We start from the raw sequence: 144,179 nt of genomic DNA on the forward strand, positions 1-144,179 counted from the left end.
ACTTAACAATGGCATTGTCACTGGTGTTCAAGGTGTATCCTAGCAAATACTCGCTGTCTACCAAGTCCATTAACACTGATCTATGACTCATTTAAGCATAAAAACACACTTAACTCAAGAAATGATCCACTGTTGTTCCTGCATCTCAGGAAAAGAACAAATGACAAATTCTATGTTTCTGACAACCTGTTGCAAAAACACATGATTTATTCACCTTTCTTTAGTTGAATACAGAAAAATGCCAAAGTTAATCATTTGAAGGGCACAAAAAAGAGTCCCCTTGCACCAGTAAGGTGATTCCCAAAGTGCTATTAGCCAAAAACTTGCCATATCTGCATATGGTATATAGTATATCTTTAATAATCATCAGAAAGAGTCTCATTGGAAGGATGACTGTCAAACATGGAAGCAGGGAGAAAAGGCTGAGATATGCTAAATTAAACAAGAACTGGACTTTAAATCAGTCACAACAGGGCTTATGCGATGGTATGTTTTGGCGTATACGCTGTTTTTATATTCATTTTTCAAAACATTTCAATAAATTCCTTTGACTGTTATAGTTATAAACTCTCCAATCCCTTCAATCCTGCGCATTAACTGTTGTTTTAAAAAGTTTTTACTGAAATGACTCAAAAAAGATTTATAACCAACTTCACTTCACTGAAGTGTTGCCAAGCCAGTGAATCCTTTATTTTGTCCTTTAACTGTCTGCCGAGTTTTCAGTAAAATCCTTCTGTAAACTGGCATCTCGCCAAAATAGTCATTATTCCCACAGACCAGCTGGTGTCTGTGATCCCTACAGCCAATGTATGTACTGACAGAAAAAGTTAGTTTTAAATTTGTATTAATTTTCTTAACACAATAAGCAGTTACTTTTTGGGGGGTAAAAAATGCCCCCCAAAACACAGTGTTACAATTTCACCGTGTAAGTCGTGATTTAAAAAAAAAAAAAAAAGCAAGCGCACTATATTCTCCATACACACAAAACACAGTTTCATGGTCTCTTCTGGCTATAAATAACAAACATCACCCACAGATGTAGCTCTGGGGATTTACCCTGCTGTCACATGTCAAAATAAATATGTTGGTGAAACTCACCTGTAGCCACAAAGTGTTTATTCAGCTGTATGCCTGTCTGAGAAAATAGTGACATAACAGTCAGTGAGAGTCATGTTAAAGTGTTGACACTGGGGTTGTTACTGCCACATATTTCCTCTCCCTCTCCATTGTGTGTTATCTGATAAAGACAAAACACCATAAAATAACAGAGTTAGAGCTGCTCTAGAGCCATAAGAATTATCTGAATTATACTGAGATAAATGTTTTTTCATATCAACACGTAGTTCTCTGAAAATAGCATGCTTTTCAAATCTAACTGAAAGTCTAGCAATGCATATCAAGAGATTTAAAAAAAAAGAAAAAAGTCTGGATTATCTACCCTACCCTACTGCGACAATGCAACACACAGCAGTGCATCAAACTAAGCCTGATTGAGCCCCATGAGTACACGTCTTGCCACCAGAAGTCTGCTGTCCCTGTTTTACTCCAAGAACAAGGTTTTTCTAAGTGAGGTATGTTGTTTCTTGCCGAAGATCCCATTTCAAGGGTTTTATTAGAGGAATACTCAAATGAGAAGAGCCTCTCTGGAGGGTTTTCTGAGAAGATCTGAGGTATAAGCCAGACCAGACTATTATTTTGCTGGAAGAACAGATATAATGCATTCTTCCCACCAACCAATCACATACAGATGCTTGGCCAGGACCAACTTTCATCATGTTTTAGTCCCTGGGTGCTACTTAAATGTGATTTTTCAACATTCAGGGTACTGCATAAGAATATTGTTTTACTAGAATGTGTTTCTTGATAAGACAGAGAGTACACTTAATCACATGGCGATCAAGTACATTATAGGAGTTCCACTTTTTACCATATGTACTATTTTTAATGTATTTTTTCCCTATTTTCCCAGCAAAATAAAAGAAATGAGGGGTGGTTTAAGACTTTTGCACAGTATTGTACTTTTTGGCATGCAAGTAATCCCACTGTCACACCTGTGGTCTGTGACTGGTGGTGCATTTGCATTTGCACACAGCAGGGTTAGAACTTGGCAGCCTCGAAGAAACATGAAATTTGATTTTGTTTGGATGTAATCATAGTCTTGGTCGTACACACAGACACATACATACACACTTTTTATGACCTTCATATGATTGATGTTTGAATAAAGTTAATCATTTAAGCAAATTCTGTATCTTGCACATCTTTAAATACTATGATTAATGTATATCTTCATCAATAACGGTAGCAGATCCTGAAAACTCAGCATTCAGTGTTACTGTTTCAGTCTTTGTGTGGTTTGTTGGTCCATCACTTTGGACTAGACTGAACTATGTCAACAGTTAATGGAAGAAAGTCATCAATGAATGACTCCTTAATACTAGGTGTTGTTATCTGTGTCACCAAGAGATATAAATTTGCGGATAACCATATTAGTTTTTTAGACAGACAGGGTCACATTAATAGAACGTGACACATTCTGAACAGACATTCAGCCCTTCTAATGATGAAAAGGATAACTGTGGTATTCTCTGGCTCTCAGTTTTAGTTTTTTCAAATCCAGCTGAAAGAAAATGCTTAACTAATGGCACCCTGTCAAGTTTTGAAGTCTCCCTGACAAACAGACCTTCCAGTAAATATCACACCTTCAGCCAAAGAAAAGAAACTAATTACTTGTATAGAGATTTTCTGTAAATAAAAGCTACTCTCTGGGGGAAAATACTCTTTGCTAGGCTTTTTTTCTTCGGTAGTCTTCAGTGTCTTGTATGCTGAGTCACAATTTGTGGCAACACAGATGGCTAACAAGGCAACAAACAGATGTCATCATTTTAAAGTGAACTTAGAAATTAAAGTGAGAGCACGATTCACAGTAAAATAAATATTAAATTCGACAAGGCAAGGCACTCTACCCAGATCTGTGCTTTAAATGAACAAAAATGAGATGAGAGATTGATTTTTACCCTTTGAAATGGCGTGTCAGTCTGTAAATCTCTTTCTGCTGCTTTGAACACACCATCATTGGAACATGATGTAATATTTCAATCAATAAATCAGGGCTTTGCTATACTTTTGGGATCTTGATCTAGCCTCACCTTTTTTGTTTTCATTAAAATGTTACTTAAGCCATTAGATATTACATCAAGTACAGAACAGAGGATGCAAACGAAAGCCAGTCTCGCTGAAGATCCAGACTTTGGAAAAACACCTGCAGCCTCTTGATTAAAGAAATGTTTTTGAGTCTGTGAAGGTTCACAAGGAGCTTGGAAAGAAAAGCGGTCGCTTCTTAAATATTTTTGAGGCTTAAAAGGTCAGCGCATTGCTGAGGATAATTTATCATTCGATTTTTTAAAAATAATATTAATCAACATTTAACTATTTCATCAGTTACCTCTTTGATTCATGTTTTGCAACACTATTAAAGCTAGATATTGTATTTATCTAGACATCAAATTACTATTGCTGAGAACAGAAGCATTGATCACTCTGCTGTCAATGATATTATGGTATTATATAAAAACATTTTTTGTAAGACATTGCGCATATTGGAAATAATAAACGAAGAGACTCAAAATAGTGTGTTATTATTGAGGGAGGACCCAATTGTAGACAGGGAAGCAGACAGGACTAAGGTTAAACAAAAAGCTGGTAAACATGAATACAAAAATCAAGCAAAGGGGAACAGGAGCGACACAAAACTGAAACCTAAACTGTGAAAACTAAACTATGATAAATGTGACAGACATAAACATGATTCTGCCCAGGAACATGCAAGAAACTGTGATGAGGAATAACGAGAACAAGAAACATGAATACGACCTGAGCAGAATCATGAAATACATGGGACTTGACGTGACGGAGGTAACCTGACAAAGACTGAACGAAAACACAGATTAATACACACAGGAGGTGATCAGGGGAAGTGGAACCACAAGGGGAAACAGCTGACTCAAATAGTCATGACGCCACAGGGAAAAGTAAAACTAAGCACAATGAACATAGAAAGACTTTCAAAATAAAACAGGAAACATGGAGAGACATGATCTGAGTGACATGGGACAGAGAGAGGGAGAGAGGGACACAGAGGAGAGAGACAGATGGGAAACCTACATAGACGAGGAAGCACAGAAAACCAAGACTAGACTAATAATAATAATAATAATAATTATAATAATATTAGAACTTAACGTTATCTCATAAGTAACAGAATATAACTCAACTCTACCCTTAACTTAAGAATAGCACATGATTTTAATATAATATTAACAAAAGAAATCAACAATACAAAATAACACAAAACGCTGGGTCACAGATCCAGCCCCTGACAGTTACAGTCAAATGAAGCAGATGTGGACGTGCCAAAATCTGTAGATCTTTGAGTTGCACTTAAGAAGGCTCAAAAATCAAATCAGTCCCCGTAGCACTTTATGTTAAAAAGCTGAATTTTACAGCAGAATTAAACCATTTAGAGAGAAGTAGAAAAAATGATTTTGGTCTTTTATAGCTAATTCCCACCAGATGGTAATTTTGTCACTGCTTTAAATTACATGAAGGTCTAAAGCAGGGGTCCCCAATCCCAGTCCACGAGGGCCGGTGTCCCTGCAGGTTTTAGATGTGTCCTTGATCCATGACAGCTGATTTAAATTGATAAATTACCTTCTCAACATGTCTTGAAGTTCTCCAGAGGCCTGGTAATGAACTAGTCATGCGATTCAGGTGTGTTGACCCAAGGTGAGATCTAAAACCTGCAGGGACACTGGCCCTCGTGGACTGGGATTGGGGACCCCTGGTCTAAAAGTTAAGTAATATTATGAGAGGAACTGCTTTAAATGACTGGTAAGTAGTGGCCTAGTTGGTGGAATATGATTGTATTATTTAACAGATATTATGGCATGCTATGCTGTGTTAGCTAATAATTATCCAAGAAAAAAATGCCCAGAATGCTGAAAGTAAGATTGCTGTAGCAACATCCCTTTTTTATATACAATCTGTGACTATTTTACAGAAAGCTGGGGTTCAGTGACACTGCATGAGAACAAATAATTTCCCTCTCTTGATACCAGATGAGAGCAACGTGTAACTGCAGTCATAAAATCATAGAAGAAGATTAATCATGTCTAATCAGAGTGAGCCTAAAAAAATCTAACTAATGGGTCCCAGATGAAAACTACAGTAAAAAGATTTAAGTTTTAAGTTTAAAGAGAAAAATCAAATCAATTAAAAGTTAAAACGTGAATCAAACTAAGACCAATTTCTGTCATAATTACAAGAAAATTGGCTTTCACCTGGTAACACAGCTCAAACTAATGCAGCAATAGATCACGAACCAGGAAAAACACACATTTATGCCACAGATCGAGTCATTAAATATTTTCCAAAAGATGTCGTATGAAAGAAATCACTGAGGTAATGCATTATGAATATTTTCAGTATACTTTAGTACACTATATTTGAAAAATAGCTGATCTTTGCATGCCTATTCAAGAGCAGCTGAATGCTTTTCTAAAATAACAAACATAGTTCAATGCCCAGCCTTGGCAAGGGGCTATGTGATGTCTATGCTTCTTCCTTTTTCCTCTGGTCCTTTTCCCACTGGCTGTGTTTATGAGAGACTCGTCAAAATGGATTCTTCCACATCTATTTGCAGTATTTACAGGGCAAATCCCGTTGAAACCAGGCATGGAAGCCCAGCACTCGAGTAGCTTGGATGTACCGGCTGATACAAAAATCTTCCATTCATTTTACAGTGAAAAAACAACAACAAACAGAACTACGAGGAAAACAGGGGAAGGGAGGTTGAGAAATTAGAACAGAACAACATACATAATTTACTTTTCCACGAGTGTGCACTGAACGAGCACGCAGCACTGGCTTCAGGTGCAGTAACTTGGGACTGAAGGTTTTTTTAACGCTCCATGTTGTATAACATTGAGCAATGATAAAAGTGCATTATAATAAGATGCATCTGTCCTCAAAATGAAGATTAATAAGACAAAGAAATGCTCTAGGAGATGAATGTTTTCTTGATGGAGTAGATTTTAGCATTTTTCCCCCCTCGCAGCCTACTTAAAATTCAGTGTCAAACGGCGCTGCTATTGGCCTATAATTACAACATCAGTCATTATTGATCATTGTCACTTTAATAAACAGCTCTCAACATTTCGAGGAATTTTCCCAAGATAAAACACGCAGCAACAAAGCTGGCCTCTTTGCATTCATCTTGAGGACATGCAGCGAACAGAACTGGCCAAAATAAGGAGCCGTGGCTTTCAGAGCTCTCTAGAATCAACATTCAAATGGTGTTTTTAGAGAAAGGGAGTGAGTAATGTTTGCTTGGCCTCAAGATAGCGCTTCAAGGATACACTACTTTTGTTTGCATTGTTTTGTTGATATGTGTGCGTGAAATAGCTGGCGGGGGAAATGTCAGTGTCATTCCATTATGTATCAAGGCAAAACACTGAAGGATATGAATTCCAGCCTGAAAAAGAAAGGGGAAAAAAATGATTGTGTGCATTCTGCTGTAAGTGCGTGCGCTCATGTTTTGGAATACACAGAAGGGCAAAAGGTTTTTCTGTGCCTCGGTTCTAAGTCTGTCGGTAATTACAGCATCAGTACGTAATAGACACAAGCATGCGAAAGCAAGTTATAGTTTCCAAATCTCACCGAATACGTGTGTTGAGCGATTTGTTTTACAGCAGTAAATTCCTGGTGCCGTGGTTGCTATGAAACTCTGTTGGTTGTCCAAGAGAGACAGAGAATACTGATTTTAGATCTTTTTTTTATGTGTGTGTTATTCTACATTCTCTCTTTTGTGCACTGATGTGGCCGATTCTCTGACATTTTTAAATACTGACTGATAATTGGCAAAATTCTTGCTTTTGTTTACGATATCATCACGTGTGACTGACTGGAGCTCTTGTACGATGAACAATAAAGGTTACAAAACATTTAAAGACAAGTTTAAAGCATTTTTTTATAAAAGGAAGGAAATGTGCGAGTCTGTTTGTTTATCACTAAACTCCCTTTGAGATGAGAGGAAAGCAGTGAACAGCTGCTGCTGGGACTCCTGCTGGGTGACGTTGGTGTTCTCTTTATTTGAATCTCCAGTCCTACCAGCATATGCACAGTGCTACTCCTACCCTTTGGAGGACATCAAAAATAAATACACGAATAAATAAATGACTCAGATAAATTAATTTTCAATTAGAGATATCAAAATTATTTTAAAAAATAGATAAATTCATAAATCGTTAGTTTGAAACTGTGGTGTAATGTTTTCTTTGTATCTCCCCGGTTCCCCGTGGGTACTCCTTCCTCCTACAGTCCAAAGACATGCTTGTTAGGTTAATTGGTGATTCTAAATTGAGTGCAGCTAGGTACAAATGCGAGATTGTCTGTCTCTCTGTATTAACCTTGTGATTGACTGGTGCCTTGTACATGGTGTACCCCATCTCTCGCCCAGTGTCAGCTGGGATAGGCTCTAGTCCCCACTGTAACGCTGAATTAGGAAAGCGATTAAGAAAGTGGAGGAATGACCTTTCTCTTTGCTTTCTCCATTCATTTAACATAAATTCATTATAAAATTTTAGGGTTATCCTTCAAAAGGTGTCATGTGGTCTACTCATGTGGCTTGCCTTCAGCTGGGAAATACCATTGAAGTGAGGCTCTTAGAATCAAGGGGACTATTTATTTTTCATGAAAAGGCTATGTGTGTTGCAGATTGACGTACATGGACACCAGGATTTGGCCTTTTATCAATCTTGTAATAGAGGGATTCATACAAGCATGGTACAGTGGTTACCACTGCTGCCTCACGGTAAGAAGGTTCCTGGTTCAAACCTGCTGGCTGGGGATTTCCTGTGTGGAGACTGCAGATTTTCTCTGTGACTGCATGGGCTGTCTCTGGGAAATCTGGCTTTCTTTCACCTAAGAAAGGCATGCATGTTCACCTGTTGATTCCAAATTATGACCATGAATTATTCTGTGTTTGTCTTGTGATGGACTGGCTACAATTACTTAGTGTACCTTCTCAGTCTTGTGACAGCTGGGATAGTTTCCAGCCTCACACCAATGGGACAAGAAGAGAAGGAAATAAAGGAATAGATGAATATAAAAAGGCAAAAGCAAATGAAAGCTAACACCAATTTATGTAGCATTTTATGTCTAAATTGAAGCCTCCATTTATCATTAATATTAAATTTGAGGATCTTACGGCTTATTTTTTTGTTCATTCATTTCTTTTCATTCCTTTCATTATGGGCTTCCAGTAATGTGTATCTTCACATTTGTGGCCGAGGTCTCTTCTCCCTTCAGGTTGTGTGTGTATCCTTGTATGATGTGGACACAGGTGGAGCCCTGTGACTGGTTAATTCAATAAGATTGTTACATCTGGTTTGAACCATCCAGAAGCAATATTTTGGAACAGTGAAAGTGTCATTTTACTAGTGTATGAGCCATTTATTCCATTGGCATCAATTTTAAGAAGATTATGTGGATGGATGATCAGATATTAAAGTTAGTTTTGCTCCTTGTCATTGTTTTCATTGTTTCACTGAAAACAGTGGAAGCAGTAGCAGAAACTGCAGCCACCATCCTGACCACTACTGTCACTGCTTTTAAGGCCATGTATTATGTTCTGCTAAAATGCTGCAGACTCACAACCAAGTAGACAATTTACTTTATTGAAATGAGATATTTAGTCCATTCATACCATACCTGTCCAGCAACTATTTGCCCCTAAATAAGTTAAACAGGAATAGGAAAAGAGAAAAGAGGTTCCTCTGATGGCTGGAACTGGCAATGAGCCATCAGTTAGATCAAGATATACATCCTGCTGCTCATGGGCCAGTAAAGGAGGAGCAATGAGGCAGCAGTGGAGACAAAGACAGAGGCAGCCAGCCAGGGGGAGATGGAGGCTGAGCCAACAAAACACAGGACGTCTGATGATGCAGCTCTTTCAGTTTCCAGAAAAAAGACGTATAAAAGGCTCTTTCTGAAAAACTGCTGATTTGTGAGAAACTTTCAGAGTGCCTTTGACAGTGTGTTTCCACGTTTCAATACTTTTTCTGGCAATATTGCACTTGAGCTTTAATCAAAAGCAGTAGTGTTATGTTTGTTCTCACTTTAAAAAAACAAAAATAAAAAAACAAATAGGTAACAAATGTTCTCATTTGTTAACTTTCAGGAACTTGTTAGTCACTTGAAAAACTCAGGAAAGATCCTGGCATGGAGGTCCACAAGCGCTACACAGAGCTTTGCATACCCACATCTACATATTGTCTATTGTCCATGCAAGCATGTTGTCAGAAACATGCAATCAACTAGTAATCTTGATGTTCATGCTGATTTTCTGCTATAGCTTAGTCCCTGTCCTGGAAAGTCATGGAAAGTCATAATATACAAAGAACTACTTTGTAATGAGCGTTATTGCAGAAAATTCCCGAGGAACCCACCCGAGGGATTAATAAAGTTTTATCTAATTTCTAAAATGTTTTCGTGTTTTTTGTTTTTGAGTCTGGAAATAAGATTACGGTCATCAAGTTTGAAGAACTGCCTACAAGTATCAGCATACTATCTCCATAGTGTTTTCCTTAGCTGAATTACCAAAATCCCTATCTCTGCACAACCAATAAGCAAAATAAGTGAACATCACTGCAGATCTAAATATCCCACATATGAAATGCAACAACAGCGGTGGTGAATGATGATGCCGTGGTTTGCACTGTTACCTAACAGCAACCAGGTACTTGGTTCAAAATTGCAAGCCAGCTGCAGCTCTTCTGAAATGTACATGCATGTATTCCAGTTTCTTTCCAAAGTCCATAAACATGGATGCAAGGTTAACTGATGATTTTAAAATGGTCTGTGAGTGTGAATGTGAGTGGAAGTAATTGTTTGTCTGTCTGTCTCAGTGACCTGAGCAGAGTGTATCCTGCCTCTCACCAGTTACAGCTGGGATCGGTTGGAGCCCCACTGAGACAGTGAACTGGACAGTAGCTAAGAAAACTGATGGATGGTTAAACAGGTAATACTGTATGTTACGTTACTACGATATGTGCAGATATATGTAATATGATTACAGTATTGGTTTACTTATTTACTCTGAACACTGCTATCGACGGCATGTTAACATTTGTTTGATATAATTTCTTTATAATTACAAACCTTCAATTACTTAATTTTCCAAACGCTACCAAACACGATTATATGGTTGAAGCAAATACTATGTTTTTGGACTTTTTTGGCCTAGTTTACTTATCATTGTAGTGATTTGTGTTTCTTGGTCTTTGTTTGGTATTGTTTAGTTTCCTTGTACTTTCTAGTTTAATCATTTAATTCTAATTTCTAGTTACCTGTTCGTTTTGTTCCCCTTTGTGTCCTGGTTGTCTTGGTCTCATCTGTGTTCTCCTCAGCCCATCTTGTCTCATTGCTCTCTCACTGTCCCTCACTTTATGTCTCTGTGTTGTATTTCCTGTTTTATTTTGGTAGTCCTGGTCTTGCGTGCATTGTGTTTACTTTTGCGTCACCCCATCTCGTTATGTTTGATTTGTTTCTCCTGTGTTCCCACCTGCTGCCCTTCCCCTCGTAATCCTGTTTAAATCTTCAACCTGCTGTCTCCCTGGGTAAAGTACTAGAGGTAATTTCCTAGTTGTTTATTTCTAGTTTCTGAGTTTTTGTTGGTTAGTGCTTTTGTGTTTGAGGATTTTGTTTTTTCTTCTTTTTGCTACAGCAATAAAGCTGCCTCTTGGAGTTTATTCCCCTGTCTCTGAGTCCTGTGTTTGGGTCCTGCCTTGCCTGCCATACAGCACCATCATAACAGGTATGGTATTTAACTGCTATAGACCAAAATGTTGAATCACTCTCCATGCCGCAGTTTTTTAAATACATGAATCAGCTAGCTGAAATGTCTTAATATGCTTGGATTGCAAGTCATTCTTGGACTCCAAGAATGATAAAGCCTTGAGAAGAGTATGCAGATTCAAAGAAAAGTGATATTTAAGAGATGATCATACATCACTGACTGACTCAGGCTCACAAACATGCCAACAGATCTCCTAGGTTACACACTGCCTGTAGATGAACAGAGTAGAATAAATTTGCACTTGAAGGAGGCTACCTCTGCTGTGGCGTTTATAGGCTAGCAAAATTTCATCTCACTTTTTAGTCTAAAAGTATGGGAACAAGCTAACTGTGCACATCTTACATCTGTATCATGCAGTTTTGACTCAGATGGCAGAAAAATTACCCTGCTTCCATGCATTTATATATATTTTTTCTTTCATGTGAAAGATGTGCCTCTAATTCTTGTGTGACTTGGCAATTGGTAGCTACTCTCAAACTGGAGCTCCATCATTTCAAGGGGCGCTTTGAGGGTGCTTATCTCTAGTATTACAATTTGCTGAATATCCCCCATTGATAATAATGTAATCTGAGATCATTAAATGTGACTTTTTTTTTTTAAGGACAGTAATGTGTGGACTTTAAAGTGACTTGAGGAAGAGCATCAAATGCAAGCTATGTAACGAAGTGAGATTAAAATCTCCTGGGCAAAGACCGTACTCACACATACTCGGGTGCAAAATCATTCCTTATTTTTTAAAAATGCAGCAGGTTAAGCTAACATTTAATAAGCTGAAACAATGCAATGAATTAAGTGTAAATTGATTCTTCAGGTCCAACAGCAAATGCTTATAGGAGCAGGTCAGGAATCAGAGGGGACCACATGCAGGATTACAAGCTAGATCAAATAACAAAAAGCAAGGCTTAGTTTCAGCTAATGCAAAATCCAAAAACGTACACTAACAAAATGAACACGAAGCAGGCATTCAAATAACAAGCATGAGTTACCTAAATTTTACACAGGTGTACAGACAGGGCATACTGATAGAGAGGTTTAAACAACAGATGAGAACAAAGGTAGAGCAGACAATCACAAAGGAAAGAAGACAAACCAGGAAGTAAAAATCAAAGATGCACAACCAGGGATGAGAATTGATAAGAATTTATGATCAGTTCAATTCAGTTTATTTATATAGGGCCAAATCACAACAGTTGCCTCAAGATGCTTTATGTTGTAAGGTAAAGACCCAACAAAAACCCCCAACAGTCACATGACCCCCTATGAGCACGCGCTTTGGTGACAGTGGGAAGGAAAAACTCTCTTTTAATAGAAAACGAAAAAAAAAAAAAACCTCCAGCAGAGGGGAGGGGCGTCCATCTACCTAGTCAAGTCCTAGACATGCTATGGAAGAGAGCCAGAGATGAAGAATAACTAATAATTAAATGCAGAGAGGTGTATAAACACACACTGAATGAAAAAGGTGGCTGAAGAAGAAACAATGCATCATGGGAGTCCCCAGCCTACACCTTTTGCCGTATAACTAAGGGAGGATTTAGGGTCACATGATCCAACCCTGGCCAAATGCTTTATCAAAAAGCAAAGTTTTAAGTCAAATTTTAATAGTAGAGATGGTGTCTGTCTCGTGAATCCAAACTGGAAGCTGGTTCCTCAGAAGAAGGGCCTGAAAGCTGAACGCTCTGCCTCCCATTCTACGCATATTATCGATATTACTTATCGATTCAGCTCCTTATTGCTTCACATTGGGTTCTCATTCACTCTCGTTTGAGAGTCATCACCATATTTAAGCAGCATACGAAAAACATTAATTCGTGTAAATTAATTGCATTCTGTGTGGTCAAATGTTTGTGCATTTTAGAGTTATTTCCCCTTTTTGTTGTGTTCAGTGTTGGGATCATTACTCAAAATTAATGTATTATACACAACCTTTTTTAAAGTAATTCATTACATTACTTAATTAGTCCCTGGAGTAAGTAATTAGTTATACAAATCTTTGCATTACTTTCAGGTTTCTCCGTAAAATGACGTGAAATGCACTTTCTCATAATTACCATTAACTATATAACAGATAGGTTACAGTCCCACGCACCAATACAAATCTGTATTTTAATGAGAACATGCATGTGATCTTCTTTTAGTATTTAAGTATAAACACAAAGCCCACAGCACAAAGCAGAGATGAAAACCAGCACAAAGTGACTTCTACTGTAGAAAAATGGTCGGATAGAAACAGAGGCAGTAGCCTCACTGCTCATCACTGTCTTTGTTACCTGTTCCAGGTCTGGCTGCTGGGCTGGGGTTAGCGTTCACTTAGCTTTAACCTTACTCTGGCTTGCTGGCTAGCTTAGCATTAGCATGCTGTCAGTCCCAGTGCTTGAAAAGAGCCAAAGTTGTGTTAGCCGCATAGTGCTTTTTTTTCCTCCCCTGTATCTCTCCTGTTTCCACTTTACCATTACTCTCTTGTCTGTTCATGCAATTAAATATAATAAAATGTCCATATCCATGCTGTAGACCAGAGGCGGAGCCAGACATTTGAAACACCCGGGGCTTAGCCCTAAAGGGTAGTATGCATGTGGGATTTTTTATTTTATTTTATTTTATTTTTTTGGGGGGGGGGGGGTGTTTAGAAATGACTGAAAAATTAATAGGCTCTGTTTTGAGTTAGGGAAAAATAAATATCACATGTGCAGGACACCTTAAACTAGTTTTTTAATTAAGCAGCGAGGCAGAACAAAGTCGGGGCTGTATCAAGACACGAGGACTAATCCCCAATTCAACCAGACCCAGAACTGATCCGGAATTAAAACAGGACTACAACAGTTCAAAATCAGGACTACTGAGGACTTAACCAAGACAGAACCAGAATCAGAACTAGATGATAGCAGCACTAAAAATCATCATAGACCTGCACTACACTTATTTTTTAATTCTACCAAAGTACAATATTTAGATTGAGAAAAGTTTATATAATTATTTATCCTTGTTGTGCAAACAAGCTGCAGAACTTAATAAATGTAGAATTTGAAAAGTAACAAACCTAAAAAGAAACACGAGATACATGAGGACCTATGATACGGTGATACTTTTGGTAAACAACCATTTGACTAACATGTGTGTCTCACCTGCTCTTGTTCATCTGTTCTGTCCTCATTCTCTCTCTCCCTCTCTGTTCCTCTCTCTCTCTTTGTGCTGACAATCATCAAATATACAGTTGAAACCACATATTTACTCTTCAGATAAAAACACAAACACTTATTTAAGGTAAAACCTCAAATTAGACTAAATGTTTAATTTATATTTGTTAACTTTCAGAGTAAAGAGAGAAACTGTCTGTATTTCTTAATTGTAAATGGCACCAAATTGTATTCAAACTTGAGCCACACTTATGGAGCTCCACAGTTCTGTTCCTGGTGTTTTGGTTGACATCTCTTGATGTTCCCATGTCACAGAAACAGGCTCTGTGTTTTGCCTTATATGCATCCACAGCTGTGCCACCAGTTTACTCACATGGACTCTACGAACCAATCAGAAGCTTCTTCAGCTCAGAATGGAATCGTCTGGAGTTTTCTTATTAATTAACAATAAACTTAGTGTACATGTACTCCTACATTTGATGAAAGTGATGATAAATAGAAGCTCTGTCTCTCTTTATTCTGACATTTAACTAATTCAAAAGATATTTCAATATTTATCCAAAACAAAACAAGTTTACTCTAAATGACGTTGTACAGTAAAAAAATGTTCTTGTGTTTTCCATAAAGTGTAAATATCTGGTTTCAGCTGTGAATACACACATGTAAGCTGAGACTCTCCAAAGAAACAGCATTGTTGTTGTTCGGCTTTTCATTTCGCCATTTGTTGAGTCACTTGAAGAGCAAGTAAGGTAATATTGGTCAAGTGATCAGTTTGATATCTTTCGTGATGCACCGTCATATTTACATTATTTGTACGGTACGAATGATTTGCTTTGGTACCTGGTCAAACTTAAGCTCTCCTTAGTATGGCTGGCTCCGTCTCTCCAACCTCCAACAGCGCACTCACAGGTGGCAGCTGCCCCGCCCCCTCGCTCAGTCGCTTAGTGCCTGAGCTCGGATCATACCAATATCAGGGGGGATTCACGCACAGTCGTAAATTCCCACAGTGTGCACTATGTGCTTCGACTATTGTGTGTACTTTTTGTTTTATACAGTTGTCAGCCAGACATCTAACTATGAAAAAATTACACCCCAAAATACCCCGGGCTTCTGACAAAACAACCCGGGCTTAAGCCCAGTAAGCCACCCCCACGCTCCGCCCCTGCTGTAGACTGTAGGCTGCGCCACCAATTACTTTCTCCAGCACACATACCTAAAACAGCTGATTGAAGCGCATTTGGAACCAATAAGCAGAATTGATATGCAAGCAGACTAACATTGCCAAGGAATTGAACTCTATTCACATCCCTAACACAACAAAAACAATTATCACAGTGCATCAAATTGTGAAGACTAAACATGATACCAGAAAAGACACATACATACATACAGAGGGAGAAATAATAGTGTTAGAAACACAAGAAAGACACTACCCGATCAAAACAGGAATCAAAATTCAATGAAAATTAGACCATAACATCTATATGTGTGACACAAAACTTGGTTTTATCTCAGCCTGTTTCTGCCCTGCAAAGATAAACCACTCTTTTAATTAATGGCAGTTTAGAAATGTTGTTTAAAAACAGGCCAGCCATGTATTACAGCAGGACAGAGGTTGAATAACATGATAAGAGACGGCCTAATAATCATGTCAGAAGTCTTGACATTCACCTATTTATAGTTCAAAAATTAAAGTCACCAGTTGGAGAGGAAAAAAAGTAACGATAGTGGTAAAACTAAGGTGCAAAAACAAAAAATGGCTGCTGTGTCATTAATTAACTCGGACTATATCCTCTTACCTTGCAGTCCTCATAAAGTGCACATTGTGACCTACAAGCAAATCAGCACTCGTATGCTGGATCAAGTTTTAGTTTAGTCATGAAAATTCTCTGATCAAATTTGCAATTAATCAAATGACCACAAGGCATTGAAAGCAAACTCTGGCCTTATAAAGACAAGGTCACTGTGTGTCCCTGGGAATTTGCATTTCCGTGTACAAAGGCCAGTCATCAATGTGCAGCTATGACGGCAGTGTTTGCATTGTACTGTAGTCTTCATATACAGGCTTCCAACAGTATAAGATTTATTGTCAAGAAGCAACAAAGAAATAATAAACAAACGCAAATTTCCCTGCTTTTTGTGCAAAGTTTAAATGAAGTCAAAATGCTAGTCTTGAGCTATGCAGGAAATTTTCTCATACGTAGACAAAGTCATTATCCATGTAAGTAACTTAACTATTGCCTCACCTGCAAAAATTGAAGTATCTAATTAGCTATTCTTGGTGCAAATCATGATTATCACATTTGTTCCTGAAGTGTTTTCCTACCGTTAGAAAGCAAAGTGAAGTAGCAACTGCCGAGCAAAGAGTAAATGGAGATAGATTGTTACACAGTGTGATAACAGCATCATTATCCTCTGCAACAAATATAGAAAACATCATCTGAGCACAGGCTTGTTTGAATTATTTCCAAGTTGCAAAGTGCTTTGAGGACTGAGATGTGATACCTCGGCATCATTCCTGCTGTTCAGTTTGCAGAAATGCATAGAGGCCCTACTGCATGTACAAATGCAGATTGTTTTTCTTTTTTAGAATATGATGCTGCTTGAAGTAAAATGTCTCACAGGAAATGTTTTAGTGAGTATGTATTAATATCTGCATAGAAATGATCGGTGCACATGAGTGTGCGAATACTTGTCTTTGTTTTAGCTCGTGTTTTTGCTTTTTGACTGACCTAATCGCTTACTGTATCAAAAAATGTTGATTATTTGTCACAACCTACCTGCATCATGGACTAAAATACTTTTGGTTGAAAACCAGGTAAATAGTTATTATATGCGCTCCTCAGAGATGAAATGATGGCTTTTTGGGAAAGTTACTTTTTATGCTCCCGACAAGCTGTCAGCATGTAGCTGCTAACCCTCAGATAGAAAGGAAAATCTGCCAACAAACCTCACCTGGGTGGCCTTTAATATCAGTGAAGAAACAGGAAACTCAAACAAGAGGAGTCATGCTGTAAAAGATCAAATTCAGACATGAATACAGCGGGAGATGAATGACTTTAGGTCCATTAGAAGTTCAGTTCAAAAGTGAAATTTCTGAAATGTAAAGAATGAATTTCTGTGCAGTTACAGTATATAAATTTGAACTTTAAACAGTTCAGAGACCTGGAAGTTAACAGAAATACAAACTCAGTTTTAGTATTTGTGTATAGAATAGAATAGAATTCAACTTTATTGTCATTGCACATGCACAGGTACAGGGCAACGAAATGCAGTATTCAGCTTGCCATCTTTTTTTGCTTGTGGACATTGTTGACATTATGAAAAAATGCAGTCAACCAGTTTCAGTCAGCAAAGTTCAGTTTCAGTTCATCCACACTGTATGTCTCTGTGTTTATGTCAGGACTCTGGAAGAGCAAACTTGAGTCTAGCTAGCTTTTCTACTGGGTAAAATATTCTTCAGCTGGGCTTGTTTGAGTTTCCACCCTAAATTTCCAGACTTCATAGTTTTTGATTCTATCAATAAAACAAGTTAGTCACACCATTGTATAAGCAGCAGCACCCAGTCATTTGAAAAAGTCTTAATGTGGTGTGTTTGACTTTCTCCATATAAATTTTCTATGAAAAAATCCATGCAGGTTGAATTTGAAGTCATCTGAAAATAACACACTTATCGTAAAAACTGCTGTCATTCTCTGCATGTTCTTCTTCAAATTTAATCTTATTTTTTTGATAGGAAAAAAAAACTTTTTATGAGCTCACACTCATCTCGTGCCCACACTCTTTGCTTCAAATTGTCTAAGAAGTGGGTTGTACCTGATAAAACGATACTTGCTCCTGTTGACCCATACTTCTTTTGATCCTACCCATAACTCTGCAGTCCAATTTGCTGCTGTCCTTTCTAGGACTCCATGTGCACACACTGTTCTCTGCCACAGTTCCTTTTTTGTAACTTTAACAATATTCGGTTGAATGGAAGGCTTTTTACTGATCGGGCACATGACTTTCTACTTTGAGCTCATTCCACGTCTTTTTGCAGTTGTTTTTCAGTAACAAGAAGAGCATTCGGACAGTGTGTCTTCATCAAAGACCGATGTCCCTTTTTCGCAGTGTTTCATGAAATTCTGTTTGGTTTTTTTTGGGATCTGTGTAGATGCGTAGATCACATACACACTGACTTTTTCAATCCATTCTCTTCCACTTATACTTGAGGCTTGAGGGGGGTGCTGGAGCCCATCCCATCTACCATACCGCAAGAGGCAGGGTAGACACTGGACAGGCTGCCAATCTGATTCAGGGTAACAGGAAGAGATAGACTACCATTCACATTCAGACCTATGGGCAATTTGGAATCGCCAATTAACCTGTCCCCGGTAACTGCATGTCATTGGACTGTGGAAGGTACCTGAAGAGAACCCACGGAACATGGGGGGAACACGCACTCCACATAGAACTCCACACAGAAAGGGCCTGACCAGATGGAGTCGAACTCTGAAACTTGTGCTGCCCACTGATTTATTTCACAATAAAATGTTTTGTTTATAATTATGCATACTATGCAGTTCTAAGTCTGTTCTTTGAATCAAACAGCAGTATATCCAACCTTTTGTTTTTCCTCTGACAGGAAAAAAAAAGGTATGAACCCTTTTTTTTTATTCTTTATGCTTTGGGCTTCTTGGTGAGGTTGAAGCAACATGAAATGTAAACCTCATCTATAATAAAACCAAAATATGGGAGCGGGTATTCTAACAGCAAGATGTGTTTTTAAAAAACACTCGTTCCAGCTGCATCCTCAGATGGATAGAGGCGTACTGATATTCTTCCAGCACAATTTATAAACCCCTTTTCTATTCTCATTGCTTTCTCCCACCTTGAATAGCTATTTTGATAAGAAAAACGTCCTCCATAAATCATCTCTTTAGAAACTTATCATCGATCTAACAGGAAGGCTCTCTGATGATCTTCATTTGTTAGTGATCAATGCCAACAGTAACCTTTGACCTCCGGTGCTTCATCAAAACTCCAGCGAACTGCCTTCCACAGATCGAAGCAAGTGTATTGATCTTCACAACGCATCCTCCACAGCCTTGTTCCTGTCATATTGATTTTACCCGTTTACAAGTTTTCATCTGTAAAAGAACTTTTACATTAGCATTCATGATCTTCGGATGTTGGTGTTGTCACAGTTCCTCCTCTCCCACACCATCAGATGTCACATTATAATGAAGCCACAGATTCTTTATAGGGCACCTTTGGTTTGTCTGCTGTTGTTTGGCAGCTATGAAAATGTTCTCTCCCTAATTAGGCTCAGCAGCAAAAGACATTTTCCCCCATATCTTGCCAATTATCTCACATTCAGAGTCAAATGTGTGTTTGCTTAAGCAAGTATTTGCACAAAGTTCTATCATTACGCTGCTTTGCTGATATGAGTTCCATATCAGTCATTATAAGTAAAAGCACTGATTGAATGGAAATTGCATTTCAGTCATTACTTGACTATATTAAGACCTTTTGGCTCTGTTAACTAATCAGTGAATTGCTCATTTGAATTGCAGATGACGCGGTCTCTCAGTGCACTTTTACAGTGAGTGAGCAGACCTGAGACTGAATGAGGTCTCATTATATTTGACTTTATACTGACACACACACATACACAAATACTAAATCCTGATATTCCCAGTTTCTTTCATTAGCTTAATTTGCTGTATGATATTATTGTTTGCTTGTTTTGTTTCATTTGAAATTCATTTGAAAGGCATGAGAGCCGTCACTTGTTTAAGCTCTCGCCTTTCTTTTCGTTAGGCAAAAAGGTGTCGCCGTGTTACAAGACACTGATGATGTACAGCTGACAGTTTTGACACCAAACCAGGAATGCTTGTCATTAACCTGCATCTTCACGGAAGACTGCAGATGCTGCAATATGTTGCACACAGCTGTGATTGGATTGTGTATTATTTGCAAGGATGCATGACTTATGAAAGTTTGACTTTGGGTTGCTACAGTAACGACATGCACTCACAATGAGCTGCGATTCCTTTTTTCCCTCCAGTTATAAACATGGACAGAAGTTGGCATTAACCCTCTTAATCACTAAGTCATGTGCAATTGCACGTTGTCAATAATTTGTTGATTGTCATATCAACCATAATTCCACTATGTAAAACTTTTGTAGTATCAAAAGACAATTTTAAGTTGCGTCCTTGTAAATTTGCTTATTGAAGAGACTGTAAATGTATCTTTTTTTTTTTCCCCTTGCCAGTTAGATCCGTTACAAACACTTGTGCCCAGCTATGTCAGACATCATAACAATCAAGTAAAGTCAGATGAACTGGATATAATGCTGCAACAATCAACATTAATATTTTCTAATGTTGCCTGCACCCGCTAGCCCTGTAGTCGTATTTCTCTGGATTTGCATCATGTTTCATAAAATATGCACCTCTTTCTGGCCAAGCTTTACTGTACCACAAAACAGCGAGATGAACAAACACATACACATAAACCTCCTGCCCTAGCACATGCATGTACACAGTCAACATGACAGGATTGCTGGTGTTTGTCTTGTTAGGGTGGAGAAATGAGCAGCGATAAGGAGCTGTGATCCCCCTGTTTGTTTATGTCTCTATCGCAGCAACCTGACAGCAGTCATACTCTTCAAACAAAGACAGATGGCTTCTAGGAAAGTCGGGAAAACTCTGTCTCCCCCACTCTTTCCTGTATCCCTCGATCTATCTATAGTACTATCTCTCCTCCCATATTTCAGTGCTTTCTGTTTGAATACTTCTGCAAGAAGAGACACTTAACTATAATCTGTCATTTCCTGGAAATCTACCAGTTCCACGTATTGCAATGGAAAACTGAGCTGTTTTTAGGATAAGAATGAAATGAAAACATTTTTAAAAATACTAAAATAAATCGGGGTTTACCGGGAACTCTTAAAGGGTACAGGCCTACCATGAAGTCATCTTTAGCATGAATTCAAAACTTGTTTAAATTTATATTCATTTTTTAATTTACTGGTCCTCCAACCACCATTATAATTATAATGGCTACCCACCAAGTAATGAAACAAAGCTGCTAATCACAATAAGCTGTTTACATCTTGTTATTCTGTTTACAGTTTCTTGATAACTTCATGTAATACAGGAGGAAAATGTAGATTCTGCTAAATTAAGCTATTACAGCATCCTTTATATGAAATCGTCAGCTTTCAGTTTCTTTATAGACAGTTATCGACTGGCACAACATCAAACCTTTATTCAGTGCAGCACAGTACCCTCACTCAAATGGAGTTGCTGATTATGAAGTCAGCTTCGTAACAATGCTTTAAAAACATTATTTGTTACTCAGCTGTGTTCATTTTTACTACTCCAGATTGACTTTACTGGCTCCGAGGCCATTTTTCTTTCTGTTTTATGAACTATTCTATTCATCAGATTGCCTCTTTTCTTTTCACTGTAAAAGACTGAAAACTTCTGCCTCGCTGCGGCTGTGAAAAACTTGCATGACATTTTATGGTTAACGGTCTGTGGGAATTTTTGTCTTTTTTTTCCCCCCTTGGATTAGAGAAAATCTTTGTGATGAATTAATTTTTACAGCTGTGCCGACTTCGAGACTTTCCATAACCGTTTGAATATTCCATTGAAACATCCACCTACTTTATTTCTATGTGGCAGACTGAAAACTTTACCCTGTCTGCTTCCCTTCCTCTTACATTTACTGATGTCTGCAAAAGTCAGCAGAAATATGAGTTCTCAGTCTAAAAACTTATTCTTGATCCTTAATAAGTGGAGTATTGCCTCTTCTTTCTGACTCCACAGTTTTTCCTTAAACCGTTCAATCTTGCCTGACAGTTGAGAGAAAGAGTCACTTCCTCCACACTGTGAATGATCACGGTCTGAAAACCTGTCATCAGTTTGGCTCCTTCCATAGGTTCACTTACACACTTTACTGTTTGGAGTCAACAGGGACGCTGAATTCCGACGAGACCAGGTAAGGTGGTTTGGGTGAGTATAGACAAGACGCTGGCTCCCTTGTCTCTCTGAAAGGCAGTGGAGCGGCCACTTCTATCTCACACACTAGCAATCTTTCACCCAGCTATCTCATACCTTTCATTTTAGGGTTTATGAACTTTCATGCATGCAAGAGCAACCACAGACACGTGGGAAATAGGAAAGTGAAAGCACCCACTGCCATTTGTGTGCCAGCTCCTTTCAATTTAGATGATTTCATGCTTTTACAGGTACAAAGTACCTGGGAGCATTTACTTAGATTCTATATATTTACATTTACTGTAATTTAGTACATTTTAGAGCTTCTATTGCTTCATTTATCTATATGTTCTTTGAGTTACTCCACCAGTACATTCCAAGAAAAATCATTATATGGTGCTTAGTTGTTTCTCACAATATAAAATGTATGTATTTATATATTACAATAAACATCTCATCATCTATGTCACTTTTTTTCCAAAAGCGCTTTTTCATCTGAATGACACAGTGGATCATTAATAATCTTAGCCATTAGAAATACCAAATTATTATGATGTGAACTGCTTAGTAGGAGGCAGACTCAACTAACACAAGAGACCAGGTAGAAATCTTCAATCTGAGGTTACACCCAGAGATGAGGTGGTGTGTATATATAGATCAACAAAAGTGATGAGGGCTGGTGAAAAGTAAAGATGAGTACCTGATTATAGCGCTTATGCAACAATCAGCTAATTTTGGTTTTTAATATGAAGAGAGGAAGAAGACAGCTGAGCAGTCGGAACCTTATGTGGAGTAGAGATATGAACATTAGTTTTATTTGTGAGGTAAAATGCAAACTGTGTCCAGAACAGAAACCTTTCACTGGATGCATGGATGAACGGATGGATGGATTTCTTGTTTTGTAATTTGTTTTCCAAGGTTTTTGTTTCCTTGCTTGACAGAGCAGAGTGTGGGTGATGAGATGCAGTAGGGCTTTAGGTTGGACTTGAACCCAAGCCAGAGCATCTGCAAGCCAGCTAATTGAGTGAGCCTTCCTTGGTTGCTCCCTTTAAAGTTTGTCTCTACATATACTTGAAGGATATTTCTGATTTATCACAGGTTTATTTTTGTGGAACTGGTTTTTAGTTGTATTGTTAAATGCTAAAAGCAGTGAACTCTGCAATGTTACAACATCCAAACCAGCAGGATGATTCCAAGAGTTATGCCAGGAACAGCAGCAATTCTTAGTGGGGACACAGAGGTCATTGTTGTCATGTTATAAATAATAAAATAAATAAATCATATGAATTTAAGTGACCAGAAACTTAATACCAAATGATAATAAAGTGATATAGTATAACATATTTATAAAAGTAACACATTAATAAGATTAAATTTAAAAAAAAAACTTTTGTTTTTTCATTTTAAGAATTCTTGTTATCTGTTCCACTCACCACTGCCTTGCTCTTTTCACATCTTTCCCTTTTTTCCGCTTTCTTTTTCTTTTTTATCCCAGAAGGAGAACTGCTCTTGTCACTTGTAAACATTTGCACATTAACAGTGCTGTGGTCTAAAGTTTGTCAGCCCCTGGGAGCCCCCCCGCTGGCCTGGGGGCCCAAGCCGTTGCCTGCCTTGCCTGGTGGCAAGCAGTGCCTCTGCCGGGAATGATAATATATTTTAATCACATTATCCGAACCATTTCCTTCAGAAGTAAAGCTGACAGGGAGAGAGAGACAGCACCTAAAATGTTGGACCAAATTTCCTTTTTTATATGCCCCGTATATGATATCACAACTACAGTATGTATGTCCACTGCATTCAAAGCTGACTTAAGGCGTCATCCTGTAAGCTTTATGGATATATTGAGAGCTGGGTATGACTCTGGTCAGATGCAGCACTTGGAACTATTATGAAAGAAATTCTCTAAATTATTGTGAAAGAAATCTTACTGACAGAACACCACGAGGTAAAAAAAAAAAAGATCACCTTTTAACTCACTCAATACTTGTACCTACTTTTTCAGAGAAAAGATCTCTTTCCATAAACAGCCTCCAGATATAAAGAGACAAATACATGCACAGTGGTTTACACAACACAATGCACAAGAAATATGGAAGTTTAATTGGAATTCATTTTTCCTGTTTTGGGTTTCCAAACATGCTTAATGATAATGATAATGATTGTTATTTTGTTCATTATTTATAGTTTTAAATAAACAAAGAGAGGAACGAAATTGCCTATAAAAATAAATGACAGCAATGAAGCAGATTTAATTAAGAGATCCACTGGAATTTGTAATGGAATGAACATGGTAAATAGTGAATGTCAGTAATGATGGAAAGGGATAAACTAATGAAAGCATGTGCATAACTCGTAATAAGCTACAGTTATAGTTTGAAAGCATGGTTTTTAGCTGTCACAGAATGCTTTCTCATTATTGCTTCTTTTACTCAAGTTCAAGATTTAGTTCTTCACCAATCTATGAGAAAAGGCGTCGGATGGCCAGATCTGATGGCATCCTTTCAAAACCAATTAGATAAACTCAAAACACAAGCTGTTTAAGATCAAGGCTGCTTTTCTCTGCTTCTGCAAAGATGTAATTTACAAGATTCTCACCTGACAGTGATTTTATGTGTCAGATGAGAGTGCAGATGCACATGTATGAAAACACTCAGATGTGCTGAAATACCGCTGCATATGCGCATACACCCACAGATGAATGCACACACTGCATTTCAAAATCCAATTAAGCTGGGGCTGTGGGATCTCAGGCTTACATGCCAAATGGCTTTGAGTGTCTGCACATCATCCACCGTGTGAGACAGCTGACAAGATTATGGCCATGAGCGGTGCATTTGTCGTTCGGCCTGATGATAGCATATTATTAGCATGGTAAAAGAGTGCAAATGTGTCCTCCACTATGTGATGGCTGGTGTCACCCATGAAATGAACAATGTGGAAAAGCTTTTTGCGTGTGGTTGATGTGTCAGTGATTTATGTGTTTGCACATTTGTGCATAAATAAGTACACCTCCGTGTGTGTGTGTGTGTGTGTGTGTGTGTGTGTGTGTGTGTGTGTGTGTCTGTGCTTGGATTTTATCTGTCTGCTTGCCCCTATGTGACTATGAATGTACATTATAAAAATAAAATTAGATAAAAACTGGCCCTCCTTTTGTGCAGAAAGATTTTAAATGAAGAAAAGGATGAAGAAAAAAATATCATGTGGTTGTTTCAAGGCGTGTTTTGAGCTAAATCATCCAAAACCAAAGAGAAAAAAACTAAAAGCAGCCTCAGTTTTCTATTTTACTTACCACCCTAAACAGCTGTCAGGCTTGCCATGCTGCAGCCTCCTCACTTAACGCTGGCTTGATTTGTCTTTCAGAGCAATATATGAATGTCCGCTAAATTGCAGCTGGGCTTCTGTTTTCCCTGCTGCCAAGTTGTTATGAGAAATGTTTTTTGGCTTGGATTTTTTTTTTCTTCAGCTAGGTATTGCAGTTCCCTGTAGATACCACAATAGCTATCTTGGAGTCTAGCATCCCATTTCTAAAATATACTCCTTAAAAAAAGCGTGAAAACACATCAGATCTCATTACTTTCATATATTGTTTTAGTAAGTATCCAAAACATACAAGTTTCATTATATAATTTTTCAAGGGATCTTATATCTGTTTTCACTCTTATATGCTTTTCATACAAGTTTCACACAAGACAGATACAAACTTTATAATTTTTATATATTTCTTTTCCATATGGGATGGACTAGGCAATGGGTTAGGAACAAAAGGATGTCACATTGTTTGAGGGAAATTAAAATTATTAACGTTCAGTGGAGTGAATTAAAAAACACCCCAAAACTCTAGTTAGGCTAGTGTCATTGCAAAGTGTCATTATAAATGTAATTGCAGCTATCAAAAGGGTGCTTAGTAGTTTTTATGTTTGGGCATGTTCCCAATGAGATGGTGAATGATGCTTTGATGATCTCCAAATTCTGGACTAAGGCATCGAGAAGCTTCTGGACAATCTGAGGTGCAAACTGGTGGTGTCAGATGGTCCGAAACATGATGTCTTGTAAGTGTTCTGAGGGATTTAGGTCAGGTGAGCATGGGGGCCTCCAGGAACTGACTGCATACTCCTGCCACATGAGGTTGCATCTCATTGCTGTGCACCAGGAGGAACCCAAGACTGACAGTGGGTCCAGAGATTTCATCATACCTAATGGCAGTAAGGAGTGCCATGATGTAGCCTGTAGAGATCTGTGCATCCCTCCAGACTGTTACTGACCCACCAAACCACAATGCTGAACAATGTTACAGACACCATAACCTTCTCTACAGCTTCTCCAGACCCTTTCATGTCTGTTGCATGTGCTCAGGCTGAACCTGCTCTCATCTGTAAACAGCACAGGGTGGCAATGGTGGCCTGGACAATTCTAGTATTCGGTGGCTGATGACAGTCGGGCTCTATGGTGCTGGGCAGTGAGCACAGGGCCCACTAAAGCATGTCAGGCCCTCAGGTGACCCTCATGAAGTCTTCAAGTTTGAGTTATCCTGCTCTCTGATTAAAATGTGTTGCTTTAAATTTTTTGTGCAATGTATATATGGATTAAACAAAGTGTGTAATATCAGCAGAAGACACAGAAGGAGAAGTTATATTCAACTTCTATACTTAACACTTTATGTATGAACATTATACTGCTGATTCATCAGAATCTGAAAACCAAATTAAAGACAGAGAATATGATGCAGCCACTTAAATGTGTGGAAAGCGAACTGCTGATATTACTACAAAATATTACCAGCTTGCTGATATTAAGTTTTAACTTGACTTCTTTTAACTAATGTTTCTTTACTGGACCCTGAGACAGAAGGTCTCCATTCTCCCATAAACTTGCTGTGACTAATAGTTTATCTGAGTGCAAATGCAATAAACCTCACCTCCCACCTTTTTCTGTAACAGTTGGAATCAGGTCTAGGTTGTCGCTCTAAGTTAAATGCTTCAGACGGAGACTTATTGTAGCATTAATACGCACTGTATTTATCTGTGTCAAGACAAAAGGCAAAAATATTAAAAATTTAACAATGAAAGCATAAAAGTAGTCAACTAGGGATTGTTCCGCAACAGGAGAATGCCTTTAAAACCCGTGTGTGTGTGTGTGTGTGTGTGTGTGTGTGTGTGTGTGTGTGCTTACTATGTAGCTTTCTACTTTTCCCTCGTGGAGTCACTTTGTAGTTTTTCTTTTCTTTTCTTTTTTTTTATCCACCATAGTGTGCTCCTCTTGCCAATTAGCTGACACTTGTTTTATTATTCCTTTTCAAAACCTCAATCCTAAAAAGTGAAAGAGAGAAAGGAGATAAAAAAAACAAACCTCAGCTTGTCGTTACACCAGAGCATCGCCTCTGCACCTTGTACCCCCAGTTGCAAAACCTCAGGAGGTTCGCTCAGAATAGCTCAATGATCAAAAGGCATGAAAATGACATGTTGTTTACACTGTTTTGGTATGGAATTTTGGAGCGCGCGGGGGGGGGGTTCCAAATATTTGGATTGTCTGGAGTGGGAAACATATCAAAAAGTGTCATGGTTTCATGCACAATCAAGTTTTTCTCTCTATGTGTTTGTCACTCAGGCTTGTGTTTTATATGCTGAATGGCCTAGGGTTAATAATTTGCCAGGCCAAACAACTGTATCACAATTTTTGACCCTGTAGGAATAGTAAGGTACTGTTCTTATGGAAAAACGGTTATAAATTCACAAGGCCACATTTTCCAATTGCATTCTCTCTAGCAGGTTTCTACTAAATTAAGGTAATGCAGTTTCACATTCTCATGCTTGTAACTTGTGCTTGGGCTAAGTGGTAACAATATCCATAGCTCAGTTTTTGATAGCAAAAAGTCAAGATTCTGTATTATCTTTCAAAGTAAACTAATGATGAAAAATACCTGTGAAATCTGAAATGTTTCTATAGCATATGTTTAAAGAAATAAAAATGTAGAAATGTAAACTGGTGGCAGCAATTGTAGATGAGGTTGAATTTGGCACCGTGAAAATCAACATTTTCATTTAATAGAACCTAACCAAAACAGAAGTAGACACAAAAGTGGTCTCAGATGAGACTCATACTTCAATTTTTAATTGTTCCCAATCTAAGTGTTCCTAATTAGAAATGTTCATTTGATTTGGTAATTTTCGATGATAAGGACTAATGGCCATTATGTTTAATTGAAAGACTTGGTGTTGTTTTAATGTTAGTGTAACTGGGTCATAAAATATATATTGTTATAATTACACATATTTGCCTGTCTTTGCTAGATGCTGTAAATGTGTAGTACATGTGTGCCACATGTGTTATAGGCACAGTCTATGCTAGCATGAATAGATAATTCTAGCTAGCTTGGAAATTGGTGGGTTGAGCTAACCCCCTTCCCTACTGTTTGTATTTGGTTGTAGGAGCAGGAGCAGGCAATTTAATTACTTGGAGGTCTTTCTTTCTTTTAACTTTCATTGTCAGGTATGTCAGATTTTTTTATTTTTTTTTATTTTTTTTTATTTTTTTATTTTATGTCGAATATGTTCCATGTAAGTTTGTACTTTATGTTTAATGTAAAAATAAATGCGCCAGTTTCTACAATTCCTCTGTGGGAGAGGAGCCGGTGCGGGCAAGTTAATTACTTGGAGGTCTTTCTTTCTTTTACCATTCATTGTCAGACACAACGCAGGAACACACCGGTTACATTAGCGCATGAACGTGAATAGTTTACTGCTAAACAACATCCACAAAAAGTTCCCACAGCGGTGGAAATGTGACACTCAGTGAGACCTAGCATTTTGAAATATGACACTGGAATCTGAAACCTTTCCGATGTAGGACAGAAAACCTTCCAGTGCAGCACATCAAGACTAACTTTAGCAACTAAGGCTGCTTGCAAAACACTTACTTTAGCTTCCTGACTGTTTACACTCAAAAGTAGTCACTGAAACCTGCTGCTTTAATTCTAAGAACAAGTGGCCACTTAATATTGTTGAAATACCAAAGCTGGATTAATGGCACTAAGCCTGCAATAAGAGGTAAACAATAAATAGCTTTCAGCAGTTCAGCAAAATTAATCCTCTTTAAGAATTGTCCAAAACGAATATGGTCCATATTCACCGTGGTTTACGGCCCATTTCTTATTCAGAACGTGGCTTGAAACATAACTGTAGCAAAGCCTATATCTGCATCAGTGTTAATCTGCTAAACTAAACTCCATCATATCGTTTAAAATATAGCCTATCCATTTTCCATCCATTGTTGGATTGTGTACTGTTTATATTTTTATACTCTTCAAAATGTTGCAAAACATGTCTAAGATCAAATTAGTTGATGACCAACGTTAATCTCTAATCACTAAAAAATGACCTCATGAAAGCAAATTCTTACTAAACTCCACCCTTCCTTGTCTCTCAGTGTTGGTATCTGTTGTACAGTCAACGTGGGGGACGCAGCAATGACCTAAAGAGTTGTGGGGTAAACATAAGTTAAGCCGGGCCAATGTTTACATGTAGCTCTGTGGTTTGTTGCAATGTGAGTCCCCTGGGAGTCCTGAGAACAGCCAAGCCAAAGTATAAACAAGAAGTGAGGGGATCTTGGTAAAATAAGCTGATAAACTCAGGTCACATCCTTCCCCCTTTTGTTATCTGGAGTAAGGAAGATGCCTCTTTTTGAAGTGTAGTATCTGAGCATATAAACTATATAAGCACTTGAATTTAATGCTTAACTCAAAAAAGGTAAAAGTGCAAAAATTATAGGTAGCCCATTATAGGCGTAGCATGTAAAAGATAGATGAATAAAAGGATAATAATTTATTCAAAAAAAACTATTAGGGAATATCAAAGAGATGAATAGGGATTTGAGCCTGCAGGACCCACTAATGGAAAATAATGACATTGCAATATGATCCCATCATAACTCAAAATAGAGGTCTCATGTGCTCCAGTGTTTGCAAATCATGAAAACATGAACTTCAGATTGGATTTTAGAAACTTTTTCCATTATCTTCTTTTCATGTAGAAACTTAGCAGCTTCTTAAAAGAACTCCATTTAAGTTTTCTGTAATGTTGTCATTTAAATCAATGTGTTGAATCTCTCTGGTGTTAGACAATCAAGCTTTCAGTATGTTAGGCACTATCTGCTGAGTCATGAGTGTGAATATATCAATACACATGTAGGTTATCTATTAGACTTGCTATGAGTTTGGTAATGTATTTTGTTATATGTTGAACTGTGCCATATTACACTGTAATTAACCTGTGAAAAGCTTAAAAGCTGCTGGTATGACATATGATACACACGGAAAGTGGGATGCTATTTATACACAAAGCTATCTAATCAAGCTCCGATTTTATTTGAGTTTCAGAAAAAAATTGTTGGTGTATGTACAAATTACTGCAACAATTCAGACCATACTTTGTCTTAGTAAGGTGAAAACATGTTGTTATGACCCGCTGTATCTGCCAACAACGTGTTCAGTACCTCAACAGTATACAGTGACTCATCACTTTTATTTTCTAACACAACAAGCGTTGTTATAAATTAATGTGCAAATGTTCTTTGTCAAAACTGAACACAAAAAGAATGTGGAAAACTAAATATTTACAAAATTATTATCTTACTGTTATCCTTTTCAAAGGTACACAATGTATCGTCTAAAATTTAATAATATAGTTAGCATTACTAGCTTTTGTATGAAACAAATTCATGAAATAAACTCAAACACAGATTACAGCTTAGTCTAAGCCTCCATGACATCACTAAGTAGTTTGTGGACTGTTATTTTAGTCTCGAGTTTAGCGTTAGGGTCATCACCATCATAGTATTATGTATTCGTATTTGAAGGCACGCTAAGATAGCAGCTAAAGCTAGCAAACTTGTTTAGCTAGGTGCAGTGCACAGAATCAGATACCTGGTAATTAGTGCTAAGTAACATTCAAATAAAATACTATAATAAGAGACTAGATTAATGAGGTAATACCTATCCTACAAGGTAGGGACCTAATTGCCACACCTTTAATAATGTAGAACTTTAAGCCTTAAAACATGTGTGAGTTATCAAAGGCTACAGGAAGATTAGCTTGAGACATTGAAAATACTTCTTTCTACCCGCCTGTAAACAAGTTCATTTCTGATGTAATGGTGAGCATTTTATCATTGGCATCTATGGGAAATTACTCACTTTTGGCACCAACCTCGAGTGGCTATAAAAGAAGCTGCAAACGTTGTTTCCTTTTTCAGTTTATCATCATCCTAATATTTTTTTTAACGAAGATAAGCTGATGTAAATTGTGGATGCAGCATTATTGCTACATTCACTTGACTGTTTTGTTAAGCCAATTCCAGCAGTCACTGTGACTAAATAAGCCTCTAAATTTTCACCAAAGAAATCTAACTGTGAGAAAAATTATTAAGTAAGCAAGTGAGTGAATCATGCAGTAACAAGTTCCATCCTTTCAGTGGAGAGAACAGATGGTTGTGGTAATGTTGAATTACTGCAGAGCAGAGGGACATAGACACTGACCTCAATAGATACTAACACCTGTAACCATGGTAACTGTTCACAAAGCTGGTGACATCAGAAGCAGTTTTTAAACAAGGAATTAAAATGTCACTCAAACTCGAATTGATTTGAAAAACAAAAATAATAAAATAAACCTTTTCAACAGAAAACTGTAATTTAGCCTAAATGGCCACCAGGTGCTAAAATGAATGCAGCTGTTAACTATCTGTTAGGTTCATTTAACATCATCCATGTGCAGAGTAAATCACATACATGTACCTGTTAATCAGCTCCTTTTCATTCAACTCTCTTTACCTGAGGTCACTAGAGACACCATGGAAAGAATGTACAGCATGGAATATGGTAAACTAGGAAGCGAGTGCAGTAAAGTACTGGTATTCTGGAGAGCTGGCCATTGTTAACTCTGATAATAAAAATCTCATAACACAACTGTGTCAAACCACCAAGGGCAGTGAAACTTACAAAGCAGTTGTTATCTGTGTTTTGACCAACCTTTTATGTGTGTTTTAGGTATCTGTTATGTATTGTGCATATGTAACTTTGGACAACCGAAGTAGCTTTTTCAGCTTTCCAACATTGGTGTTACTGATTATTTTACAATCATTTAAAAAAAGCAGAACAAAAATTTCATTTGTGACACATGCATTAACGTACTGTATCCATGCCAAGCTGGCTGCTGTGTTATAATAAGTATCAATGAACTACAGTATATCCTCTCCACTATAGTGTCTTATCATAGTTTATGCATCTTTATATCATGGTAAAGAAGTATAAAAAATGTAATCAGCACAGTCAAGTTCTTTGTCTCCATTATCGCCTATATCAGCACACTCTGTAATGCATCCCTGCTAAATTATTTTCAATATCTACTATTACTAGTTATCTGTTGATTTCTGTTTGCAGGACAAGTCATAATGATTTGAGTTGCTATTATTTTGCAATTATTAACTTTTTAAAAACGAGCCTAACTTTACAGACTGGAGGTTGGCTTGTAATTGGATTTTTAGAGTGATGTTCTTGTATGTGATTGTGTGCGTTGGCGAATTAGGAGTTGTGACAGTTCACATCTGTCTCTCTACCTCTATCTCTTTTTCACACACTCTCAAACACACACACACACACACACGTCCTCTGTTTCTATATGTGTCCATGAGCACAGGGTCTATACTGTGTGTGTTCGTGCAAGTTTAATATGTGTATATGTGTGTACACAGGCAAGAGATTTTTTATTTTTTTTTGTATATCCAGGGCACATTGTCTGGACAGGGAAAATGAGAATGGATGGGATTGTAATTACTGAATGGAGATATCCACACAGTGTGAAATTAGAAAAGGCTGGGCGAAAACCTCCCACGGGCACAGCCAGTAAAGAGAGAGAAGTTGTCATGGTGATAGGTGAATTCAAACAGGGCTTTGCAAACCTTCGGGGAAAGAGGTGCGAGTGCATACGAGCGAGTTGTTCCTTTGTATGTGTGTGTTGGGTTGCGGTGGTTATTTGGGGTGTGTTTATGGATTCCTTTTGTGAACAAGGAGAAAAAAAGTTGCTGCGACCTTGATGAAGACACGCAAAAATGTGATGTTTTCAATTTTTCTACATTCGGACTCACAGTAAGCTTTACCTGAACTGAGCGTGCAGTGTGTTACTTACACAGTTTAGGATTTGAACTGGGATGCAGGGCACATATTATGCTTACTTATCAAAAACTCACCTTTAGAGGTTTAAAAGCTGAGCGACTGACTTTACCCTGAATTAGTAAAACTATGGATGCGCTTCCCTTTGTTGCCTTCCTTTTTTAATGTGCTGAAAAACTGAATTCTAGTGGTTGTTAAGCGGAATAAGCACGTAGATATGCTGTAAATGAATTCATTGTTTTGCTCAAAGACATTCACGGTTACTTTAAGGACACAACAGCACCCTGCTGCCAAACAGGGTGCAACAGCTCTGTCTTCAAGGACACAGTCTGTTGCCAAAACACTGTGTACACTCTTTAAAAAAAGAAAAACTGTATTTTCAGTACAGTGCCGTATCCTTAAAACTATGACATGTTTGCATCTATTTTGCTGCAGTGAAAGCTGGCAAAGAATAGCTTCCACTTCTTGAGCTTCTCCCAGAATTCTTAAATTCCAGGCAGTAGTTTGGCTTTAGAGACAAAACAAAGCATTTAAACAACCATTAAATTCGTATTTTTGTTTATTTAAAAAGCAAGTTGAGTACTGCCTTCTACAAAAGTGGAACCTATAACCTTGTTGAAGATGTTTTATTAATTTTGTTTGTAGTCAAACATTTCATAGCTGTTCTGCGTTGCTGGCAGGCATTAAACATGAATGAATACCATTGCTGTGGATTCAGTTTGTTTCTAAAGAATCATATTCCATAAAGCATTGCACATTGTTCACTGTGTAAATGTGTATCTTATATTGTTCAAACATATTTGTTTTTATGCATTTTACCACTGCTATTTACTGAATACTGCTCTTGAAATTAGTCTGGGGAAAAAATTATGTCATCATTGACCATACGGAAGGGCTGGAAGTAATTACAATGAGGATTTTAATTTAATTCATAGTCTAGGACTCTCTCTGGGACAATTTTAGATATTTCTTAATTAAAAACTGGGCAACATTTTATAATATGATACAATGTGATATTTTAAACACTGACATTTACCAGTTTCCATTAATTATTTATTCCTTTTTTAAAATCCTTTTGTGATCATGTAATTGATAAACTTCCAAGCAGATTACTGTGACAAATACTTGTTTCAATTTTAATATAGATTGCACAGATGAATATCACACTACCAAACAAATTAGGGGCTCACTTTTTACAAAACAGCTGAAAAACATTTGTCTTCTCTTCATTTTCAGATAAAAGGTGGTAACCAAAAAATAGGAAATTCTCAAATAACAGCATGCGTTGTTGTATATTTGGGTAAATGAATGCAATAAGGTAAATAACTTAAAAGAGAGGAGCAATTAGTCTCTTTTTTTTATATATATATCCTGAAAAGGTTGAAATAAAAAAAACAGAACAATTAAATCACACAACATCCCTCTTCACCTCTCAAAAATAGCTCTCATTCACAGATTCATTGATGCAGCTGCTAATCACGCTTTCACGTTGCATTGTTTCACAGAAGAATCCCAATACTTACTTTGTTTTTTGCGTCTTTAGGTCAGGTGAAAGGATTTTAAAACAACACAGGAGCAGATAAATAAACACCAAGTGCTTGTTCTATATTAACATTATGTAATATATTCAGAAATAAAATGACAGGCTGATGATAGAAGCATTAAAGGTTCGGTTCACTAACAAGCTAGCATTGTGGGTATGTGGCCATGGTGGTATGTTGGAGAAGATACCAGTGTGGGATGTGCTGAAAGCACTGAAACCAAGCCATCTATTTCACATGCCACGACTGTATTACGTAACCAGAAGCAGGAGACAGGGAGGAGTAGATTCCTTTGTCATAGTTCAAAGTGCACAGTGAAAAGATAATGGCCTCCTTTTATCAGTAGGCCATAGTAATGAGCTTGTTCATCACTTACGGGAGGAGAGCGTAGGGGAAGGGAAGGATGGGTGGGAGGTCAGAGGGTTGGCGGGTGGTTGCATGGAGTGGGGGCTGAGGAATGCCCATCCATCAGGCGCCATACCCAGAGTCTGGCTAGAGACCCAGCCCCCTCAAACCTCCAGACCTGTTCATCACCGTCTGTACAAGTGAAGAGAAAACTACCACATTATATATGGAGGAACAAAAGTGCCATAATGGTATTGCTTTCAACAAATATGTAGTCTGTTCTCTTTTTTCAAATAAAAAAACAGCCCCAAATATAATAAATTCACGAAATTGTCACATGGGATCTATTCAGTAGAGTTTTAAAACACTCAACTTAAAAAAACCTTCTAGACTAATGTTTTTTAAGTGGACATGCCTGTATTACATATTTTAGAGACTGCTCTGAGGGCACTCTTCACCTTTGCAATGTAGAAAATTGAGTTTCCTAAAGTAGAATTTTAATACAAACCACTCTTTCTGCCTAAGTTAACCAAACAATGAATAAAACAAAAGCAAACAGAGAATGAAAATGAAACTTAAGTTTACATGTAGCATGAAAAAAGCCTTGAAAACATTTGTCTTGAGTTCCACATGGAACAAGTTTTTGTCAGGCTGTTTTCACTTTCATAAGGAATTTTGTAGTGTTTTTAAAAAAACATAAAAGCTTATGTTGATAAGCATTGATTTTTTTTCATTGATTCATTCATTGTTTGATATATTTGTCCTGGCCGTCTTCCATCCATCCATCCATCCATCCATCCATCCATCCATCCATCCATTTGCTTATCTAATTCAGGGTCGTGGGGTGGTTTGGCGCCTATCCCAGCTGTCATAGGATGGAAGGCAGGGTAAAGCCCAATGACAGCTAGGATACGGATATAGCAAGTGGTGGTAAGAAGGTTATGGTTTTGAGTCCGCTACCCAACCATGGTAGTAAGTTACTAGCCGTAAGTGTGAATCTTATCTGTCATCATCACAGGCTATGTATCTGTAGTAACATACAAACTACTTTGTGTACTATTGTTGTCATTTTACCTGACAGTCAGTTTCCTAGTCCTCCAGTCTTCCAACTCTAATTTCCCAAAGCAGAGTAATATGGTGAAGATATTAGATTGATTTGTTTTCATATATATCAGTAAAGACAAATTTTGTAAGCAGATTTTGAGCAGGAATCTTGCAGACATCTACATCTACTTGTCACAACATCAGTTTCAGTGCAGCAAACCTGTTTGCTGGGTATTCAGAGCTTAAGGACACTCCCAATGGATTTCGTCACTTGAAGGACAGTCCAGACTATCCAGTCCTGTTTAAACCTGATCATAAGATCAAACAGGTTTACTGCCATGCAGGAGATTTGTGTTAAATACTGAATGTATATATATATTGCTTCATTTAGTTGTCCTGACTTGCTTGTGTATGTCTTTTGCTTTTTCTGCACATCATGTTCACTGATGTGCCCTTAGGAGTTACTGATGTCATATTCTAATGAAAGCATCCAGCACAAATAATCATAATCAGTTCAGCCTTCCAAAAGACTCTCTAATTAGCAACATGATTTAATCAAAGTATCAGCCAAAAAGAGTATTTACTACATAATGTTTTTTTAAAGAGTGAATAGTTTCAGCAATGAACACAACAAAATAACCGAACAAATCTTGTATGTTGATTTTTGCTTAAGTCTATTAATGTAACTCTTATTAAATCAATGGATTTCCATTAAAATTTCTTGCAAGTGTCATACAAAATAAGAAAGACTTGGTCTCAGCTCGTTGTGTCTGATTATTACAACCAGATGAAAGGTTTCCAGGTGGCAAAGACTTGACAGACTACCATCCCAATGTGGGGTCGCTGACCTCCACTTTCCTTCTGGTTCAAGAAGCAACCCCCCTCAGCCCCACAGGACATACAGCTTGTAGCTTAGAAGAGGGGGAGGAATATGCATGGATGTGTATGTATACATATGTGCATGAGGTGAAGCCTTGCTCTAGGGAAGAGCTTGTTCTCCTGGTTGACCTTGAATATTCTCATTCATTTCACTGATAGCTGTGAATATGAATGCATCCTTGACTGCACTTTGCTAAGGTTGAAACTAACCGCAACTAACCTGCCTGATCTAACCTGATACAGGTTCTGTAAGGTGCATAAATTTGGTGTTAAATAAATATTTATCAGATCCTTAAAATTCCCAGTAGGTATTGAGAGTGAACATAAGAAGCATCTGAGTGCACAGTTAATGACTCTAAATCTAAAAGGAGTATATGTGCTCATTTAGAGAAATCTGGCCTTGAATTACTAAAGTCTGCTTTGCAAATCGTCTCACTAATAAATGTAATTTGTATGTCTCTTTATTCTTTGCATTCACTGTATTTTGTTATGGTTTATTGCTGAGAACCAAAGCAAGTGTAGCGCAGAGTTTGAAGTATTTTACATTAAGATTTCAGGTAACATTAAATGACATTTGATGGCTATTAGTTCAGTTCAGTTCAATTTTATTTATATATACTATTGAATATTTATATATTCAATATCGCACTCAATAACGCTCTGCTCCAGCATTCTGCCATCAAAAGAACACTGTTTACTTGTTGCCTGTATAAAAGAAACCACATGCCCTCTAATGTTAACATTCATCCATTTTATATTTCAGTTTAACAGCCATGTATGATTGATGTAGCAGTCCATTTTAGCACACTGTAAATCCTACCAGTTATCCTCCTTACCCCACAGTGAAAAGCATGTCCACCAGTGACAGTCTAAGCTGAATATTATTCAAGTGTCGACATGAACCCATGGCAAGGTTACATTAGAGTCAAGCACCTTTAAAGTGCTCGACTCAAACCTTACATTTGTTTTAACATTGGTTGAGTCCTCGAGTACAGCTCCAAAAATGGCTGCTGTGAAGTGTAGTGTTTAAATAAATGTATGCATCACTGTAATCATTTTGAATTTGAGGCCCAGGCAAGTGACATTATTATTATTAATAACAAGCAGTAATGTGGAAATGAGATAATAATGATTAGAAGATTGAGATTTATTGACATGTGGTTTTGGTATCTAGTTTGAGCAAATGAACTGTTATGATAATTGTGTATTAAAAACATCTTTAAAAGAAATCACATTTCTTTGCATAACCAGGAAAAAAATCATTAGATACAGCTGTAGGCTAAATTCTACCTAGAGTCATGTATTGAAAGATTTAAGGTTATCCTCTCACACTGGTGCTGGTTTTAACTAACTACTAAGCCTGTCCCTGAGCCTGGTTCTGCCAGAAGATTTACTCCCGTTAAAAGACATTTTTTCCATCCCACTGTTGCCAAAGCGCTTGTTCATTGAGTGTTATCTAACTGTTAGGGTTTGGGGCTCTTTATGTTTTCTCTGTATTATTATTGTACAATATAAAGTGCCTTAATGTCAACATTTTGATAACCCTCAGGGTCAAGCATGACTTTGGATCAGTGGTTGGCATATTATACTGAGAAAACTGCAAGCAGCAGTACCAGTGACCAAGACACTGGCCAATTCCCAATAGGCACTTTTGCAATAGACTAACCGAGGTACCAGAGCTAAATTACTGCAGGACTAGATACCAGAGTGACACGTTGTTGTGGTTAGTCTGGAAATTCAGGTTAGTGGGAAACTGGGGTCAGGTCGTTTGCCATACACAACTGTGGATTCTTTTAGGCTAATTCTAATGTTATTGGGGGTTGTTTGTAGTAAAATAGGTAACCATGTGGTTGCCATATGGAAGAATAACATTTACCATAAATAACCACATAGTTTTGGATGATTATTCACATTTTATAGTATGGAGTTACGCTGGGGGGGGGGGGGAGTTGGGCTCATTATTAAAATCCTAGTGCTTAGTTGTCGCTTACTCCGAATGCCAGTGGCAGAACAGCTGCTGTGTTGAAGTGTAGAGGTGCTTAAAAACCACCAAATTCACTCTCTCAGATTTTTATTGCTTGTTTTTTTTTTTCTTTACTTGGATAATGTTTCTGTGGTTCCGGAGGCCTGGTGTAAAACTGAACAGTTAAAGCTGTCATGTCATGGACAAGTTTAAGGGTTATTAATTCAGTTCAATGAATATTTTGCACAGAGACCTGTGGATTTACTGCAGGTCTTATCTTCTGTCATTTTCCCACTATTGACAGTGTGTTGCTTGTTCCGGCTCACTTATGCTTTCATATTCAGTTAGAGTTCTTCTCATTCAAAAATTCTTATGTCCTCTTATCTCGTCAATCGTTTTCTGACTACCGTCCATGGGCCAATCAATCTAAATATCCTTCAGGCATATTTTTGCTCACTCAACCACTCCCCCATCACCACATAGATCTTTAGATTGTTCTGGGAAACTTACCACCAGTGTCTACATTCCAGACAATATTATCCTTTATCTTCATTTTCAGCCTGTGTCTAGCTGTGACCTCACCCATGAGTCTGATTGTTACAAGCTCAACCCTGGGATTCAGTTTAAAGTTACTGAATAATGTTGAAAAAAACTGCCCATTATCACAGCTCTGGTGCAAATATCCTTAACAAGTAAATGGAAAGGGCTGGTTACCTTCCATTTTACATTTCCATACATTTTTCTCAAGTATACACAAGTTCCCCTGCAGGGAAAATTATGCACTTTCTCCACTAAATTGACCAGCCCAACATACCATGCTTGTCTTTAATAGCACACACAGCGGGAAGTCTGATATATCTGGAGAAAGAAAATAAGGCCAATCTGAGTCTGTCGCAGTTATGCATATTTAATTAATTCAATTTTTTTTCATCTCGACCACAAAAACAATTCCATCAGTCTTGGAAACGGCAAACTATTGAAATTTGGCCTTGTGGCCTTGACGTTGTATCTATTAATATCAGGATTAAAAAAATAATCATTCTTTATTTAATCTTCACAGTTTTGTTTCATTTGAATAAAAAAACTTATTTTATGGTGTTATACAGCTTTTGTTGTGGTGATTTGAACTGGAATACCAATAAATATATCTTTAAAATGAAAGGAAGAAATAATAAAACAACCTCTTGAGAGTCCTTCAATTATTTAGGGGCTTTGGGGCATGGAGCATGGCAGGCTCGGTGGAGCAGTGTTAAAGCTGAGGCACTTTGTGCTTGCAATCGGAGATGAAGAGGCTATTTGTCTGTGTAGTGTGCAAAGCTCTTATCAGGGATTTGTTTGTGGCACAACTTAATTTGCATAAATTTCTTGGAGTGTAAGATGAAAACTCTGCGCTCTTGGCTGGAGCAGGAGGAACAGATTGCCCTCACAATGCACATTCCTTCAAACAACTCAAATCGTTGTTCTAATGTGGAACTTAGATTAAGCTTTTCATCTCAATGGTCTGACCATTAAATATTTCTCCTTTTCTCCAAATTTTCACATGCAACAAGTATCCTGGTTGCTTATCTATCAAGTATTGAATCGTGAAGACTATTTGAAGTTTATTACAATTCCTATTTGTTACAGCTTATGACTAACAGCGTTTATGCCCTATGTTAACATTGTACTCAGGGATTGCTGAGATCTGAGAACATGATGACATGTAAGTGAGTCCTATACCCTCACTGAGCACAAAATGTTTATTTGACATTCCTACATTTAAATCAGTAACAAAAAACTAGCGATCTGGGATGTGTAACAACATTTTATTAAAACTATCTCTTTAATTTGTATTTATTTATTTATTTATTTTTTACAAATTACAGCAAAATCATGTCAAGTATTACCAGTAAAATGTATGCAAACATAACTTTCCTTATTTTGGTCAGAGATATCAAGCTGGCCTATTAATGAAGTCGAGGTCCCAGTCTAGTTGGCCTTTGTGTGCTACTTGTTTGAAGTATTCTTTATACATACATCATTGCCCTGCTAAACTTGCAATTAAAAGATGTGCCTGCTGATATTCTGTGTGTTACGGATATGTGAATCTAAAGCCTGGCATATCTGCTTGTGTGATGTGAAAATTATTCCAGGGCCTTAATGCTCCATCAATTCCCAAAATAAAACAAGGACTGAAGGAAAGTTGGGAGTAAAATCTAGTGAAGAGTTTACGTATAATGCCAATGATGCCTGCAACCTACAGAGAGATCTTTGGGCTAACGTAAGCACAGCATCACATGCAAAGTTTAAGAGTGACAGGTAAATGGTTTTTAATAAAAGGTGCACATTGAATGGTTGTGGTAAAGCAAGAAAACTGCAGCTACTACCTGAATGAAAATGTTGCTGTATGGGTATAATTATTTTCTACCAAAAGAATTATGATCCTATATTGAAATATACGTGGGCCATTCATCTTGTCTGAAGCACTGAAATATTGGTGTCTGGGACACTGTGAGCCAAAAGCCATGCACTGTGAAGTTTTAAAAGCTTTTGCAAAGGTGTGTGTGTACACACACACACACACACACACACACACACACACACACACACACACACACACACACATATATATTATATATATATATGTTATTAGGCTGTAGAGCATTACAGTGGCTGTTTTTGGATTCAGATCTATTCAAAAAAACACAGGACACAGTACTGTGGCATGCTGAAAAGATGAGCACATAGACGATTGGATGTGGAAAAAGTATAGTCAGAGAGTTGATAATACAACAAGCAGATTGTTCTCCAAAGCTATTTAAAGCACATGAATGAGCCCTGGGTGACTGGTTCCTTCATTTCCATGAACACATACACATATTAGTGTGTATGTGTTCATGGAAAGGCTGTAGGCACCTTCCCACATATATCCGCACTGCTACCCTAAAGGCTCACTGACCACTAGTGTTTATTTTTCTGTCTCTGAAAATGGTCCCAAACAGATTTACCTGTGCAATGTTTGCTAAAAACTACCCAGTTAGGGATGAAACAAACACCATGCAATGTTTTTGCTTAGGTTTGACAACCACTGGAATAAGAATTCAAATTTTAATGTAAAAAAGTTTTTAAAAAGCGCTTATCCTGGTTATAGTCACGGAAACCCTGCCAGTGTGACCCTGGTGCGATAGTTCACCTGGATATTCACTGCTGAATATCCAGTAAACGCTTTCTTTCTGATAATGATAATAATAATAATAATGGAAGACAAAAAACACACGTGTAGAACCAATAGTCTTTTTATCCATTTTCCAATAAAAAATACATTCATACAGAAACTATTTTACAAAACAATTTCAAATGAAAAAATTTCATTATGCCATAAAATGAACAAAAATAGAGCCTCATATTTTCCATGTTTATCCAATAAAGATTCTCTAGCTAAAGATAGGGCATCTTTGCAGGTCAAGTTGGGGAAAAAATGACATGGCAAATAAAAAAACGTAATACTTAGTGAACACCAGAATTCAAAATTATTACAATTCAAGTGTCCAGAACAATTCACGTCTGAAAGTACTTGTTTTCTTCTTTTTTTTCTCTATTAAACATGATAGGCCACGGGTCTAGGCGATACTGATGTCATTTTAAAATGTACATTTTTTTTTCTGACTTTATTATTTTTTTTCCCAAAAATCAAAACAAAGATGTTACAGAAGCAAATGAAAGGAGTATGGAGTGCATCTATTTTACAATAATTCTTTAGCCTTTTATCGTTCACATTTGGAAACAACACACTGCACTTGTTTTTGGTCCCACACCTGTTCAAAATAGAAGCTTCCTTACAAAATTCTCGTAGTTTACAATGTAACATGTCTTTGTGTTTCTCAGTGTAAAAACAAAAATAACATTGCAGACAAATGAATGTTCAACAGGTTCACCGGAGACGTGTTGAGTTTTAACAAGGCTACCTGTGATGTTGACAAAGTGAGACATTAAGTAACTGATGAATGAATGAATGTTCTTTCTAAAATGTTCCATCTGTCATAATTTTTGTGTATAATAAAGCGGCGCCAAAATATTTCTACAAGTGGAGAAAGTGGCCATGAGATTATCCACTTGTGCGCTCATCTGATTTTTTTTGTTTCAGCTCACTGAGAAGTGTGACGAAGTCATGTTACCCATGTTGAAACATGAACATAGTGAAGTTGGTACAAACAGCTTGTCCTTGTCTCAGCTTAGGTTACCAGCACAGACCTCTAGCTCTGAAACACAGCTCAGCTGAACTGGTTGGACTGGTTTTTTGTACCGTAAAGTCAGATTGTGGGCTGTTAAAACTAGAACTGAGTAAAGACAATGACTCACCTTGGAGGTGAGACTTCCCGAAACATCCAATATCAAACCACTCTCGTGACTGAGAATGTGGTCAATAGCCTACTTTAAATGAGTCATCCTTTGCTTTTGAGAGTATATGCTTGACATAATGGACCCAATGTAAATGTTGCCTTTGCAGTAAATCTTGATTTGCCACTCTCGGTGGCTGACCACACAACATTTCATGAGAACGTGCTTCCAAGACTCTGTACCTTTGACAGCAAGTTACAGTTAATCTGAAGTGCATCCACGCAATCGTATACTACATAGTAGTAAATCAATATAAAAGTGAATTGCTTTTCCAAGTTCTCCACAATTCTGTCTCAGATCTGGATAATTTTGAAGACTATGATTTAGTTCTGAAATATCTATGATATATTTAACACAGACGTGTAAATGGCAGTCATTATGAAGCTGATATAGTTACTTTTGTTTTAATATTCAAGAGTTTAGAGGAGTTTGTCGCAAGGGAAAAGGGCAAAAGGTGCAACTGTATGGATCAGAGCCTTTATAAAGCTATTCAATAACGCACAACTGCATTCGCAATGGTCATTTGGTGTATGTGTGTATGTATAACAGAGTGATCTATTCAACAGGACAAGGCCACTTACATAAGGCATCGGTAAGGTCAACAGTGCATTTACAGACAGAACAAAAGAGAAAAGCAAAAGTGAAGAAAAAGGAAGAAAAATCCCACAATCAAAATATTTGCAAACAGTGGTATCCCCAACTTATAAAGAGAATGAAAGAAAAATATGGCAAAACAAAATGACTGCCTTATGTGTTTTGTACAATACTATGATACTGAGTATTATGAAGGTAGCTGCTCTTGAATGGAATTTTGTTGTCCTATAAGGTGAGCAACACATCCCCAGATCCCATGCAACTTCTGATATAATGGCAATAACTGTGCACAATTGTTGTTGTTTTTGTTTTTTTCCTTTTAAGATACAAAGCTTACACAGTGGAAAACAAAATGAGCTTTATAGCGTGTATGTTTTGAGACAGGCTACGTAATACATTGCACATTTAATAGCTGCACTAAACAAAACAACCTCCCATTTTTAGACAGGGAGCTGTAGTTTCACCTCCAGGCAGAAAGGGGGCAATCTCTATCCAATCAGCCCCACTAAACTACCCCCCTACTCCTCTCCACAGCTGACAGAATCAGTCATGACAGACAGAACTTTTTGCTTGCATTCATTCTTAGAGAGACAACACATAACCCTCCCTCAAAAAGAAAAATAAACCTCCCGAGTATAACATCACCCTTGCTATGTCATTCACTCGCAGTTCCACAATGCAAGCTCCATCCACTCCATAAAGCCAGCACAGGCATCCAGTTGCAGGCACTCACAGTCCCCATGCGCACAGGCAAACACACTGTCAGTGGAGGAATGGCACCCCAACCCCTGGAGTCCCAAATTTCTCCAGGAATAAAGCGTTGAACACCATACAGAAGAGTCTCTTCCCATCTTCTCCAGCCTAGATCTTTCCCATATTGGAGTCTCTTTTTGCCCTCCTGCTCCTCCATAAAAGCCTTTCAAGAGCAATCACCACAGCGAGGTGTTGGAGGCACTAAGTATGGTGCAAATAATAGCCTGCGTTGCTTCATGTTTTTCCACTGACTGGAACACGACGGTGCCCCTGTTAACGCTCCCAGGACACACCGGCCTCGCTGATCTCCACAGGTCAGGACAATTAACCCGAATCATCCCTCAGAGCTCTCAACATGAAGACCATCTTAGATGTGCCTCTTCATGTGCAGCGCCAGGTGGTCAGAACGGGAGAAACACCTAAGAAGAGAAGAAAAACATCAGATCCAGCCACTAAACTGAAGAACTAAACAAATGACTATAACTTGTTGAAGGTAATAAGTTGCTTATATTAACAACTAACTAGGCTACAATGACTAAGTAAAATGCTTCTAAATTCAACTGAATCAGTTAATAGACCAAAAAAACCCCGAAACACTGTAATAAACAAAGCTATCACTTCGGCTGCAGGAGATGAAGGGAAAGGAAATGAAAAATCTCATTTTTAATTGAAGGAGAATGTTCACACATCCATCCGAGACGCTAATCAACACAAGAACCCTGGGGTGGTTTGTTAACATGTGAAACCAGTGAAACAAACAATATAAAGCTTCTTTTTCACCCACCAAAGATGCTTGTTGGATTCCATTTAGATTAAAGTACCTATGGCTATGCAGCCAATTTTATTCTGCTTGTTTGGTATTGGATACTATTCTTACTCTCTGTGCTATATAACATGAACACGTGATAGATTGAAAGAATGGGCTCATGCCTCCCCCTTCCACCTAGTCCCTTATCCCAGTCTGTATAGGTTTGGCTGATGTTTTAAATAGCGCCCTGGTAGAAGAGACCCAAACTTCACGCTGTTCAGTCTCATCACACTCCTCCCATCCATTGTACTCAACTCTTTTTATCCACCCCCTTGACCTCAACCATTTTCATCCTTAACCTTCATTCATCCCTCCCACTAGCATGTCATTTTGATAAACTAATTTGCTGCTTTCTTTGTCAGTAAAGAAATGCTTGGCACTCAAAATATAAAGAAGGGGAGTAGTTCTTATGAAGAGGGGTTAAATTAATTTACAGCACTTTGTTTTGAGAGGCATTTGCTATTGTAACAAAAAAAAATGTGACTAATCATGGTGACATATGACAATAAAAACCATCTCACCTGTCGCAGTGACTGCATTTAAATGGCTTTGCTCCAGTGTGCTTCCTGAAGTGTCTGGTGAGTTCATCGCTTCGTGCAAAGCGCCACTCGCAGCCTTCCCATGAACACCTGTAAGGCTTCTCGCCTACAAGAATGAACGTAAAGAAAAGCAAAATATTAAAGCCAGCCATGTCATTTTTCATCTGAGTTCAGAACCTTGCATTTACTTAGCTATTCAAGCAGCCTCTGCAGGTTTACCAGAGAGTTAAGAATTTCTAAATCATAATATGAATATTTTAAACTACAATTTCTCAGATATACAGCCAATATTTACAGTACAGGAGGTAAAATAAATATGATCCTGTGCAGGTGGTTAGCAGATTAGGCTGACTACTGTAAGATGAATAGAAAAACAACCTCGTGCCTTGTGGGCCTCAAGAGCTGTGGTATGCAGCTGTAAGAAGCTGTTAGAGTAGAAGGCTTATGTAACAGGGGGCGAGCTACATGAAAAAAATAGACTGTTCCTAATGGTCCTACAGACCATTAACCATGTGGCTAACGTGGCTGGAGAACGATGCTAGGAATGTGACTTCCTCTGCTAATGGAGGGCCAAGCTGTAAACAGCCTGGCAGAGGTCAAAGGTGACAAGGGAAACTGCTCACATTTGAGCCTCTAACAAAACAGTGCAAATGTCAGATTCCCATAATGTTTCACTCTCTCTCTCTCTCTCTCTCTTTTTTTTTGGGAAGTTGTATGCAAATGAGCGAGTTTCGGAAGCTTTTCCCATGGTGAAATCTGAGAACTGTTGATTTGTTTTCAGGATCCACATCCTCTGGGTGCTACTCGGCCACAAAAGAACATCCCTCCCCTTCGCGTCTCTCTCCCTCTCTCACGCACTCCCCGCCTCCCTTTGCCCTGCATGAAGTCACGTTCCTCTGTGTGAATTAGGTCATAGTTGAGGGCATTCCTCCTGACAAACTATTCAAAGTATGTGGGAGTATTTTTTTCAGAACTTTGAGCAATAACTCAGCGCTTCAGCTCGGCTATCGTCACTTTTGAAAGGCTCACTGTCAGGCCAGTTTACCTGTGTGTGTCCGCTGGTGTGCTTTGAGGTGCGAGCTCTTGGTGTACACCTTCCTGCATCCGTTGAAGTGACACCTGTGCACACGCCTCCTCCCGTCAGGTGATGCCTCCCCGCTGGTCAGACCTGACCTTTCCAGGCTCCTCTCCATGCCCCCAGCCCTTATTTTCCCTGTTGAATGCATCACTGTCTGTATCCCAATCCACGTCTGGGCTACAGAGCCCTCCTTGCCGAGCTCAGGTGAGGATGGTGGTGTGCTGATGATGCCAGAGGCCACGTCATCGCCGTTGTCGGCCAGAATATCAGTTAAAGAGCTGGAGGTGAAGTCGAGGGTAGGGGAGAGCTCCTCTGAGCTGTCCGAGGCCTCGCTGCTGGCATCGGAGTTGAAACCACCAGCATCATGGTTCTGGCTATCCTGATTGTCTTCCTCCTCCTTAATGTGGGTGATCTTTGGGTCCGACTCACTTGACTTGTCCCCGCAGGCAAGCAGCAGCTTGCTCCACAAGTCTTCCTGGGTCTCAAATTTAAGGTCTGTGGCTGAGACGTAAGGCTCGCTCTGGAGGTATCTCTCCAGCTCGAGACATGTCTGTGTAGATGAAAGACAAGATAGAAATGAGTTCAATGGAGCACAGAGCCAAAGGCGTGTAACAGAACTCTTACATTCAACCTGAAAGTCCTTAAAACCACCAGAGAAAAAGACCATTTGTTTTTACAGGAAACACAAGACTCCGGTATTCTCCTCTGCACTGTATTTATTCTAAGCAGCAGCAAAAAAGGGGGTATGCTGTGACACTGTAACATCACCAGCCCTGTTTCTTCTCTGCCTGCAGGAATGAAGTAAGACACAATGTCCTATGCAGAGGATAGTCAAGTACACTCTAAGTGTGTTCTCTGAGCCCATATCAGGGAGGATTACAAGCACCACATTTCCTTCTGAGAGACTGCAAGAACAAGGTGCTCTTACCCACGAACGCAGGCATGGTTTGAATGTGTGTAGGTGTGTGCAGAGGTTGGTCATGAAATTTACATATGCTAAAGAGCCCCCCATTGGGTTAGGGAAGTGCTTGTAGATCTTTTAAATCTATCAATTATTCAACATAATGTGGATTTAATAATGCATTTGGAGGCATTGCTAGAAATAACATAGCACACCAGGGACTGAGTGGAGGGAGGTCTGGTTCATGGGGGTTCATAAAAAGCCTGGCATGAATACTGCAACAGCCACTGTGGATTGTGGGCCTGTTTTCTGTGAAAAGGAAGTGAGAGAGCACTTCCTTAACCCTCTGCAGTCAGCAAGCACAGGCCAGATACGAAGGCCACAAACAGGCCTGTGCAGTTTCCTAATGAAGCAAATATAAAATTACAGCCAAATGTTATTATAACAGAACTGACTGGAACAGTGGCAGCCAAAGCTTGAGGAAACCTGGATCCAAGAGGTCATGGGACAAATACATTTTTCGGACTTTTTCCAAACTCCTCCTAAAACTATTTATTCCCTTAGAGAGAAATTGACATTTTCCTAGTTGCTTGGAAGTTTATAGGGTCAAAATGAAAATGAAACTATCCGAGAGGGGACTATCCCTCTTTGGCTGATCTGGTTACAGGCAGCACAAGCATCACTTGACAAAACGCTAAAATAAAGGAAGAACGACAAATCTCACCAACAACATTTTTAAAATATTATAATAATACCATACTGAATAAATAAAGCTTATCTAGAGATGGAGGATGAGATGGAATAAAATTAAACCACAGGTACCAGGCAGCAACTACAAACACCTTTCGTGTGTGTATGTATGTGTGTGTGTGTGTGTGTGTGTATATATATATATATATATATATATATATATATATATATATATATATATATATATATATATATATATATATATATATTTTTTTTTTTTTTTTTTCTAAAAGAGGACTATCATGGGGAAATCTTCGTGTCTTGGGAATGAAAAAGAAGGCATTGACTTCATATGTTTCTTGTCAGCAGTGCTGGATAAATCCCAGGCGAGCTTTAAATGCCTGAGAGGGCGACTTGGAATGAAGCCCGGCCATATCTGATAGACGGGGAGACAGCGAAGACTGAAGAGTAAGGCCAATTCATTTCCCAATCTGAGCAAGAAGCGACTTGTACCCTTCCCGTCACTACCAGTGTAAAACTCCACTGTTTTGTCAACCAGGCCGCCTGGTCGAGCAACGGTTCAATAGAAACCAGCCTCTCTCTTATTCTCTCTCTTTCTGACAGTCTGTCACTCTCATTTGTATGTGTGGGTCCGTGTGACAGCAAGAGGGAGTGAGCGGCAGGCAGAGAGAAAGTCAGGAGGAGGAGATACGCGCAAAGGCGCACGGCTCGCCATTCACTCGCTAAATCTGCAACACGGCGTGTTTTTCATTTATCACAAACCGATGTGCCTGTATAACCTGCATGCCTGAGTCCACAATACGAGCAAACCACCACTGAACAACTGTGCGCGCGCCGTAGCACCAGAAAATACTGTAAAAGTACAACTAATTTAAAGCATATTTTATGAAATGCGCCAAAAAACTAAAGAAGACACGTAATAAGTCTGCATTTTTACAAACATACTAAAAAAAATACTGATCTGTCACGAGGGGAACTTGCACCATTTCCCCTATAACCGGAGGCAAACCAAGTTTTGAGAAATAAATTTATATTAGCTGCATTACTGAATCAAACGCGCGCTCACATTACATGAAACTACTCTGACATTTGCCAGTCGGCGCGCAGCTGTCACTTAAAACAAGTTTCTGGAAATTACGCACTCTGCTGGCACTTCACACATGAGCCTGTGGCACTATCTGTCAAACTGAGGAATCGAGTGTTTGGAATCAGTCGTCAGCCTACCTGCTGCCAATACTCTTCCAGAGATGGTAAAGCTGAAAAGTATCCAGTGTCGTGCACAATTTGGAGCTCCTGGAAGATGCTACACATAGGGATGACATCCATTTCACTCCTGAGATTTAGCCACAAGGATAAGCGAATTCAAGCTTGTGAGGAAACGAAGCCTGATGTGTTCAGAGAGAAGCTGGAGTCTTAGCTGTATTTGCATGTATACTAGTCTGGAGTCGTGCACTTCCAGTGGAGGTTTTGAGCGTGAGCGCACAACACCGAACTCTGCAAAAGTCCGTCAGCGCACTGTAAACTTCCCCCCCGATTCAAAATTACAGGCAAACCCACCCCCATGTGATTACATTACGTTACGGCACGTCTACCAATGGGCTTGCAGGAACTTTACAAAGGCCTACCAGACCACTTCCGACCAATAACGAGCGAGAGCAGAGTCATCCTGTGTGCCGTGATTGGTGCAGAGCTAGAAGCCTCTCTGGCTCCCATTGGACTAAATCAGCGCTATTTTTAGAACCGTATATAAGCGAGACTCTCGTTTTACCACAACGAGGAAGTTGAGTTTTCTACTGATTCGACTCTGAGCGTCAGCCGCTCCGGATCAGCGGCAGGAGAAGCGTCCGTCTCTAAATAGACATGGCTATCTTTATTTCCTCACACACGCACTAGTTACTCTCGTTCTCTTGGCGAGTTGCGCTATGAATCATACGAGCGTAAGTCTGTAAAGAAAATTGCTCTCCTGCCTGTAAAACGCAAGTTCATGACAACAATATTCAGACGCGTCTGCAGACTCGGGGGGATCATCAAGAACCTGATCAATTTCTGTGCTCTGTGAAACAAATGTGATAGACTTCATCTTTTCATGGCTGCCCAGAGATCCATGAGCATTATTATGAGTCTCTCTGTGACAGTGTAGACAATTTAATAAGCTATTAAGTTATAATAGAGTTGCCATAAAGATGATTATTCACATAATGCTGTGCGGGTTATTGTAGTGGCAGCAGCTTGAGGCATAGCGTGAGGGACAGGTTAGATTTTGCTGGGAATGATGCACATTGGCAGGCGCTGTGTGCGGATGTGTGCGTTTTAATGTCAGTCACCTGTGGCTCTCTTAAGAGCGTACTGCTTTTGCAGGAAAAAAGTGTATGACTGTAGTTGCTTGTAAAACCGCATCAACTTATTTCCTCTAGAAGGGGGAAAGTAGAACAGGTTAAAAACAGTGTTGCCACCCATGGTGCATGGTGAGAGTTCCTAATGCAAGACGGCAATATACCTCTACTCTAAAATGACACGTTATAAATACATTCTGGCACACTCCCAGAAATATATTTACCTCTTTCACTCCTTTGAATGTAAATTGCTTTGCTTTCCCACATCTCTCCTCCCAGAGATCAAAGAAACATGAATATTAATCTGTGTTAATACATGTACAAGTTGGTATATGATGAGATTTATGTCCTCCTTGTGTGCTATGCTTCATGCTTTATTATGTTGTTTGCATAAAAACTCAGTTCATTAAAAAAAGTCCCACAGGTGATAATTTCCACGTTTTGAAATACAGTTGATAGAAACTATAGCTTGTGCAAGAATTTGACTTTTATTTTGTTAAGTAGGGAGTCAGATTCCTCATATCCTGTCAGCAAATAAGGTTAACTGATACTTAAATCACTTTGAATGTGTCCTCTATCACTCCAAACACTATGACTAACACTGAGCTATCATTAAGATTATGAGTGCCTAGAATACTGTATACAGTAAATTTGAGCAAAAATTCATACTGAATTACATAAGATGCGAGATTAAGTTAAAGTTAAGCAGAACAACAGTGGCATTGACAAGTTAAAGGCAGGCGATGTGACAAACAACATGTTTGGAACAGAGTGCCATTGTCTGGCACATCGGCCCGGTCGAGCGCCTCCACAGCGGAGTCTCTTTTGTTGAGCTCTCGGCTGTGGCCACATTTGCAGCACTCAGCAGCATCACATTTTCGCATGAGTCTGTGGGTTTTATGGACAGATAAGACTAGGATGGGTGCTCTGTCATGACATACATGACTAAAGGGAAGCATCACTGCAAAACTTTCAGGCTGTAAATTGGGACAACAGAATTTACAATGTTACAAACCATAAAGTCAGAACACTCTGATTATTATTACATAATTTTATAACATTATATGTTTTTATGCGTATATGAAAAATGAAGTTAGAGAATGGGAGACTGACCTCTTAAATATTAAGTGATGAGAAACTATGGCCCATTTCTTTACCCTCAGCTCAAATATACCAAGATGTTTAAAATGTGCACGATAAAAGTTACAAGAAGGTTTCCACACAACAGAGGCATTTACAATGCTGTGAAAAAAGTATTTGCCCCCTTCGTGAGTCCTTATTTTTTGCATATTTGCCACATAACATAAAAGGCTATATGTGATAAAGTAATTACCCCCTAATTGCTCCCCAAACTCATTGACTTGATGTGCCACCCTTGACAGCAAGAACTGCAATAAAATGTGTGTTGTAACTGGCAATGAATCTTTCACTTTTTCTGCAGATGGATTTTGACCCACTCTTCTTTGCAAAATTGTTTTAATTCAACCACATTGAGGGGTTTTCAAGCATGAACAGCCTGTTTAAAGCCATGCCAAATCATACACACATCCAGCTAATCCAAGTAGTTTGAGCTTTAGGGTGCAAATTAATAGCCAGAAATTCTCCTTTAGGATTTTCTGTTAGACAACAGAATCAATATGGCAAGGTTCCGAAGCAGCAGAACAGCCCCAAACCATCACACTACCATCATGATATTTGACTCTAGCACAAGGTTCTTTTGATGAAATGCTGTTTCTGGACTCAAACCTTCCAAAAAGTTCAACTTTTGTCTCATCAGTCCACCTGATTTATGTCAATGACTTGTTTCCAATCTGTTCTTGAGTTTCTTTACATTAGTTTGTTTAGCCTGCTTTAATTTATCAGGTTGTGTTTAAGTGATTTACTGATTGAGCAGGTCTGGCAGTGATCAGTGAAATAATGAAATTGAGCTCAGCTTCCCAGAAAATTAGGTTAATCATAGTTAATTCAAGATTTTATTTCAAGTAATTGAAACAATTACTTTTTCCACATACAGCCAAGTAGGTTTGGCTAGCTTTATTCCCTTAATACCGTGAACAAAATCCCATTTAAAAAAATAAATAAATAAAAATCCTTGTCTAAAATAAACACTTGTTTGATGGTGTGGAACATGTAAGTGTGAGAAATACGCAAATGATACGAAAGAGGAAGGTTTCAAATACATTTTCACAGCACTGTATATAAAATGGAATTAATCAAAGCTAAGCTACCACAGAATAAAAATGTAACACTTGTAAGCAGTTTGTGGCTGTCTGGATGAAGGTGCAAAGACACATCTGAACGCAATTTTCTTAAAAAGCTAACAGTGCCTAGCTTGATGCTAATGATGCTATGCATTGAAGAGAATGCTAATTGGCTGGAAAGTTTGCCTGAACAGGGAAAGAAACAATAACAGAGGTCACTGTGAGGAACAAGAGTAAAAAATAGATTATTGGACATGAGTAGTGTACCAGAGGATGAAATTGTAATGATGATGTTATGAAGAAAATAGAGAAGCAAGAAAAGCATATATCTCTAAGGAATAGAGAGATGATTAAACTTGTGTATTAACATCATATTTAATGTAAGTGATGGTAGGGAAATACCAGTACCTTAGAGCAGTGGTGCCCAAACCCTGGGCCACGTACTGGTCCGTGAGTCATTTGGTACCAGGCTGCAAGAGTTGAGGCTCGGGTGTGAGATTTATGGTTTTCAGGGTTTTTATCGTTAACTCGGTTTCCCTGGGTCTTTTCCCGTGTTGTAGTTGTGTGTCTTATTTTGAAATAAATAGTTACACGTTACCATAGCGACCAGAGAGCATTAAGGGGCAGAGAGGAGGATGTTACTCTCAATGTTGTTGACGCATTTCAGGAGGATGCTGCTAGTGAAGTTACACAATTACACAGTGAATTCGCGTTAATTATTATCTTTACAAAATACCACAGTTTTTGTCTTTGTCATATCATTTTATTTTGTTGTATTTATCCACGACACCTTAAGGCCAGTCCGTGAAAATATTGTCTGACATTAAACCGGTCCGTGGCGCAAAAAAGGTTAGGGACCGCTTACTTGGAGTATGTATCTGTGACCTGATTTATACTACTTAGGTACTATATATTAACTGGTATTACATATGGTTTCTGTTTTGTTTTACCAAGGATGCACAGTTTGTTTTTAATATGCTGCTGTAAGCAACTTCTCTCTGTTAAATACAGCTTGGACCCGCTGTTTCCATCAGCAGCACAGCATAAGCAGATTTTGTCTGCAGACTGAATATATTCATGTATCATTTGCATGTAGCATGAAAAAGGGATACAAATTATGTTAGAAATGCATTTTCATTGAGGGGAAATTATTATTATTTTCATTTGACTTGCATTAGTTATTGCAGTTGTGGCTTGTATGGAGCATGTTTTTCCCTTTATTGTACATTGACAATAAAGAGCTATTCTATTCTGTTGTCCCAAGAATGCAGTACAGTCACAACGTTTTAAAGTGACACTTTTGCTGTCATAAAAAACAAACAAAAAAAGCACTTCCTGCATGAAGTCTATATTTATCGTCTCTGTAGATATGTCATCAAATCAGATTCCTGCCAATTTTTTGTTCTGTGTGGTGGACGCTGATGCAAAGAAAACGAGTCATATAATTACAGTTGCCATGAGTTATCTTGGCTGCAGTGCACGTGGGATGCTGATCTGTGTTAGGATGAATCCATAGCAACAAAATATTGGGCATAAACAGCATGCAGGCAAGCAGCACAGATACTATCACGCCATCTATCCTGTGTGTATTTGAATATTTATCTGTCCTATGTCTCAACACTTCATATACAATGGCTTTCCTACCCGACACTGGGCAGGTTTGCAATTACGTAAACGATGCAAACAATACTGGTTCAGAAACGATTTATCAAAAATATCACATCACATGTAAAACAAAGGGTTTTCCATTTTTTCAGTCTACACCATAATTATTATTTTATTTTACACATAATTTTATTGACAATAAGACATGCTGCCATTTCTTTTAACACAGCTAACAGCTAAGAACACAACTTTGTATTCATACCACATGCTGCAAACTGAATAAGCAGCCAGTACATGACACAGGCCACAAAGTCAGGTCTTTTTTAAAAGTCTAACCATAGACAATGACAGGAATCAAGCAGAGAAAACAACCCATTGCCTGTTTTGCATCCACTACACACAATTGAAATCCTGCATTTGGAAAGCATGCCAAAAAGTGGTCACTCACTTTTAATTAGCTGTCCTAAAATTCTATGCACAGCAGATAATGGCCAGTTCTTAATTTGCAAACAGCGTCTGGTGCCTGATTAGAAATCCATGGCTGCAATTAGGCTAAAAAGTTTTGTTGTTGCCATTAGGAAAGAAAAGTCAGATAGCATAATAACAAATGACAATGATTTAGAAGCCGCACATGTTGTGTCTGCGGTTTTGATTGATAGTCTCACAAATGTATGCCATTTAGTGGAATTACAATTTGGATGCATGAGAGACTTGATTTTGCTAACACATTTAGTGTGTAGCACCCCAACTGCCTTTTACTTGAGTCTAATCAAAATGCAAAGATATTCATAGTGAAAGAAAAGTACAGTATGTAAAAGCAGGGAGCAGGCACAATAAGCAAAAGTCTGTGGAGTGACTGCAGCAAAACAAGCAGAGTTAATTTAATTGGTTCATTACATCACATGTCCTATTGATCTTGGGTTTTGATGCACTGTGGATGAATCAGAATCATAAGACCTCTGTCATTAAAGGGAGTGGAATTCTGTTTCACAGTTGCTGTGTTTAGAAGAGAAAAATATCTCATGGGAGTACTGCTGTAAATCCTGAGGAGATAGAACAGACATGCTCTTCCCTTTTTCAACACCTGCTCTTAAAGTGCTTTTGAACAAGCTTTTCAGTTCCCAGCAGTCCAACATTACAATGTAGGTGTAATGTTGGACCTCCCCCCAACACACACACACAAACAACAGCATCAAGAAATCAAAACAAAAAAAACTTTGTTAATTTAGGTCTGGGGAAGGGTTTAGGTTAACATAGGGGATTCCCATTGTCATGGCAACATTAATAAACATCCTGATCAGGTTATGAAACAGTGCACGGTCTTTTCATTTTTAAACAGGAAGCAAACAGTACTTCTTCATCATTATGGCTACACAATAACAAACATGCGTTTGAGGTTAGGGAGACCTCATGATGGAAAAAGAACCAAAAAAACAACAACTGTGTGTCATTCGGAAGGTGAAAAAATGTTCATTCGTTGTTTTTGTTGACTCATTCATCCTCTCTAAACTTCTGCATGTACTGACTCAATGGCTTTATAACAACATAACCTCACTTCCCCCTTTTCTTCTCACAATGAAACTGAAAAATGAGGTAAATAAATCATCCTGTGAAACTTAAAGGCCAGATGGCCCTCTTACGAGTTCTGGGTCTACCCTCGTGGCCACCCACTAGTTGAGCGCTCCTGGAAACCCTCCAAAGGAAGGAGTCCAGGAGACATCCTGGTGAGAAGCCCAAATCACCTCAGCTGTCGCCCAAAGTGAAGGAAAATCCTCACCTTATTTCTAAAGCTGAGCCTAACCATCCTAAAAATGCATCTGACTTAGCTCTCTTTACATCACAATGGTCTGGGACATTACACAAATGACACAATATGGTTTTACAATAATAATACAAGGTATAATAAATAAACACACACCCAAGTGTAATAAAATGTGAGCAACAATGACAGAGATTTTCATGGTGAAATAATTCTGCTTCAGCTATGTCCACCTGTCAGCTGTACATAAGGTGAGCCATGACTCTGCATTATCTCATTCAAGGATCACGTCACATGTTCTTCTCATACATCGAGGTCAGATTTAAATGACTACAGTATGTTAACCATTTCTTGGAACGTCTGATTTAATTCAAGAAACCCAGGGGAGCATTAAAACAATGATCTGAGAGAAGACGTGATGAAAAGGGTGCTGGAAAGACTCAGATAAATGTATAGGGACGGTGAGTGCCTATATGTCTTGCATGGCATATATGAAAAGCTTTTAAGTGAGAAAAAGTGCGATGTTGTCAAGTGTTGGTAAATTTGTTGCTGGTGACATCATTTTTAAAAGGGACAAGCGAGAGCTCCAAACACTTTGCCAACCATTAGGAGTCCTGTGTGGAGTCCCAAAGCATTTTGAAAACAAATTAGTGCAGTTGATGCTGACCTGAAAGACGGTAGTGTCCGACGAATTGCAATACACTCAGCCTTCTACAAGCTTGGGAAAAACAGAAGTGGTGTAGCAAATGTATTGATGTGCTAATTAGTGTGTGATGTCATTTGGAAACCTTGTATGACTTGACTGAGCAGTGAACAGCTTCTTTTGTTTTTGTTAAAAGAATAGGCCACATGTGCCCTTGGGCAACCATAATGCATAGCTTGGCGGCTGAGAAATAAAACGTCCTGCACTCCATGTCATGATCATCTGAGTGGCATAAAACGAACGTTAAGTTGTAAAGCATGTTTTCACTGACATATATAAGACTTGTGGTAACACATAGCATGAACCAGTTTAACTAAACTGAACTGAATTTAATTCAAGTCACGTCAGTTTTATTTATATTTTGAGAGTTCACACCATCAGTAAGCTCAAGATGCTAAATGTTGTACAGTATACTGGTTAAGCAAGCGTTAAGCAAGGGTAAGGAGAAAAGACATCACTAGCAGGATCTGCCTTAGAGAAAAGAGATAACAAAAACCAGAGCAGAGAGATACAACAAATGAGATAAAACACAAAATTAGAGAGTCGATAAAAGTTAATGATGCTTAATAAAGGTGTAAAAACACACCGGGAGTGAAAAGGTGGAAGTGGAGAATAAGTGCTGAGTGCATTATGTGAGGTCTTCCAGCAGCCTGAGCTTTTAGCAACATAACTAAGGGTTCAGTGTCAACTAACTCTAAGCTTTTTCAAAAAATTAAAGTTCTTGTGTGTGTGTGTGTAAACAGACACAAAGCTTTATTTTAATGAACAATACACATTGTTTCAGGTTGTGCCATGTCAAAGAACAAAACACAGCAAAAAACATGGCACCTCTGAAGCAGCAATGCGACTTAATACAGTTATGCTATGCGAGGATTAAGAACTGATGTTAACTCTCTACAGTGAAATTTATCTGCAAATGCCTGCAAACTGCAGGTTAGAGTTTTCTACTGCATTTTTTTCTATTAATTTCTATTAAATGTTGCAATGTCGATCATTCTGATTACAGTGATTACATCACAGTTAGATGCACTTATGGAGAACCCGTCCCTTGTGCTTGCCTATATAATTCTCTTCAGTGTGTGCAACTAATAATTTATGGACTGTAATCTTGTTCTACTCTCTTGTATTTATAGAGAAGATGATGCAGATAGTAATCCTGTAGGGCTCTAGCTCAACTAAAATGGAATCATGCATTTGCTGTAACAGGAGTGTTGACCTGTGTACAAAACTGTTCGCTGGTGCATGAATGCACTTATTCCAGTCTCTGTCGGTGAATGCATTCATGCATACGTTTGTTTGTGTGTGCGTGCGTGTGTGTGTGTTTGTGCATATCTGAATTTGTGTGTTTGTGTGCACACACCTGTAATCAAAGGGCCATTTACAGGAATAGCTGATGGCAGCCAGAGTGCTGAGGAGGAAACAGCAACAGCTGACTGTGAGTCATCTTCATCTCATGACCGGTTACTCCATAGAAACACAATCCTTCACTTTACCTTGACCAATATGCTGTGAAGTGTGCAGAATTTCTGTGGTTTGGTCTCTTGCGAAAAGCATCCTCTAGTTGAACACTGTACTTTTGTTGTAGATTTGATAGAGCAGCAGGGTGATCAAATGGCAAAAAGACTAACCAGGAGCCAAAGTGTCACAAGTTTGTTCCCTGTATGCATTACAAATGTGGTTGTCAAAGACATTTTCCTTTGCAGAAAAAAAAATCATATAATTTAGTTGTTTGCATTGTTTTAGTTGTACATATGTGCCTGAATTTTAGGGAGCTGGGTGTATCTTCTTGCTGAAATAAAGTGAAACTGAAGAATTCAGCATCTCTGAACAAAAAGAAGCATCCCTTCCACACGATCAGCTAAATGTGTGTGATGTAAAAAATGTAAAAGATAAAGTATTGATTTCAGTTTAGAGGAGCACAGCCCTTATCAATGAGCGCTGAGGTCAGTTGTTTTAGCTTTTGCTTTAGCTCTGGAGATTTATCACCTCTGTTGAATTGTAGCAGGAGTGAGATAAATTGAACGCTGATCCTTGGTGGAATAAGACAGCAGCTTCACCCAGAGAAAAATGTGAGATATGAATCGATGAATTTAACTCTTGCGTGTGATTGATGGTCTAAAATTAAAACAACGACTTATTATTGAATAGTAACCTCAACTTTTGGTTGTGATTGAATAAAACCGAAGAACACACCTGTTGATTATCATATATTGGCACTGAGAACAATCTCTTCAGATGTTTTCAAGCTGTCGACAGATTATTATCACATGCTGTCAAAAACCCTCCGTTGTCCTTTCACTGCTTTTCTACATCATATTAACCAGTGGACAGCTATAATAACACTAGTTAAGTGCATGTTGCGCCATAATGAAGCTACATTTCCACAGTATAGTGCCACAGATTTCAAAGATGGGCGCAGTTTGGTTCCTCATCTCCATTACCAGTCCAGCACTTAGCGAGGGGCTTGAATTAATGAGTCGAATCATCAGAATCTCTACCTGACAAAGCAGAAAAAAAGATGAGAGCTGGTTTTAAAATGACTAAACAGTGCCTTGGGAATTTACGACTGAATCATATGAATGAGATATGCATAGGGCCTGTTAATCCCGGTAACGTAATAAAAAAAAATGCAGTTTTTCCATAATGGCTTATATTGTACTGCACCATTGCTTTTCTTGTTAAAGGAATTATGTTAATGGTTCGGACACTTGGAGATACATTAGTTTAGCAACTTAAACCTAAGTAAGTCCTTACAAGATACTTTTGCACAATACCACAATTTTAAAATGACACTTAGATGAAATGAGACATTCAGTGCTGTGAAAAAGTAAAGAAACGTTTCTTTTCACACTTTTCAGCTCAACAGACAAATCTTAATATTAGACAAAGACGACCAGAGTAAATGCAAACCGCAGCTGATGATTTTTCATTTATTAAGGGAAAAAGTGTATTTTCCCATTATGTCTGGGATAAAAGTGACAGAGCATTTCATAAAAAGAACGTCAAACATGGTGGTGTTAGCGTGATGGTTTGGGATTGCTTAGCCGCTTCAGGACCTCTACGATTTGCCATAATTGATGAAATCATGAGTTCTGTTCCCTACTGGAAAATCCTGAAGGAGAATGTCCAGCCATTAGTCCCCACCCTGAAGCTCAAGCTCACTCGGGTTATGCAGCAGGACAGTGCTCTGAAACAAGCAGCAAGTCCACCTTTGCATGGTTAGAAAAGAGCAACCAACAGAAATTAAGGTTTTGGAGTGTCCTCACCTGACCTTAAATAGGCTGATCCAGTGTGGCCAAATTAAAATAACTGCAAAGAGTTATTACTCATTGCTATTTACCAGCATATAGCACCTGTGACGGCATTTCCACTTGGAATCAGAGCTAAAAATGATTTGTAGGTCACAAAAACTTGCACGTACTGTCCAAGTAGCACACATCCTGTTGCTCATGAGAGGAAGGAAGCAGCCGTATCCCCTGTCAATGTGAAATGCAAAGGACACGAACAAATAGTGGAGGATATGGCAGCGATCTGGAGACACTGGATAGTGTGGAAAGATACTCAATGAAAGGAACACATGCCAGTTGGTTGACTTTTGTCCCAGTTTTGTCAAATTTGTTTTTATTGGATATATTTACTTTGAGTCTCATATTTCCTTGTGAAATGAGGTATTGGAGTATGCTGCTTAAACACACCTCAAATAAGGCAAAAGTAATCATCAGTTTAAGAGCCCCACTTTTGTTCTATATGCGGAGTCTACAGAAGCAGTGCATTCAAGCTGCTGAGTTTTATTTAAACCTTTGTTTATGCAAGGAAGTCTGGCTGACCATTGATGTTCCTTTTTTTGAAACTCATTCATTCATGCCAGGCAGCCACATAACAGTGCTTTAACTCAACTACATTCAGCGGGATTGAACAGAACCACCTCGTCTTTCACATTCAACTCCAAGTCCAACAGGCTCGAGGAGTGTACATCATGGGAGACTTTCCTTCTGCCCTCATCCTCCCACGCAGCCCTGCCCCAGCAGCTGCGAATGTGATGATGGGAGGGAATGACCCCAGAGGACCTTGCACGACCCATCCCTATTCAGATTTCTACTGCGCCTGCCATCCCATAATGAAAACAAACAGGAATGTGACCCCTTCCTTCCCACTGTAACCTAGATTTCCCACTCTAAAGGTTATCCCCCACCCAAAGGTATTCCATATCCTGTCTAAATGCCTTTTATGCAAAGCAAAACAGATCTTGTGAGGAAAATAAGCACCAAAAGATAAAAAAAAAATCAAAAAGAAAAGTATTTTATTTTGTTGATAACAATGTGATCACAATAAAAAACATAAATGTCCTTTGCTTACCTATAACGTCATTTGCAGTATGACTGAATCATTTGGTAGCAACATGGCATCTCCACAATGTCGTGGAGTCCCTTGACAATGTGCAAATATTGAAAAGCTGCCTTGTAGCAGTGGCAAAAAAGAAACAGATCCTCTGTCATATTCAAAATATATGTAAATGAAGCCATCCACACAGTTACCCCCATTCATTTACTCTTTGCTTCCTGACTTCCCCAGTGTGTTGCATATAGGTTTTTCTTAAAATATATATAGATGTTGGGATGGCAAAGCATGAAGATGCCAGTTTTTAAAGTTCAAGCATCTCTCTCTCGTGGTTGTTGAGGAAGAGGACTAATAGCTGACAGACTACTCCTTCTGAAAACGTGTTTGCACCACAATTTAATTGATTCTCTTTTTTTTTTTTTTTTTTTTTTTTTAAATTGCAAAAACACTTACACAGCTTAGCTCAAGGGAATAAATGAAAGAGTTAACCGTTAGGTCCTTAACAGTGCTGGATTCCCTTGACGAGGTTTAAAGGCCTTTTATAGACTCACTAGTGATTTTGATGTCTTTGCAGTTTCAAATATGTGATTTTTACCCTTCTTTTCAATTTTAATTATGAATACCTTTTGAAGCCTTGTCAGATAGTGATATACTTTTAAAATAGAAGCTAAGCTTTGCTCAGGAGATTTCCTCAACGTTCTCAGTTATGCAACGTTTTATGCTGACTTGGCGTTTCCTATTAAAAGCCCTGATCACTGAAAATCCTCCTGGTGGTATTTCCTCCTTATCTCCTAAAATGTAGACATAATGATCCTAGATCAGCCATGCTGTTTTATAAAGAAGAAGGTTATTTATCTTATGTGACACTGATGAGTATTGCTATGAGTTTTGCCAGATCACCAAGCTCTCTGAGCAACCTCCTTGCAACTTATAATCTAAACAGAATATTCACGAATACTGCAGAGTGAAGTTGGCAATCCATTTAACTGGGAATTCCCCCCCCCGAGTCCGCTGTAAATGCATGCTTTCCCCATTCAGAGCAGTTGCACTCTTCTGGTCACGTGTTGTTACTGTATGAATCACTCTGCTGCAAACACTGAATGAGAGAACTCAGTAGGAATAACAGTCCTGTATTTACACAAGCTGTGGGTTATAATGCCAGGGTAATCTTGGGCATTTGTGAGTCACTCTGTCCTTAAACATGTAGTTGCTGTAGCCACACGGGTAACTAGGCAATCATGTCGGTTTCTCGGAGCCCTGTGTGACTCACCCCAGTCAGGTTCGGCGAAGTCTGAGTGCATCTCGTGTCTTGAGGAAAGCAGTGTGGCATTCCGAAGTAATGGACTCTATATTGGGCTCAGGGGATTGTGTGTGTGTGTGTGTGTGTTTCTCAGTATGTGGGCTGGTATGTCAATGCAATTACAGATGGGAGCATTTTGTGTGCATGTCTTTTTGTGTGTGTTTGATCGCTTGCAAGAATGGTAACCAATTTGTGTTTGTTTGTGCCACCCTGGTTCACGCTGACAATGAACGCTGTGATCATAGGCTTGTGTGTAGGTTGTTCTCTCTGTGTGTGTGTGTGTGTGTGTGTGTGTGTGTGTGTGTGTGTGTGTGTGTGTGGCCAGTGTATACTGGGGCAACCAGTGTGGCAGCAGGGCACTCCCCAGAGCCACTCAGTCCAACAAACAAGCTCTGCTGTGTTTCAGCTACTTTAGGACACCACAGCAATGACCCAGCTGAACCATCGCTACACAATGGGGAAAATGTGAATGGAATATAAAATACCACCAATATTTCAATTTTATTAGATGAATTTACACAGTATCACCACTGTTTTGAATTAAAACCCAAAACATTCATGTCTTGGTTTTGGTATCTTGACAAAGATCTCAAGAAAAAAAGGGGAAAATTAGAAGCTTTATGCATCTCTACTTCCAAATAGTTGATATGTAATTTCCACTTCCAAAGTATCATTTACTATCTTTTAAATTTATATGTGAATATAGTTGACAAGGTATGCAGTACCTTTTCTAAAGAAAAAATCCATATGACCTTTCCTTGTAATGCTTCTGCCCTGTGGTGTACTACGATTGCTGATGTAAAAGTTTTGCGTGTTTCTTCCACTTTGCCTGCAGCGCACTGAGCTTGTATGTCACAGCAGGAGTCAAGTTGGATTGTGCAGAACTTTATGAATGACAAGCCAGAGCTTTGAAAATACAGGTGCCTACGTACAAAGCTTTACTATATGAAAAAGGTTAAACATATGTCTATATATTCACAGAACTTATCGAGATTACATTTTTCAAGATGAGAAATAGTTTATTTGGATTTATTACCACATTAGTAATCGTGCATATGAATTGTTTCAAATGAAACCACTGAGTCACTGAGGTGTTTCATTTTGCTCCTTTGATCAAGAATTAAACATTCATGGCAATTCACATTAAATTCACATTAAAGGGCTTCAATAAGTGTTAATTAGTATTGAGTAACATTTACCTTGTTAATCACCCCAAAGCCATGCGTCCACAGTGGAAAATTCATTTTCCGACTCCTGTGGTTGTGTCATGCAGTGTTACCCACAATGCAGCATGACGACAGTGCCAAAGGCTTACCGGGGCAGTCTGTCACTCTGTCCCAATTCCGGGTCCACTCCGAAACCTCCACTCATGTTTTTCTCACACATTCAAAAGTGTCAAACGCTCGAGATGACACGTTTCAACACCTACTGGGTTCATCTCACTTTCTTTTACATCTGGAGGACAAAGTGTTTTTGCCTTTATTCAACCCCTACTTCTTTTTAATTTTGTCACCAATAATTTATGCGTGTTTTTGCAACCTCTCGCAGCGCACAATTAAATCACACTGACAGAAGTGCCGTTTATTCCAGGCTTGAATGAATCTTGGCTAAAAACAAAGAAAAGAGCAGGCGCCACGGAATCTGCCTCTAGTTCATTTATAACCAGTCAACAGTTACAGAGACTGGCACTTTGAGGCATTAAATCATTTTGCAGGGAATACAGACTTTCATAAAAAAAAGTGTGTGAGCAGCATGTGGTGGATGAAAGGTGCCAGGCTGGATCAGCACAGGACAGAGTGACACCGGTGGTGGGCTAATGACACAAGCCTCAAGCTGTTCTTGCACCTGCCATAGATCTGCCTCATTCACATGACATTAACATTGAGGAAAGGGGCCGTGTCAAACACACATAAATACACAAAGCCGGTCATGCAGATACAGCGATGGAGAATGAAAGCACACACTCTTAACATCCACAGACTGTTGATTGCTCACGGTCAAACAGAAACAAACAAATAAGCCATTATCCTTGAGAGCCCAATTAGGCAGTAAATGAGAGCGCTGACTTGTTCGTGGTAGAGAGCAATGCACACATGACTGAGCGGCATGATCTGGCAAGTGTGAAGCATTAAGGAAACTTTTAAATGTCACTCTCTTTTTGTTGTTGTTATAAAGTAATGGCAAATGAATTACCTCAAAGCAAATTTCATGTCAAGTCATCATCCAGGCTGCATCATACTTCCTACTCCTCAAATTAGTCTTTAATTAAAAATAACATCTGTAAATTGCCACTTTTATTAGCTCTCTCTTTATTTTTAACTAACAACCTACATAATCTGTTTTACCTTTTTAAACCACATCCTTTCTGTAATGCAATAATATAGTGCATTAGCATACTATATTGAGGAATCACATTACAGTCATATTACCATGTTGCAGTTGTTACTTATGTTACAAAGGCTAGTCAATCATGCACAATATGCAGATAAAAAGTTCCACACCAGTTATAATTAGCTGCATCCAGGGAGGAGTTAATTGGTGGAACAGTTTACAACTTTTGAGGAGGGGAGATGTGGACATTATTATTATTTTTTGTACAACTTGAAAGGATGAGAATGTGGTGGCAAACTGTAAACTGCATCGGAGACAGAATCAACTCCTCTGCCGCTAACACGTAGGCTCTTTTCAAGCATCTGCACAGACAGCATGCTAACACAAAACTAACAAAGTACCCAGCATGATATTCAAGCTGAGTGTACGGCAACTGAAGACAAGCACTGCGGCCTCCATTTGTGCTTGTACCTGTCTTGACAGTAAAATCGCTGTGGCAGTAAAGTGCTTTTTGGGCTTGTTTTCAGCATAGCTGTGGCTTTGTGTTAACAGTTAAACAGCAAAAGAAAAAGCTTGTGTTTGTCCTCATTAGCATAGGAATTTGTGCCAGTGTGGGGGTCTGTAGCCTCAGGTCTGTATAGTAGACTGGTAATTATCTTACAGTGCTTTCCATGCTATATTATAGAGTATTGCAAAACTGTGAGAGATGTGTAACAAATTACTCTCTCCAGGGAGTAATTAGGGAATGTAAGGCATCACTTAAAAAAAAAATATTCCACGGGAGCTGCTGCCATTGATTTTGAGTCCAGTTCATGCGTAATTTGGCATACATCAGCCTTTTCTCCTTCTTTATCTTCTATAAGAATGGCTTTTTAACAGCTACCCTTCCACTGAGACTATTTCTGATGATGCCTCAGTGAACAGCAGATGTATCAGTTGAAGACTCAGAAGATCTCTCAGGTCTTGTGTCAGGTCTTTGCTTATATATATATATTTTAATTTGTTACAGACATGACTTTCAGATACTTTTGATCTGTTGTAGATATATGCATTTCTCCTTTTTTCAACAAAGCGAAGACTCACTTGTCCAGTTTAGTTAGATTTTTAAAGGACACGCTGCACAATACACCTAAATCATTTTAATTTCTTTAGAACTCCTGCTCGAGACTGGGTTTTTGCCAAAATATAAGCAAATGAGGGGTGGCTCAGGACTTTTGCACATTACTATGTTCCACTGGCGACTATGCTTCAAGTCATATTTGTGAGCTTTGTGTCCTTCCCTTTATCTGACTTCACTGTATTGGCTGATTATGTTCATTTTCCCTCCTTTCTTACTTTCACCTTTACACACTAGGAACAGACAGAGGTGCAAGGCACCACTTTTTCTAATGCTGAATGAAATGTCACTTCTTTTATGCCTCTTTGAAAAATCTTGTCCTCCTGGAATCATGAGCTGGAGTTGTGTGTTCAGGTTTTCCCCATTTAGTCGCAGTGAAAACCAGACTTGCCCATATGAAGGCTTTCTTCTTGGAATCTGAGTGAGAGGCCTGTTTTCTTTGAAATCTATGTACGAGAAAATCTGCGTACAAGCTCAGACAACATCAATTATGCACTACATAACACTACATAAGGCTTGAGAGTTCATTGTTAATTAGCTTATTCATACAAAGACTACATATATATATTCAGAAACTGTGGTAAGCGAATGAATAGTTAATCCACAAGAAAATTTGTGAATAGTTTCCATTTTGTTTCTAATGCCAGGTTCAGCTCTTCCACATACTGGAATGACAACCGAAACATTTGACTACAGTTGTTGAGCTAGCTGCCACAAATATTCAACATGTCGTCAACATATAGCGACAGCTATTGCCAGTGCCATTTGTCAGATTCCATTGACACTGCAGAGATGCATGCAAAGTGTCCTTTTGGTATGCTGAAAGATTCCTGTCCTGTTTAAAGATAGATGTTTGGAACTGGTTTTGACATAATCACAGATCCCACTTGCAGCTTTGTGTTTTGCACCTTATCTGGCCTTCATTTCATTTCCCCTGTATTCTTGCTTTCATTTTTACACACTGGGAACAGGCCAAGCTACCACTTTAAATTAAAAGTTCCCTTTTTAATTCTGCTTTGCAACTGTACATCCTCCAGAAATCAGGAACTGGCTATTTTGGTATTCCCTATTTAGTCACTGTCAAAACCAGACTTGCCCATTTGATGTTTTCTTGGAATCTGAATGAAAGGCCTTTTTTCCTTGAAATCCATCTGAGAAGAAACACACACACACACACACACACACACATGCAGAGCGTATTTGCAAATCACCAGATAAGTAGGAGTCTATAGTAAATGAGCTTAAAAATGGACTAAAAGGTTTAAAATTGTAGATAATCAAAACTCAGGTGATATAAAGACCCCTCTCCTTTTTATCTCAACATGCAGTTTGTAAGTAAAACCGTCGTACTTGCTACACTGTCACTGTGCTGGCATATCTCAGTCCCCAGGCAGTATATACAACGTCTACTGAGGTGTTTCGCTGCAATTTATGGGAGTTTGTAGAACTGGGATCCATCATACATCTGCTGGTTTCCCGCTTGAGCTGTTTAATCTGTTCCATGAGAAAATCTCTGTCGTCGTAGTAGTCTGGCAAGCCCAGCCAAATTTTGGCAGAGCTTCCTGAGGACAAAGTTACGTAACACTCCTTCTTTCTTTTTGTCACTCTCTGTCTCAGTTCCTTTTAATCTGTTTTTCTCTTTCTGGTATTGGCAGTTATTCTGCACCTTACTTACTTGCGAGACATTTCAAAGGTCTGAGCTCTTTCTCTCTTTTTCCCCATCTTTCCTTCTTTTTTTTCTCGTCTTACTTAGGTTTTCTGTTTATTCGATCAGGCTGGATCTTTAAGACTGAACCAGGAGGCTGTAGCACACACACACACACAAACACAGACATTGCTCCAGAGTCTTACTTCAGCAAAATGTCTCAAGCCCGGACTCCAAGCGCCAAGCAAGCAGTTTCTCAATATTTTGCAGAACACAACACAGCATTACATAACAGGAGGCGGCTCATTCATTCACTCCCTCACGCATGCCACATGTATTTTTAATTTGCTCCCCCTATTTCTTCTTATAGCTATGTGTCCTTATGTGTTCCAACAGCCACACTGCAGGAGGATATGAAAGCCTTACTGCAATCTTGAGGTTTGTCTTTGCAGGTTTTTGTTTTGCTGAAACCTTTGAATTTCACCTTAAATAATTTCATACACAGAATCCAATAGTCTTGATAGAGTAGTATGAAGTGGTAATCGAAATAGTTATGGAAAACTTAAGATCACCAAATAGGAGCATTACCATCTCTGTCTTTTCCCAGACTAACTGACAGTTAAATAACATTTCCAAATAAATTAAAGCCGCTTTCAAACCAGTGTTATTGTTATAATTCAAGTCATTTGTTCCAAAACAACTACTCTGTGGGTGCAGCAATCCAATATTTACCTCATTATCTCTCACATTTCCTTCACGGACGGCGATATTACTCTGCTGTGTTGTGGCAGAAGACTCGGCTTCGTGGGGTGTAAGCTTGAATTTTATGAGTGAAGGTATAAAAGTTAATGAGGTAAATATAATATATCTGCTCTATAGTGTGCAATAGTATCTACAGCGTATTTCAGAGTGTTATATGCTGTTTTCCTGTATAAAATAATAATTCGGGAGAGGGTTGAAAGGAAAGTATGTGGGATAACTTGCATCCATATGCGACAAGTAAGAGGAAAGACACTGAATTTTATTTTAGGGTACATCTTGATATCATACCCAGGATCTGATCTCCACAGGGGCCACCCATGATAAAGTGAGCTGCGTGGTGCTGTGGAAAATGTGGAACCCAATGAAAAAATATTATCATACAGTTTCTATTTGTGGTTTTCATCTATCAACAGAAAAATAGACCTTGCAATTACATTTTCCACGTCTTTTTTTTTTAGTTTACAGTAAGTAAGATGAGTTGGGTAAATAAGACCTATTTAGTGGAGCGATCTGTCAACACTGGATGGAAAGTTAAACAGCTTGATAATATAGTACATCTAAAATTGGGATTTCTGTTATTTTCACATTTGTTGATTATGTGGCCACTATTGCCATAGTTGATTCTTTTTGTATTGTTCAGATACAACTCAATAAGACCTCTGTTTTGTTCTTTTTTTAATAAAAATCTTTTTAAGTAACAGCTGACAGCGAGACAAGTTGCAATCCTAGAAAAATCCTAGTAATTCTTTGAGAAGTAATTAAATTCCATTTTCTCTACTGTTATTGGGACACAAGTATAAATCATACAGTTGATGATTTTGAATTTGTATGTTTGCTCACTTACAAAGAAATCAACAGTCTCTGTTTTTATGGCACTTTCATTTTAATGGAGAGAGGCAGAATATCAACCAAAAATCCAGAAACATTATACATTACATTGCAAGTGAATGAATGAGTATTCTCTCAATGAAAACATGATTTAGTTCTTGGTGAGAAACCCTTGTTGGCAAGCACAAAGACAAAATGTTTCTTGTAGTTGATCACCTAGATTTCAGACATTTCAGAAGGGATTTTAATAATAATAATAATAATAATGGATTGCATTTATATAGCGCTTTTCAAGAACCTCAAAGCGCTGTACAATTCCACTATTTATTCACTCTTACATTCACACACTGGTGAAAGAGGCGAAGCAGCGCTACGGGAGGAAACTAGAGTCACAACTCCAACAGAGTGACTCTAGGAGCCTGTGGCGGGGACTAAGGACAATAACGGACTATAAAGCACCAACAACCGGTATGACGAACGCGGCCGTGACTCTGGCAGACGAGCTGAACACTTTCTATGCTCGCTTCGAGGCTGCAGCTAAGGTCTCCAACAATGCTAGTGTTGGCGGCGCTAACGGCTGCAGACAGGAAGATACTGCCAGCACCGGAAACGTGCTCGTCATCTCCGAGCATGAAGTAAGGAGAGCCTTCAAGAGAGTGAACACCAGGAAAGCAGCAGGACCAGACGGCATCCCAGGTCGTATCCTAAGAGACTGCGCATACCAGCTAGCTCCTGTGTTCACTGAGATATTCAACATCTCTTTATCTCAGTCGGTGATCCCCACATGCTTCAAAGAGTCCATCATTGTTCCTGTCCCGAAGAAACCCCACCCTGCTTCTCTCAATGACTATCGCCCTGTAGCCCTCACCTCAGTAGTGATGAAGTGCTTTGAACGCCTGGTCAGAGACTTCATCATTTCTTCACTACCAGACACACTGGACCCACTACAGTTCGCTTACCGTCCAAATCGTTCCACAGACGATGCCATCTCTCATCTCCTCCACACATCACTCACTCACTTGGACACTAAAAGGGGGAATTATGTTAAAATGCTCTTCATAGACTACAGCTCTGCATTTAACACCATAATTCCCTCCACACTCACCACCAAGCTGGAGCATCTGGGACTCAGCTCATCTATGTGTCAGTGGATCTCCAACTTCCTAACTGGCAGACCACAGGCAGTAAGGATGGGCGGACATGTCTCAGCCTCCACCACTCTCAGCACTGGAGCCCCCCAGGGGTGTGTTCTGAGCCCCCTGCTGTACTCTTTGTACACATATGACTGTGTGGCCACTACCAGCTCCACCACCATCATCAAGTTTGCTGACGACACCGTCGTGGTGGGCCTGATCTCTGATAACAACGAGACGGCCTACCTGAAGGAGATTAGGAATCTGGAGAACTGGTGCCAGAGGAACAACCTCCTTCTAAACGTCAGTAAGACAAAGGAGCTGATAGTGGACTTCAGCACTAAGCAGGAGAGGAACTACCAGACCCCCGTCATCAACGAGTGCCCAGTGGAGAGAGTGGACAGCTTCAAATACCTCGGAGTTCACATCACGCAGGACCTGTCATGGTCCTGTCACATCAACACCGTGGTGAAAAAGGCCCGACAGCGTCTCTACCACCTCAGACGCCAGAGAGACTTCCAACTGCCCTCCAAGGTGCTCAGGAACTTTTACTCGTGCACCATAGAGAGCATCCTGGTGGGAAACATCTTAACCTGGTTCGGGAACAGCACCATGCAGGACAGACGAGCTCTACAGAGGGTTGTGCGGTCAGCTGAGCGCACCATCCGCTCCGAGCTCCCTGACCTGCACTCAATCTACAGCAGGCGGTGCTGGACCAAGGCCAGGAAGATCGTGAAGGACCTCAGCCATCCCAACAACAGACTGTTCTCTCTGTTGAGGTCAGGAAAGCGATTCCGCTCCCTGAAGACCAACACAGAGAGACTGAGGAGGAGCTTCTTCCCGCAGGCGATACGGTCTCTCAATCACACCACCACACAGTACTGACCCACACATATGGTTCTTACACACACACTGGACTTTCTGGAAATTGTTTTTGCACACATTGTTTTTTTGCACAACACTGGTCACTATATTCTTCATTTCCGGTTAATACTTGTACAGCTGCTGTTATTGTGTATATATTTATTTATATTTAGATTTCTTCATACATTCTTATATAGTTCCATATTGTGTATTTTGTTGTACAGTTATTTTATTTTCAACTCTAATTTATATATTTTATCTTATTCCTTCCCAGTTAAATTTACCCTTCATTCTAATTTGTGTTGTACAGTTATTTCATTTTTAACCTTAATTTATATTTTATTCCTTCTTAGTTAAATTTACCCTTTTTAATTTTTCATATTTATTTCCTATCTTATTCATAGCCTTTTCCTTTTTTGTTTTCTTTAGGTCACGAGCAGTTGTCCAAGCATTTCACTACATATCGTACTGTGTATGACTGTGTACGTGACAAATAAAATTTGAATTTGAATTTGGTGGAGGCAGCTACAGTTGTAGCCACAGCTGCCCTGGGACAGACTGACAGAAGCGAGGCTGCCATATCGCGCCATCGGCCCCTCTGGCCAACACCAGTAGGCGGTAGGGTAAAGTGTCTTGCCCAATGGGCTCGAACCGGCAACCTTACGGTTACAAGACGAACTGCCAACTTTTGAGCCACGATTGCCCCTCTTTCTGTAAAGAGGTTTAGCCCCAACCTCTTTACAGAAAGAGGAATCTCTCTGAATCCTTTGGGTTTCTTGGCAAGTTCAAGCTTCAGCTCCTTCCATAGATGGGAGTGTTGTCTGGACACTGGCTAGGCCACTCAGTGACCTTAATGTGCTTCTTCTATAGCCAGTCATTCGTGGTATGTTTTAGGTAATTGTCAGTGTTGAAAAGGTTACTTTTAAAATGTATTACACTAAAGATTACAGAATACATGGCCCAAAATGTAGTTTGTAGCATATTCTGTTAAGTTACTAAATGTGAGTACAGTATTCTGAACTTGATACTTTGGATTACTTGATATATTGTCATGTTTTTTACAACTACATGAATGTGCTATTGCTGTGTGATTTATTGCTATTACTGTAGGCTACTTGCCACCAAGCTAACATTGTTAGCTGGCGTTAGCTGAGGTTAGTTCATAGACTGCAGACTGTTTGACTTGATGGATAGCATTAACAACCTGCTAGCTGCAAATAATCATGTGCAGCTCTGAAAGCAATACCAACTAGATTTTTTAATCTTACTATAAAATGAGTCACAGTAGGATGGACATTAGGTAAGGCTGCACTTTTTGCAATAAGACCAACATTAGCTTTTAGAAAAAGAACTGACTTCCAGATGTTTCTTTAGGTTGGAGGCGGAGTCTTTTGAAGCTGAGAGCAGCTTGGTTGCTGGCAAACAGAGTTTGCATTGCACGGTCAGATTTTGCTCATCCCTTTCTTCTTTAAATGTGAAGCGATGTCAGAATTTCCAAGTAAGAAATGCATTCCTGCCCGTGCACTGCTGGCTCTTTTGGCTCCGGGTCCATTGTGTAGCTGACGCCATCAACATTAACAAGATGCTTACATTAGAGCCTCTTATTGCATTTTTTGTTTGGGTTTCCAGCACTGCATGGAATTACCAAAATTAGAGAGGGGATAGCCTAACGTATGAAACAGGAAAAGACTGCTGTGCAATCCATTTATTTCAACAAAGTAACTATATTCTAATTATCACCTATTTAAATGTTAACTGTAACGGAATACAGTTAGGGGAGACCGGGGATAGTTGTAACGTGGGTCAGTTGTAACACTTCCAATTTCTCCAATCAGGGCTAAGTTTCAAATGATGTGACTCATCCTGTGCATGCCCAATTCAGTTCTGCTGTCACATGTGAAAAATCAGCACATTTTGTCAAACACAGACAATTTAACATGAAAAAAAGTAATTTGTATGCCAAAACGTAAGTTTTTCTACTTTATTTCAGTTTCTAATAGCATTATTTGCTTTTCAGTTAAACTCATCAAAATTAAATTGTGTTATTTGTATGTCTATGGGGATATATTCTGTGTAGGTCTTTAGTGCTAATGTTTTAGCCGTTGGCTGTAATGTTAGCTAGTTCATGGCTATAGGAGTCTGGGTCAGTTGTAACAGCAACAGTCTGGGTTAGTTGTAACAATAATGCAGATGTTACAACTTACCACACTATTACTTTAACTTATATTAAACAAGTTGGGGCAACAACATCAGCAGAGAGAGGTTCACTGGTCACATTTGTATATGTGGTTAATGCCATTGGCAACACAATTCCTCCACTGTTTGTGTTCCCACACATACATTATGCAGGCCACTGTGTCAGAAATGGACGAGTAGGAAGTACTGGTAGTGGAAATAAGTCAGGATGGGTGCAAGAAACAGATTTCCTCATCTTTCTGAAGCACTTTGCAAACCACACCAAGGTAAGCCATGATAAAAAGTAATGGAATTGCGATGCTGGTGAACAACTACATTTTTTCAGCTTCATTGTTATGTTCAAAATTGGTGCAAGAGTTGTAGGTTATAATGCCCACTGAGCCAATGAGGCCAAACTCAAGGAAGACCAATCAAAATTAATGAAATATTCAGTTGCAGAAAATTCCATAACTTGTCTTTTTTGGGGGGTTGGAATATGTTCAAAAGCTAGATTTCTGCATTCTGTCACACACACACACAGCTACATAAATGGCTCTAAGTGCATTCATGTGTTGAATAAACAAAGATTATATGTTAATGCTTTGTTAGTACCCTTATTTCATTGTGTTACATTTCACCCCAGGATATGTTACAACTAACCCAGACTATGGGGTTAATTGTAACATTTCACTCTTTGTGTTTGAGACCATACCATGCAATGGGTAATTGTGCTGCAGAGAAAATAGCTGCACTATTTAATAGCCGAGACATGTAAATACTTTGCATTACATTTTGAATCCACTACCTTAAAAAAGCTCCAATTTACAGACAGAAATGTCAAAAATGTTACAACTATCCCCGGTCTCCCCTACTCACGCTTTGTATTTTAAATATGTAACGCTGGTACATGCATTCCGTTACTCACCAACACTGTTCATCTTATATATTCTGGCTGAGAGAAGGAGGTCTCAGATTTTATGGTACACGACCCCTCACTGCAGCGAAGTTGTCCTCTGCCTTTAGCAGAGAAACAGCCCAAGGCATAATGTTTCTACCTCCATGTTTGATTGTGGGAATGGTGTTCTTTGCTTTTCTCTTCCTCCAAAAACAGCAGATCAATTTGATACCAAATAACTCAGTGTTGGTTTCATCACACAACACTTTCTCCCAAGCACTGTCTGAATCATTGAGATGCTCGAGCCTAAACAAACCTATACATGTGTCTTCTTGAGCAGGGGGACCTTGCAGGTGCTACAAAATTTCACTCCATTATGGCATAATGTGTTAGAAAGCTTTGCCAAGCTTCTTGCTGATGGTTTTGTAGCCCATTCCAACCTTGTGTAGGTCTATAATCTTGTCTCTATCATTGTTTGACAGCTCTTTGATCTAGCCCATGGTGGTAAAGAGGTTGGAAACTTTAGAAACTCATCTTCTAGACAGGTGTGCTCTGTAATGAGTTAACATCAGAATTATCTGTGCTTGATTGATGATTAAATGTAATTTGTGTGTCAGATCGGGAACCTAGCCAATCTGTGCGAGCCAGACTTCTGGCTGGGTTGTAAGGGATCAAATAATTATTTCACTCAATGACATGCAAATCAATTTATAACGTATGCAACATAAACATATTTTTAGTTAATATTCTGTTCCTCCTCGTTAAAATAACAATAATAACCATATAAATTACAGACTCTCTACAAGTGAACAAACTTAGAAATTCAGCACGGGATCAAATAATTATTTCCTCCATTGCAGACTTCAAGGCTATAAGGCTATAAGACATAAGGCTAATGACTTACACAAGCGACCTCATTAGCACTCACAGTAGTGACAGGAGGGTGGGGAAAAGATGTTGCATTAAGGCCCAACTACTGCATCATTCTCTAGCCAAAACACAATCAGTAACTGCAACATACATTCCCGAGCATTCAGAAAAGAAACTGTTTCGAGAGCTGTTAACTTGGCCTTTTGCAAAAAATTACAACTTTTTAATGAGTAGCAAGATAACGTGTAATACATACTTCAAATAACTAAAAGTAACAGTAAAAAGTAGAGTTCTTTTTGTGTGGCTTATGTATAACTGGATTGTCATTTTCTGCTCTGACATGCATGCAGAAACAAAATTACACATGCAGTCCCTCCCACAATGGAAAAAAAGGTATTACTGGCACATGAGTCTTGTTTCGCCAAAGCCAAAACAAACACACCAAAGAAACCTCCCGCCTTTCTCACCCAACAATACACAGCATCTAAATGTCATCGCTAAGGCAGTCCAGGCCTTTATTTGGATTGATGTGTGACGATGTTCCCACTGTGATACACCATCCGTTGGTGAGGGGCCAGGGAGTTTGCATGGACAGTCGCCCACTGCGAGGTCCATCTGTGTGGGAGATGCTGCAGAGCTTGGCCCCCTCGCCTGTGGAGGAGATGGATCTCTTACAGGTGCCTCTGCCAGCATGGATCAATTAGGAATCAGATGCACACATGCACAGAAAACATGCACAAGTGCACACCCACTCAATTACACCAAGACATGCACAAAAATAAAATATACATAATTGCTGTTCCTCTCCTTTTGAATGTGTGGGTTTTCTGCTCTCCTCCATATGGAAAACCCAGATTTTCGTTTTCGGTAAAACAATTCCATAACTCTTGACTTTACAGAAAGACATCCGCAGGGCACTAATTATCTTATTATGATTCATTTCAACTCATTATGCTGATGGAATTCATGGAACACAAAAGGTTCGAAGGTTAATTAATAATTATACAAAACCCCCCACATTAAATAAACGTGGGAAATTTTACATAGCTAAAGAAGCACACATGCAGAGACAGAACAATACTTGATATTGCATGAGCAATTTTTTTCTGTTAAATTTTGCTGCTTTTAAATAAAGATGGCTATTTTTTGAAGGTTAGTGTCCTTTTAAGTAATGATAAGCCATTTGTAGTTCAGAAAGTTGAGAAACTGAGGTATGTTTCTTTGCATGGATTGCACAAGTATATGGGTCCCTGCAAATCCAGTAAGATATTGCCTTGACAATTTACATTTTAGTTGGAAGGGTTGGCTCATGCTGATGGAACTATAGAAAAACAATTGTGCGCATGAATTATTATTATTTTTCCTAAACTAAATTGAAGTAAGGTACAAATAAGTAGCTATGAAGCGCTATATAGCATACAGACTAAGTCAGCTACTAGCTTGCAAGGATAGCTTATCTAAACAGTGAGCCCAAAACAGGGGCAAAAGGAATAAAACTCACTTTACTGACTTCCATGTGTCAAGTTGCAAGAAACAATTTGTTTTTCCATAACAGTGAATGTGTAGATAAAATCACGCTTTACTAACCAGTTCAAAATAACAACATTAAAAGTGATGATATGCAATTGTTATCAGTTAATTCAGCTATCGCACCATGCTGGCCATCTAAGTTTAGCATAAAGCTTTTTGATAAGATGGTGTCAGTAGGTGAAAAATTCAGGGGATCACCAAAAGGGATTTTTGTACATGAATGAAGGTACATGCAAAGTTCACATCAAACCATTGACATGTAGTTTCAGGTTTGCTATCTTTATCTGACCATTTATTTATTTATAGCAAGAAGGTGGTTTAAAGAAGTCACAATGTCCTCTAAAGACACAGCAGTTACTACATACATACTTTCATTAAGACGTTGCTCAGACAACTTAGATTTAAGGAGGGGATTCTCTGAATTGGGAAAAACAAAATGTTCCACCGCTGAAACTTGTGGTTTTGTGACAACATCACTCTCCTCTGCAGTTCGTCTACACTTGCCCTGAACAAGACTTTTCCATGAATAGGTTCTACTGTGAAAGCTTCTACCTGGAAGAGCTGAATACCTTGCTAAAGCATTCCATAGCTGTGGTAAACAGGGAAGTACTAAGAATTCATATTCAGATTATCAGAAAAAGTTCCAAGAATCCAGCAGACATGTGAGTAGAACACCTAAACTTGTCAATTAGCATAATTACTGTGTGATCATAAAAAAGGAAGAGCAAGAGCACGTTATTGTCAAACATGCTAAAATAAGATGGTACAGAGACATCCGAAGAAGTCATTCAAAATTAATGCCTATGCTAAGCCTGGGTGGAGTTGGTCCCGTAGTAAGGTAAACACTGTTCTCATGAGCACCCAAACTGTTCAGTCACGTCACTGCAGTGGTATGTCATGCATATCCAAACACCTGTGATTCTATGCTTTGAACGGTGACAGGCATGTGTATTTAGCAATCAGGTCTGATAAACAAGGCATTTCTGCTGCGAGACAAACCATGAAGTTTCTCATACCTATGACTCACTCCTGCCGTGTTGCCTAACAGACAGTTTTGCTTGCTTAATCTCATGCCAGATTTTGTGACGAGAAATCAAAGTTATCTCAGTAGAACATAAGCCTGTGAATAGCTAATCAGTGCTGGCAAAAAGCAAGCGAGTTAGTTAAATTATTATTGACCTCCTAACTTCGCTAACATCTTCTTGGCTACAGCAGCACTCACATAGGATGTATCAGTGGCTAAGAAGTCATGCTTAAATCCCTTGTTTGCCTGAATTGGGTGTTTCTTTGATGTTATTTTTAGTGTTCTATTGTGATTACCTGAGCGAAAACATATCTTAGTTTTTTTCGAATCAAAGAAAAATGACCCATAGTGCTGAAAGTTTCAGAAGACAGTGAACATAAGCAAAACATTTTTAAGCACAACTCTCAAACTCTCGCTCTACTACTTCAACTGCCTGCAGAGACATTACCTCAGCCTGAGGCTACTTGACAGCATTTAACTGACAAGTTTTAGGCCAGGAACCTATATTCACCTGTCACTCACAGAAAGCTCTGCAAAATGCTGAGTAAATGTAAAACCGATTCCATTGTTATATTATTATACATTTACACATTTTACTTTGAAATAAAATGTATTTGTGTATTAATATCTGGTTAGTAATTTAGCAATTTTGAAAAAAAGCACATTATAAAATGTTTTAAGATTGAACATTCCCTTTATTTTTACAGTTGAACCATACAGCATTTAAGACATTTTTCTAAAGTCATTTAACTGCTTAAGCTAAATAGCCTCACCACTTTTCTGGGGGGAAATTGTGAGCAATTTTGTAAAGCCCTATATTTTCCCGTAAAAGACCTACTAAACATTTTTAGACAGATAAAGTCTGTCTTATCCAAATCATACTTTATTCCTTGGTAGGGTAATTCCCTGTTTGCTTACACTACATGAGACATGCAGACCAAACTGGACCAGACATGCCCTTTATAAGAATTAGAATGATTATATCATGCACATGCTGGCTGGCAGGTGTACAGCTACAATAAAGTGTTACAGATTTATTTTTCCCATGGCCTGATTCCAGCTTCTGTTATTAACAATGGTGTAATGTGGGTCTGTCTGCCTGTGCCTGCTTGTTCCTGAGAAACTCTAGAGGAGGTGTTGCTGTGGGGAAGAAAAGTACATTGCATGAGCTAACATGCCACAGCTTCTCTGACATGCATGAGATTTGGCTTACTCAATCTGCCGTTCCTCCTTTTGTTAACAAAGTTCAATGTTATGCTTGGCCCGTAGTGGAATCATTTAACCTGCAGACTGCATAATTGTTCCATTTTTTCCAAATTAGTTGCACTTAAATTCAATTTGGAGTACTATCAAAGTGTTTCTAATTTCATAGCTGATTAATGTAATGCTACATGCAGTGCACTATGAATATCTGTATGGTGGGGGCCTCGTATAATGGTCAAAAACACTTTATTCTTTTTGGCTGTGTAACAGATGAGAAAGCGAGTTAGGAAACAGAGGCTATAGTTATTAGCTATAGTACAGAAACTACATTTGTTGCGACTTAATTTAGTGTTTATGAATGTTAATTTGTGTTTTTTATAGTGAAATCCAATATTATGTGCAGTCAGGGGCTTGGCAAGTTGTAAGTCAGAAAGTGAAGAAGCTACCATATTGTAAGTATTATTTCTGATAGGTGATCAGTTGGCGTTAGATTTAGGAGAACAATAACTTGCATGCACTCAAGTGTACCTAGTATCTAGTGTGCACGGTGTACTAATGCAAAGGTCTGAGATACAGTATACGAGTGCAACAACAATCCAAAACCCATATAATATTATACGAGGCTAAATGACTATGTAATAATTAATGAATACAAAATATTATGCTTTGAATATTTCAGACGTCAAGCTCTTAGCCAGCGAACCTCTCATGAAAATTGAAGGCATCTAAACAATACCTCTTCATCAGCATCTCGACAAATTAATGCTTTGGGTACATTTATGATCAGCTATAAGGGGAAAAAAGAAGCAGATCATTTGCACTGTGTGAAACAAATCTATTTCTCCCTTCAGGGCTTTCCCTGGCTTTGATTATGTAAACTGGTTCTCTTGTGCAGACTTGTGAGGTGATCCAATTCATGTAAAGAGTGCTGCAGGCTCTTCTACTGGTGCTGTCAGTGCTTCTCCATGTCCTGCAACCTACATTTCCACAGCACATGCATGTACATAGTCATATTTTTAATTTTCCTTTTTTTCCCCAACTTCCCTGCATCTGTCTATGACTATTTGCATAGCTTCCACATTTTTTTACTACTAGTGGAAGGATGAATTTCAATAAAAATTAAGAGCAAAACAACTGTAATGTAAATAAGAGATTTTTTATATTTCCCTTAGCCTGAATGGATGTTAGAAAACATGGGATCTTTTAAGTGAACAATTAAAAAAGAAATATATATAAGATAATAAACGAGAGGGTAATGGTAAGGAAAGTCATTGGTTCATATACCTCATCACCTCTCCTAGGATAGGCCCAATACACTTCGCCTAGGAGGTCCTCATCACAGCAGATACACCAGTCACACCAGTCTTTCTGTCACTCTCCTGCTCTACTCACCCCTCACTCATGAACAAGACCCTGAGCTTCACTTGGTGCTCCAACTTGCCCCCGGTCTGCAGCGGGCAGTCTTCCTATTTTTGGGAACCACAGCCACAGATTTGGAGATCTCACTTCTCATCTCAACTCAGACTCAGCTGCAAGCCACCCCAGTTCAAGCTGGAAGTCATGAATCAACAGAACCAATTCTGTTCAATTCAATGTAATTTTTATACAGCACCAAAACACAATAATCGTTGCCTCAAAGTGCTTTATATTGCAAGGTAGACCCTACAATAATACATATAAAATCACATCATATACAAAAAGCAGAGATGACATCATGAACCCTAAACAAGAAATTCTTATTCTTATCATATATATTTTTTTTCATTTGTCCAATACTGTTCATAAATATTATGAACAGTATTAGTGACAAATGGTAGCCCTGTCTGTCCAGTCTGACTTACTGTACTACTGGCAGTGTGAAGCAAGCTCCCACTATGGCTTTACAGGGACCAGCTATTTCTGAAACCAACAACAGCTAGTTAGACACTGCAGGCAATGAATTTACCTCATGCTGTTGCTACCTTCCTGCGTGTGATACAGGAACAAAGGTAACACCTTTGTTGAGTAGACCTTCCTGAGCTGAGTCCTGCACAGTCACATCAGCGGACGTGTTTCCTTTACTCCTTGGAGGGTAATTGCCTTATCAACACTCATTTTCATATGAGCCATGACCAGGTCGTGCCCTGACTGGGATCCAAAAGCATTTGTGTTTTTAAATAAGCACTAATCTAAGCAAAAAATAAAAGAAGAAGAAGAAGAAAACTATGGAGTCACACAATTAGGAATTGAATGACCGACAAAGTCATAAAAAACCCACCTGTGACAAAATAATATGCCTCTGGGGTCTTTGCAGACCCCAGATTGTAGGATGAGTTTTTTTAGAATGAAGTTTAACTTGAATTTTACTTTTTACTTTTTTAGTTGGCAAACAATGAATATGGATTCAGCATCTACCTCCATTTCTTCAGAAGTTATCAATATGAAAAGCTCATCTCTATTGGCAGAAATCTGAATCTGGAATGCCACAATATCTGATCAGGGCTTCCTGGGCAGAAAGCTCATGTACTGAGAAGACCTTATGGAAATGTTAATATCATTAAGATAAAAAAGTATCAGACAACCTATATGTTCTAAAGAGTAAAACAGACTTTCAGTGTTAGCAATGCATATTTAAGATATGTGAATATTTTATAACAGTAAAAGAGTTGATGCTGTTGAATAGACTGAACCTGTGATTCTGCCATAAACCCACAATGCATCAGCTGATAGTCATGTTTGCTTTTGGCTTAGGAAGTTGCTGGCAGTGATTAGACAGTGAACACTGAGCCTATGCACAATGAAAACTCTGTGTCTGTCACAAAATTAGAAAGTACACGTTGAATTGATATCATTAAACACACCAGCATATCTCTCAGACGCATTAATACATTATTTACATTCTAGAAGGAACTTGAATTTCCAGTCAAAGCACTGACATAAATGTCTTGATGCATGCTCAAAGCGAGGAAATCAAGAAAATCGATTTGTTTATAAGGATGCAGTATTTTCAGTTGCTGAAGCCAGGAACTCAGAGATGTTGTAGGTAACAAAACTGCTGACATTGTGTCTGGGGATGGCTGTAGCTCAGGAGGTAGCACCTCATCCAGTAACTGGAAGGTTGGTGGTTCAATCCGTGGTTGCTGGCCAATTAATTGGTGATATGTGTGAATGTAAGATAGAAATCAGTCAGTGGCAGAAACATAACAAAACCATGGATGGTGTGAAATTTGAGTGCTCAAGTAGAATGGAAAAGGTATATACAGTACAAGAACCAGTCCATTTACCATAGGTAGACTGTATTTATTGAGGTAAATACCTACAGACTAGGTGTAACTTGCACAGGGTAATCTCTGGCAGGATGTTCAATCAATAGTGATGTGTGATTCATAAACGAGCCAGCAGTAAGAGATAATTTTTTGTAGCGAACAGCAAAAGCCCACTCCCATCAAAAGCGGGCATTGGGCAACGCAGTGCTTTAAATCTCCTCATCCTCAAAGACAGACTAGGATCATACCTTTATGTAAAAGCCAGGGAGAGTAATGATACAGAGCGACAGAGGGGGGCTATAAATGCAAGTGGGTCGAAAAAAAGTGAAATAACAAGCAAAAACAGAAAAGGACCTGCATGTCAATGATATTGGTGACTGAAAAGCTCAGAGTAGAACTTGTAAAATAAGGAGCTGTCTGAAGCTAAACCCATTTCTATTTTAATTTTTCTTTTCTGCCCATATGGAAAATATATATATATAAATCTTATAAAGTTTGTATCTGTCTTGTGTGAAACTTGTATGAAAAGCATATAAGAGTGAAAACAGATTTAAGAGCCCTTGAAAAATTATATAATGAAACTTGTATGTTTTGGATACTTACTAAAACAATGTATGAAAGTAATGAGAAAGTGGCCACTTTCATGAGTAAATCATGTAATCCTTATATGATTTACTCATGAAAGTGGCCACTTTCATGAGTAATCACATATAAGTTTTTACTATTTCTTTTCCATATGGGTGGAGAACAAAAAATGTTAAACTTTTGATCAGGCCTTAATCTCATGTATGTTCACCCTAGTAGTAAGTGCATAAAAATATGGCCTTCCAACACACAAACCATTCATAATTGCTAAATTAGGGTAAAATAAAAAGCCTCTGAATGAGGAGCCATTTGAGAGCCATAAAAGCTGAATCTCTACCGGTCAATAATCAGCTGAATGATTCAACTGTACTGTTTATAAGGTTAGGTCAATCTGCAGTTACCTAAGACTGAAGAAGTCACTTGGATGAGTAATGAAATGTTCCTCAAACTGAAAATGCTGCGTCAACTTTTTGGCACTGACACAAAAACATTTATTGGAAAGGAATAGCTCACCGTCCAGATAAAACTTTGTCATGCAAATCACAGTAAGTTCCTTGATGAAATGATATCACCAAGAAACCACCAAAGGGAAGTAGCATTTCAAAGCAATATACGCTGTTAAGACTTTCAGCAAGGAAAAAAAGCAAAGAAAAGGGAAGCCAGTTTCTAATGAACAATTTGTGTTTAGTTTACCAAATGAGATGAAATTAAAAGTAATGTGTCCTCATATGTGTCATTATATTTTTTAGTTTAAAGTGTTGATGTCAGTTCTCTATTCGAAAGATGTATTATTGCATCATAAATATAGAGTTATATGTATTGTTTCTGTCTTATCTGCAAAGATTCAAACTGAAGGCTTTTTTTTTCAATTCATAAAATATTTGGCTATTAAAAAGCTTTTATTTCCATAAAAATACTTGATTTTTACTCTTGTATTTGAGTTTTACCATTTATAATTCTGGGACTGGCTGCTTGTTATTATTATTTTGGTCTTGGTCTTGTTATTAGACCAAGACAGACTTTTAATTCATTTGAAAGCCTGATGCTTAGCCTTGTCCACCCCAGCTGTAATTGAATTATTTTTTATTTAAGAGGTATGACTTAGAGTTAGCCATAGTGGGTAGAATTTGAAGATTCACATCTTTAATATTACCAACAAAATGTTAAACAGCAACACATGCTCCACCACTACTCACCAGAACTGTATCATTTAGAATTTGAAAGATGTTATAATTACATAGAATTGTAGACAAAGACCCTTTGAATTTAAAGAGGCTCTTCAAATCTGAAAGCAAAAAAGGTGATCATCCTTTTTTATTAACACACGTGACATGTTACCTACATGATTCTTCCTGTCTCCAGAGATGTTGCTGCTGCAATCCAGCTATCATGATTAGTGCAAATCAAAAGAATTGTGTTTGCTTGTATTTTTGACGTGTCTGTTAACATACTTAATATACACTTCTTTACAGTATACTGTAATTCCTTGGAATCGAAAATATAACTGAACTTTGAATAAACATCGTAATTCTTGAGAAACTGTTTTGTGCACTGTCCCACATTATCAGAATTTAGCAAGAATCCAAGAGTACCCCACCCCTTTGGCCCTGCGGGTAACAAAATAACATGTTCAGACACATCTCAGCGTAACCATTATGCGATCCACTCAGCTTATGCGACACAGGGAACCACAAAACAACATCAAATACCTTTTCCCATGACACCATCAAAACCTTTTTATAATTAATTTCAGGCATCGCTGCAATCATATACAGTACAAGCACCGTGTTTGACAATTTCCTGGCACTTCAGAGGGACAGAAGAAACATCGATAGGATTTCACTCAAATTACCACATGCAGGATTTTCATCTTTGGCAAGAACATGGTGATCCAGCGTTCTATCAACATCATGGTTCAAATTACTGTCATTGGGTAGCAATTAGATTTATTGGTTTAGATACCAGCACCAAAAGTGGCATTATGCTTTGAAAACAAAGGGCAGTGAAAGCTTGGAAAACCTGAACTGAGGACTCTGAACATGTAAAAAATGGTTTAATGATAAGTTTGTTTTTTCTGAAAGAAATATACCTTATTTTAGGATAACGACCAACTGTCATTGGGTTTTCCATCTTGTACATTCTCCCATGCACAATGGTTCTGTCTGTCAGTCTCTGTCACAAACATGCTATACTCACTATTACTGTCATTTAGTCCCAAGGGCATTTCTGGCTTCTTCCACTGGTGCTGGGAACTCTCCCTCCACCCCCTCCAGCTCATTAATGAATGAACTGTCATGTAGGTTTACTGTGGGACTCGTCATCCCAAGAGATGGCATGTGGGAGAACTTTTAATAATTAATACAGCGTGGTGTTTAGAGGAAGAATGTATTTTTATTTAGACAAACATCTCTTGGCACAGGACATAAAAATTTATGGATTAATGTTCAAAAGAAGTACATAGTGTTGCAAACAGTGTGGCTAACATGTTGCAATGCTTGTAAGTTTTTTGAAGATGTTTATACTGTTATTATTATGAATGAATAATAATAAGGCTTAAGGCGTCTTCATTTAATATAAGTAACTTCAGTTCGGCAATCTTTATTCTTTTGCTTATCCTACTTATCACAGCTGCTGACCTTTAATCATTACTTAAAAGATGAGCATGAATCCAAAGCATTTTTGTCAGTGATCATCTCTTCTGATTTCCCAAGTGAACTCAAAATGTTACTGGAAATACGCCAATGGATTTAAATCAAACTGCATACTGCTTAATGCTAAACCATAATATTGCATTTATTACAGCACATTGTTTGTAGGAGAAGAGTCCATGCGCTGAACTGGCCTGCCTGCCTGCAGTTTTAGACCTGCCACCAACTAAAAATATTTGGTGCATCATGAATTGAAAAATCTGACAAAGACATTTATCAGTCTGGAAATGATAATAAAGTCATTTTTAAGGATCTGAGACTTCTCCGACCCATGGTGAGATCCAAATGGAAATGTTCCTACAAATGGACTCAACAATTCAACCAGGAGGTCACAAAAGAATCCAGAACATTAAAAAAACTACAGTAATCATTTGCCTCAGTTCGTGTTCACAATTCAATAATGAGACAAAATGGACAAAAATACAAAAATGTTTTAGGGAGCAATACTTTTTCAGATAGGATCAGGTAGGTTTTTTTAAATCATGTTTAAAAAACTGAATTTTACATTTACTTGGGTTACCTTTGTCTAATAATAAAATCTGTTAGATGATCAGAAATGTGTGAGAAATATGCAAAACCAAAAAAAAGTAATCGGGAAGAGGGCAAATACTTTTTCACAGCATTGTACCAACAGCTAAAGCTTCAGCTAAATAAGGAAAGCAAATGTCATGGTTACTAATAATCATGTTGGGACAGCTAGTTAATCTAGTTCGTCAAGGAGCTAAATCTAAGTACATTCCTGTTTTTCTGTTGAACTGACAGCATTGCCTCTGCACTGGTTCACAGGTGGTTCAGTTATAACTTTAACAGGGCAGGTCAAGGCTTGTTGATGGCAAAACACTGAGTGCAAGTGCAAACTTTATGCACAGGAGTTAAACAGTGGGTGCATATTTTTAATACAAAACACATATGCACAGAAATAAATCTCAAACATTCTCCAGTCGTTTTTTTGGAAGTGCAGAAAAATGTTTGTATCCAGTTTCAGGGAGTTGAATATATGTATGCACTGGCTTTAAAAATGGTTGCACCAGCACTTGGCATTTGTTGCCTTTGACTTTCATTCTGTGCCTCTTGAACCTTTCAAGCACAAGCCAAAAAAACTGGTTGCATGGCTCAGGTCAATGAGGCCTAATTCCTGCTTCTGAGAAATGTTTGAATAACTAAAACACCTTCATAATTCTTGAGTAGCTTTGTAATGTAGTGTGTCAGAAATAGAACATTAAAGTCATTGTATTATGTTGTGTATAAAACATACATATTTAATAATGGCGCCCCCCCCCCCCCCCCAAAAAAAAAAAAAATAGATAAATTAATATGAAACAGCAAATACGGCAAACACAAACTGACAGACCCTCAAAGGGCGTGATGAAAGGCCCCTAAAAAAAGGTAAATTTTATTAAGTCTGCACTGTCACTGCGGAGCAGATTAAAGTGGAGGAACAAAATATGCAATTAAGTCCATGAATGTGCTGCAGATACAAAGCCTTCTATATTCTGTTATGAGGTGATGTTTCTAAGGCTTTGGGGATTTCTATCATTTTCTTATTATTGTTTTTGTTGTTTACTTTTTTATGTCTCATATAATGTGCCAACAAATGCAGTCTCAGCTTCACTGAGACCATCATTTTTTTTCATTGTTTGAGAACTTCCTTTGGTTTATTTCCATCAAAATCTAATTAAACTCTAAAATGTTCACAGTTTGTCGTGTTTATGTTTAAGCACTATTTTATTCTGTTTTTTTGTCACTCAATCTTTCACTGCTTGACACGCAGGCAGCTGTGTGATAATATTATTCAGAAGCTCTTTCACTTCCTTTGTATAGAGTTTTTAAACCTTTCAGTCAGGCTCTTTAATTTTCCTTCTCATTGTCTAATTACCTCTTTTCCCATCATATCTTTGCCATCTCCATTTGGTCCATCCTTTACTTTGCGTCTGTCTAGTCTGTTTCCTTTCTCACAGTCTCTGTCCTTCCTTCTGTCTCTTTTGGAGATCTATGCTCACTTGATTTAGTGGGGTATATTAAGTGAACAGAAAGTGATGTAGCAATGCTACAAGACTCTTCTGCCACTACTTCAAGGGAGAAATCCTCAAAGTCACTGGCAAATGGCTCCTAAAAAGGACTGTTCAGTTTTACCAACACAGTCTTTCTATAAAGTGAATAATTAAACAGAAATGCCACCTGATAAAACAATGGTTACATTGCACGGACTTCATTTTCCCCTTTATTCAACATACATTGTTTTCTAAGCCTATGAGATGTTTACTATCTCTCCAACTCTTTACATGAATATATTTATTCATAATTAGATTTTCCTCATTGAAAATAAATATATGTAGCCCAAAGACATGTTTTATTAAACTTACTGTACATTAACCTGCTCTCATACTGACAGTGTGCTTCAGACTCCCCTGTACACATTTAAAAACAGGTGATGCAGTCATTTAACCCTATAATGCCTTTTGTATCATATTTGATACATGAGTTTCTGAGACCTCTATCTCATCAACATGATCAATACTTGCCATAATTTCAAAATGTTATGGACAAAACTCCTTTTTTGTCTAAAATTGACATTGTTTTTAACAAGAAGTTGCCAAAAACGCCCAATGTACCAAATACGATACAAAAAATATATAATCAAAATATATCATACACAGCATGATATAGCAAAAAGAGTTTTGTGAATTTTGTTATAAGGGTTAATAAACATCTCAGTTTCAAAAAATCTGAATTTTCTGGCTATTTTTTGATGGGTTGGGTCTAACAAGGTTAAAGAGTCAAATTTCCATATTACTGAAACGATGTCGAGCTTAAATTTGCATTTCTATCCTGGAAATTCAAAATTTCTGCAGTATTCAAAAAATTAAATATGACCTAATCAAGATTAGGATTAGCTCGCAGTTAAACATTCCAATATTAATTTTAACCCCAAACAGAAACGGAAACCCTTTTTCCAATCCACACATGTCAAAAGTAAATTGTTTTGGAAGGTTTGTATAAAATAATTCACATGACAAGTAGAATATTGAATTTTTATGCCATAGTGTAGCCACAGCCTCCTGGGTTGAAATATTTCACATAATCTTATGTAATTCAAACTAAAGCTTACTAGGAAAAGATATCAAAACATGACTTAACACTATTTTTGGACTGACCACGTTACCCAGTTTCACACAGGCTCAGTAGAGGAAGGAGCATCAGAATTGCGACTGCATCTCAGCAAGTCTCAGCGGAGCTTCATACATGTCATCATGCATTGCACAACACACCACAGTCTTAGTGCATAATTTAATATTTTGATCCATTTAAGCACAATGTTCTCTCTATCAATTGTCAAGAGTCCACCAACAGACTAACCACCTCGGACATTTAAGGTGGCACCCGTACGCTCATGTTGCCACGTTCAATCTAAAGGCCTGTGATATGTTTATTGAATTATATATCTTCTCGGTCTCGTTTAGAGTCGCCTTTGTCACCACAGGCGATCGATAACCTGGCGCTGCCGAGGCTAACAAGGGGCTTCGTCTGCTGCGGCCAGCACTCCTGCCTGTCACCAGACGGTATTTATTACGTGCTTTGTTTTAACATCCATTCAGTATGAGTGGAAATCAATTTTTCATTTAGACCTAATTGTCTCTGTGCAATGGCAGCTCAAGGCTCTACGGCCCTGAGCCTCGACTCCCTTTGGTGTTACCATGGCCCAGGCCCACCCTACCTTCCACACAGCTGTATTTTACACCTAATTACACATGTCTGAGGCCTACGGCGAGGAGTACGAGGCTTTGGGGAATTGTTCCTGCAAAGACAGGCCAAAGGGACTCACTGTTGGTATCTCTCTGGTAGGGATTTAGTCATGCTTACAGTAACTGCAGTACAAAGAAAGAGACTCAGTGACCCAGACTCACTCTGCCTGTGTTGTTTTACGTCACTGTTGTGAGTTTTGAGGAACTGCACAGCTTAATGGATACATGATGAAACTTCCAGAGAACCTGGAGTTAGACTGAGGACAATGGAAACAGGATTTCATTCCCCTGCTAACCCAAAATGCTTAAACTGGATCCTGTTAAGTACAAATAACTGCTATGTTGCATCCATGTGTTTTTTTTTTACCCTGAGTCACACTAATGTCCTTCAGCTGTTGCTGCTTTGTTAATGTGGAAGTGGATAAAGCAACTAACTGTGAAGATTCAAATCCAAAAACAGCAATTAAAAACCCATATTTAGCATGGCTTGTTAGTGAGTAGCTTTTACTCTTTGGACCAACTTTTCTCCATTATCCCAATGTTGCATTTCCTTTCATGTAGGGCAGCAAAGAAATTGCATGTTTTTTGGAATTGGAAATTATTTTTTATTTTCTAACTTGAGCATCTCAGCATCTAGTTTGAAGTTGCTGCAGCTGCTTCTCACCCACTCTTCTCACAAACTTCCCACAGTAATGGAGCTATAATCATACACACACAAAAAGGAGAAGAGGAAAAACATTCAAGAATTGGCTGCTAGTAGAGGTATCACACATCTCAGATTTCAGCTTCTCTCATCAGCTAAGCATGAATATAGTGTATGTTAATGCTTCTAGTCAAATCAGAAATCTTGGGCTGATGCTTTGCTTGATTTAGCTTGGTTAGTAAATGTCGAATCACATGTAATATTCTCTTGCTTTACAGTGCCTAGTAAATGAATATATCCCTTGTTTTCTTTTGTTGTTTTTCTTAGTTTTCTTTCTGATGTTACGTACAATGCCTTATTTTCCAAATGTATCTATGGCAGTGAACTGTCATAGTGAATCAGTATACTTTTGTAATCATCAGCACCGCACCTAAAGGAACAGTTGCTTTTCTCCATTTCATTCCTAGTTCTGATGTTTTACTGTGGTTGTGATCAACACCGAACATAAGTGTACGGCAAAGGGAGAGTTAAATTAAACTGGCTGAAGTGTTACTACCTTGGAGCAACTGTGGTAGAAAATCAGTTGCTCTTTTATAGCTACATGGCAATAATGAGAAAAATGTACAGGAATTTTCAAATTCTGTCAAGGAGACCTCAATTTTAATTTTATTTATACAGCGCCAAATCACAACAACAGTCGCCTCAAGGAACTTTATATTGTAAGGTAGACCCTACAATAACACATACAGAGAAAATCCCAACAATCATATGACCCACTATGAGCAAGCATTTTGGCAACAGTGGGAAGGAAAAACTCCCTTTAACAGGAAGAAACCTCCAACAGAATCAGGCTCAGGTGCCGGTCTCGGCCATATGCTGAGACCTAAGAATAGAATATAAAAAGGAGGTTTTAAAAAACAAACACATATATGAAATTATACTTAAGCTTTCTGGGTAGGAAACAACATCAGTAAACATGGGAAGAAGGTGCTGTATTCTGGGCTAGAGAACATGGAGAATTTGTTGGAATCTGATAGCTGTTAGCCCATCCTGCCCTTTAAACATCTATAGTACTTTACTACATCCCAAAATTCAAAGCATAGATGGTTGCGGGACCTTTTTTTGGCTCAAACTTGAAACAAACACCTGGTAGTTGGTTCAGATCACAATCGCATCATAAATGAACCACTTGGAACCGTACGAAGACCACCTCCTCCAAAGAATCTTGGTACGATTGTTTTAGTCCACACCTGAGTGTAATTACTGTGTTCACATCTGCACAAATGAACTGCACCAAGGGGAAACACCAACTGAATGACATCTGTATGAGTCAGAGGGAAAAACAACAAAAAAAACCACAGTAATCATATTTGGAGAGTTTTTTTTTTAAATCTCTGCAGTATATTAAAATTACCATAAACTGTTTGTGATTGACAGGTCAAATGTTGCTCCATTACACTACTGCTGCTGTCTTGCAAAATATCACATGCTGACTTCGGTTTCCCTTGTTTATCAGAGCAAAAGCATTGGCTACTGAGGTTGAAAATAAGTATTATAACCTTTTTCTGTTAAGTCTGCATTTAGTCATAACATAAGCTTTACATTTAAACTAAGTTCCTGATAATAATGAGACCATAAAGAGACAGCATAAAAATAGCTGGTGTAAAGTTTGGCTGTAGTGACATTCGAATCAGTCATGTTCAACAGAAACAAATGTATTCAGTCTTTTCTAAGCCTAACAGAGGTTTGATCTGTTTGCTGTGTAGCAATGTTTTTTGACTTTGTTGCTGCTTAGGTTGTTTTTCTATTCCTAGTACAGTGGCAGATGTGATAGGTGCATAGGTACATCTGCACAGGATCTGTTTCACTACTGCAAGACTTCTGTAAACAATTCCTATTTGGGATACTGCAGACACTTACAGCTTCTCAGCATATACAACACAGTGTCTATAAAAGGACTTGCACAGCATCTACAGTATGCACACTTAATACATGGAACTTAAGTGTTCATCTCAAAAGCACGTGAAGACATTCATTATTCGCTCCTTCTACCTTTTGATATTGAATCAAATTTTCTGTTTTGTATTACAATTTAATGAACATCTTTCATGGAAGCTTTTGCTCCAGTGGATCTGTCCCCCTACAATGCTGATAAAACTCTTATGTCTTCAAACTGCTCTGATGTACATCATATCTGTAGTGCTCTTTCTGGTGCTTGCTGGTATTCAGCTCTCTTCTTAACATAGCTTCAACAACTCTTTCCCATAGATGCATGTTTTTTGTCATCAACTTTATCCATATATAGTTACTACAGCTCCTTTTAGCCTCCAAGACTGTGTTAAACAATTTGTTTACAAAGGATACTGCCCTATCTCCAAACCATCTGTATATCTCCACAGGTATGGACGAACTTCCTTCCCATTCTTCATCCATTCATAGCAGAAGTCACGTCCTCCTTTCTAATCCTCTGCTCTTCCTGAGTCACTGTCCTCCATCCATCTTCCTCTGTTTCTCATTTTCTACATTCATGAGCTCCTCAAAGTACTCCTTCCAACTTATCAACTCAATGTCTGCAGTCATTAGTACATTTATGTCTCTATCTTTAATCATTCTAAACTGCTGCACATCCTTTCCAGCTTGATCGATTTTAACTACCCAGTCCATATAAATTCCTTTCCTTCTTTAGTGTCCAGTCTTACATACAACTCTCTATAAGCCCTAAACCATAAATGTGATCAAATATGTAAACACATATTTCCAAAAACAACCAAACTACAATGTTATGCCCCAAAAAGTTTATTCTGTTCATCTGGACGTGGCGTTTTCAGTGGGAGAAACGTTTCGTCACTCATCCAAGTGACTTCTTCAGTCTCGAGAGTGTTATGTGTCAAACAATATTGCACCATTACTTTTAGTTTAACTTCTGTGGAAGTTGGTCTTTCAAGGGGAAAGTAACACACACACACACACACACACACACACACACACACACACACACACACACACACACACACACACACACTCACTCTTGCAGTCTACCAGGGAAACTGAAAAACACTATCTGTACTGTTACTGGAAATGAATGCATAGCTGGATGAGATCAGCAGTTCTTGCTAAGCTTAGGGGGGGATCTCTGCCTAACACTCCTTCCTGGATGCCAGACTGAGTTCAGCCACAGCAGCTGATAGGAAGCTGAGTCACTGAGCAGCAGATGCTGGCTGGATAGAGTAAGTAATGCAGGGTCAGGGCATTGCTGAGTGTAAATTGTGAAGGGTTTTGTTTATGCACCCCAGAGAGGCTCAGACAGAGCTGGGAGTTGATATGTGCTATTGTAGGCCAGATCCATTAGACATACGCAGTTGACTTTTTTAGTGTTTCAACAAAACTCTAGGATGCCATGCAGCATATGTGTAAAGAATCTTGCATACAGCATTAAACTACATAAAAACATATGGTTTTTCAGAGGTAATTTGCAATCCAAGAAAAAGCAATTCTTTGAATAGTAATCAAATTCCATTTTCTCTACTGTTATTGGGACACAAGTATAAATCATACAGTAGGGATTTTAAGTTTGTATGTTTGCTGACTTACAAAGACACGAACAGTCTCTATTTTTATTGCACTTTCATATTAATGGCAGAGGCAGAATATCTACCAAAAATCCAGAAACATTATACATTACATTGCAAGTGAATGGATGAGTATTCTCCCAACTCAAAACAGGATTTAGTTCTTGGTGAGAAACCCTTGTTGGCAAGCACAAAGACTAAATGTTTCTTGTAGTTGGTCACTAGATTTGCACACATTTCAGAAGGGATTTCAGCCCAAACCTCTTTACAGAAAGAGGAATCTCTCTGAATCCTTTGGGTTTCTTGGCAAGTTCAAGCTTCAGCTCCTTCCACTGATAGGATTGTTGTCTGGAGACCGGCTAGGCCACTCAGTGACCGTAATATGCTTCTTCTTTAGCCAGTCGTTGGTGGTAAGTTTTAGGTCTTTGTCAATGTTGAGAAGGTTGCTTTTAAAATGTATTCCACTAAAGATTACAGAATACATGGCCCAAAATGTAGTTTGTAGCGTATTCTGCTAAGTTACTCAATGTGAGTACAGTATTCTGAATACTTTGGATTACTTGATATATTGTCATGCTTTTTACAACTACATGAATGTACTATTGCTGCGTGATTTATTACTATTACTGAAGGCTACTCGCCACCAAGCTAACATTGTTAGCTGGCGTTAGCTGAGGTTAGTTCATAAACTGCAGACTGTTAGACTTGAAGGATAGCATTAACAACCTGCTAGCTGCAAATAATCATGTGCAGCTCTGAAAGCAATACCAACTAGATTTTTAAATCTTAATATATAATGAGTAACAGTAGGGTGGACATGAGGTACGGCTGCATTTTTTGCAGTGATCTCGTAAAGAAAACTATTTTTGTATCAGCAATATGTTTTTTTCTGTCTGCTTTCAGAACTGCACATGATTATTTGCAGGTTGTAATGCAGCCTTCAGTAATAGTAATAAATCACACAGCAACAGCACATCGAAGACACTGAAGTGTCACAAAACCCAGGTAGCTGCCCCAACTAAAACAACATAGCTGCAGTAGGCTAACATTAGCTTTTTAAAAAAAAGAACTTACTTCCAGATGTTTCTTTAGGTTGGAGGTGGAGTCTTTTGAAGCTGAGAGCAGCTTGGTTGCTTGCAAACAGAGTTTGCATTGCACAGTCAGATTTTGCCCATCCCTTTGTTCTTTAAATGTGAAGTGATGTCAGAATTTCCAAGTAAATGAACTGTAAATGTAAACCCCAAAACATCCATTTATTTGCCTTGAGTTCCACAAAATAAACAATCTATCCTACAACAATCATAACCATAGTCACAATACTAAATTTAGATCTTTGATAAAGGATTTGTACACAAAAATGGAGCCTTCAAACCTAACAGATGGCTAGTGGTTGTAAAGGGGATTTATACTTCTGAGGGAGAACCTTAAATTGATACTAAATGATAATATTTGGCACACAAACTCATAATTTCTTATCACTATCAAGTTTCTGTTTTTAAAACCATCTCTAGGGGATTTTAGGGATCATATATTATAACGTGCCATCTCCCTAAACTAAGTGATTTTTTTAAAGCCTGAATTATATGTTTTACCACAAATTTTCATGGAAATACATTCATACCAGTTTGAGATATCTTGCTGACAGACAAATGAGTGTTAGCCGAATGTCCTTTGTGCAAAATTGGATTCTCAGGTGGACGCAAGTGATACCTGTTCTCCATCTATTCAAAATACACAGTTGAAAGGAAGGGGCTTTGTGACAGTGTATGAGGGAAAAAAAATTTATCTCATTGGAAGTGAATACAGTAAATATCTTCTATGTTTATAGATGTAGATTTCATGCTAGGTGGAAATATAAATTCTGGTAGATATAGTCTGGATATGAGATGGATGCTGACTGCTTCAATCTTCTGGGACCAGCAGTTGGTCCAAGTACTGGTGGGTGTCTAGATTATTTTGTCTGCATTGGCGGCTCTGACGTACAGCAAAGATGGTCAAAAAACACAGCTAGCATAGCAGAACATTGTATCATCACACATGTAAATAATGATAAGCTTTATGATAGATTGTAAAAATGACCAGTCAGCTTCTATCTGTTACCCTTATCTCTCTTAACATGACAAATAAGAAGTTCTAGAGTGATAAATATTGCTTGAATGTTGTTTTTGCTTGATAATATGATTTTCAGCACTTTAGAAAACTCTGCAGGAAGTGTTTAGTGTAGAAACAAATAACACATGTCAAACACCTGTGTTCGAGGGCTGGCTCTCCTGTAGTTAAAAAAAAATATTCGCAAACATAACCCAGACATCAGGGAAACGTATCAAACCTCAACCTTTGACCTATTCAGAATATAAATTCACATTCTTGCCACAACCCTAAAACTCTCGATAAAAAGTCTTGATAGCAGATTAAAAATAATTAAAGTCTCAAACTATCTGTTCAACACATACCAGCAATGAACCATTGCTATATGATGTAATGCAGTGCAATACATTCACTTTCTAATTAAGAGTGAATTGGTCTCATGGTAGCAGCATAAAATAATGTGTTTGGAAATCAGCAGCAGTCTGATAACAGCAGCTGAAGGGAGATCACTTTATATCTTTTATGTCGATAGACTCGTAAAATTCTAACTCTGTAAGCTCCTGTACATTGTCTAAATGAACATAAACATATGTTTATGTTACTTAATGTAAAACCGAATCCGAATTCTGTTTTGTATTTGCTTTCAATGAATTTAGAACATATACATGTGTACCTTTTTTCCTTGCAGTGAACTTGCTTCTAAAAAAAACAGTGCCACTTTATCAGAGACCAAAAATAATATTCTGTATTGCCTTTAAAGTGGGAATCCCAGCAGGCTTTGCATCATGTGACCCATCCAATGAAACTTTGACATGATTAACTCATCCGTCATGATGTCATGCAGTCGGCCACTGAATTTACACACCTAAAGACCCTGTACTCTATAAAAATCTGTGGGCTTCACAATGTTTTACACACACACACACACACACACACACACACACACACACACACACATGAAGTAGAAAATTGCAATAGACTTCCTACAAGAATTCACACACAAGCAGGTACAAAAATCACTCTAGGACTGAAGCTAAATACACACACATGCAGAAGCAGCATGGTGATGTCACTGCACAGACTTCATTTCCAGTGGCTTTAAATCCCCTCCAGTCCAAGTGGAAATGACTGAACATGGAGGAGCCTAAGTGGCTTTGTCAAATTGGAGCAGGGAGCAATATGAGCAGAACAACACTCCACTTAACAATATTCAGCAGCCCAGGATTATTACAGTAATGTGCCTGTAAAAAGCCACTGGATATTACCTGCTTATTATGATGTGTCTAGCAGCTGACACAAGTGTTACTGCATAGCAGGGAACCAGCAGTTCTCTATATAGTTTAAAATGCCAAAGCTCTTTTTAAGGATAAAAATATGTTTAAGAAACATGTTCTTAAAATTTACAGTTGTTTTTTCTAATGCGTCAGGTCATTTCGATATTTTTCTTTTTTTGCCACATTAGGTACACTACCTCATGTCTACCTAAAGATGCTTTGACTCAAGAACAAAACTCGTTTTCAATCTATGTCTGCAATATCAAAAGCTAAAAATGAAAATGTAAATATAAAAAACAAGTAATGTTCCATTATTAAAAGAAACAAAGTAGGCCAAACTGGAGAGACGGAGAGAAAGACCTAGGTCTAGAAAGGTTTTAACAATATTATTTTCTCCCTGCCTTCACAATATTATCATAAACAAGATGGTATTACCCAGTAATGTTTCACTGACAATCTATTCTCTTGGATTGATTGGAGAAAAACAGGACTAAATGCCTATATATCCACTTTTTGATTAAGCACGTAAAAGTGGGTCATGTAATCAGTCATTCCACTGCTACGTCAAGAATGCCCGATTTAATACGTTCTCTTGGATATTGACAAACTGTAATATGAACATCCGAAATTCTACATGGTGCAATGTCTGCAAAATCTCATTACGGTCTCATGTTTCGCTTGGCCTCCCCTCCTCCCTGCTGGAGTACAAAGACAAGAGGGTAATGCCAATAAGAACGAGATAAATTGGGCTACAAAGAGGGGGAAAAAAATAAATCCATGTGTCCATTAACCCTAAGAAGGGGGGAGGGTGGGTTTACTTTATTTATTTTTTATTTTTCTTTGTCGAGTGTGAGTGCTGAGCCAGACGGCAGGTCATTATCCGTATGCTGCCGAAGCTAATTTCTCCCAACTCACTGTCCTTTAGAAAGGTTATAACTACAGGACCTTATGAATGCTACTCTTGACCTCACACGATCTCAAATTGTTCATAAAAGTTCAGTAAGCAATTATTGCTAAAACTTTTGCTAGGTTTTTAAAGTGAGGGTCTTTAAAATTTTTATTAGCTTGTTATAGTCACCTTTAGCAAAGATAGAACACAAAAATAAAGGTAGCTGCTGCGCTTTTATAGAATAGTCCATTAATTTTTTTCCATGTATTTGGGGTTGCCCAAAACAAATGTAAGAAGTAGAATAAGTTTAGTTTCCTGGCTCATCAACATTACAAGCAACCAGTAGTCAAGGGGGGCAAAAATGAGCACCTAGATGAAAGATGGAACAATTTCTCTGTCTCTGCAATGATAGTCTTTGTATCACTTATACGAACATCAAATTAAATTCTATAATTTTAAGTAATATCATTTTTTTCAGATTGCCTCCAACATCTTTAAAATCTTCCACATACTGTTTGACTGCCATTTATTATAGCACTGGTTGTGTTTCAGGTGCATTTTATTTGTAATTCAAAAGAGAGTAATCAAAGCACATAACCTTGAAATAAAGAGGCAATTTAGGAAAGTAAAACATCTCTTATTTGCAAGTGTGGCATGTGGGGTATTGAAAGCTACTTAATTAAACTTGAATTTAAAGTACAACTCTGAAACATCAAATAAGACTAAGTTCTCTTCACCAAGAATAAATTAGTTTCCTTTCATGTAGTTTGCATTTTGCAAATTTTGCTGTCACAGTTATGAGTGTTTTGTGGAACAAAAAAAAGCAAAAAGTTAGAAATGTAATTAAACATACATTTAAAGACTCATTGCTTTTTCCACAAGCTGGAAATGAAAGAGTATATAACTTTATTTTAGAGTGCAACTTAATGCAATTAACCAAAACAGCTAGTAAATTGTACAATATGTCTCGAACACCAGTGAATGTGACTGGAAAAAAGAACCAGGCTTCGGATAGATGAGCTGCTCACGAAAATGAGAGGCTAAAGCCTGCTAAGCAATGTCCATAGAGTGTCTTCTAATATATATTGCTTCTAGCTTTCCTTGATATGACTCCCCTGACAATGGCAATGAAAATGGGCTACAGTGAGCAAACAGATCAGCCTACATCAAACATACCCTCATATATTACAGACATAAAAAGTCATTATCCTCAGTGGAAATCGATAGCCGACGTGGTCAAGATGAAGAGACCCCGTGTGGTTTTCGGGGTCAGCTTACAAAGGAACACGACTGCAAATGATATCATTTTTCTATCATTAACTGGCCCCCAGGTCGATGACCATGTTTAAAACTGAGGGATAACGTTACTTATAATGTCTAGTAATGAATGGTGCCCTGGCTGGGATGTGTTCAACATTGATTGAACATGTGGACTGGTGAGGAAATCAGCAAGGCTGAGGTTAATACACCATTGTTTCCATAGTATAGCTGCAATATTGAGGTGTGGGCAGACCTCCTATATGCTGGAGTGTTTTATTTGGAGATCTTATTAAAGGACTGTGTTATTGTTTGTCCAGACTAGCAGTGTTTGTCTACAGTCTAGCAGAAGCATTGCCTATACTTCCAAAGGGAATCAAAACTGCACTTTCTTTACTGTGATACTCTGCAGACGATTAAAACTAAGCATATATTGATATATATTGATGGTATTTTTACCTAATGACCTGATAAAATGAAAACTACTATTGTTGTAGTTCTGCTTTTCTTACGGCTGAAGCATAACTATCAATAATTACATACACATACAATTTACATATGCATATGCAAAAAAATCCCCAAACATTTCCTCTTCATGCAATTGTTACATTGTTCAGACTGGCTGTTTGTGTGTGAGTAACTATGTCATCAAATAACAATTTCTGCAAAGGCTGCTAAATATCCCCATTTGAGTCGCTAGTGACTTAGCCAACATCAACGTCTACTAATTATAGACTTAACAACAGCAATACATGGTGTGAAATAACTGACATGTTCTCCTAAATCAGTTTCTTTTTAAAACTATTTTGTGTCTGAAAGTCCTTTACAAGCTTATTACTAAATGCAGTATACTAATAAATACCTTGGGGTCATCTTATAATTTTTGGTCAGTATGACATGAAATGCAAAGGATTCCAATTGAATTTGGCATACTGCATACTACTACATACTACAGATTAATGTGTACAATTGTCTAATAAATCAATTTTTCGTGTGTTATAGCACTGCTTCTAATGATGGAAGGGAGATACTTGCCCCGCCTGCGACCCTGAAATGGATATGTGGAAAGCATGGATGGCTGGCTCTTGCAAAACAAATTGTCTTATTCAAAGATTGCCTGAAAACATTGAACATGGCAGTTTAGTTAAGTTTAGTACAGGCTAAACTTCTTGGTTGCAGTACTTGGTGAAATTGGTCAATTGTTCACAAGCTTTACAATGTCTGACAGGAAATCAGTCTTATGGCTTGTGAAATATCTGCTTACATCTTGTTGAATTAAACTGGCTAAATCCACAATGATCTGTGTTGCAGCACAGGTCAGCTGATCACAACATGTACACACACACACACAAAATGGCTTATTTCATTGTTTGCTCCATGCTGCACCACTACACTCAGCTGTTTCATCTTCCACAATGCTAAATAATAAAAAACTCTAAATTTTATTCTGTTGTTTTTTGTGTAATGAGTTAAGTTACTCCTCAAATTAAATCAACTTTAATTTCTGCTCAAATAAACAATCAGGAGAAAGTTGAAAATAAATGCTTTGTGAGGTGGATACTTTCTGGCACATTTAGTTGGAAGAACAAAGAAAATAACAGTGAGTTATAATGAGTCTGTGTGATGGCCATAATCATCTAGAACCATATTATTGTGTTTCATTATGCTACTAATAGTACTAAATAAAAGTTGTCATTTGTCAAATTTTGATACACTATGATACTTCTTCTAGTGTTCTTTATGAAGAAATTTACCATCTAATCTTCATTATGGCTCTGTCACCAGTAAATCCCCCCCAACATGCACGAGCTCAGACACTAGCACACATACACATATCAAGGAAAGCTACTGTGCCTGTGGCTGGAGGCCCATATCCGGCCATCTTTTAGACACAATGCTTCCATTGCTTCAGTGGAACTGTTCAAAAGAGGCAGAAGGGGAAAAATAACAAGTCAAGGAATGACTTACTGCACGTCGCCTTGTGTCGTGGTGCTCACTGCTCCATTCATGTGGAGTGCCTATCATCTACAAAATCACATCCAAACAGCTTTATGACAGCAAACGGTTTTGAAGATATATTTCATCAAAATGAGAAGGTTGGAAGATCCCATTTTTGGAAATTTAAACTGTTTGTTTTGGTATTTAGAGCATATGTTGAGTATAACTCAGATCTGCACAGATGGGACCTCAAATACAATGCTGTGAAAAAGTGTTTGCCCCCTTCCTGATTACCTATTTTATTGTGTTTGTCACGCTTAAATGTTTCAGATTATCAAACAAATTAAATTAGATAAATTAGATAAAGATCACACAAGTAAACACAAAATGCAGTTTCTAAATAAAGGTGTTTATTATTAAGGGGGGAAAAAATCCAAACCTACATCACCCAGTGTAAAAAATTGAGTGCCTCCTATACCTAATAACTGTTTCAGCCACCCTTAGCAGCAACAACTACAATCAAGCGTTTGTGTCACACTTTTTCAGCGCTGTGGAGGAATTGTGGCCCACTCATCTTTGCAGAATTGTTATAATTCAGGCAAATCTGAGGGTTTTTGAGTATGTCCCTTTAAGGTTGTGCCACAGCATCTCAATCTGATTCAGGTCAGGACTTTGACCAGGCCACTCCAAAGTCTTCATTTTGTATTTCTTGAGCCATTCAGAGGTGGACTTGCTGGTGTCTTTTGGATCATTGTCCTGCTGCAGAACCAAAGTGTGCTTCAGCTTAAGGTCACAAACAGATGGCCGGACATTCTCCTTCAGGATGTTTTGGTAGACAGCACAATTCTTGGTTCCATTTACCACAGCAGGTCTTCCAGGTCCTGAGGCAGAAAAAACATCCCCAGACCATCACACTACCACCACCAAATTTTACTGTTGGTTTGATGGTCCTTTTCTGAAATACTGTGTTACTTTTTATACCAGAGGTATGGGACACATACTTTCCAAAAACTTTAACTTTTATCTTGTCAGTCCACGGAGTATTTTTCCAAAAGTCTCGGTGTTATCAAGATACTTTCTGGCAATCGTGAGATGAGCCTTTATGTGGCTTTTTTTGCCCAATCTCTTTCTTATTGTTAAATTATAAACTTTGATCTGACTTGAGACATGTGAATCCTCCAGTTTTTAATTTGTCTGGGTTCTTTTGTGCCCTCCTAGATCAGTAGTTGCTATGCTCTTGGAGAAATTTTGGCTGGTCAGTCAATCCTGGTGTTACACCCCGGCCTAGGCAACCGGAGTGCAACACGAAAAAAATAAAAAATAAAGAAAAAAAAAAACACACAAAAAACCCCCCACTAAAGCTCACCACCAAAATCCCAAAACGAAAGTATCGACAAATCTATTTACAGCTATTTACAACAAACTATTTATTTACAACAAAACACCAAACTATTTACAACACGGGGGAGATCGCGACCATGACACACTGAAACACAGGGTTTAAATACCTACAGGGAGCAATCAGGAAAATGGACAGCAAGAGGGAAACTGAGCTGGGGCAACTCAGAACTGACGAGACAGGGAAACGTTAACTGAAAACACTAAGATAACACAGACTTTCAAAGTAAAACAGGAAACACATAACAGTCACGCCAAAAACAACACACTGACAACACCGAAACGTAACAGTTCCCCCCACCCAAAAATCAAACATTTAACACCAAGTGAAAAGTTTGATCCAGACAGACGAAGCCGATGAAGGCTGGAGCGGTCCCACTGACCCTCCAGCAGACGACGAAGTCTGGGGCGGCCCCACGGACCCTCCCCTCAGCGAAGGCAGACGAAGCTGATGAAGGCTGGAGCGGTCCCACTGACCCTCCAGCAGACGACGATGGCTGGAGCGGTCCCTCGGACCCTCCAGCGAAGGCGGATGAAGGCTGGAGCGGTCCCACGGAAAACACTAAGATAACACAGACTTTCAAAGTAAAACAGGAAACACATAACAATCACGCCAAAAACAACACACTGACAACACCGAAACGTAACACTGGGAAATGTCACCACTGTTCCAAGTTTCTCCATTTGTGTTTAATGGTTCACTGAAGGCTTCAAAGCCTTTAGGAATCACTTTTTAACCCTTTCCAGACTGATGAATGTCAGACAGGTTCCATTTAAGTGATTTCTTGATTCAACAGGTCTGCTAATAATCATGCTTGTGTGTTTAGTGGAACTGAACTCAGCTTTCCAAACAATTTGATTAATCACAGTTAATTCATGATTTCACAAGAGGGGCAATTACTTTTTCCACACATGGAAAAAGTAGGTAAGTAGGTTTGCATAAATTCTCTATTGCCTTAAGAAATAAATTTGGTTTGAACAAAGTGGAAAGCAGGACTGATACAGAACAGTGTGTTGTCCAGAAATTTTTTCACAGATACAGTCCACTGACTGTGGACATGAAAAGCCAATGAATCTTCCAAATTCACATACATGTAGCAGCACAGCAGCGTCATAGTTTTGCATTAATTTCAGCGCTGGTTTTGAGCCAAATGTCTTTGGAGTTTGACCATCTATGTAGTCTGTGTGTGTTTTGTGGAGTAAAACATGTTCTAAAACATTTTGTTGGTGGTGTGGCAGAACAGGGTATGATTGACAGTGCTATGAACCAGAGGTGGGACCAAGTCATTGTTTTGCAAGTCTCAAGTAAGTCTCAAGTCTTTATCCTCAAGTCTCAAGTCAAGTCTCAAGTAATGTCAGGCAAGTCAGAGTCGAGTCTCAAGTCACTGGTGTAAAAGTCCGAGTCAAGTCACAAGTCTGAAACTTTGAATTTCAAGTCCTTTCGAGTCTTTAAAAAAAACAAACGAAAAAATAATGTTGCAGTTATGCTAAATGTAAATATTAGACCATGTAATTTTAAAATCTGTGTTTTTCTCAACACATACAAAATAGTGAACTTAGAAAATATACACAAATTGTGAAATTGCACCTCTTTAAAATGCAGCTCAATTAAACCTAGCTCCAAGAATAATTTTCACCGACAGTTCTGAGATAAGCTGCATGTTATTCTTGGATGCGGTTGTAGGACCAGCTTTAAAATCGCATGACAAAAATATCATACACATTAAAAAAAACTGTATCACCAACGTAGCCTGGACAACATTTGCTAGTTAGATGAAGTCAGCTATCTCATCTTAGCATATTTATATGCATATTTATAATTATACGGTTCTTGGAGTGAGTGCATACACTCGTGAAGTTTAGTAACTTCCGGTCACTGCAACAAGCCCAGGTACAGTTTACCGCCGGATGGATACAGGACCTTGAAATGCACCGTGTAGAACGAAAGACCATCGTACGTATCATAAGTTTACCAGTCTCACAAATCGTCTTCATAAATACACATTCGTTAACCGTTTATTAATAGGACCTTTGAGCTCAACGGTAATTAATTAGTAGTGGAAATAATTTCTGGTAGCATCACAGAAATGTAGCAGTGACAATAATATTGTATGCTGTAATCGTACTGGGCAATTAGTGATACAAAAACCTGTTTTATCCTGTGAATAAAAGTATGTGTTTTTGTCAGTGTACCATAATAACAGAAGCGAAACGCAATATTGTGTCAGGACAATTCACTATTTATGCACAATAAACAAAGGAGCATAGCGCGACAATTTCTGTTCAGCGCCAGACTTGCTTGTAACCTATATCACCAATTATGTTAAGAAAAATGACGCATTAACTACAACAGCAGACTGACCTTCGTGTAAATGCTTGGAGCAGACTAACCTGTGAGCTGGAGTGTTCTAGGACGTTATATTTGATCTTTGAATGGCTGCAATCCAGTCGCCTCTTTGTTACTTCGGAAACATGGCTGAACAATTTCTCTTCAACGATGTAATCCGATAACAACCGATCTCTTTACCCGTCGGCTTCCCGTGGCTGTCATGCGACCGGCTATTGCAGTTAATAATACAACAGCTTCTTGACATTTTTGTGTTTCTTTTTATCGCTGTGTGACTGATTTTAATTGAAAGCCTGCGTGCGCTAGTACCGCTTGCCACGAGTTCCCAGAATCCTTTGCGGTTCTACCCGTGAATGACGTCACATTTTCAATCTCCATATAATATGCATGTTAAATTTTATATTTGGGGTAAAATATCAAGTCTTTTCAAGTAAACCGGTTCAAGTCCAATTCAAGTCCCAAGTCATTGGTGTAAAAGTCCAAGTCAAGTCACAAGTCTTAGAACATTTTTTCAAGTCAAGTCTAAAGTCATAAAATTAATGACTCGAGTCTGACTCGAGTCCAAGTCATGTGACTCGAGTCCACACCTCTGCTATGAACCATGTGGTCTTTTTACAATCGAACAGAGAGGTGTATATCTGCAAAACACATGTTTTAGTCTGTGTTCGACTCCGTTTATGACTGGGTCTTGTCTCCAACCATGTTATTGACATTCATAATTTCAACTTTCAAGTGCAGTCAGAGTGAGAAGGTCAGATCTTTTGGGAACCACTTACATACAGTTTTTATGTGCTTTCTATTAGCCGAGTATAGACTTGTGGGAATGAAAACAGTCTATCTCAATTCGAGGCCAGTTTGATGCCTCAAAACACAAATTACTCCTTGTAAGTTTTGGATGATTTCTAGTCTCAGGGAAATTAATTCAGAACAGTTTTTTTTTCTGGTAACACTTTATAATACATCCAACAACCAAGGCCATTATTCCTGTCCAGTTAAATTGAATCTCAGTGTATTTTACATTTTACAATTTAATAATTGTAGAAATTATCTACAAACACTTCAAAGTGGGTACACTAAAATAAGGGGGTAATAAGTAAGTAATTGAAAGCATTACATAACTTTATATATTTTTCTTAATAGCTACCATTATAGATCAACAGACACAGCGATGAGACTGTGAGAATTTTGGCTATCCAGAGGGTGGTGGTAGTAAATATACATTTCAAAACAACCAAATAAGGTGCTTCAGACATCTGATTACAATGCATCGTGGTCACCTTCTTTTGGGAGGTTTCCAAGCACATCCAGCTGGGAGAAGACCCCGGGAAAGATCCAGAACTCACTGAAGAGATAAAGTATCCCTCCCCGCCCGGGGAAAGGGATGTCTGGAATACCCAGTGTAACTTTCTGCCACCACAACCCAGTTGTGGATAAGTGGAAAAAAATTGATGGATGGATGGATGGATGGTGTGAGCTCAAACCACCTATTAGCCTTAGTACAGCCTTGAAGAGCCTTTAGTGCTGTTGACAACTCTTAGTCGTGTTAGTTCATGAAGGAAAATCCACAGACGGTTATGCTAGTGGATCGTTGTGTTACCACTGCCAAATAGTCATGCATATCACAGTTCATCGGACTGAATTTGTGTGTTACATGCTTTTTCTGCTATCACATAGGCCTAAGACTGGTCTGTGCAAGAGATCAAATCACATTTGCAGCAACTTAAAGGAAACAAACTTAACACTAAACAGCTCAGAGGTTGTTTGAACTGCATTATGTACATAAGGACTGGACGCACACTCAAAAAATATCCAAATTTGTAAGATCCTAACAACAAGTTGTCAACAAGATTTCTTGGTCTCTGCATTCCACACACACAGACACACCCACACACACACACTCACACACACAGGGCTCATTCAAAAGAATCCATTTAACTGCCTTGTGTCTCTCATACACATTGTTTTGTCTATACGTGTCATCCAGTTCAGAGGATGCATTCTTACAGGAAGACACAGCAAGGCTTTACAAAGCAGCCCTGCTCCTCCCCCCCCTTCTCACATCCTTCTTTCCTTGCTCAGACATACGCAAGAGGTCAGCGATTAATTTTGGCTCAAAGCTATTTAAAGCTTTTAAAGTCAGTACTAAAATTTTAGGATCAATACAAAAACATAACGGGGAGCAAGGGTAAGGTGGCTGTAGCAGAGGGTTTTATTGCCATGTCTCCCGATTTCTGCAATAATTTGTACAGCACTGCTATGCACCAGTTGGAGACATAGCAGAAGTCTTATGGCGTTCTGCACACAGCCTCCAACAGTCCATCCATCTGCTTTATGTAGACTTTAAATCTGTGCAAAGGAAAAAGCAAAAACATCAGATTATCAAAAGGTTTACAAAAGTTTACATAAAACTACATTTATATGCACTTTTACACTTTCTTGGGATGTAACATTCTAATGGTAATTATTTTGTATTGAACTGCAGAGTCTGTCATCTTATGAAATAAATCAGTCCAGAAATGTAAATGACTTCCATTTTCTGTCTTGGAACATATCTGACACATGACACAAGCATTTCATTCACGCCTCATTGCTTCCATCCACATTACATCCTTTTGTCAGTGAAACGGTCATACTGTGCAGCTGTAACCCTCCTCTTTTCCCTAAAAGGGCCTGTACAATTTCAGGCAGTGCTCACACAAGAATGCACCCACCATTCTAAATGAAATCATTCTTACTCCTCCAGTCTGTGATCCAGTTAACAACCCAGCTCTGCCAGGGAAAAGACAGAAAGAGATAAGAAAGACAGAGAAGAAGAGAAATAGGAATAAAAGTCTGAGATGCCCTTTGCACCCAGCCCTCCCCAAGCTTCCAAAGATCCCTTTTCAAAGAGTTGCAAGCTATGCTGTGAATCAGTAACAATTGGAACATTCACAAACACTGCTCTGCTGCCATTTCCTTCCACTAAGATCTATGATATGCCAAGCATGCCCTCTGAGAGTTACCAGTAGCCAAGCAAGAAATCCCCCCACCATCTCTTCCCCAAGCAGAGAGAACACCCCTGGAGTGCTGAGAAATTGCTCCTGCTGTGTCCCTTCAAATGCGTGTGAATTCCAAATAATGTTCTACAGCCAAATAGGAGTTGGCACGGTGCCGTGGTGAAGGCCTCAAGAGGGACTCACTCCCACGGAGAACAGGGAAGGGAAGAGATAGTTAGGAGGAAGGCGTGGAAAGTCCAGTTTGAAAAGGAAAACTTTAAAATGAACCTGAAAACAGAACACATGAGTTTTCTGGCGTGGCTTTGAATTTACTCATTCTAGCTGGTATCCTTCTGATTCCTAAAACATCTTGATATATTCTATATATATAAAATTGTGTGTGCGTGTGTGAGAGCATTATGTGTGTAAAGAATTTGGCCTCAGTAGGAAAGCTGGACATTGAATCAGCCACATGTATGAGATGATATACTTCCACACAAAAGTTTAAACAGGGTTTGAGGTCAGAGTGAAAACTATAGTAAGTACAGCCTCCATATAGGATACATTAGTTGCTTTACCTCAGATTTGTCAAATGTAATGAACATGATCTGGCGTTTTAGGAGTCTTTAATTAGTTTTCATCTTGTAACGAATGGGTTAACCTTATATTACTTCAACAACAGCTAAAAATGTGCGTTTTCCGCTGACATAGGCTTACTTTAATTATTTCGTGAATTATGAGGTTCAACAGTTTAGTTGCTGCTTACAGGCTTTCCACTGCCCAGAATGTCGGCTCATTTTTTAACCATGTTTGATATTTTCATTGATGCCCTTGCAAAACAATAGCCTGGATAAAAGATTATCAACCAAAAAAAAGTTTTATTCCATGTGCATTATGCAAAACAAACAGTCATTTTATACTGGGTAAGTCTACATCTTTGTTTGATTCCTTGAACCTCTATATGGTTTATCTCACAAAAGTTGAATAAAGTTTTCAGAGTAGCAGAACAGCGCTTACAATAGCTAGGGGGAATCCCTGGAGGAGAGATGCGAAGGCCATGTTAGATAACTATTGGCATGCAAACCAGGAGCAGGAGTTCACTGGCGCTTTCTGTTGGTTGGAAATAGCATACCCAAATCAGAACCCAGACTGTGTGTTTAAACAGAAGTTGTTTTTTTCTCTTTGGTTTAAAGCAGCGGGGAGCAGCAGAAGCAGTAACTATAAGCTCATGTGTAGCTTGTGTTACTGATCTTGTGTGACAGGATTTCAGTGACTCTCTGCCTGGCAGTGCGTGCCGTCATTCCAACAAAATACAGTTTCATACGGTTGCAGCTTTATTGCTTTACTGCTTATTTAAAATGTTTTTGGTTCCTGTGTTTGTAATTTTTGTCAATTTTATGTCATTTTCAACTGATTTGGAGGTTTGGTAAGTGGACTGGTTCGTATGTAGTGTTTTTCTAATCTACTTGAGCACTTAAAGAGCTTTTCATCATGCCTCATTCACACAATCAGTTTTCTGTGGTTTTTCTAACAACTCAGGGTTCAGTATCTTGCCCAAGGATACTTTGGCAGATTAGTAGAATGGAGTAGCTAGGGATTGAACCAACTTCCTTTCTATTAGTAGATGACCTGTTCTACCTCCTGAGCTAAAGGCAAATTTTCACAATTCTATTTATTTACTTTGAGTTTGTAACTCTAGCTGTTGTACAGTACTTGTCACACCGTGAGACAGGCATGATTAAAAAAGCTCGGGTACACAAAAAGACTTAATATTATTTGGTTGGTGTCAGTAAAAGCAACTATTTAGCTAATGCCAAAATGTTCTCTTACTTATTTGTCATCACAATGAGTTCACGAATTAAAAAAGAAAAACGAATCTGACACACTCTTAATGCACTTGGGACTAAACATGAGCCTTCGAAAACATTACTCAAGGCCTCACTGCACAAGTATATGACCACATTTGTGAGTTTAGGACGCATGCAAAGCTTTGTTTGAATTTGGTTCAGCTTCGTTCTCGTATTTCAGTGAATATAATTTGGAACATGTTGCTGTTTTGAATGGTCTTTTTCCTTATGGCAAGCTGCTAATATGAACCCCAATGTGCATGAAACAAGATACAACTGCTTTGGAAATTCAATAAACATGCTGTAATAAACCAACCATTGTATCCTTTATTCTTCAGGGTACTGTCTATCTGCCACAAAAGTTCCAATGTGCCCAAAACCATGTGATAGTATGGAAAAAACCTTTCCAACAGCAGCTGCACTGGTGATAAGAATATATTCCTTTGATAAAGTATCCCAGCACATAATGCCACAACTCAGTAAAAAAAATGTTTAAAAAAATTAATGTAATGTCTTTGTGTGTGCGTGTGTGTGCTCGTGTGTGTGTAATATTGGGGTCAAAAGTAAAACAGAAAATGAATCAATCATATTTACCTATTTTAGGCAGTGCTGCAACGTGGATGCCATAGATCTTTAGATGAAGCAGCTTGGAAGGACAAAACAAACTCCACTCATGACAAATAGGACTCATACATTAACCGTAAGTTTATGCAGTGTCAACTTAGTAGAAACAGCCATACTAGCAGCTCAGCAGGGGAACAAATTGCTCATACATCTCTGGACAGTTTTTAAAAGAGTGGTCGATATTTTTTTTACCCTTATGTAGTACAATTGTGAATTTCTGTTTTTCCCTAACACAAAGTCATTTTTACTTCTCACACTTTTCTCAGTCATGCTTGATTATCCATCAGACCAGTGAGAGAGGAAGGGATTTTTTTTGGCGGGGGTGTTAATGGTTTTGTTGGCATCTATTGTGCAAGAAGAAAAGTTAAAGGGAAAACCAACATAAGGAGTCTTAGTATGGTGTTGTGCCACCATATGCCACGAGAACAGCTTTGATGGATTGCTTCTTAGACTCTAAAACACGGTTCTTGTGAAAGATATTGCTTCACATTGAGTGTATCTCACAGGTGACAGCAAACCTGGCAACCACAAAGACAAAAGCATATGATTTACATATTATTATCATTATTTATTTATGTGTTTTTTGAAATTCCATAACTTTTCTTGCCTTACACCTTTTTGCGAGATCATCCTGGAGAAGATCAGTTCTATCTTGATAAAAATATTCCATCCTATGATAAAGGTGATTATTAAGAACACTTTTGTACCACCATGCATTCAGATCACAATTCTGTTTGCAAAGCTGCCAGATACGACCAAAAAAAAGAGCAATTTTGTTAAGAAACATATATTTGCTTCCTGTCAAACATGTTTGACAGATGGCACATGAGGTAAGCCTAGCTTAGCATAAAGTCTGGAATGAAATCAAACAGATAGCTTGGCTTTGTGACTACATCCAATTTCACACATTCACTGCAGCACTGAAAATTTCTGGACATCACCCAACAGAGGTGAATGGGAGAAGGCAAATTCGTATCGATCAGGTCCATGAACATTGGCTGGTGTTTAACTTGCCAGCACCTTACTACAAACTCTGTGGCATTTACTGCTAGCAGGTCTCTAGCAAATGGGTGCCATGCTTGCTGTCACCTGCCCATATTCAGATATATCACTTGTCTAAATAACACTGAGTATTTCCAATATTGTTAATGTGTTTGAAGGAGACAGCTTCCTGCAGCTGTGGAAACGATCCCGGCAGGTTATTTAAAAATTAATAAACATCTTTGTGGCTATTAGCAATTTTCATACGGATATGCAGGTGCTGGTTTGGGTCTTTTCACATGAAGCAGTATTCAAAATCTGCCACCATGCTCTGAGTTTAACTCATTTTGTTGTCCCTCAGATAATATTTTCAATTTTCTTTAAAAATAAGCACAATATCTTCCAAAAAAGCGATAAAGATAGAAAGAATGGGTAAACAATTCTATTTAACCATGACCGAATGGTCAGACCTGACCATGACTAACATGCTTTACCTGCTAAAACATAAGCATTATTTTTTATGTGAAAAGGCTGTTATGCGAGAAGTCTTTCATGACCTGTTTTTCAGAGGTTTACAGCATTTTTTTCTTGTCTTTTGAACAGATCTGACAGTCGATTACACTGAATTACACAGTAATTACATCCTTGCATTACATTGAGAATAAAAATTCTAACCTTAATTCACATGCTTCACTGTGTAGTTTTGCAGCTGCATAATTAGCTCTAAATTCAGCATTACAGCATGTTTGCCTTTGCTTGACATTACAACAACCTAAGGCAAGCCAAGTTTGCCAGTGAACCGAAAAGGAAAGTGGGCGGGAGGGTACAACTATAAGAGCTATAAGTGGGTCAAGTTGAGCCTGCTGGGGAGGTGTTCAGTTGGATTCCAGATGCGAATGTAGGGTGGTGGGAGTTCTTCTTACAGGGAAGGGTCAACCCTGCAGCATGTAGCCCCAAATCAATACCACATGTGGCCTGGAGAGAAGCCTCACTCCTAAAACCAGATGTGCACAGACTCAGGTGTCACTCACTTTTTGATCTGCTTCCCAATCTGACTCACTCTAATGATAACTATTTGCTCTGTTCCATCACACTCTTGCTGGGTAAACTGTCAGTCTGCCAGTGCCACCAGACACACTCCCAGCTTAATAAATAGAATGACTAATGGACATGTAACTTTTTTCAAATTGCCAAAAAGGCCTTTTTCCCATCTACAGTACTTTGAATATTGACTCCAACCGATGCTCAGCATGCACTCGCTTCCTGAAAAACCCCTGGGGCAAAGAATGGAATGCATTTCACATTTTCATTTATTTAATTTTATTTTTCAGTTGGTGTTGGGGGGTAATGAAAAAGCGCTCATAATAGTTAAAGACAAACAATTCTACAGATCTGCAACAACAAGTGTGAAGCATAATTGCTCTGCTGGCTTTGGTCATTCTTTGTGTAATTTGGTTAACTGCTGCAAACCTGGAAATGTTATGTAACTTTTGACCAAAAGCGCTCTCATTTTCTATATTTCATAGTTTATTTAATTGTCATTATGGATATTTCAAGTCAGTTCAACTCTAGTCCTAAAACACAGGCTCATAAACTCAACAGTCATCACTGTGAAGGGGTACGACTTTATTTTGAAGCTGTAGCTGTTCCAGATTCTATAGATTTATTTACATAAATTAAAAATACAAAGAAAAACGGAGTCTCCAATCAGTGTAATCACAGCAGGTTTTGGCAGGACGCTCATCTTTCAGATAAAAAGCATTTATATTCACATCTGTGGGAAGATTGTAACAAGAAGGCTTAGACATGCTCAAAAGTTTAAAATAGCAGAAACTGGTTTTACGATTGTATTGCTTAATTTACATGTATTTAAAAGTAGGTATTTTCTATATGCATCCATCTTTCAGTTTACTGCATGTCAGTCGTATGCTGTTATGCCTTGAGGTAATCTGGAGAAATTTCAAACTCTGCTCCCCAGAGCGCCTCCCGTACTTTGTATTGCTTTGATGGGCAGGTCTTGCTTACAATCAAGCTGTTCCCATGGCAGCTCAACAAGGTAGAGATGTGGTAACTGCACTAGTCACCAACTGTTTCTTCTTTAAATATTTCGCACCTAGTTTGGAATCTGTTTTGGTTCACTGTCCTGTTTTCCTAGAATGAAAATGAATCCATGGCATATGGCGTGGTAATGCCATATGCCATGGATGGACAGCACAAGAAAAATTATGTTCAATATCCCCATATTTTATGGCACAAATGTTCCTTCTTTTTGCGACAGATATAAACTTTTTCTGCTTTCTCACGCCTGTGTTTCATTGGCCACACTCAGATCTGGCTTTTTCTCTGCAATTTGCCTAGAGGGCCACCTCCACTTCTTCAGTGCTAATGTTAAGAGTGGTGTTTTGTAGCTTGCAGGAACCTGGTAAATGTCTGTTTCTCAAGGTAAGACTCTGATCACAATCACCTTCCACTTATGTTTCTATTCTGCTTGCAGCAGTTTTCTTAGTTTTGTGAAGAGAGTACAACTGCATATTTTTTTTCTATTTTGATAGCCCGCAAAGTGCTTTTGTTTTTTTTTTCAAATGTATTATTTTTTATCAGACAGAGTTCACAGCTATCCTAACATAACTGCAAGTAACATGTGAGTGTTTCCCATAATCAGCCTTACAACATAAATCTTGCAATACTAGGTAACTCTAATGTCTCCCTGAAACACGTTGCCATTGAACATTTCTCACCAGTTTGATGGGATCTTAATTTAAAATAAAAGTATTTTACATAAATGATAATATGAGTGACCCGGAACATTTATGTAAAACACTCTTCCTATCAGACAGACAGTTTTCTTTGGAATTTGATGTGGGTAGCTCCATTTAGGATTTCTTTCATTACTTATCTTTTTTAGCCATGCTAGACTCATGGCTTTTGAAGCGAAACTATCATTTAGTCTATGTTTAGTCAGTTGATTAAATTATTTTGAGATTGATCAGATTAACATGAAGTATAATACATATATTGAAGTTTCCAACTTTATCTATCTCATCCAATTTGGCAATCCCTTTCTTCTTTTATGGTTGTTGTTTTTTTTTTTTTTTGTACCTTTGCTCAATTGCACTGGCAGATTGCCCCCCTTCTCTAAGCTCTTCCCTAAAGCCCCAAGGCATAAATTGAGTGGAAATTTTCTTTTAGACAGCAGGGTAATGTAGGTCAGGTGAACATGTATGTGTGTGTGTGTGTGTGTGTGTGTGTGTGTGTGTGTGTGTGTGTGTGTGTGTGTGTGTGTGTGTGTGTGTGTTATGTAATAGATCTCCTGCAAGCTAACAGCTCAGGGATTTGACAGTTCTTGGCTGAGTTCCAGTCACTCACATTCATGTAGTTACATCTTCTTACCTCTCAGGCCCCAAACCCCAAACATCACCACCATTATAATTGTCTCTTTGTTGCACAAACACTTCATCATTCCACTAACCCTTCTTCTAAAAGAAAAAAAAGAAGAAGAAAACAAACAAGGAAAGCTACACAAAGATTGCTTTACAAAGGAATAGATTTACGGTTACACAAGCTTAAAATGGAACAGAGTTTTGGGGTCTGGCTCTTTTTTAAATTATGTCATTATGTTATATACATTTATAATTATTTATGAATCATTACTGTAGCTTGCCCTTGACAATAATACTTTACAAAAAAGTGCACTTTTTTTTATTTTGGATTTTCTCTAATCATTGCAAGGTCAAAGCGATCAAAAGCATAGATACAGTACAGGCTCAAATATACATACACTCCAAATAATTGTTGGTTAAATGTCCCTTAGCAGGTTTAATCTTAACCAGGCACTTTTGGTAGCCATCAACAAGCTTCTGGCATAATTGTACCTGGATATTTGACCACTGTGTAAATTGGTTCCTGCTCTAAAACCGTCCAATATGGCTGATTTAAAACAATTCTCCAAAGAAGAGTGAGCCAAAATTACTGTGTACGCAAATGCTTTCCTGCTGCCAAGTGTTATTAGGTTTTTTCACACTGGCCCACATGGGTCTGGATGCATTTTCCCCTTAATCAATGCACTGTACAAACTCAACATACAGTAAAAAAGATCCTGACGTCCTTGTTTTTTCCATAAATCCAGCATTTTGTACCATAAAATAAATAAATCTTGCAATTTACCATATTCTTGTTGTTATTGTCTGTATTATCTTTCTATTTTGTCAAGAAGAATACGTGTACACATACTTGGCCAATAAAGCTGATTCTGATTAGCCTCACCACCATCATCCCACACACACAAAATGACACACTGACTCAAGCCAGGACTTGAGCTATGATAAACATCAAACCACAGTAACTGCTTTGTATCCATCAAGTCATGCAGGTGAGGGGTTTCACCGATCAAAACAAAAGCTGAGGGCAGGAGACCCAGTGTCATCTTGGTAATACAGAATGGCTGATAATAAGTGCTAGAGCATGACATTGATAGATTTAAGTTCATGAATACGTTTTAAGATTTGCAAATGACATTTTAATTACAGCTTATTCCTTAATAGAGTTTTAGTTTACCATGTATTTGCCACATATTTGCCATCTTTTGTTTCTTATCAAATTCTAGTTGCCATTACTGAAAAAAAAATAAACAAAACAAAGAAAAAAAAAACCTTCTTGGGCCATCCAGTATTACCCTTTGATTTGGTAATAGTGTTGGTTTGTGCAAATCACTGCAATCTAGTTTCAAAATTTCACAAAATGCTTCTACTTAACAGATAAATAAAAGCGACATTTTAGCTGTTGTTTAATAGTGAACAAGATGTTCAAAAATGACATGGGCGAAATGTAAAGTTGTCATCTTTACATTTCGGGCCGGTTTATGTTCGACAATATTTTCATGGACTGGCCTTTAAGGTGTCACGGATAAATACAACAAAATAAAACCAGTACCAAAAAAAGAAGATTTATTCATAACACACAGGAAAAGACCCAGGGAAACAGAGTTAACGCTAAAAATGATTTTAAAAAAATAGCGCTAAAAATCGATAAAATCCCCCTGAAAACCATCAATTTCACACCCGAGCCTCAACTCTCACGGCCCGGTACCAAAAGACTCAGGGACTGGTACTGGTCCATGACCTGGGGGTTGGGGACTGCAGGTCTAACTAATATGTGCATAAGTAGTCAGCATATGTTAACAATTTGTTTTCTCGCTTTTTATCTGTTGCTCCTGTTCGTGTATTCGATCATACATTATAGAAAAAGCAGGAATCTATATCCTGGAAACACAGAAAAACTAGCAGAAGCATTAAATGAGGTTAGCATACTTTACTAGCATGGTATATTTTAACCTAACCAAACAGCACATGAAAAATTATTTGTCAACAACATTCTAACAACGCTTGGCCTGATGGACGTTTTAAAGACACCTTCAATACCCAACTTGAATTGTAAGAAAATCAGTTCTCCTCAAAACCTAACCCTAGGAAGGCAGTTTATTTGCAACAGAAGATGAGGACTGTAAGTGAGTGCTTTAAAAGTTTCAATGTAAATGTGAAAAGTTCATTTCACAACAGACAAGCAATACAAATCTTTCTGATATACCCTGTGAAGAACTGTGCTTTGGCATTTATTGAATCTATAAATCCTGCTGTATTTATCCAGTGTTCATGCAGTAATTGTATAAGTGCTGCAATGTGTTTTTACAGTATGCGGAATTTGAAGCATGTGAAAGCCAGCTGTACATCTTTTAAGTCATGAGTGGAGGCAGGGATTACTTCACAGCACATTTTTCTTCAGTGGTAGCACATTCTTTTCTATCCCCAGCATGTGCTTTTGTTTCATAATAGACTCTCAAATGAAAACACAATTTGCTTTGTGGTGTTGATTTTAAGTGTGAGTATGGAAAGCATATGGCGCCACTGAAAGCCACTGTTCTCCCGCTCTTGTTTGTTTGGTCACATCCGCAATGAGGAATTCACAGATGGGACTTGTCGTTCAGAGTGACTAGCTTCTACATCTGCTGGTGAAGGGAATTTACATGCAGGAGAGCAAAACTATAAAAGAGCATCTTTTAGAAGTGGGCCACAGCTGAGTAGCTGGTGGAGAAAATTGCCACCGTCAAGCTGTCTGCTAACAAGACAGAAATCTGCATCTGAGGTGTTTAGCTGATGGTCTTATCTAGGGAGACTCTCAGGCAGGAGCTCAGTGTTTAGCTCAGTCATTTCATAGCATGTATTGGACAGACTGGCTGGTGTAAGAGTTTGAACTTGTAACCTCTTACATCCAGGGTGCTGATATGATGGAGAGACTCTGTTGTCATCTGCAAAATTATTTAAAATATATTTAATATAAATAGTCAGTAAAGAGTCCTTTTTTATTTCATCATGCTGGTCAAAAGTTTTGAAACAAAGAAGATGAAATTACCCAATCATTTCCATGTCTGCATTACAATCAAAACATAGATGTAATCATTTCTGACTGTCCTCAAACTAGCCCACACCCACCATAGACGAACACCACCAGCTCTTTGAAATGTCAGCTTCAAAGCTGATCTTTGTCCACCCTCTCTCCACACAGACAGCAGTGGTGGAGGGGCGCCTCCAACCAGATGTTGGCTAGGTCTAATGCCTGAGGTCAGAGGTTGTAGGCTGATACTGAGGGTCAGGGAGGTTTTGTCGGTAAGGAACGTATCAGCTGGAGACAAACAGACCGTGCCCTTCTCGGACCTTTCATGGTTTGAATTACTGCTGTCATGGTCCGGGCCTGGTAATTGAATTATGCCAACACTAATAAACATCAGGTGATTGATATTTTAAGGAGGTAATTTGTTGCCTGGTAATATTTCACTGATTGTGTTACGATTATGTGAGTGCATGAGTTAATGTCATTCTTATATATATCTTCTAAGGGATATCTCATAACATTAGGGCATTTTAGATGTTATCACGTACAATCTCTGTGACCATCACAGTCAACAAAAAAATATGACATTTCTATCCTTCTGTACTTATGCATTTTAAAGTCTTTACACTATATATGAAAATGTATATTCCTAACCCTTTACCCAAAATACTGAGTTAAAGAGATAAGCTTTGGCTCCAAGTTACCTTTGGCATTAACTGCTTTTAAAACTATTTGTTCTCTCTGCGTTAGCTCAGTATTGGCAAATTGTATTTTGCAAAATGTAATATTGTATTAGAAAAGATTTTAAAGGAGATAAATAAAAACAAAAATAGCAACAAATTCTGACCAGTCTCCACTTTTATAATATGAAAATGTTTGGTGTGTGGGAGAACTCATTTAGTCCTAGCTGCTATAAAAACACGCATAAGGTGAGCACATCCAGTAAATGCAATCCATTCAACTCAACACAGATCAGGTTATGGTGAAAACAGGAAGTTACAAACATGTAATGAGTCATGTTGATTACTGGCTCTGTGCCGTAATGAGCCAATCCGCAGTTTAATGCACTGTTAGTGACCATTGATTTAATTGTTTTGGTCAGTAAGAACTGCGGGAGAGAAGTGTTCAGAAGCTGGCTAAGGACAAAAACCTAAAGAGTTTAAATATACGGTACCAAAGTGTTATTGTGTCAAAATGTATAAACCATGCATGATGAAGAAACAGTTATGTGGTTGTGAAAGAGTAAATCAGATCTTAATCGTGTAAAGTTTACTCATTCATCACAAATAAAAGACAACAATTTCACAATGTGTTAGTTCATCTCTTCACATTTTCAAAGGACGTCCATATATGACTCACTGGGTGTCCACTGGAACACCCACTTTAACCCACACAGTGGTATTAGAAGTCTTTGGTAAGTAATACACAATGACCTGGGAGATTAAGTTTTCTGATACACACAAAAAATAATAATAATAAGTTTAGAGGCCTATTCCTGTACGTTCAGCATACATGCTTTGGGATGACAGTGACAGAGAAAAACCTGTTTGACATTCCAAGCGAAGGGCAGTAGAACTGAGAAGGACTAAGCTAGTGGAAATTTACTACAGTTTTGTTGTTGTCAGAGTTTGGAGTTGTTAGAGGAGGGGCGCTGGAAGATTATGGGGCAAACAAGAATCAGGGTGGGTTTTACTTTCTGTGAAATCTTTGGTATGACTTGCAGCTCTTCCCTGACTCATGTTGCTCAGGGCTTGTAGATATTATTGGTGTGTATGTTTGTACATGTATGTGCGTACGTGTGTTTGTGGGCACATGTGTCTGTGAAGAGCTTTGAGTGTGTTTTGTCAGTCTGTCAGTTTAAATTTCACAAAATACAAAGCTGATTTGCAGGAAACTTGGTAAGAAGTTGTAAAGGCCATTACCCACTACGCCATTACCCACACAAAATTCTGAAACTTTCGGTTGCAAACTTGTTGAGTAACGTACATACACACCAAAAGCATTGCATTTTTACAAAAAGTGTCCTTAAAAAACACACTGTGAGCAAAATGAAGTCGACATCAAGCAATGAAGAGCTGGTCCTGAGGTTTCTAAACAATGAAAAGTAAGAAACTGGGATTCTGAGGTCATCCAGTTCTCACAAAAAGGCCGGAGCATTTCATGGTTTGATCCAGAAGTTGAATCTGTATCACGGCTACTTTCATAATTATTTCAGATGTCAGTGGGGCAGTTAAAGCTCCTGTTGGCAGAGTTGAGACCACATCTGACAAGGCAGAGAAATCCTTTCAGATAGCCGATGGACCAGCAGCATCTAGCCATGCATCTGAGGTAAAATGTTATTTTCACTATTATTATTCAGTACTGGTGCTGTTTTCAGCTATAATCAGATTTGTTGAAAAATGCAGTGGTCTGATTGACCAGATCTGTGTATTTGAAATGGAAAATATTGATAAAAAAATAATGCCAGAAATGTATCCAGCAAAATTACGTGGTCGGTGTGAATGGCTGCATTAAGAACTGAGTCCTTTGGATAAAACTGCAAGGTATATTTGTGTGTGTGTGTGTTTTGTACTTTTGCCTCCCTTTACAAAGTGATAGATGCGAGTTTAGATTTTTCAAATTGTGAGTGGCATGCAAAGTCACACAGATCTCAACTACAAGGCTGAGAATCCATTTACTTTGCAGTTTACACTAGATAATACTCCATAAACTCTCATAAGAATAGCTAAACCTCTTGTAGTCATCATAATCAAAAGCCAATGCTCACTCCATCCATCTTAGAACTCCATTCAAGCTAACAACATTACTATTCATCATCAGTATTCACACCTGTCCAAATCCATAACCTCATTGCCTGGAGGGAAGAAAGAAAGGGGAAAAAAAGTCATCTCCATCTCACTGAGAAAGGAAGAAACCAATTCCCCTCTGCCTGCATCTCTTACATGCATTTGTCATACGTCAACCAGACAAGTGAACTCCCTCCTCTCCTTGCACGCAGCTCCTCTCTGACCCAGCTAGCTTTGTCCTGACTCATAAAGAGCGCTAAATGAAAACCATCCAACCCCCCTCCCCTTTTGTCACTCTTGTCTCTCTGCAACTGAAACTCATTTCCTCTACACAGTGTATCAGAGGGGGAAAAAAAAATACAATATCGAAGACAAAGTTGGCCTGACTGCCCCCCTCTGAGTAGCTAAGAAAAATAGTGTACGTTTCTCAAGGAATTCCCTGAATGTGGGAGTGGGCCTGCAGATGTTGGAGAACTGTCACCCCTTAAAACAACCCACTCCCCGATGTTGTCCTCCACCCATCCCACATTTCTCATTTGCTTCAGAGCTTTGGATTGTGAGTTCACAAACACATGCATGAATGCATACACGAACAAGACATACATGCAGACATCACTACATACAGACCACTAGTCCACCATACATTCAATCTCAGACTGTATATATGTGTTTAGATGAAATGTGCATTCTCTTTACTTTCTTTTTACCATACCACAGTCAAATACATGTACGCATATACACTCAAGTACACAAATACACAGTGTATCCTTCCGCTTGTCTACACAAGTGTAAACACACACAAAGTACTTGGACAACTAGTGCCTGGACCCTCTGTTTTTCCATTACGGAGCCTGGCAGTAGAACGGTTCAGCACTAGCAGAAACATTAGCAGCAGTGGGAGATGGAACTGATGGCTGAGCTCATAAAAGGGTACAGAGGACATGAGACAAGTTTGTGCTGATGCCCTAAACAAACAAACAATAAAAAAATAAAATTGTTCTTATGGTCATAGATGGTAAATGGACTGGTTCTTATATAGCGCTTTTCTACTCTATCTGAGCACTCAAAGCGCTTTATACAACTAATTCATTTACCCAATGCAGCCACAGCCAGGGTGGCTGTGGCTACAATGTAGCTTGCCATCACCAGTGTGTGAATGTGTGTGTGAATGGGTGGATGACTGGATATGTAAAGCGCTTTGGGGTCCTTAGGGACTAGTAAAGCGCTATATAAATACAGGCCATTTACCATTTACCAGGCCAATCACACCCATTCACACAAGCACTTTTTCTAAACTGTTAAATGCTTACTGTCTAACATTTATACACATTCACACTCCGATGGATGCATTGCAAAGGTGCATAAGAGGATACTCTCGAAACAGAAGTTTAAATTATATAAATATAATTTATAAACTCAGGAGCTATATGATCACACCTAAAAGGACATTTGTTATATTTAACATGTTCAAAATTCATGCTAATGAGGTCAAACTAACGCCACGATAATTAAATATTAAATGCCAAGACATATAAAAATAAATAAATAAAAATAAAAATCATAAGACATGAAATAACTTTAAAAAAAAATGTCTATTTGTACCAAAACTTTACCTATTTCTGCCTATTTTGTTTTCTATTTTGCTTGTTTCTTTTGATTATTATAGTTTGATGTCAGAATCAGAATCAGAAAGGGGTTTATTGCCAAATGTTGAGCAGGTTTACAACATTAGGAAATTGCTGCGGTGCTTCAGTGCAAACATAGTGTCATAAATAGCACTTAAATAGACATGAAAAAATAAAAGTAGGGATAAGAATTAAAAGTGCTACGTAGAAAGATATGTGCATGAGATATACATGAGATATATACATGAGAATAAGAATTAAGAGTGCTACGTAGAAAGATGTATACATGAGTGCAGGTGGTGATCAGTGCCAAACATGGAATGATGCAGTGAACACAGCGTAGGGTCATGTGTTAGTAGCGGGAACAGTCATATGGTTATTGTTCATGTGTCCAACAGCAGAGGGGAAGAAACTGTTCTTATGGCGAGAGGTTCTGGTGCGAATGGACCGGAGCCTCCTGCCTGAGGGGAGCAGGTCAAACAGACTGTGTCCAGGGTGAGAAGGGTCAGCTGAGATCCGAGCTGCACGCCGCAATGTCCTGGAGGTGTACAGGTCCTGCAAAGATGGGAGTCTGCAGCCAATCACCTTCTCAGCAGAGCGCACAACACGCTGCAGTCTCTGTTTGTCCCTGATAGTGGCTCCAGCGTACCACACGGTGATGGAGGAGGTGAGGATGGACTCGATGATTGCAGTGTAGAACTGCATCATCGTCCGTGTTGGCAGGTTGAATTTCTTCAGCTGCCTCAGGAAGTACATCCTCTGCTGGGCTTTCTTAATGACGGAGGTGATGGTGGGCTCCCACTTCAGGTCCTGGGTGATGGTGGTACCCAGGAAGCGGAATGAGTCCACAGAGGTGATGGGGGTGTCAGTCAGGATGATGGGGGGGAGTGGGGCTGTGTGCTTCCTGAAGTCCACAATAATCTCCACTGTCTTCTGGGCATTCAGCACCAGGTTGTTGGTGCTCCCTCCTGTAGGCAGACTCATCCCCGTCCGAGATGAGTCCAATAACGGTGGTGTCATCTGCAAACTTGATTAGCTTGACAGACTGGTGGGTGGAGGTGCAGCAGTTGGTGTACAGGGAGAAGAGCAGAGGAGAAAGAACACAGCCCTGAGGGGAGCCGGTGCTGATGGTCCGGGAGTCCGAGACATTCTTTCCCAGCCTCACATGCTGCTTCCTGTCCGTCAGGAAGTCAGTGATCCACCGGCAGATGGGATCAGGCACATTCATCTGCACATGTCTTTTCATACTTAAAAAAACAATGTGCCTCTAAAACAGATCCCAATTTCTTCTAGTTTAGGGTTTTTAATTCAGCTCCATGAAGCTGTTCAGTCATGGATAGTGTAAAATCACTATTTTATGAGGGAAGTTACAATGTGGAGCCTCAGCTTTATTGTGTTAAGTGGTGTATATGGCATCATTTCAGTCCTTTTCAGCGAATTAAATTCCAGTAGGGCATGCAACAGTGAGCTAGGGTTTCAAGAGGTTTTTGCATAGAGCAGTTAAGTGTAGCACAATTGAATCCAATTAGAAGGCATTTCTCTGCAGGTAATCAGTGCTTCAAAACCATACTTAGAAGGCTTTAATTATTTACTTAGTTTCCAGAATGAATGAGGATTGTGAGTTTCAGTTAACACATTTTTATGCTAAAGATATTTCAACTGTTCTTGAATTTGTAAGAACCATTAGTATAAATGAGAGGTAAATTTTGGTACTGCTGTGTTAGATTACTTTGCCATCTACTCACCTAATCCACTATAATTTCACTCTTGACTAGTGGTCCACTCTTCCTTAAACTATCCATGAAATAGAACATAAATCTGAATTTTCAAACTAAAACCTGTCACTGGGTATTTTTAAATCGCACATTTTACACCAACGGGGAGAAAAAAAAAAGATTTCTGTTAACCCAGATCACAGCTGCACAGCCATTTCAGATAAAACACCAAAACAAAAATAATCTCAGAAGTGATTTATGTCTTATTACATAACCTGTCCTGACATTTTTGATTGGCCATTTGCTAAAGCCTCCCTAAACACACGATTTATAGAAACCAGGCTCAGATCCAACAGGCCGGCTGTCTCTCTAATCCCCCTCTCCCAGTTTTGTTTTGGACCAGACCAGACCAGAAACAGTTAGTACCATTGCAGATAATAAAAGACAGAACATCAGACTGCTTTCACTGCAGGCAACAAAAGTCAATAACCCTATATAAACACATTTTAGAGGCAGTCATAATTTGAGCTGTGCACTCAGTTACACTAGTTGGTGAATCGTTGTTTTTTGCAGATATGATGAAATTTGGACAATAACTGATAATAATGACATGAAATAAGATTCTCAGTCTTTGATAGGTTTTTTTTTTGTCACACCCCAATATGTGTGTCATTCCTAAAAATTCTAACAATATAATTCACAATATATGTTGGATGTTGTGTGTATACTGGTTTATTGCTACTTAATTTGTGCTTATACTTTTTTCTCTTATACGGTCAGATACATACATAATCTGCATATCTATCCGTGCAACTTTAACAATATGACAGCCTTCATTAGTTTTGCATTAGCATATACCCTTAGTAATAGTAATTTTTCCTAGCAATTATGTTATTTGGGTGGATGGATGGACTTTGATCAGCAATTATGAAGACTGCCTTGAAAGTTGTCACTCACTGTTACCCAAATGTATTTATATTTATGAGTATTTATATTTATGAGTATTTATATTTATGTGGCGTCAACAGGTGTAGTGATTGTAGTCATGAATGTAGCTCCGCATGTATTCTGTTTGACTCTTCATATATTCATATTTCTATCTATAAACAGAGAAATGATCATTTTACAGCTTTACAGTGTTATTTAAAAAACAGGCTGGAGTTTCTTAGGTGAAAGTGAAGCAATTGTTCTTACAAGCCATCGGTCTGAGGAAATTGTAGGGTCAGCAGTCTATAAATCACTATTTGTAATCATTAAGGAATACTTAATGTGTATGCCATCTGTTTTATATACTTTGCACTATATTTCAGTAAAACATATTGCTATGAAAAAGCCAAGTGCAGTTTTTGACTATGAACATGAAATACAAGCTGCAGAGTCAAAATCATCATGTCATCATTATCATCAATCCATTTCTGCCTCCTCATTAGTGGGTATTTATTTCAAGTATACTGTCTCTGCACACTCCCCTGAATATATGCTTCTCCATATGCATTTACCGTGGCATCCAGTGCTGCCTCCGCAGACAGAGTCTCCATGGCAATCTTGGGTAATGAGTAAGCGTGCCACTGCACAATCAGCCGCTAGCTCATTAGTGCATATTTATAAACCCCACCCAGTGGCAGCACACTAAGTTAAACCACCCAGGCTGGCAGACCCTAGTCCATGGCAGCAGCTGAAAGAAAGGGTGGACGAGAGAGAAGTTTGAAAGAGTTACAGACCAGGTCCAAACCGGCATCCAATAATGAACAACAGATTGCTATGGGAACAAGGTCATTCCTGTTATTACCTTACTGGACAAACAATGAGCAAGCAGTAATTCTAAAGCATGGCATATATGATTTCTCACTGGCCTACCTCCACATTCTTGACTTTTATTCTCAAAGTTTAATAATAGTTCTTTTTCATTATAAATATAGAACTGTTATAAGTTTATGGAACACATAAAGGAGGGATTTAGTGAGCTTCAGTCACCAGAGATTGAAGCCTTTTTTTCCCTAGTAAATAAAATGTATATGACAACAGAAGATGATGAGATGTGAGTTTGCTGAGCTACAAGGAGGGAAGAAAAATGAAAAATCTAATAGAATATTTGTGAGTTTTTTACTGTGGGGAAAAGTCATTAATTATTTTAAATACACCTAAAACCTTGGCTTTTATCTATTTTTGCTTCCCTAAATGAGCTCTTTGTATAAAGTATCTAGACATCTTGATATCAAGCATATTGTGGTAATTATATAGCAAAGGGTGGGGGAACGGTGCTGGTGAAATAAAATCTCTCCCCTCCTGTGCTGTAACTTTATGATAATAGAAATTGTCAGAGCTTTGTAAACGGGACGACAAAGTAATATGATACCATGTGTCCCTCCATCCCTTACATCCCCCTCTCACCACCGCCAGGGTAATGAAAGTGATAATGGTAATCTTTACGGCCCACCATGCCAGCCCAAGACACCAGCGACCCCCTGACACTGATTTAATTAGCTTTCGTCTTCTTCTTCTCCTCCTCCTGCCTGTCTTTCATCAGCCTCAGCACCATAAACTATTAATGGCCTTTTAGGCAATTTAGCCTGATCACTCAAACCAGTCTGCATTCGGCTTGCCTGAAAATGTTTAAAGAGATTAGCGGGATGTGGAAAATCCTTGCCAGCAAAAAAGAAAAAAAGAAAAAAATGGAATAAACCACACTGGGGAAAGGAGGGGGTCTATTAATCTCAATCAAAAGAGCTTTATCATGGTCTGGATACCCTGTGAGAGGAGAGGAGTAGGGTTATTTTCTTTTTGATATGATGATTCAACTAGTGCTTTTCAGTGAGGCTTATAATGCCAAACCATATGGCATATTTGTTGTGTTTGAGTTTTGATTCAAGTCAACAGGCTGGATAATAATGTTAATATTACGGTTACTAGTGGAGAAAAATCCAATTTTGAGGTTATGTTATTAGTGTGCATTGGATAATTATGTATCAAGTTAAGTGAATCTGAAACTATTCTTTTTAGATTGGTTGAAAAGAAGAAAATGTTTGGAAAAGGTTTTCATCTAGCTCATCATATTTTATCATGAGCTAGATGAAAACATGCTTATGTTGATGGCATCATATCACACTGATCTATTACTGTGGACTTTGTTGCCTTTTGTACATGTTGCTTCAGCCCAGTGTAATTTTATGTATAAGGTCGTGACCACTTGTCCATCTAGGTAAAGTCAGATGTTTTGGGTTTAGCACCCTACTCACAATACCATCAACACTCAAATGACACTAAAGGAAATATTTTTAGGAAACTTGCCAGACAGGCTTCCAGTCACAAATCAACTTTATTTTTCCCAGAATCAACTTTTTGGGACTTCCTTACCTAGATGATTGAACATGCCTCAAGAGAACTTTATTGACCATTAAAAATGGTGACGCCATCTGTTTTTGATGGTAACATATTGGATATTACTGTACATAAGCAGAAGTTATAACTGTCATCATTCTTCATAGAACATGCAGTCTGTAATTTTATAAAAAGAAATAAACCACGAAATAATACATTGAAAAATAATTGATAAGGCATCACAAATATTTGGTAAAAACAAATATTATTTTTCAATGTTTGTGTTTCAGACTTTTATGTTTCAAGGGTTAAAGTGGTCTGAAGCAATCCAGAGAAGCATTCCCGCACCTTCAGTTATTTGATAAATAAATCTGATAAGCAGGTTAATGGATACTGTCGAATTATGTCAAAAGAGCTAATGTGCCATGTTGCAGTCTGGAATTGTTTCTAATGCTTGCTCAGTAATAAGAAAATAATGACATCCCACGCTCCACTTGTAGTCCCAGTAACAAGTATCTAGATAGAACTACGGAGTAACTTTTTCTGTTTTTAAAAAAATGGTAAGTAATTGAAGTGCAACTTTTCAAATAGCTCTATACATATAAGAAAATATGTGAAGCACTTTTGTGTCTACTAGCTAATGAACAGTTAGCTAGAAAAAACATAATGTGTGATGCTGAGAGGTGAAGAAATTTTAAGAAAGAGAGGACAGAGAATAGGATAAAAGATCTGTTGATCTAAAATGCTGCAGCAAGAATAGAGACAGGAACTAGAAAGAGAGCATGTTTTTCCAATTCTGACTTCCCTTCATTGACTTCCTGTTAAATTCATGATCACATTTAAAATCCTTCTCTTCACATACAAGGTCTTGAATAATCAGGCCATATTTTGGAGACCTCAAAGTACCTATACACGCTACCAACTAGCTATAAAATGAATGTAAATTCTTAGTTTTCTCACACAGCACCTACTTCCTGTATTTATTTTTGTGGCTCTCTCCCCACGACATCTGACCAATGAGCAGACTGAACATTGTCACATGGTCTTTAGTGATGCATTTTGGTTTGCTTGGACTTAATTTGGATTTTTCTCTGTGTGAAAACAAAACAAACCATGGCGAAAGCTACAAGTTTATAAATTCATCAACTGATTCGGACCAAAGTAAACAAACTATAGGTGTGAAGATGCCCTACGAGTTAGTGGCACCACCCATGTCAGTTAGCAGGCAGTCAGTTTATTTACCAACTGTAAATAATACTTGGCATTGCTGGAAATGTCTTTAGAAGAAAAGTTAAGTTGAATTAAAGTTCATGAAAACAACAAAAAGCTCCAGTATTTTTATTTTTAGACACACTTGGACAACACAAGTAGGTGCCACAATGAGAATCTGTCTTTTAATTATTCAAACTATATTGATTTCAACACAAGGATTTCTATCAGCATTTTCTGATTAATGAGAAATATTTTTTGAATAAACAATTTAAATGCTAAAGCTTTCACTGTATTCCACATCAGATAAAGATTATTTTGTCATCAAATACAAATACTCGCAGAGAACAGTCAAGCTCTAAGAGATTAGTCATCAACCTGCATTTTGCACTGACTTGTAACTTTAGAGATTCAGACATTTTTTTACAGCTTTCTTTCTTTGCCCTTTATCTTGATGTTGGATCAGTGTTATGAAATAACCGTTTTATTGTTAAGCTAGCAATTGAAAACTGAGATTTTCCTCATCTATAATTTCTGCCAAAGCCTCTGCACATACATGCAACCAAGTAATGAATGACCAGTGTTCCCAGAAATGTGGTATGCTTGATTTCCTGTTGCAACACCAGCAAGTCTGTAGTGTAAATGCATGATTGTCAATCATTTGTAAGTCAGGAGCAGTAAAGTATTACCTTTAAAGTGTCTGTTTTGCTTTAAGAAGGAAAAAACTGATCAAAAGCTTTTATTTTTCTAAAGAACTAAATTTAAATTCAGTTGATCCTCAGTTTAAATAGCCAGAATTAGTGAAAATCCTTCAGCACGTTGATACATTTTTATTTTCCCTGTTGCTTTAACAGTGATCCTCATCTGACCATCTCCAGCTTAGCTACAGCTTCCAAGAAATTCATCCCAACCATTTTTTCTCCCTTAATCACCTAAGGCAGATTCCAGTAATTCAATCAATACCATCAATTCCATTGTTTACCCTTCTGTGTTCAGCTCTGGTTTCAATCCAATAAGCCCAAAATTAGACCAAAATGTCCATTTGTTGTTGAGTTGTTGAGTTAAGATTTATGCATGCCTCATTCTATTTTTCAACATGTTTGTCCTTAAGTTAAGATCTTACGTACAATCTGTACGTTATTTAGCATTTAGCATAGTTTTGCTTAATCTAAATATTCAAGTAAGTATGTTATTTTATGAAAATGTTTTCATGTATGAATACCTGGAGGGAATCTACTCTAGTAACAAAATTACCTCACATGTGATGTTTTAAATATTTAGGGGAATGTTATGTCCTTGTAGAATGATTAGCCAAAGGAAAAAAAATTATTTCTAAAAGTATTCACGATCAAATATGACATGATACTAAAGAATGTCTCGACTCTATTTAAAAGCTCTCACTCACACAGCATGCATGGAAAATGCTAATGGTCTGGTTTTGTATCTAATAGCATGGTGACCTCCACAGAGCAATGTGCCTGGGGATATTAACAGCGGGCCATTTGACAATAATGGGACCTTTAATCTGAGCCTGAGCCAAACACATGAATGACATTTCCCAGTCGGTATTCCCATTCATAAACAGTGGGGGACCAATCACAGTGAGACAGAGTTCAATTAGATAGAAATGAAGCACATCTGTTGAGGGTAAGGGTTTTTACATCAATAGCATATCATGAGAAATACACCTTTTCTCTTTAACCTTTGGTGGGTGTGTTAAATTAACAGGTTGGTCTTAAATGGAATACCAGAATATAGTTACGTTAAAAAAATAATTTGAGATATGTTTCAAAATATGTGCAATGACAAACATTAGCCACAGAATATCTTTATGTTCAACAAGATATTTCCTCATACACTTTCTACAATTTTTGACCATCAGATGGGGGGAAAGATGAAAAATGTAACCTTTCCTGATAGCACGATTAGCAAATGCTCTAGCCCCAGGCATGGCCTCTTCCTAATGCTAAATAGTCTCTGGGCTGATTGAATTCAGCTCATCACTGATTCCACAGGAAATTGGGAAGGATCCAAAGCAAGGAAGAGAACAACAACAAACCAAAACTTCAGCAGACCTCGGTCCTATACTAGGCAGTTCAACATAGCAGTGTAAGTGGTCACATGAAGGTGGTTATCAACTTAATAAGTTAACCCAGGGTCTCCTAATTTAGCTACAAATACTCTTACAAGAAAGAGGAGGCAACATTTCAAAAATCCCAAACATGGGCAGATCTACTGGAAGTAGAACAGCTGATTTTTTCACTAAGAGTTGAGACGATCTATATTAATAAAGTCGAACGTGTGAAGTCAGAAAGTAAAGCTGGAAAAAATGCCAAATATGTAAGATAATAGACTTAACAATATCACAGATTTATCATTAAGGCTTGGAAGAGCAAGACAGTTTTAGCTTTTATTTGTTCAACTCCAGTTGTGTTTAATGGTGACAGCAAGTAAACATAAAAACAAAATTCAAATATAGAATTAATTGTTGTGTAAATTTGATGAAGGGTCTACAAGTGCAAGAAGTATAACATTTTTGTGTTTTATGTATTGATATTTATGTATCAAAAATTTGCAATATATTGCAGTCAACAGGAACAATCTTGAGTTTAGGATATCATACATATTACTTGTGTTCATTCGTGAAAGACAAAGAATTTACTGTACATGCTACTGAATACTGGGGGCTCAGGAGGTAGAGCAGGTCATCTACTGATCGGAAGATTGGTGGCTCAAGCCCTGGCTCCCCCTAGTCTGCATGCAAAATATTCTCGGGCAAAATATTAACCCCAAGTTCCTCACTGATGCATCCATCAGAGTATGAGTAGTAGTTAGTTAGAAAGCATAGAAACAGTGCTTGTGTGAATGGGTGAATGTGGCATGTTGTATAGAGTGCTTTAAGTACTCTGGGAGAGTAGAAAAGCACTATATAAGAATCAGTCTATTTACTACAAAAATCTTTAGACCCTCACCTACTTACTTTGAGAGCTGTGTGGTCATTAGGTAGCAATTCCACTGCTGATTGCTAATCTAGAGCAAAAACTAAAGTTGTGTTAACATCCAACCGCTAAGTCATGTGACCTTGGACACAAATCTTCTGCCAACTCCTGACAATTGTCCATCTATCAGATCACATAATTTGCATTTGTTTGAAATACATTCAATACTGCAATTATTTAGTAACCTTAACTGCTTTGACTTTACTGAAAAATACATAGCAGTCACCATGTAACTGAGAGCCTCACGCTGATTACAAAATCCATGAAGAAGAGGATTTCTCTCGCCTGTGTCTGAACATGTATTGATCGAATGAAAGACTATTTGTTTGAGCGGAATGATTGCATTTCTTCAAACAACACTGCATAGGGTCTGAGATGTGGATAATCTTTCAGGCTACATGTTTTTACAATATTAAATTTGGGAAGTCCCTTCATTAACGCCACAGGGGATTCAGGGTGTGGAAGACTATGACTTCAATGTGGAAATTTATGTATTGTGTAATAATTGCTTTTTCAAATGGTAATTTCATCCAAACTTGCATTATGAAAACAGATATCCTCGTTGATTTTTCATACTGGACTTCCATATGCATTATACTGACCATAAATATTCTTGATTCCCCTGTTGTATGCTCTGCTAAATGAGGTGTAGGAAATGGCCTGAAACACTGGTATTGACTGGTAACAGATTAAATGTGATAATGCAAACACAAGAATTAAACTGATTTACTCACATAAAAAAATAAATATTTATTTTTTTTGCCTATTTATTTCTCCTGGTTGTCTTAATGGGGAGATTTCGATATCATTTCATATTTATCAACAGGAATAAATAGCCTGAATCAAAATCATTAACAGACAACATATATAATACACTCTCTGTGGCATAAATGGGCATTTTGCTACTGTTTCCCCATGCATATTGTTTGAATCTGTTTTTTTCTTTCCTTTTTGAGATGATTAACTCTATAAAAGACGGTTCTGTATCGTACAGTCCCAGTTCTGAAAGAAAAACAGCCTGAAATACAGCACAAAATGTAAATAAAAATAGAATGTAATGATTTACAAGTCTCATAATTCATATTTATTCACAACAGAAGATAGAAAACAAATATTTAAAGTGAGAGTTTTCTTCAAAAACATTAGTTCATTTTGATTTTGTTGCCAGAAACACATTCCAACTGGGGTGGGTGTAACAAAATGCTGGAAAAGTTTAAAAAGAAACAGCTGGAGAAATATTTTACAACTAATTAGGTTAACTGGAAAAAGATCAGATGACTGGGTATTTTAGAGAAGCAAAGTTTGGTAGCGGTTCATCAATCTGGAAAAAAAAAAAGGGGTCACATATTGTAAAATAACGTCCCTGAAAACAAAATTGGGAAGAATATCTGCAGAAATCTCTGTATCCAAAGGACAAGGCTGCAAATTGCCATGGGATGCTTGTGATCTCTGGGCCTTCATGCAGCACTGCAATGAAAACAGGCATGATTCTGCCATGGAAATCACTGCCTGGGCTCACAAATCTTTTTCTGTGTGCAAATTTCACTGTTCCATTCACAAATGCAGGTTAAAACTCAATCATGACACAAGTCAAATGTGAGCACGATCCAGACACACTGCCATCTTCTCTCAGCCAAGGCTCGTTTAAAATGGACTGAGCCAAAGTGGAAAACTGCTCTGTGGAGTTGAATCTAAGTTTGAAAAATTTTTTGGGAAACATGGGCATGGTTTCCTGCAAAATGAAAAGGAGATGGACCATCTGGCATGTTATCAGTGCTCAGTTCAAACACCTGCCTCTCTGATTGTACCGGAGTTTATTAGTGCCTCTGAAACAGGCAGCTTTCACATCTAGAAAGGCACCAATGGTGAGTAGCATATACAGGTTTAGAGCAACATGTGCTCCTATATAGATGGCATCTATTTTACAGAAGGCCTCACAAGGCAATGCCAAAGCACATATTGTATCAACATGGCTTCGTTGTAGAAGAGTGCTGCCTGCCTGCAGTCAGGACCTTTTAAAAGTTGACTTAAAGTACAAAATAAAAATAAGAAAGACCTGAATCTGTTGAACAGGTAGAACCCTGTATCAAACATCCCTCTCCCTAAAGTCTACCAACTGCCAAGCTTGAGCTAAAAGCACTGCTACACAGTGGTAAACATCGCCTTGGTCCAACTTTTATTTTAGATGTGTTCCTGCCGTTAGAGTCAGGTAATAGTTTTCTTGAAACGGTGCATTTTCTCTGTTTAAAACTTTGATATGTTTTCTATGTTCTAATGATGATATTTGCAAATGATTCTGTTATTATTTACATATTACATCTTAACTTTTTCAGATAGCTCGGTTTGCAAGACTTGTAGAAACATTCAAGACTGGAGACAGTGGAAGTTTTGCTAGACATTGGGTGAAAACCAGCTGTTCAGCTAATACTCTATAAAGCTAAACAAGAAATAGCCACTTCCTCTGGTAAACTCCTAAGTGGTGATGATGACAGACCAATTAGCCTGACTCATTAGCTTTCGAAGAGCATTAGAAAATAAAGCTGTGGCAGGATGGACTTCTCTCTGAGTGTTTTTGCATTATTGATTGAGAATTAATGGCGGAAGCAGCTGTCATTAAAAGGGTAAGGGATGGCTCCAGAAAACCTTAGTAATGGCAATCTGGGCCATTTAGGAGTAAGCTTGATGGCTGTTAACCACTTAAGGGTTGGAGCATAACATAAGGCAGAAAAATAGAAGGTTAGAGACAGCTCTGGATGACAGAATGCAAGTTGGATTAGGGGTCGTATTTGACATACATTCTCTTTTTCATTACTTTTATTCAACTGTTTTTTGTTCTTTCTATTTATTTTTGTATAGCAGCAGCAATACAAAATAATGCTGTATTTACTTTCATTTATTGATGTATTTGCTACATTTAAATTGTATTTTATGCTACAGATAACAATACTGAGGACAATATTTTAGGATGAGTGTTACAACAAAGACAGCAACGCCCTATCTGAATATGCTACAGCCAATTAAAATGGACCATTTTAATGTGATTGTATGATAAGCGATATGGATTGCTGTGTGGTATAGACTGTTCACGATGCTTCTTTTTCAATTTTGGTGAGCAAAATCTTTATTTCATTATTGTTGTTATTATGTGCAACTTACTAACCAGTCTTGCTAGTGTCAGGTGATAATGCAGCACAAACATGGTTGTGCCAAAGCTTAGGTTATCCAGCCTAGAATACAGAATACATAAGAAGCACAGTTTCCAGTATACCTGCTGGGCTGTCATTCCACATTTCAATTTCTGTTTCCATTACTCTGTGAAGATTATCATGTGAATACTTGTGTCAGTTTTAGAAATGATGGGTTAAACATGTGAAACTCACAGAATAATGGCACAATTTCCTTTTCAAGGTTCAGTGTAATCCTTTTTTTTTTTCAATCTCAGCATTCACTGACTCACCCTTTTGACTACTTTATATAAAACGCAGGGTCAAAGCTGAAAGCACAATCAGATATTGTAGGTAGAGAGTTTCCCATTAACTAGCTATGCTCCAAACAGACTCACTCCTCTGGGCTTAAAAACCAGACATGTTTTTGTGTCTGTGAACACCTAAGTTTGCCACTGTCCCACCCACACATTACTGTATCATTCAATTGCTCAACAATTTGAAAGGGGAATGTGTGTGGTTAGTTTGTATTACAGGTGTGTATGTGTGTTGTTTTAAAGTAAGCACAGCATGGTATAAAGGCTGCACTGAGTCAGCGGCCAGCCCCAGTGAGTAACACGAAAAAAACAAAACAGCCTGATACTTGAGTAAAAGGTCTGCAGGAAGAGGTATGCAATGTAGTAAGGTTAGCTGTTAGAATCATTCACATGTATAAACATGCATCAGTAGTGATATGCACCAAGAATGTGTCAAAACCTACTCAAACTGACTTCACAAATAGAAAATAGATAAGCATCGTTCACACATCTAACTTACTCCAGTGCAGACGACTATACAGACACGCATGCAAAAACCTGCACACTGTTTTGGTAAATAAACGTCTGGCTTTTATGACACCTGCATTGCTGAGATTTTCTTCTGCATACCAGAAGCATGGGTATCATTCACTCCATAATTACACAGTTGGCTGGAGATGCAAAGCTGTCATCTTCATGTGTTTTTTTTTTAAGTCTTGAGTAAGACAAAACTAATTGTGAAATGAGGCTCTCGGTGAATGTAGGTTATAATTACGTTTCTGCCAGTTCAACTATATATTCACAAATTTACTCGTTAAACCCCAAAAACAAGCCCATTAGAGAGTGATCATGTGCAATGTTTTGGTGAAAATAAATGTTTATTGAAGCCTGTTGAATACAGTGCACTCACTTGGTGGTTACTTTTATTCTGACTTCCAACGAGTTTGGCATTTCAGTTTTTATCTTAGAAAGTCATGTTATTTTTTTTTTATTTTTGGATTACTACATTCAATACATGAAAATCACAGTTGCTGTCAAAATTGTCAAAATTGTCTAAAAGCATTAAACTAAAACATCAAATAAGAAACTAGAAACACAAACACAGCAGATTAACGCTTTTATTTAGACATCATTTGTATTTTTTCTGGCTAATTCTCTTTAGTGCTTTCTCTAATGATTCGCCTTAATTTATACTTCAACTCACACATGACCAAACATCAAGTCTCAGTGTCTGAGCACTCAGGGTCTGCCGTTTTCATTTGGCTACAAATACTGACATGTGTCGTTCTGAGCGTACATCCATCCATGACAATCGCTATTTGCACACCTACACCCAGTCACATTGTAAGGACTAATGCAGCAGTACGTGATCACTCCATGATTTGAGTAATAGCTGATGACTAACGTCCTCACTTCTCACTCCCACATGACAAACAAGTCTCTTTTGCTCTTTTCACATCCTCCCTACTCCTTCACCTCCCTCATGCTATAATTCATCCAAACAACTCTATCCCCAGCTCACTCCTAATAGCTCAAAAGTAAATAAATAAATAAATAAATCCTCCCATTTCCATTCCTGACCAGTGGGTGCACCCTCCAATCAATTAGTTCATGTTCTATAATGACAGCAGCTGTGAACTGGCAGGACTTCTCCACATTTAAGACTCTCACACTGTGTGTGTGTGTTGGAATGTATGGCTCCCCTCTATTGACCCTGAGGATGGATAGATGGAAGTGTGCATATGTTCATGCATCACTGTGTTTTTATCTTTAAAGCAGCTGGTCTGTGTCAGACCTGGCTAACCACACAACCCAAATGTGTGTGAGGAGTAGAAAGTGCAGCACAAACTTTGAATTTTCATGTTCATCTTGTAAAAAAGATCTAAATTATTGGAGAAGTTTCTACTTTAGTAGTAGTAATAGTTTTTAAGCATTCTACACAATGTCCAAGGTCTCTTAATATATTATGTTAGTGTAGCTGTTGAAAAAGAATGGCTATCAATAATTTTTTAAACAAAAAGACATTCTTGTTTATATTGGGTAACATTTTCTTTCTTTCTATTTTGATTTTATTAATAGATCTCCTCCCAAGATTGATCATACCTGAACCTGAGTTTGATTTGGGTAAAACAAAAAATACTGCAGACTATTGCTGGTCACATTTTCAATATGTCGTGGCCAGTGTTGGGAAGGTTGCTTCAATTGCAGACTACATAATACATGCCCAAAATGTATTTTGTAACGTATTCCATTACGTTACTCAATGAGAGTAACGTATTCTGAATACTTTGGATTACTTAATATATTGTCATGCCTTTTATAGCTACATGAATGTACTATTGCTTTGTGATTTATTACTATTACTGAAGGTTACTTGCCATACCAATACCCAGGGGCGATTTTAGCCCATTTTGGGGGGTTCTGAAGCACCCCCAAAATGAATCAAAGCACCCCCACAGATTTCTTACTTTTCTTGACAATATTTGCTGTTTGTGTGACACACTACTAAAAATATAAAAAGCATACAGTACTTGGTTGACACGTAACATTTTAACAACAAAAGTATAGAAATCCCCCCCTTCCTAAAATGGTCTGTTCCAGTTCTCCCCTACTCTGACTCTAGCGTCTGCCAGAGCAATGGTAGCTGAGATGCGGCGGAGTGGAGGTGTAAGTGCCTGGCTTAAAACAGGACATATTAGCTACATTTAACCTTCAGTTACTCTTTATATAGTTAGGTAGGAGTCAGACCATGTTTCTTTTTATCTGAAAAACATTACATCCAGGTAACCTGCAGTGTTGAAAACTTGTTTTCCTACGATGTTAGCTACCCTACAATCCATCCCGCTCTGTGGTAAAATCAGCGAAATTTGGCCGTCCTGTTGCTCCCATTGAAATGTATACAGCCTATTTAAAATCTAAAACTCATAATTGTCCGTAGCCTACTGTTGTTACCACTGTCCTGTTTGAAATGGATACTAACTGACTGAATGGCCATTAACCTTATAACTCCTGTTGTGTGTGTGTGTGTGTGCGTGTGTGTGTGTGTGTGTGTACAGAGAGACAGCCAGGTTCATAATGGATATAAGAAAGTTTTTTCAAAAAAAGGAGCCACATTCAGGTAAAAGTGTAAAATCAAATGACCTGTGAATCAGGAATAATATTGGATCAGTGTTTCAATATTTATATCTTTTATTAGATATACATGGTTATTTGCCTTTTGGTTGAAAGTACACTGAGAGAGGACTTTTTGTTCGTGATCTTAATAGAATTTTTTCATATTAATTTAATTTTTCATCTAATTGAATACAATCTATTTGTGTATGATTGTCAGTCTGAAGAGGGAGAGAGGAAAGAGGGGAACGTGAGGAGAAAGTACAAGGTCGGGAAGAACCAGGTAAGGAAACAGACAGGGAACAGTGACAGGCAAAACAGAAACTGTTAAACTGACAAAGAGAAAAAAAACCTGATTTTACTCACACAATCTGGAAGTTGTGTCCTCCCTATATTAAAGCTGCTATACAGAATCTGCTAAACAAACTGGGTTGAAACATTTTTGACCCTCTTTAACAACATTGCAACTCCCTCTGGGAGGCGCCACAGGAGCCTCCGGACTAAGACCACCAGGTACCGGAACAGCTTCTTCCCCACAGCTGTCAGACTCCTGAACTCTGCCTCCTGACATCTGACCCACGTTAAACTCATGGACTGAACATACACACACCCACAATGGACAACTGTACCCTCAAACACACAATAATAACATGGACTGAACCACCACTCACAACCACTAGCACTTTATATAGCCTCTGTAGAAACTATCTACACCCTCACTTATCTTAACTGCACTACTGTATAGCTCTGTGTAAATAATCATTCTGTACATTCGATAATCTTTAATCCTACAACTGTTTACAACTTGCATAGTTCCCATTTCTGTATAGCTGTATATCCCAGATTCTGTAAAGCTATTTATTTCATATTCTGTATAGTTTTTCATATTTATATCCTGTTCATATCCTGTACATAGCTTGTACTCACTACAGCCTGTACATACTTATAGTTATAGAATATTCACAACATACTTCATACCGTGTACATTATAACATACCATAATAGACCCATTTCTGTAATATACTTACATATCTATATTATTGCTAATATATATTGTAATATATCTATATCACTAAAGCACTTCTGGATGGATGCAAACTGCATTTCGTTGCCCTGTACCTGTGCATGTGCAATGACAATAAAGTTGAATTCTATTCTATTCTATTCTATTCTATTCTATTAACATGATTGGGGAGATTAAAATTAATGATATATTTTGATGTGGTTCAGCCACAACTCTACTAAAACCTCAGCCAGTAATAGGTAGGCCAACTTTTGGACCGCCCAGTTGTCTGTATGACTGCCGCAGTACGTACATGAGGAGCTGTAAAGAGAAGCAGATGCTCTGTTTATATTCTAAAAATGTTTTAAGGTTGTTTCAAAGATTCTGCACTGCAGCTTTAAATGTTTTCCAAAAGCACACATACACTTATCAGTGTTTCTCAAACTTTTTACAGTGTGTACCACCTGATAAAAATGTCAAGCTCTCCCAAGGACCACCATGAAAACATGAAAGTCATAAATCTTACAACACAAAATTAGTATTATTAAATTAGTAAAATTAGTGTCTGCAGTAAAGATTTTTTCATACATTTTATACATTCTACCACAGGCAAAGTTACCTCCATTTTTATAGTTCTTTTTTAAATTAATATTTTGTAATAATTTATTTGTAAATTGTTTTGGGAGTGTTTTTGTATGTATCCAAAAAATCCACTCAGTTTACTTCTTACTCACTATGAGCATCGTTCATTATTCTCCCCCAGTAATTAAGGTTAGGATATGTATTTTTTTATTCCAATCCATTCTTCTTTTGCAGCATTTAAATAACCTTTATCAGATTTGATGGTTTGGTTACAGACTTTTCAAAAAAGTGTTTTGTTTTTCTTTCACAAATGTGGGGATTAAATTGTGTTTAAATGTGCAAAACAGTGATGTCATGTTTTGTGACGAGGACCCAGGCACAGAGAGACTTGATGAATTTAAGAATCCCATGATTTAATAAAGAAATTTGCAGACTTGCACAGAGATGGTAAAATTATGATGACTGATAATGGAGATGAAGACAACAGACAATGAGGACAGGGAGGAACAGGGGTTTAAATGCACCAAGGAGACAGTCAGAGACAACTCGGGACAACTGGAGACATTTAAGGATGCAGGGACTGACAGAGACAGGGAAGATGTCTCATCGTGGCGTGTAAAGTTTATCTTGCTCTGGCTGGGCAGCTCTCTGTGTGCTCAGCACCCCCAAAGCTCTGATCCTAGAATCGCCCCTGCCAATACCAACTAGAATTGTAAATCTTAATATAAAATGATTAACAGTAGGGTGGACATCAGGTAAGGCTGCACTTTTTGCAGTGATCTTGTATAGAAAAATATTTCGTGCGTATATAAAACAGGTCTGCGGCTCTGAACCGTAGTAAAGGGACCTCTGGCTAATATGTCGGGTTCTGTGTCGGGCTTGTGGCCGAAAACTAGCTTTACTTTGTTGTCTGGGTCAACCTTTCTAGCGAGAGACAGAGAGAGGCATTGAAAGAGCTTATTGCTTTGGAGGAAAACACAAACACAGTGTACAGTCAAGTCTTAATAGCTTACTTACAACTGGGCTCGTCAGGCACTCTTCTTGGCTGCAGTGGTTATTATTATATTTACATGCTTCCATCTCCCGTTTCTGCTCGGTGACAACTCGTACTTTTCAACTCTCCTTTTTCTCCCTCCCTGGCGCTCACAGACACATAATGGGTATGGCAGTCCATTCTCCTTGCAGCACGGACTACACTGCCCATCAGGCTACATTTTTTAGGGCTATGCCTGTAACACTCTGCCTGTTGCCTTTATATTAAATAATTTTTTGAATAACAATTGAAAAAAATATTTCTTCACGTCATTATGCGGGCCGCAAGTAGGGGTGACATGGGCCGTGAAATTGAGACACAGGCATCAGAGCCTCTTAATGTGTGTTTTGTTTGGGTTTCCACCGGAGTGGAATTACCAGAAATAGAGAGGGCATAGCCTAACATATGAAACAGGAAAAGACCGCCGTGTAATCCCTTCATTTCAACAAAGTAACTGCTTTCTGTACATCACTCTTTTAAATGGCAACTGTAACAGAATACAGTTATATTTTTTATTTTAACGTCGGTACTTGTATTCCGTTACTCCCCAACACTGGTCGTAGTGTAGTATTATTGTGTAGTATTTCTATTGAAAAGTTTCTTTGATTGTATTCTTTTTCATTTAGCTGTTTAACTTTGTTTTTCTTTCTATATATAACTATAGCTATCGATATTTATCTGCTTATACAGAGGCACTGTTTACTGGTGGAGTTTACTTTAAGTGTAATGTTTTGGGGATGATGCTTGATTGGTTTTAACTGTTTTGTTTTCTTCTTACCCACCTGTCTGAATGTAGTCCACCCCCACCACCCCACCCCTTTACCCCCCTCTAAGCTCTCTTATTTCAGGAGCCAAAACACATCTGAACTCTGGTCACAGCACTAGAACATTCTCCCATTTTCACCGTCTTCTGCTCCTCTCTGTCATCCTGCCGCTGTGGAGAGAGGTTGATCCATCATGCACACACACAGACACACACAAGCAATACATTCACACACACATACCACTATAAACACGCACACACAGGCAGACTCGCCCACAAGAATGTCATTCCAGGGATAGCTTGATCCATCACAGATGCTGTTACACACACAGATACGCACAGACAGACACACTCACACGCGGAGCACATGCCGAGTATGTGCACATACACATGTGTGCATCTCCCTGCCCACATGTATGTCATTCCAGCAGCTTTATCCATCACTCACACCCTTGCATGGTTGCTTTCAGACGCACACATACAAGTACCATGGATATTACTGAGTAATTGGACAGTCTGTTGGCAGGGGTTATGAGTCCTTAATGATTGTCAGATCTGTCACAGACCCAAGAGATTCATCTTTAGCTTAAATCTCCTCATCAGCTGTCAAGAGAGCCCTCTTCAGTGTGATCAACCCGCTGGAATAATGTTATATAATTGTAACCACAAAAAATAAAAACAAAAACACAAAACTTCAACTACAGTATTTCATGCGTATTCTTTGACGAAGCCAAGAATGAAACACTATATTTTTACATTTTATTTATTACATTTTTTGTCTTTTCAAGCTTATTTCTTAAAGTTAAAATAATTCAATATGCAGTTAAAATTTAGAGGCAGGTTTGAATCGGGGAATGCAAACAGCACATCTGGACAAGCAGAAGCATTTTTGTGTACAAGAACATTGGCACACCCAAATTTAACAGCCAACTCAAGACACAAAGAAGCAGACGAGGACGTCGTCCAAACCTGTTGGGACTAAAATCATTTGGACTGACCTGACCTTTTAGATCAGACATTGGTTATTTGGTTACTGAGCAGACTCACGAACGTCTTTAGCTTTACCATGTTCTCTGTAACTGTCTCTGTAATTGCCCAGTGAAAGATTATGACCAGGCGTCTGAGTGTCAGACTATTTTTTTTCCTTCTAAATGCATGTTACTTCCTTTAAAAGCATTGAGACATTTAAAAGCATAATCTGTTGGAGGCCAGAGAGAAGGAGGAAGTCACATGTCCCGCTGCTTCCTCAAGGCTTGTCTCTCCCATTGCCACGAGGCCACTCACCCACTCTTTAAACGCTTCCCGCATACACACAAAACCCACCTATTTCATTTTTCATTTTCAGCTATTTTCTGGGGCTTTGCAGCAATATTGATATAAAAAGACTGCAGGCTCCTGAGCTCATGCTGGGATGGAAGGCACCCATCCATGGTGCAGTAGGGAGCTCAGTATTCGCCCCTCCCACACCCCCCTCCACAAAAAGACGATATTACAAGGCCCTTTTACCATGGCAATATAACAGAGTGGGGACAGAGAAGCAGACGTGCTGTTTAAATGTCTGTTGAAGCGTTGCAACTGTGTATGTGACAACATTCAGCCTGGCGATTTTGACTTCATGTAGAGTTGTTTTGATTGGCTGTCTAAACTGACGCCCCTGCCATGGTCAATCACAATTTGTTTATGTAATCTTCACGAATATGGTGTATCGAAGGAGGGTACCCACTGGGAATATTGATGTGAAGTCAGTGATTTATTCTGCACTACAGCATGTAGCCTGCATGGATCGTGAGTTTTTATGCTATATGAAATTATTATGACACTAAAACTAGTACTTATTCAGTTTGATAGAGTACTTTTGCCTCATTTTTGGTTCATTAGAGGAGAAATGAAAAAGAAAAATCAGAGAGCAAGGGAATTCAACAAAGTGGTGAGAATCACACAAGCTCTTAAGCTCTCATAAAGAAATGTTTGAAAGTATGTTTAAAATACAAGTTACTCGCTTTTTAACCTATTAACCTAATTTACATAATATGCATGTCTTAGGAGGAGAAAGCCATATGCCATGTAGGCACAGGGAGAACATGCAAACCTCATGCACAAAGGAGCCACTGTGCCACCGTGGAGCTATTTATTTCATATATTTTATGCAAGTTATTTGAATGAGCTAGATACACTAAGGTGCCCCTTTCACACAAGTCATTCCAAAGTATTCACATTTGTTAACTGCTAAACCCACCCTGTGTTTTCAGTTTAGTCTACAGTTGAGGAATGGCCAATTGCACAAGTGATTTTTGTTGTACATTTTTTTCTTAGTGTTTTGGGAAACTTGGACTAATTAATATAGAATTCTAAAGTTCATTTGAGGGACAAAATGCAGAGTGGCCACAGTAAAAGTATTTGCCCATAGCTAAGAAAGTATTAACTGCCACATAAGTTAACCCAGAGTCTGAGCTTTATCCAAAAGGAGGCCTTTTCCTAAGGATAGAGATGTTGCCTCCAAACTCTAGTAAGCTAAAGGCTAGATCCAAAGAATAGGAACCTGATAGCTGAAAGCCCCGCCTCCCAGGTAGGTATTTCTTTTTTTTTTTTTTTTTTTTTTTTACAAATCTCTACAAACTGCAAGTAAGTCTAGACACTCGGAGCCAACGTTATGCTGAACATGCGAAAAAAGCTCTTTTCAGTAGGTCTGTGCAGACGAAGTAGCAGCGAGTTACAGACAGCGGGCAATGAATG

The 144,179-nt window shown here is 38.3% G+C and overlaps 1 protein-coding gene and 2 long non-coding RNA genes across 4 annotated transcripts; 1 reads left to right on the forward strand and 2 right to left on the reverse strand.

Moving 5' to 3' along the window:
• Positions 1 to 10,333: 10,333 nt before the first annotated feature.
• On the forward strand, positions 10,334 to 100,793 carry LOC113010524 (uncharacterized). Of its 2 annotated transcripts, none has more exons than XR_003270362.2 (3): positions 10,334 to 10,690; positions 10,784 to 10,873; positions 100,351 to 100,793. It is a non-coding gene; the product is annotated as an uncharacterized LOC113010524 (long non-coding RNA). The 2 variants fall into 2 exon arrangements; XR_003270361.2 differs by lacking the exon at positions 100,351 to 100,793 and adding an exon at positions 18,259 to 18,596.
• Positions 44,285 to 50,248, reverse strand: LOC113010523 (Krueppel-like factor 6). Its single transcript, XM_026149618.2, has 4 exons — positions 49,956 to 50,248; positions 47,087 to 47,669; positions 46,024 to 46,147; positions 44,285 to 45,113 (listed from the first exon to the last, which is right to left on the reverse strand). Exons 1-4 carry the CDS (start codon positions 50,055 to 50,057, stop codon positions 45,062 to 45,064), a joined length of 861 nt encoding a protein of 286 aa, XP_026005403.1. The 5' UTR covers positions 50,058 to 50,248; the 3' UTR covers positions 44,285 to 45,061.
• Positions 100,794 to 107,217: 6,424 nt separating the features above from the next.
• Positions 107,218 to 107,801, reverse strand: LOC145421704 (uncharacterized). The gene is made up of 2 exons (XR_013903062.1): positions 107,743 to 107,801; positions 107,218 to 107,377 (listed from the first exon to the last, which is right to left on the reverse strand). It is a non-coding gene; the product is annotated as an uncharacterized LOC145421704 (long non-coding RNA).
• Between the last annotated feature and the right edge of the window lie 36,378 nt (positions 107,802 to 144,179).

Source organism: Astatotilapia calliptera, chromosome 18 (genome assembly GCF_964374335.1).
Source record: "Astatotilapia calliptera chromosome 18, fAstCal68.1, whole genome shotgun sequence".
Taxonomy (NCBI): Eukaryota; Metazoa; Chordata; class Actinopteri; order Cichliformes; family Cichlidae; genus Astatotilapia; species Astatotilapia calliptera.

Coding starts and splice junctions, on each gene's coding strand:
- LOC113010523 (XM_026149618.2), bottom strand. CDS start 50,057: ATGGATGTCATCCCTATGTGTAGCATCTTCCAGGAGCTCCAAATTGTG. Junction 46,148..47,086: donor ACACCAGCGGACACACACAG/GTAAACTGGCCT, acceptor TCATTCTTGTAG/GCGAGAAGCCTTACAGGTGT. Junction 45,114..46,023: donor AAATGCAGTCACTGCGACAG/GTGAGATGGTTT, acceptor TTCTCTTCTTAG/GTGTTTCTCCCGTTCTGACC.